Source organism: Cervus elaphus, chromosome X, assembly GCF_910594005.1.
Source record: "Cervus elaphus chromosome X, mCerEla1.1, whole genome shotgun sequence".
NCBI lineage: Eukaryota > Metazoa > Chordata > Mammalia > Artiodactyla > Cervidae > Cervus > Cervus elaphus.
The window spans coordinates 113,262,388-113,406,566 of NC_057848.1; the positions used below are offsets into that span (position 1 = coordinate 113,262,388).

General features: G+C 45.5%; 1 protein-coding gene across 5 annotated transcripts; it reads right to left on the minus strand.

The window, feature by feature from the left end:
• Positions 1-24,117: 24,117 nt before the first annotated feature.
• Positions 24,118-101,962, minus strand: STARD8 (StAR related lipid transfer domain containing 8). Of its 5 annotated transcripts, XM_043896286.1 has the most exons (15): positions 101,747-101,962; positions 86,849-86,882; positions 37,387-37,458; positions 35,220-35,301; positions 34,175-34,238; positions 31,389-32,794; positions 30,520-30,693; positions 29,408-29,567; positions 28,758-28,956; positions 28,147-28,357; positions 27,783-27,897; positions 27,277-27,501; positions 26,078-26,295; positions 25,801-25,977; positions 24,118-25,656 (listed from the first exon to the last, which is right to left on the minus strand). In XM_043896286.1, exons 1-15 carry the CDS (start codon positions 101,789-101,791, stop codon positions 25,539-25,541), a joined length of 3,300 nt encoding a protein of 1,099 aa, XP_043752221.1. In that variant the 5' UTR covers positions 101,792-101,962; the 3' UTR covers positions 24,118-25,538. The 5 variants fall into 5 exon arrangements, with proteins under 5 accessions (XP_043752221.1, XP_043752224.1, XP_043752222.1 ...); XM_043896289.1 differs by lacking the exons at positions 86,849-86,882; positions 101,747-101,962 and adding an exon at positions 64,250-64,327; XM_043896287.1 differs by lacking the exons at positions 86,849-86,882; positions 101,747-101,962 and adding an exon at positions 57,352-57,528.
• Between the last annotated feature and the right edge of the window lie 42,217 nt (positions 101,963-144,179).

Consider the following 144,179-nt stretch of genomic DNA (forward strand, 5'->3'; position numbering starts at 1 on the left):
TTTACCCACTCCATGGGCTTCCCAAGCAGCACTAGTGGTAAAGAAGCTGCCTGCCATTTCAGGAGAAGCAAGAGAAGTGCATTCAGTCCCTGGGTCAGGAAGATCCCTCGGAGGAGGTCATGACAACTCACTCCAGTATTCTTGCCTGGAGGATCCCATGGGCAGAGGAGCCTGGCAGGCCATATAGTCCATAGGGTCGGAAAGAGTCAGATCTGACTGAAGCAACTTAATACGCATACACGCAACCACTCCATACACTTTTTACTTCCCTTGGGCTGATTCTCTATTGACTCATCCCAGCCTCAGTAGAGGTGGCACCCCCATCAATCAATTTCCCTGTGGTTGCCTCCCCCAGCTCCTGCAGTACATGTTGAGCTGGATTGTGTCTATCAGGGCTGATGAGGAGGATTTTGGTGAATTCTTCCTGCCCATTCTACCACGTTTAGCCAACCCACCAACCCAGGAGCCCCTAGTGGCCCCATCATTTTATATATGTACACACACTCATAAAGGCCTGGTCTTCCATGGTCTCCCATTAACCTCCTGGCATCTGACCCATGCACTACTTCCTTATTCATTCCAAAAGGCCTGCTCCTTTGTTCTCTCCCTCTCCTCATCTTTTACCTCCCCAGAAACACACTTTACCAAATCCCATGCAATGAGTAACTTCCAACAGGAAGGGAGCCATAGGCTCAGCTTCATCCTCTCCCTGGAAGTAATAGTTTATCTTGTGTGTCAGCTTGACTGGGCCACAGGTTGCCCAGCTATGTGGTCAAACATTATTGTGGTGTGTCTGTGAGGGTGTGTTTGGATGAGATTAACATTTGAATCTGCAGACTGAGTAAAAAGCAGATTGCCTCCCGAATGTGGGTGGGCATTATCCAATCAGTTGAAGGCCTGAATAGACCAAAAAGGCTGCCATGCCCCCTCCCCTGTGCTATGAATAAGAGGGAACTCCTGCTCAAATGCTTGTCTGTTCTGGCCTTCAAACTTGAACTGTAACACTGGCTCTTCTTGAGTCTAAAGCCTGCCAGCTTCCAGAGTGGCATTTACATCATCAGTCATCCTGGTTCTCAGGCCTTTGGACTTAAACATTAGCTCTCTTGGGTCTCCACCTTGCTGATGGCAGGTCTTGGGACTTTTCAGCCTTCATAATTGTGTGACCTAATTCTTTATGATAAATCTATCTATCTATCTATCTATCTATCTATCTATCTATCTATGCTGTTGGTTCTGTTTCTCCAGAGACCCCTTACTAATAAACCAAGTCACCCATTTCCTCCTAGACATTGAGTTCCTTCTACCTTGGGCATCCTAGGATTTAGAATCAGGAGACCTGGGTTCAGATTCTGACTCTACCACTGTTCTGCTATGGTCACTTGGACATTTGTCCATTGATAGCCTCTGTACATTGGTCTGTAAAGATGGGAATAATAATATCTGCCCTGCCACCTTGGTGGGCTACTGATGCAGTCAGCCATAAGACAATGGTGGATCCATAATGATCGGTTCCATGGAGCAATCCAGATATATTCAAGTTGGGCCCAGATATATTCAAGTTCCAGCTACAAGGATATGATTCTGCACTGGGTTTGGTAAGCAGGCAGTTCTGACCCTGTTCTCCAAATCAATTCACCCCCACCCCCATCTCTCTCCCTCCATCTTTCCCTTCATCCCTCCCTCCTTCAACGTCTTCAGAGATTTGCTCAAGTCTGTCACTCAGAGTGGGCCAGGTTGTCCAGCCTCTTGACTCACAAACCTGTGAATGGAGAGCATTTCCAGGCAGCCTATTTGCATAAGCCTTTTTTGTAAGGTTGTTATTTGCTTCTGATTGCTAAGATTTCTTCCTGTTTCTTACTAAAGAGACATTATTTAACACTCAAAGGGATCTGGGTCCTAGGAGCCCTGAAAGTGTTTCTAAGACTTTGTTCCTCTCATCTTTCTATCTCTCTTCCCCTTTTCTCATTTTCCTGGGCCCTCTTTTCTGTTTCTTATAAAAACTACCCTTGGCATCTGTTAAAAAAGAATAAGAAAGCCCAGATGGCTCAGGGTTGGCAGAGGAGGGAGACTCACCTTGGGGACCTCTCATTAATTATTGCTATATCTAGTCTCCCTGGACTTCATACTCACACTGGCAGGACCCAGTTAATTTTTTGGCCTGTGAGGGGACCTAAAACATTTTCCTTCGTTCTCTATCCTCATTGTAGAAAGTACAGTTAAGGCTTTCCTACAGGTACATGAATAATAGGATAGAAATGACATAAAATTGCATTATCTGGCTTACAAAAGAAGCTATTCCTGAGGCCCATGCCAGTCCCATTCCAGCTCCTAGCCTGCCTGCCTTCACAATGCAGGCGCCACCCATGACGTCCATGGATCTGATAGGGCTACAGAGGTTATGTCTTACCAAAGGGCCGTCTCTAGCAGTTTGAGTTTCTGTATCTGGATCTGCCACTTCCCCAGATCAGTAACCCCAGACGTGTCTTCTTTCTAGGAGAGAACATACCCACAAATGGAATGTCTGCAACATAGTAACCCACCATTCATATATTTGGCACACATTTGGCAGACGGAGATGCTTTTCTTACATTTCTTTCCTTTTTCTTTCTTTCATCCCTTTCCTCACTGCCATCTTTCTCCTCAGTATTGACCTTGTTTCTTGCATCTCACCCAGAATAACAGAATCATTCCTGCTTCTGCCTTCTGATGGCCCAGTGCTGGGGTGACAAAGCCTTTCAAAATGTCTTCTCTTGCCTTCAGTGGGTGACTCAGTTCAGATGGTTGGCTTGCACCCCTTTCTCTAGAGTCACAGCTCTGCCCTGTTCAGCTGATATTACCAGTCATTTGCTCAAAAGCATGGCCTGAGCTCCCATCAGACCAGGCCCAGGCTAAGTGCTGGGGATTTGAGGAACTGAGTCTCTGCCTTTTAATAATCCGTAGTTGAGAAGACAGGCACACAAACAGGCCAGCGTCATGTGAAGGAAGCACGGGGAATGTACCCCAGAGTAGGGTTGGGAGGAAGACCAAAGAAGGCTTACAGGAGGAAATGAATTCTGACTTGAGATCTGAGTAAGGAATAAGAGTTAACCAGGGAAAAGGGAAGAGAAAGGGCTTTCCAGGCAGAAGGACCTGCATGATCAGAGCCTAGGAAATAAATGAAAGCATGACACATTCCAGGAACTGCAAGAGGTCAAGCATGGCCAAAGCAAAGAACATAAGGGAAAGTAGTGATGGAGGATGAGGCACACGTGCAGGGCCCAGTTGTGGGATAGTTGGTATGCCACGTCAGAAATCTGAGATTTTATTCTGAAGGCTTGAGGGAACCACAGAAGGGCTAACCTCATGAATCCTTGATTTTGATCCCAAGGCAGAGAAGGTGAGTGCCCCAGAGTTGCACACCTAGCTCACATGGCACAATAGCCTAGAGATGAAACACTAAGGCTCTGGAGCCAGACTGCCTGGATTGTAAACACTGTTCTGCCCCTTAATACATAAATGACTTTGGACAGGTTCTTAAATCTCTTAGGACCTCAATTTCTTCATCTTTAAAATGGGAATAATTATAGTACCAACCTCAGAGTTTAGTTGTGAGGATGAAATGAAATAATACATGTAAAGTGCCAAATGCCTATGAAGTACTTGATGCATAGTAGCTATGAGTTTTCATTAACACACATAAATATACTCTCACTATGTGCCAGGCACTGTTCTAATTATTTACTAAATATTCCCTCAGTTAACCCTCACAACAACTCTATGACTGTTGACTAAAAGGAGCTACAAAAGCCTCTGGGAAATAAGATAAAACTGATAAGGTCAGAAGTTGGCCTGAAATTGAACAAAGTTCCAATAAGGATGGAAAGTCCCCTCAGAACAGTTCCCTGCGACAGTCCCCTCAGAACAGAAGGTCCCCTCAGAACAGAAGGTTCTGGCTGGACTGGCATGATGCCTCTGTGTGTGTGTGTGTGTGTGTGTGTGTGTGTGTGTGTGTGTGTATGTGCGTGTGTCTGGGAATGGGGCTGTGGTGAGAGACAGTGCCATGAACCAGGCCAATCCCCTTCAGCTGTAGAGCCAGCTTGGCCTGTAAGTAACAGAACAGCTGTGAAGACTTTTAAGCTCTGGAAAGTAGAGGCCCCTTTCCTCTGTAATCTTGCTGGGTCTCACCCAAGTGAGAGATGAAAGCATATCACTAGCCCTGTCCCCTGTCAATGTGGTCTGTTTAGAAGGCCTGATCTGGGACCTGTCTGGACCAATACCTCATTCAGCCTGAAAAGTACTGCCCTCCTGTCTCCTTCCCCTACACAGTCCTCAGCTGGCCAGAGGCCCAGGCCCCCTCCCTTCCCTTTCTCAGATAGGCTGCCTCCTTCCCTGACAGGCAAGTAGTTGAAGACAAGGACATTCCATGGGCCCTGCAAGGGGCATGCAAAGCACCATCCAACATAAGCCTTGTCACCTCTGTTATCAGTACTGAACACGTATGTGATTTACTGCTGGGTGAGGGCTACAGGGTGGTCTGTGTCTGGGCCCAGGTCCAGGTCTCCAGCTCTCCTTCAGCCCCACCAGCTCCCAGACAAGCAGTTCATCCAGTATCCACATTCTGAAGGGGTATAAGAGCTGGCCTGCCTCTGCTATTGCCCTGTGACTGATGTGCCCACCACATAATCTAATGCCAGCAGAGGCACAACAGGATACACCACAACCCAGGGTTGTATAACCCAGTACATGAGAAAGGAAAGGATGCATGTCAGAGACTCATGTGCATTTGTGCAGGGGTATGTGTCTCTCTGTGTGTGCACCTGTGTATCTTTGTGTCTGGAGCTGTTTTTCTGTGCCACTGTGTGAATGCGTGCTTGTGTTGCCCTGCATCTCCATGCATGGCCATAATCAGCATATCTTTTCCTTTTTTTTCCTCTTAAGTATAGTTGATTCACAATGTTGTGCTAGTTTCAGCTGTACAGCAAAGTGACTCACATACACATAGACACATGCATATATATATGAATTATATATTCCTTTTCAGATTATTTTCCATTATAGGTTATTACAAGATATTGAGTATAGTTCCCTTTGCTATACCAAGTAGGGCCTTGTTTTTATCTATTTTAAATATAACAGTATGATCTCTAATCCCAAACTCCTAATTCATCCCGTCTCCCTTTCCCTGTTGGTAACCATAACATTATTTTCTGTGTGTGTGAGTCTGTTTCTGTTTTGTAAATAAGTCCATTTGTGTAATTTTTTTTAGATTCAACAAATAATGGATATATGATATTAATTTTTCTCTTTCTGACTTACTTCACTCTGCATGACAATGTCTAAGTCCATCCATGTTGCTGCAAATGGCATTATTTTGTTCTATTTACGGCTGTGTAGTATTCCATTCTGTATGTATACCTCATGTTTTACATCCATTCATCTGTCAATGGATACTTAGGTTGCTTCCATGTCTTGACTATCAAAAATGGTGATGCTATGAATATTGAGATGAATGTGTCTTTTTTCTTTCTTTGTTAAATTATGAAACTATGATAACACATTTACAGGAGACTGAAAAATATAGAACAAAGTTACATATAATTCCACTATATATTGTAACTATTTTTAAGTAGTTAAATTCATATTTTTAGTTGGAGTTTCAATATCAAATTCTCAAAAATTAATAAAATGAGTAGACAGAAAAGTAGAAGGATATAGTAGACCTGAAAAGCACTATGAACCAACTCAATGTAATTAAGATTTATACAAATTTCACATAGCAGTAGGATACAAATTCTATTCAAGTTCCCATAGACTATAAACCAGGAGACACTGAAACATATCCGGGGGCATAACACAAGGTGCAAAAATTTCATAATCTAAAGGTACTGAAATCCTAAGTTGGTTCTCTTATCACTGGGGAATTATGTTACAAATCAATAGCAAAAGATATTTGAAAATAACCCACATAATTTCAAGTGCAATGTGACATTTATCAAGAGAGATCTTTGACTTAGCTATTGAAAGCCTCAATAAAGTTAAAAGAATGAAAAAACACAGAGGGTGATTGCAGAGAACAAAGCATTTAAATCAGAAATCAATATCAAAATGAGAGATTAATATCAAAGATACTTTTAAAATCTAAATAAGGATGCAAGTATCTTTTTGAATTAAAGTTTTCATCTTTTCCAGCTTCATATGGCTAGAAAGGTATATGAGAGCAAGGAGTGGGCTTGCCAGTTCATATAGTAACTATTTTTAGTTTTAGTTTTTTTTTTTTTTTTTTTTAGCACATTTTAACACACATTTTGAGGAACATTCTGCTGGAGCCATTGAACACATTGTGCCCAGACAGCTGCTGGTTTACGACAAAAAAGCACTGTTTTTATCATCAGTAAATGGACTCTTCTGACATCCCTGATCCTCCCTTCACTCCTGAATTCCTTCATCAATCTCCATCACAGCTACGGTCACCAATAAAGTGAGGTGAAGTGGGTAAGTTCGGGAATTCCCTTTTCTATTTTTTCTAGTAAAGCATTAATGTGCATTTATTGCTATTTCTATAGTGCAGGGCCAAGACTTTTACTTGAAGCAAGACAGTTTCAGAAAAACATCTATTTCTGCTTTATTGACTATGCCAAAGCCTTTTACTGTGTGGATCACAATAAACTGTGGAAAATTCTGAAAGAGATGGGAATACCAGACCACCTGACTTGCCTCTTGAGAAACCTGTATGCAGCTCAGGAAGCAACAGTTAGAACTAGACATGGAACAACAGACTGGTTCCAAATAGGAAAAGGAGTACATCAAGGCTGTATATTGTTACCCTGCTTATTTAACTTATATGCAGAGTACATCATGAGAAACACTGGGCTGGAAGAATCACAAGCTAGAATCAAGATGGCAGGGAGAAATATCAATAACCTCAGATATGCAGATGACACCACCTTTATGGCAGAACGTGAAGCAGAATTAAAGAGTCTCTTGATGAAAGTGAAAGAGGAGAGTGAAAAAGTTGGCTTAAAGCTCAACATTCAGAAAACTAAGATCATGGCATCTGGTCCCATCACTTCATGGCAAATAGATGGGGAAACAGTGGAAACAATGGCTGACTTTATTTTTCTGGGCTCCAAAATCACTGCAGATGGTGATTGCCGCCATGAAATTAAAAGACGCTTACTCCTTGGAAGGAAAGTTATGACCAACCTAGACAGCATATTAAAAAGCAGAGACATTACTTTGCCAACAAAGGTCTGTCTAGTCAAAGCTATGGTTTTTCCAGTAGTCATGTATGGATGTGAGAGTTGGACTGTAAAGAAAGGTGAGTGCTGAAGAATTGATGCTTTTGAACTGTGGTGTTGGAGAAGACTTTTGAGAGTCCCTCAGACTGCAAGGAGATCCAACCAGTCTATCCTAAAGGAGATCAGTCCTGGGTATTCATTGGAAGGACTGATGTTGAAGCTGAAACTCCAATACTTCGGTAACCTGATGTGAAGAGCTGACTCATTTGAAAAGACCCTGATGCTGGGAAAGATTAAGGGCAGGAGGAGAAAGGATGACAGAGGATGAGATGTTTGGATGGCATCACCGACTCGATGGACATGGGTTTGGGTAGACTCTGGGAGTTGGTGATGGACAGGGAGGCCTGGCATGCTGCGGTTCATGGGGTTGCAAAGAATCATATACGACTGAGAGACTGAACTGAACTGAACTGATGCATCTTTTTTGGTGTGCATAAAATACATCCATAATGCATATTTTATGATTTCCAATTTTTTTCAGTTTTACTGAGAAATAATTGACATACATCACTTTATAAGTTTAAGGTATACAGCTTATGGTGTGATTTAATTATATTGTGAAATGTTTTCCACAATAGGTTCAGCTAGCATCCATTATCTCATGTTTTTGTTCAGTTGCACAGTTGTGTCCGACTTTTTGTGACCCCATGGACTGCAACACACCAGACTTCCCTGTCCTTCACCATCTCCTGGAGCTTGTTCAAACTCATGTCCATTGAGTTGATGATGCCATCAAACCATCTCATCCTCTGTCACCCCCTTCTCCTGCCTTCAGTTTTCCCCAACATCAGGGTCTTTTCCAGTGAGTCGGCTCTTCACATCAGGTGGCCAAAGTATTGGAGCTTCAGCTTCAGTATCAGTACTTCCAATGAATATTAAGGGTTGATTTCCTTTAGGATGGACTGGTTTGATCTCCTTGCAGTCCAAGGGACCCTCAAGAGTCTTCTCCAGCACCATAGTTCGAAAGCATCAATTTTTCAGTGCTCAGCCTTCTTTATGATCCAATTTTCACATCCATACATGACTACTGGAAACACCATAGCTTTGACTATATGGACCTTTGTCAGCAAAGTAATGTCTCTGCTTTTTAGTATGCTGTCTAGGTTTGTCATAGCTTTTCTTCCAAGGAGCAAGCATCTTAATTTCATGGCTACAGTCACTGTCTGCAGTGATTTTGAAGCCCAAGAAAATAAAATCTGTCACTGTTTCCACTTTTTCCTCATCTATTTGCCATAAAGTGAGGTCTTAGTTTTTCAAATGTTGAGTTTTAAACCAGCTTTTCACTCTCTTCTTTCACCTTCATCAAGTGGCTCTTTAGTTCCTCTTCACTATCTGCCACTAGGTTGGTGTCATCTGCATATCTGAAGTTATAGATATTTCTCCCGGCAATCTTGATTCCAGCTTGAACTTCATCCAGCCTGGCATCTTGCATGATGTACTCTGCATATAAGTTAAATAAGCAGAGTAACAATATACAGCTTTAACATATTCCTTTCCCAATTTTGAATCAGTTCGTTGTTCCATTTCCAGTTTTGACTGCTACTTTTGACCTGCATACAGGTTTCTTAGGAGGCAGGTAAGGTAGTCTGGTATTCCCATCTGTTTAAGAATTTTCCATAGTTTGTTGTGATCCACACAGTCAAAGGCTTTAGCACAGTCAATGAAGCACAAATAGACAAGATGGACAGGTCATGGTGGAGAGTTCTGATGAAACGTGTTCCACTGGAGGAGGGAATGGCAAATCACTTCAATATTCTTGCCTTAAGAACCCCATGAACAGTATGAAAAAGCAAAAAGATATGACACTGGAAGATGAACCCTCCAGGTCGGTACGTGCCCAATATGCTACTAGAGAAGAGCAGAGAAACAGCTCCAGAAAGAATGAAGAGACCAAGCCAAAGCAGAAACAATGCCCAGTTGTGGATGTGTCTGGTGGTGAACGTAAAGTCTGATGCTGTAAAGAACAATATTGCATAGGAAACTGGAATGTTAGGTCCACGAATCAAGGTAAATTAGAAGTGGTCAAACAGGAGATGGCAAGATTGAACCTTGACATTTTAGGAATCAATGAACAAAAATGGAAGGGAATGGGCGAATTTAATTCAAATGACCATTACATTTACTACTGTAGGCAAGGATCCCTTAGAAGAATTGGAGTATCCCTCAGAGTCAACAAAAGTTCCCAAAATGCACTACTTGGGTGCAATCTCAAAAACTACTGAATTATCTCAGTTCATTTCCAAGGCAAACCATTCAATATCACAGTAATCCAAGTCTATGCCCCAACCACTAATGCCGAAGAAGCTGAAATTTTATACCAGTGCTATAATATTTTGAGGATTATAGCTTTATAGCACAACCTGAAACCAGGAAATATGATGACTCTAACTGTGTTCTTTTTCAGGATTTCTTCAGCTGTTCAGGGTCTTTTGTGGTTCCATATAAATTTTAGGAGTGTTTTTTTTCTACTTCTATAAATAGTGTCATTGGAATCTTGATAAATAAGCTATGAATCTATAGGTTTTTTTTGGCAGTTAGGTAGTATCAACATTTGTTTTTTGGTAGTATTGACATTTTAACAACATTGGTTCTTCCAATCCATGAACCTGGGATACTCTCCCATTTATTTGTGTCTTCTTCAGTTTCTTTCATCAAATGTCTTACAGTTTTCAGAGTAGTGATCTTTCACTTTCCTGGTTAAATTTATTCCTAAGTATTTTATTGTTTTCAATGTTATTGCAAATGAAATCAACTTCTTTTTCAGAAAATGTGTTTTGTATAGAAATGCTACTGATGTTAATTTTTTATCCTGCAGGGTTATTGAATCCATTGATTCAATCTAATGGGTTTTTTTTTTTTTTTTTGGTGAGTCTTTAGGATTTTCTAAATATAAAATTATGTCATCTGCAAATAAACACAATTTTGCTTCTTCTTACACAATCCTAATAACTTTTATTTCTTTTTTGCCTAATTACTCTAGATAAGACTTCTTGCATTATGTTGAATATATGTTGAATTGAGTGGTGAGAGTGAACACACTTATCCTGTTCTTTTTTTTTTTTTTTCTTGTTCTTGATCCTAGAGGAAAAGCTGTCAACCTTTTACCATTTAGTAGAATGTTAGCTATGGGCTTTTCATATGTGCGTGCATGCTGAGTCACTTCAGTCGTATCCAATTCTTTGTGACCCTATGAACTGTAGCCCTCCAGGCTCTTCTGTCTATGGGATTCTCCAGGCAAGGGCACTAGAGTGGGCTTCCATGCCCTTCTTCAGGGGATCTTCCTGACCCAGGGATCAAACCTGTGTCTTTTACGTCTCTTGCATTAGCAGGTGGGATCTTTACCACTAGTGCTACCTGGGAAGCTCTGCAAGCTTTTCATGTACAGCCTTTATTATGTTGAGATACACTCCTTCTATGCTTAATTTGTTAAAGATTTTTATTATGAATACATGTTGGATTTTGTCAAATGCTTTTTCTGCATCTTGAGATGATCATATGATTATTTCATTCTATTAACATGATGTATCACATTTATTGATTTGTGTATGTTGAGCCATTCTTGCATCCCAAGGATAAATCCCACTTGATCATGGTGCATGATCCTTTGATGTGTTGCTGAATTTGGTTTGCTAGTATTTTATTGAGAAGTTTTGCATCTATATTCATCAGAGGTATTGGCCTATAGTTTTCTTTCCTAGTAGTATCCTTTTCTGGTTTTGGTATCAGGATAATGCTGGCCTTGTAAAAGGATTTTGGGAATATTTCTTCCTTTTTGTTTTTTTTGGGAAATTTTGAAAAGGGTTAGGGTTAGGGTTAAGGACTGACTGACTGAAAAGGGTTGGTATTAATTCTTCTTTAATTGTTTGGTAAAATTCACCAATGAAGCCATTTAATCCTGGGCTTTTTTTCTTCATTGGGAGATTTTTTATTACAGATTTAATCCCCTTACTAGTAATTAGTCTATTGAAATTTTCTAGTTCGTTCTTATTCAATCTTGGTAAGTTATATATTTTTAAAACTTTTTCCATTTCCTTTAGGTTGACTAGTTTATTGGCATATTGCTGTTCACAGCAGCCTCCTATGATCCTTTGTATTTCTGTAGTATTAGTTGTAATGTCTCCTTTTTATTTATAATTTTGTTGATTTGGGTCCTATCCCCTTTTTCCTTGATTAGTTTAGCTAATGGCTTGTCAACTTTTTCTTTTCAAAGAATCAACTCAGTTTGGTTGATCTTTTCTGTTCCCTCTTTTATTTATTTCTTCTCTCATATATATCAGTTCCTTTCTCCTGCTAACTTCTGGCTCAGTTTGCTTTTATTTTTCTAGTTCCTTAAGGTGTAGTGTTAGGTTGCTTATGGAATCCTTCTTGTTTCTTAATGTAGATGTTTAATGCTATGAACATCCCTTTCAGAATTGTTTTTACTGCATCCCATAAATTCAGGTCTGTTGTGTTGCAATTTCCATACATCTCAAGAGAGTCCTTCATATCTGCTTTAATTTCTTCTTTTTATCTCTTTGTTGTTCAGGAGGCTGTTGTTTAATTTCCATGTATTCATGAATTTTCCAGTTTTCCTCTTATTAGTTTCTAGTTTCATTCCATTGTGGTCAGAGAAGATAGTTGGTATGATTTCAATTTTCTTGAACTTGTTAAGAGTGGTTTTGTGGCCTAATATATGGCTTTTCCTTGAAAATTTTCTGTGAGCACTTGAGAAGAATGCATTCTGATGTGGCTGGATAGAATTTTCTATATATGTATGCTAGATAAATTTTGTCTATAGTGCTGCTCAAATCTGCTTTTTCCTTATTGATTGTCTATCTGGAAGATCTATCCATTGTTGAGAGCAGGGTATTAAAGTCCCCAATCATTGTTATATTGCTGTTTATTTCTCCTTTTAGCTCTGTTAGTTTTGTTTTATATATTTAGATGCTTTGATATGAGGCACATAAATATTTATAATTATTACATCTTCTTGATGAATTTGACCCCTTTATCATTTTGTCATGACTTTATTTGTCTCCTTTTACTATCTTTAGTTTAAAACCTATTTTGTCTGGTATAATTATAGATACCTTGATTTTTTTAAACTACCATTTATTTGAAGTGACTTTTTCCATCCATTCACTATGTCTATTTGCATCTTTAAGGCTAAAGCAAATTTCTTGTAGGCAGCATATCATTGGATCTTGTTTTTTTTTAATCTATTTAGCCATTCTATGTCCTTTGATTGGAGAATTTAATCCATTTATAAATAAAGTAATTATTGATAGGTAAGGACTTATCATTATAATTTTTTAAGAACTTACTGTTATTTTATTCATTGTTTTCTGGTTGTTTTGAAGATATGCTGTCCCTTATTTCTTGTTCTGCTATCTCTTTTTCATGTTTTGATGTATTTTGGTATCAGTATGCTTTGAATTCTTTATCATGTGCTTCTGTTAAGTGTCTTTTTTATGTAAAAATCTGTAGAGGTTTTCTTCTTACAGTTACCATGAGGCATACATAAACTATCTTAAAATTGTTACACTTTATTTTAAGCTAATAATAACTTATGGATAACAACTAGCTATGATTATACTTACTACATTCATTTTTTAACTTTTAAACTAGAGTTGTAAAAGAATTATTCACTACCATTACCAAATTACAGGATCTAACTTGGGATGTCCTATTCAAATAGAACTTGATAATAATCACCATTTTTAAGGTGAAAATTTAATGCTTTAATTTTAGGCCTTATAAAAACATCTGTGTCAAATCCATCCCATTAAAACAGTCAGAACAAAATATTCCTGGTGTCCAAATGAATTCATATAAGCAATTAGGTCAAGATGTTGTGTGTGTGTGTGTGTGTGTGTGTGTGTGTGTGTCTGAGTCTCTGAATGAGTATATGAGTGTCACTGGCTACATGTTCTTTTTGTGAACATTGGGCCAGTCCAGGCACCTGTAGGCTGGGGGCCTTGTTCAGTGTATGCAGTGTGTGTCCATGTGGAGAAAGGTGCCCATTGCTATTGCCTACAGCAATAGCCCATTAGAGTGTTTCCACACTTTACCAGGGTGTGGAACTGAGGTTAATCCATGGAAAGATGAGCTACTATTTGTACCTCCATCCTCACTGTTCAGCTAGCCTTCCCAAAATAATCCCTCTAGTGGGAGATCATAAAATGTTTCATAAAAGAGAAGGAAGCCTGGGGCCAGTTGTATTCATACTACAAATTCCATTAGGGAGAAATGGATTTGAGGACTGTGGGTGTTGTGGGAACCCAGTCTTTCAAGATTTTAAGATGGAGAGAAGCCAGAAACCCAACCTCCTCAACTGTCAGCACACTGGCATCCTAGGCAGTCTGGAGGAACTGAGGCTGGAAAGGTGGAGTAGGACTGGTCAGGGAGAGTACAGGCAGACTTGAAGTGGGCCTGGCTGACCATGAGGGCTCAGTCCTGGGCTGTGGGCAAGCTTCAGGGTGCATGGACTGGGCCCAATTCAAAGACGAGGCTGGCTCTGATGTCATGAACCATCCCTGCTGTACCTTTGCTATGAGTGGGACTCTTAATTCTCCTGCCTTCATGATTACAGCTATCTCCCCTGATCTCCCTGCAGCTCTTCTTGCCCTCTCATGTCCACAACCCACACAAGCATCCAGAGTGAGCCTTCCAAAAAACAGGCCCAATCTTGTCACTCGCAACCTAAAACCCTCTGCTTGTTCCCTTGAGTCTATGGCAGCAGTCCCCAAATTATGTGGCTTGGGATGATCATTGGGATCTGGAGACAAAAAGGGTTTCAAGGGCAAATATGTTAGGAAAATGCTTCATTCTTTATTATAGAGCAGATCAGCATCTGTACTATGCTAATATGTATGTCATCTATCCCATATTTCTCATAGGACATAGCACTCAGCAGAATCCAGTTTGAGAAACACTGGCTCTGAATGCCATTTACAATCTGGTGCTTGCTTACACCTCCAGTTCCCTTGTCTTTACTCATGCTGTCCCCTCAACTGGAATGCCTTCCTTGGCCTTCCCATTGTCACCTAACTCATACTCACCTTTGAAGACATTTAGACTGTGCCTCCTCTCTGAAACCTACTCTGGCTTTCCCCACCCACTCTTCATCCTTTACTCTCCAGGCTGTGCCTATGTCTGACTTGTGAGTTATTGCCATGTATTGAACAATTTCCATATTTGCCTCCTGCATGGGATTTTGAACTCCTTGTAGGCAGTCTGGGCTTTATTCAACTCTGGGCCCAGAGCCGTCTTGATGAATGCTAGATGGAGAGATGGGACAGAAAGAGCAATAGAGAAAGGAGAAAGAGAGCTTAAGAGGAGTAGAGAGAGGGAATGAGAGAGCAAAAGCAAGTATATGAAAGCTTTGGTCAGGAAGCCCTTGTAGTGCCCCAGTTTCTATGTGCCAAGCTAATGGATTTGAAATAGAAGAACAGAACATTATATAAGATGCTCTATGCAGCTTTTCTAGAAATGGTCGATGGCTCTTGGCTTATTGGCATCCAATAAGGCTGCAGCCCACACATGTTTCCACTCAAGCCAGCCCTCATGTGCCCTCCAGCACACCTGCTGCCCACGTAAGCCCTAAACCCAGCCCTGCTCTTGCCCGTGGTCTGCTCTGGCTTTTGGGCCCTCTTTGGCACCCCTTCCCTGGTTTTTTCAGGACTTTGCCCTAGTGGCTATGAGTAGGTTTCTGTCCTTCTGGGGATGGGAGCAAGATGGAGGGGAGATAAGAAAAGGCTCAGTGAATGTTGGGAAAGGCAGTCTCCTGCAGCTGTCCACCCCCTACCCGCACTGGGTCTTGTGCCTGGAATGCTGTTCTCAGCTTACAGCCTTGTGAGGGACTCTCTCTCCATTCCAGGCTTTATGTACTTTCCTTTGTTCTGCTTAATCCCTGACATCAGTGACCGTCAAGTATGCCCCCAACTTTCTGTATTTCAGCCCCTGGAGGCGGGGAGGGGAAGAATGGGGTTCTTCTGCTGCACCATGAAGTGTAGCACCTGTAGTCATGCTTCAAAACAGATCCTCCAGCCCTGGGGGACCCACACTCTGCAAGGGACTGAACCTTGAGAACTCTTTCTCCTCTCTCTCTTGCTATAAGTAAAACCTGGCGTGCCTGTCCCCTGTTGTCAGCAACCTGGAATCATGCACTGGTCTCTTACCCTGGTGGCACTTATTTGCTTTTTAACCTTGGCTGCACAGCCTGAGCATCCCATGAACAATGACACGGAGAGACATCTCCATACATTGGTTGCTGGTTTTCACCCCCTGTGTGTAGGCAAACCAGGATAGCACAAAGCTGAGGTCTTGGCAAGAACCCCACTCGGAAAGAGACATCATCTCAGATGTTTACAAACTTCTTGGCCATGTTGTCAGGGCAACTCTGTGACACTTTCCTGGAGGCTGTCTAGGAGGAGGGCTGCAGTCCAAGAAAGGCTGACTGGAGGCCATGCTTCTGACTATACCCCACCTGAGAGCTGGGCTTCCTGCCTCAGCAACAGCCACCTGCTGCACCCCCTTGCTGAGGTTCACTTCCTTGCAGAAGTCTGGATAGCAGTAAGCTCACCCAGCTGCTTCTGAAACCATCCTGGGGCTAAGATCCTTGCTTTCTGTAAGTACTTGATCCTATCCATTCTTCTCTTCACATTTGCTTGAGCCACGGAACAAAGGGTCTGGACTGTGTGCACACATGAGTATGTGTGTGCAACACACATGTCCATGGGCACATGTGTATATGCATAGGCCTACCCATACCCAGGAGAGGGCCAGGGGCTTCTTCTCAGGGAACAGGAGCCCAGAAGGCCCCACATCTACCCTCTGATGGAGAGTGTGGAGGGCATACCCTGGTTCAGCCTCCTAGATCCTGTGAGCTTAGAAAAAGAGCTGGTTGTGGAGGTCTTGCTCAGGGTCACATAGTTGAGAAGCAAAAGAGTTGAGTCGAGACCCCCCACAACTTCATGGCTCCTGACTCATGGAGTAGGGTTTTTTCTACTACCCCAGAGCAGACAGAAGCACCTTCATCCTGCCTATCGCTGAAGCACTGATGAGAACCACAGAAGCCAGTGGACAGAGCAATGCTGCTGCTGCTGCTAAGTCACTTCAGTCATGTCCGACTCTGTGCGACCCCACAGATGGCAGCCCACCAGGCTCCCCCGTCCCTGGGATTCTCCAGGCAAGAACACTGGAGGGGATTGCCATTTCCTTCTCCAATGCATGAAAGTGAAAAGTGAAAGTGAAGTCGCTCAGCTGTGTCCAACTCTTAGCGACCCCATGGACTACAGCCTACCAGGCTCCTCTGTCCATGGGATTTTCCAGGCAAGAGTACTGGAGTGGGGTGCCATTGCCTTCTCCAAGAGCAATGCGTAGTTGGATGTAAAGGATTGTGTGGCTGTGAGAGATGACTCTTAGGTACTGTCCCTCCCTGGGTGTCTGGTGGAGTGTTGAGCTCCTAGAGGGCACTCAATCTTGTCTATTTGCTTGCCACTGCCAAGGCACCAGCTTGACAATTCTCTCCTTACATCCTGCTACTTCTCTCTGCACCCAGCTGCCCAAGCTGCAGTGGCTGTGAGGGCTGCTCCTTCAGAGCTCCGAGAGCAGGGCTATGTGGTACTGTCAGTTCCCTGTAGCCCTTCTTTTCTTCCCCCTTTACCTTCTCATTCTTGATCTCCAGACTTTGGTCTTGGCCAGTTAACCCCAATCACAGCTGGAAGGCTTTGGGTTAGACCAGGGGTTCTTAGCCCTGGCACTATAGATGTTTGGGGGTGGGGAAATTCTTTGTTATGGAGCCTGTCCTGTGTTCTAAGCAGCAGCATCCCTGGCCTCTCTGCCATTCCGTGTGCCACTAGCACATGCCCCTCCCTCCCACCCCCTAGTTGTGACAATCAAAAGCATTTCCAGATATTGTCAAATGTCCCCTGGGAGGCAAGATTGCCTTCCATTGAGAAGAACTGGGTTAGACTGAAGGCAGCTACTGTGGTTCTGCTTCCCTTTCCTGGAAAGGCTGCCATGTGGTGGGCTAGTGCAGCTCCAAAGCTCTCTGATGGCTTTTCTCTACCACATTCCTTTCCTGTTTCCACTAAAACCCGTAACTCCAGGGCTAACACTTGTTGGCTAGGCCTGGACACTCCCATCCACACAAGACCTCAGGACTCAGGTGGCCTGGGGTGAGAGCTGGTGGGAGGGAAGGGGACAGAGGCTGGCAGAGGACACTGGGACTCACCAGTATATCGGTAGTAAAACTGTAGATTTTCAATGCCAAGTCCTAGACCAATGCATCACTTACATTTTGTAGCCCAGCTGCATCTTTTTAAGACTTTGCCTGTCTTGCTAGGTGTTCACACCATGGCTGAGCCCCAAGCTCCTGGCTTTCTCCTCTCGATATTCCTAAAGAATTAAATGAAAAATCTCCCTCTGGGCATGTAGGGGCAAGCCTCTGCTCCAGATCCATCCCTACATGCGTGCTATGTTGTTTCAGTCATGTCTGACTCTGTGCAACCCTATGGACTACAGTCTGCTAGGCCCCTGTGTCCATGGGATTATCCAGGCAAGAATAGTGGAGTGGGTTGCCGTGCCCTCCTCTGGGGGATTTTCCCAACCCAGGGATCAAACCCAGGTCTCCCTCATTGCAGGCAGATTCTCTACCATCTGAGCCACCAGAGGTTTTGTGAGCATCTAATGAGAAAATAGGCAAACTGTGTCAACTACACTGAAGACGGGCTGGGTTTCATTTCTGTGACTCCCCCTCCTTGCCCTGGGCAAGGCCCTGTCTCCCTTCTCAGCACCCTGCCCCTTCATCTCCCATCTTTGTCTCCCCTCAACTCTGCTTCCCCTCCTCACAAAGCTGTCACAGGCCAGGACATGGCCATTTCCTCTGACTACACAATCAGTGCTTGTTTATGCTGATGTTTTTCTGTGACCTGGACAACATGTCCCACTCCAGGGACAAGCTGGAGCCACTGGTTCAGCTGAACTCCACCCCCTGGGGGAGCTTGTTGGAAGGAGGCCAGTCTTAGGCCAGGCTCAGTTCTTCCCCGGCCCCTCAGAGGAGAAGCTGGGAGCTGGGGGCCCTGCCTTCCATTCAGGAGCTTGGGGCCATAAATCACTGTCATCTGACAGCAAGGAGTTTGTCTAAGGTCATAGAAACCAGTTAGAGGCTCTGACAGGAACTTGCTTGCCTCTCTGGACTAGGAAGTATAGCTGGGGCAGAGCTGGGAAATGATAAGGGGTGTCTACATTCTTGTTCAATGCGCCCAAAGGGAAATGTAGAAATGGACACCCAGCTGTGCAGGCCTCAGGACCTCTCTCCCCCTGAGCAGAGGTGTTTTTACTCATTTATAGCTTCTGTGTTACCCTCTGCCAGGTCCAGCTTGTTATTAGTTTTGTAGGCCTAGCATCTAGGGCCCACGAAAAAGATTTAACTTTATTTTATTATCAGAAGAGAAAAATGAATATAATGCCAATGAATATATTTATAATGATTAGTCCAGCCCAGACAATATTTATCTTTATATCAATGCAATTTTAAAATATTGCTTAGGAAGGAAGGGCCTATGAAGACAAAAGTAGGCAGGGCCTTGAAAGTTCATATGCTGCCCCAGTCTCTGCTCAATCCCAGGCCTTTTCCATTAGCTTGAGATAACATCCACCTGTCTAGAGGCTGCAGCAGCCCAAGGCCACCCTGTGGCCCTTCTCGGGCAGGGCAGGAATCCTAGGGGCAGGCAGACCAACCCCCAGCAGCCTGTGGAGGTGGCCTGGGGCAGAGGAAAGTAACTTCCAGGACTAGTGTGCAATCCCTGCAGCCCTACCCCTCTGCCCTCCATTCTGGTTTCAGCTTTCCTCAAATGCTTTTCCCCCCTTGTTCAATAGCTCTCATGCTTGTGACCACTCCCGGGTCCCTCTCCACCATTCTAGCAGACACACTGACACGACCAGCAAGAGGTGGGAGCATCCTCTCACTTCACTCTCAGGGGGTAGTGGGAAGAAGACAACCTTGGGAGTCTGGGCAGAAGTCCCAGCTGAGCCACTTGCTTGCTGTGCACTCCAGGGTAAGTCTCCTTGCCTCTCAGACTCTCAGATCTCCATCCAGGAAAATGGGACGATAACAATGCACAGGGGACTTTTGAAGTTAAAGGATATCCTGTGTGGGCCTGGTATAGAGTCAGCAATCAGTATCCATGTGCTTCCTCCTGGGTGGAGGAAGTTTGTTGCCATCCTTACTCAACCTTCCCCAGGTTCCTTCGAGCTCCAGGGCCCCTTCCCATTCCCACAACCCCAATTTCATGTTCTTTCATGTCTCCCTGCTCCTACACACAAACATTCAATTGCATTCAGCACACACTCGCTAAGCTCCCTGATGCTGGCTCTTCTAGACCAGACCCAGTGCTGGCCACTGGAACTACAGAGACACCTCTCACTTAGCCCCTGTCCTGGATGTCATAACCTAGACGAAGAGATGAGTTTGTACATTTGAGGTCAGTTTTATGTGATAAAACTTCACTCAAAAAATACTTCATGAGCTCAGAGGCAGGCTGGTTGGGGGAGGCTAGCTGAGCCTGGAAGGGTGTAAACAGAGAGGATAGAAGAGGGCAAACCAAGTTGCGGGGGATGGGACTTGGACAGCAAGGCCTTAGAGTAAAGGAGCCTACACAGTAAACACAGGGAAGTGGTCCCTTTCTGCCTAGGACTATACTGGGCACTGTACTGGATATGTGGGTTCCCTGCAACACCCTAGAGAGGTAGGCATTCTTGAACCCATTTTACAGATGAGGCTCAGAGAGTCAAGTTCACACTGCTAACAAGTGGCAGAACCAGGACTTGATCCCACTTCTGTGTCTCCAGATGCCTTCCCTGGACCTCCCAGCTTCCTCAAGCTGGGCACTATGAAGGACTCAGAGATGAATCTCACCAGGATCTGGATCCCAGGTGCTCCCAAACTAATGGGGATACTGGCAATGTGACTGATGCCCAAAGAATCCTAAGATGAGGCATCAGCAAGATGGAGGTCTTAGATGCAAAGGGCAATGACAACTCAGAGGAGGGACAGAATAAACCTTGCTGAAGTTCTGGGAATGACTTTATTGTAGAGACATATTGGGCCTGAGTGTTGCCAGACTGGTGAGGTTGGAGGGTGAGAATACCTTGCAATAATCAACCTACCTTGCTAAGTAATTCACACATCTTTCTGAACCTCATTTTAGTTATGTATAGGGAAACTAGAGCCCCGAAAGATTAAATAATTTGTCCACAGCCCCCAGCTAAGAACTGGCAGAGATGAGACTTGAACCTGGGTCTACTGAGTCCAAGATAGTCCTATGTAAAGGAACTAAAGGAGCATGCCCAGGACATGGCTGGAGAACAGAAGTGAAGGGGGAAGAAACTTGGTGGACAGATCAAGGCTGCATTGTGGGGTCCTGAATGCCATAGTTTAGTAGTCAACTGGAGGGGGAGGGAAAGTGGAAGCATTGACAGTTTTTGAGTCAGAAAGACACTCGACTTTAGAAAGATTAACCTGGTACTGGGTATAGGTAGAAAAGGGTGCAAGAGGAGAGACAGAGGTAAGGACCTCTGCTGAATATCCAGGTAGAAAGAAATGCACAGTGAACTGGGTTGTTGCAGACACTGGGGCAGGGGCTGGAAGGGGGAATGCCATGCAGCAAGACTCAACCAGATGTGGCTACTTCCTCATTAGGCCCACATGATCTGGCCCTACGTCTTTGATCCCACCTTCTCCCATTTTCCCCCACTCCCTGCACCCCTGCCACCCTGACCTGGAAATGTCAACTCTGTCTCCACCCTAAAGTCATGGTACTTGCTCAGTATTTCTTCTGCCCATAACTCTTTACCCTAAATCTTTGCATGGCCCATTCCTTCTCCTCAGGTCTTGGCTTCCATATCACCTGCTCAAAAAGGCCCTCTGTGACCACCCTATTGGAGTAAGTGCTCAGTCACTACTACCTCAGCAGGTTTTAATGCCTTCATCACCATTATCATAGCTGAAGTTATCTTGTCCACCTCCCTCCACCCATCCATCTACTACAATGTGCACTAAAGGCAAGTGAGAATCTTATCAGTCTTGCTAACTGATGTATTCTGTGTGCTTCAGCAGAGTCTGGCAAAAAACTGACATTCCACAACTACATGTCGAATAGCAGAATGGATGAGAATTTGAATGGATGGATGGATGCATTGGTTGAGAAAGAAGGAGGGATCATGGCTGATGTGGGGATCCGAGCTGGGCAGCCAGAAAGAGACAGCACCACAAGTTGAGACACAGCAGGAAGCAGGGAGCAGACTGTGTGTGGAAAGATGGTGAGTTTGGCTTGAGCCTGTTATGTTTCATGTGCAGGTGGGGCCTCCAGGTGGGAAGATCCATTTATACAGTGGGAAATACTGGCCAGAGCCAAAAGAAGTGATGGAGCTCTCAGTCATGATGGTAGGGGCATCTGTACAGAGGTGTAAACTGAAACAATGGATGTTAGCGAGGTCCCTAATGAACAAGGTGATACAGAGAGAACAGGGTAAGAAAGGAGGGCATGGAAGGATAAGCAAGAAGATCAGCCCATGGGGCCAAATTCTTCAGGAGGAAGGAGGGTGAAAACCAATCAGTGGTTAGGATACAAAGAGATCACCAGGATATTTAGAGCCTGGTGAAGAGATGGGTGTGCCCAGAATGGTGAAAGCCGAGGTTGTGGGGGTCTGAGAGTCAAAAGGGTAGGTGGGGTATTGGTGAAAGTCAGGAAATCATATGCATATGTAACCCACCCCCACCCAGCCACACACCCAGGCCCAAGCTCTCCACAGAGGCTGACTGGCAGGGAGGAGGCGGGGCAGGGGAGACTATGATTTATTTGTGTCTGCCATGTCCGAGGCACTGTGTAGCCATATTCACATTCATTGGTTTACTTAACTATGACAACAACCTTACAAGACACAAACAATCATTAGCCTTGTCTTCTGTGAGGAAAACAAAATCAGAAAGGTTTCATATGCCACTTAAAGTCACAGAACCTGGTGATGATAGATCTTGTCTGGGTTTGTCTACCATGTACCCTCAGCCACTCTGGCAACAGGGCACTGGAGACTATAGAAAATAACAAACTGATGCTCACAGATTGATTGTCCAGTTCCCATGTGGGATTCACCCACAGTCTGGTTTCATTGAAGTAGTGGGTCCAGGGAAGTATATGGGTTGGAAATTTGAAGATGAAAATTCTCTGGCACCAGGGAAAGGCTAACTCAAGGTGGATCAAGATACAAGACTGAGGGTTACAAATGGCCATGGGTGGTGCCTGCCATGTGTGGGAGCAGCCTCGGTGACCCTCATCACCATGACATCTACTCCCATGTCTATAAGCTATGACAGTCCATTCACAGACTGCATGGTGGGCCAGGCAGAGATGCAGGGATGGAGGAATGAAAGCCTCTGCTTTACACAGGGGAATAACACTAAGGCCCAGAGAAGCTCCCCTGCTTGGTACTACCTCTCTCAGAAAGACAAACATGGAGGAGCCACACCAGGCAACTGGTCCAGGGCCTCAGAATCCAGAGCTGAAAGACTAGGAGAATTCTCTGGTCCTTCTAAGAGCCTCCTTTGTAACTCTTTTCTGTCTCCTAGTGGCCATCACCTGGGAGGTCAATTTCATGCCACCCATGAACAGCATGCTCAACCTCATTCTCTGTTACCATCACCATGGCCTCCTTCCATGACCAAGTGGGGCAGCACTGTGCCAGAAGGTCCCCTAGCTAGGGGAAAAGTACAGGTCCAGGGGACCTGCCTGGAAAAGTACTGGCTTGGGCTTCATACCAGTGTTGCCTAACACCAGAGCTGCTTGAGTGATCTCCTATCCTACCATCATACATGGGTTGCCTTCATTGTTTTCCCAAAGTCAAGGGGCTAACAGGCCCTCTGCTCCACTCTCTTCCAGGTCTAGCCAAGACCCCCAGGCAGCAGCAGTGAGGAAAGGCCAATGAAATGTATGTATGGCTGAACCCAGAAGAGATTGGAAGAAGGTGACAGAGAAAGGAACTTGACAAGTACCCTGATCTGTTCAAGCTGGGTAAAGGTACAGACTGGGATGGGCCATGTTGAACATTTACCAAGTCAGACTTGTGACAAGGTGATCACTGGCCTGTTTGGCCCAAGAGGAAGCCAAGGTTCCGAGAGAGAGAGAGAGAGAGAGAGAGAGAGAGAGAGAGAGAGAAGGACTTGTTTTCTCCAGGCTGCTCAACAGTATTCAAAGGGTGCAAATAGACTGGTTGGAAAGCCTATACTCTCTCCAGCTGCCCCTCAGAGCTTGGGAATTTTATGGCTACAGCAATGTGACCAAAAAAGTGCTTCCTACAGGAAGTCAATATGAGGAGGGCTCTCTTTGCAGGTCACTGGAGCCAAATCAGGGGCTGCCCTGAGGCACTGAGACATGTCTTGCGGGTAGAACAGGGTCCCCAAGCTTCCTGAGACTGGGTCATAACTCTTTATCCATCAGCTTGAGCTGTGCGCAACAGAGGAAGAAAGGACAGCATAGCCAAAGGCATCCCTCCATAGGGCTATCATTAGCATGCATGAGGTCATGCTTGGGAGCTGCTCAGATAGGGGACCTGGTCAAGTCAGGGGATAGGGTTTGTGGCTTCTACTGAAGCCCTGGCTTCTTGGAATCCTACCTCCCCCCAGCCCAAATCAACTCCCAATGAGAAAGAATGAGGCCTTTCCCCATTTCTCCTGTGGCCTCCCCTGGTGTCCTCTGTTAATGTTCACAACATCTGAACCTGAGGTTGAACTGAACCTGCATCGTAACTTGTCCCTTGTCACTGGCCAATCATCTCTGCAAAGACAACCACACAGATAGAGTGCATCTCTAGGAATGCTTTATTGTTGCACTGGGGAGTATCACATGGACTGTGCTCTCCACCTCCCCTGTCTCATCTTAAGTGCCCTGCCCCCCAAGGCTTTCTAGACCTCTGCCCCCACCCACAAATTATGGTACACTCATGATAGAATATGTGTGTGCGTGTATATATATAGATAGATGTGTCTGTATAATATATATATATATTTAACTATATGTACATAAACACATTTTTAATATTGATAAAATACTGACTGTACAGTATTTATAGGTACAAATAAAATAGATAGGTTTAAACATTACAACTGGTTGGCTGGAACCCATCCCACTCCAGTTTATTCAGCCAAAAATAACAAAGCACCAGTTGGCGTTTGGCATTTGACTTTGCACGTGAACCAACACGACTGGTAGGTAGGATAGGTCAGGTTTGGATCAAGTCCCAGTGGACTGAGATGACACTAAGCCCTTCCATCTGACAGGCTGGCTGCTTGAACCAGGGGCCAGATCTCTGCTGCAGGAAGGGGCTGTCATATCAGCCTGCTACCACAGGCAAGAAGAGCAGGAAAAGTGATGCAAATGCAGAAAGTGTCTCCTCACCACCATCTGCTTTTATTCAGCCTGTGAGGTGTCTGTTTACTCGCTAGACATGGCATTGCATAGCCAATGGCTATATGGGACCCTAGGGAGTTGCAGATAAACTATGGGGCCCAAGTCAGGGGAGACTGGTTCATTGGTCTCTTCAGATCTGAGAAAGGAAGGTTCTCCCCACTCTCACATCCCAAGCTATCCCAAATCGTCATGTCACCTACTGGGACCCATTGTTGCCCCCTCCTTAAATCAGCCTCATAAAAATCAGCATCTTATTTATACAAATCAAACAGCTCATGGTGGGTGGGACTGCACTTTGCTCTGCCCCTGTGCCTGTCCACTCCAGTCCAATTTCTCTGCAAAAGCCAGTTTAGGATCAATGCTGGGCCCAAAGGCAAGACCAGAACCTCCTGTCCAACCTCAAAGGGACCCTAGCAGCAAACAGGATGACTTAACCTCTGGGAATAGCAGAGAGCTGGGAGCACACACTGCTCTCTGTCTCCTCAACCCACAGGCAAGAGAGCTGGGAAGACTTTAGACTGACTGGTCGCTCCATGGACCCAGAGGGCAGTAGCTGTCTTCCTGCTCTGAAAATGACTCCTTTCTCTCAGAAGAGAACACAGGTTCAGGGGCGGAGATGGAATGGAGACTGGACACTGAAATTCTCTTTTCCTCCCTTGTACATATGGAGGAACTTCAGGAAGTAAGGGGGACTGCATGGCCTTGCCTCTACCCTTAGGAGCAGCATCCATCTGGGGGTTCTCTGCTCTCATTCCCCCTCACTGCCTTTGTGCCAGGGGGCCTGGGCAGTGGCATTCTGGGATCAGGCTGAGGCTCACAACTTTGTCTCAGGGCCAGCTGTCTGCAGGGTTGGGAAGGAATCCCGGATCTTTGCCACCTCCATGGCGCACAGGTGTCCGAAGACTTTGTTGTACCAGTCAGGAGAACGGCCCCTGAGGAGGTAGAAGCAGGAAGGCATGAGTTGTGGGTTCTTCCCTTGAGCCCCTGCCAGGGACAAGGAAGATAGGACTTGCCTCCTAGGATCAGGAGCATGGGGCGGGGCGGTGGGGGGTACCAGGGCTGAGGGGGCTTTGTACCTGAGGTCAGCACGGCAGATGTGGGTGAGCCGGGAGCGGCCCAGGCCACAGGGTTCCATGAGGTACTGGGACGTGAGCATCAGAGCCCGCACCCCCGACTCCGGTACAGGTTGCTCAGGATCCAGGGACTGAGACACGAGGAGGCAACCCCCACGGGGCAGGTCAGAGCGCCACATCCTGTGGGGAAGGGATGCACACATTCAGCTTCCTGGCATCGGTTTCCTCCCAACCTCCCCGGTCCCCCAAGCACAGAAGGGTGACAGTTCAAGCCCCTCACCGGAGCACCACAAAGTCGCGGCAGGGATGAGGTGCCATGCTGTCAGTGACGTAGTGGTACAGCTCCACACCCGGCATCAGGGCTTCCAACACCTGGGCCCGCAGAAGATCCTCATCCCAGAGGGCCCTCTCCCGCAGGACACGGTGTAGCACCACAGCTGGAGGGGCCGCCACTTCTGTGGATGCCTTCCACACACGCAGCGGGTGCCCGTCTGGTGCCTGTGAGCCACAAGAGTGGGGACAGGGGCAGCTGTCAGGGCTGGAGAACTCCCACTCCACCCCTGGGCACCAGCCTGCCCTCACTCCAGCCCCCAACAAGGGAAGGCTGCAGGGCTACTCTGCTAACCCCAGCCAGATCCAGACAGACCGGCCCTGTGTTTCCTGTCCTCTTTCTCCTTTCCAGATTACTGCTCCTCTGCCTGCTCAAGAGCACAAAAAGATGACAGGACTCATATTCTCCAAGGCCTACTAGGCTCTACCAAGCAATTGGGCACAGTGCTTGGAATTTCTGAAACCGAAGATGGTGGTCATCCTCAATGAACTCCCCCACCTAGCGTGGAAAGTGGAGCACGTGCAAAGCAACAAAAGCTGCCACTCCTGGTGCCTTTTGCATGTACCAAGCCCTATACAAGCCTCTTACCCTGATCCTGTGAGGGGGTTTTTACTATGACCATGGCAAACCTTGGACTTGTGGCCTTACTTATAATCAGGATTGGAGAAAGAACATGGCTCATGTAAAGAAGGACAGAGAGAAGTCACCTCCAGCCTGGGGCATGACTGGAGCCTTTGAGTGGAGGAGGGGGCATATCAAATTGGGGCTGAAAAAGGCTGGGGAAATATAATGCTTGGGGCAGGTCCATCCTGGCAGAAGAACAGCAGCAGCAAGAAGCACAAAGGTGGAAATGTAAGGAGCTTGGCATGACTGTGGTGCAGGGAGGGATGGGAGTGAGGCTCTAAAAGTAGACCTGTCTGAAGCAGGCCTTCGGGAAGGTAATGCCAGCAGGTGCTCCCCAAGACAGAGCCCTGGTCTCGTTTGATTCTCACTTCCTTACGGTGCTTGCTCTGCTGCCTGCCATTCTCCATTCTCCATGCAGAAGCACAGTGAGAGGCAGGGCAGCCCCTTCCTTGGGGATCCTTGCACACAGCCTGTGCTCTGCCCCCTCCTGGTCCCATGGCCAGCCTGGGCAGCAAGGTCCTCACCTTCTTGCAAGCCAGCTCTGTGTGCTGGGGCCCCGGCATGCTCATCCAGCCCTTGAAGCGCTCAGCAGCATTGTGCAGCAGCTCCTGGATGCTCTCTTCCATATAGAGGCTCAGGCTTACACCAGCAGCCCGGGCCTGCCGCAGTTCAGCCAGGGCTGGGCCCGGAGGGCTGAGTTCAGCTGCACTGTAGGAGCCACACAGTTGCAGCACCATGTCTTGGGGCACCTGGGAGGGCATACACAGGCTGGGTTGGGGGCCATGGAGAGTGGCAGAGGGTCAGGGACTCTCAGTCCTAGAGCCTGTGGGGTCTGCCAGGTTCATTTTAAGGGAGCAGAGGTCTGGCTGCTGCAGGGTGGTAGATGAAAAACTACAGGGGAAGAGCTGGAAGTAGGACATCGAGGCGTAGGTGGTCAAGATTGTCCCTATCCCTGATTTAGGGTGCAAAGGTCAGGTATGTTGGTTCTACTGGGTCTGGGAAGTAGGCACCATGGCCTAGAGTGACTCACCTGGAAAAGTTTCTTGCAGTCACTGATCATGTGTGATAGGCCCTGGGTGGCAGCCATGTTCTCATTCAAGTCCCTAGGGCCTGGCCGGCCAACTAGGCTGCGTTTGCTCTTGATCCTGGAGGGAAGGGCCACGAAGAGAGGATGGCATAAGACAAGCTCCCCAGAAGCCTGCTTGCCAGTCCTGAACACAAAACAATCTGTTGCCCTTTTCAAGCCCCTGCTTCACAGCATCCAACCAGCCCCAGGCCCCTGAAGAGTCAGACTGACCCCTTGTGGTGGTGCCTGGGAACTGCAGTGCCAGCCAACCAGGGCCAAAAAGCCAATGAGCCCCAAACCCTCCCTGCCATGCCCTGCCCTGTTTCACCTGGGTGAGGGGTTATCCTTCTTGGAGACATTGAGATGAAAGATAGAAGGTGCCAGGCACACTGCCAAGTTACCGGCTGTCATCTGGTTCTCCTCAGCAGAGGCAATGTCACTTAGGAAATAGAGCAGGGTCTGTAGTACCTCTCGGTTCTCATCAGGGAGCAGCAAGGTGGCGGCTTGTGTGGCTGCCAACCATTGATCCTTGGGGAGGACTGTGAGGAAGGCATGACAGATGGAGTTCCTTACTCCCCAAGAGCGTCTGCACTCCAGGAATGTAGAAGGCACAGCAGTCCCAAAGTGAAATTGCTAAGGGGGAAAGTGGACTCTGGGGGGGGGGTGGGTCTCTGGGTGCTAGATCAAGCCCGGGTCTAATATGAACTGTACCCCTGTGGAAGTCCCTGCCTTTCTTCAGGGCCTCAGTCTATCCTTCCATATAATGGGTTTGGGGAATAGAATGTGGTCTTTAACAACCTTACAACTTGGCATAGAAAATCTTTCACTGAGCTCATGGGCATGGCTATACTTGCCTGCACAAGGTTTATCTTAGACAAACTCTAGGATTCAGGAAGGCTGAGAACCTGGCAAGTTACTGGGGATAGGTGGGTGACTCACGCTGGTAGATCTGCAGGAAAGTGGTAGTAAGCTTGCTGGTGAAGATGGGCTCGGGCAGGTCCCGGAAATACTGCTTCAGTAAGTCAGCCACATCATAGGCCGACTGGCCCTCATAGCAGACATTGTCAGGGGAGGTCTCATTCATTTGACGCAGGTTCTGGATCCTGGACTTCACCCCAGACTTGCGGAAGATGCCCACCTGGCCCATGCAGGGGAGGGAAGGAGACTGTGAGGCCAGCCATAGACTGGGTGTCAGGAGTGTAGGCCACCCCAGAGACCCCCAAGCCTGGCAAGCTTCCTGCTAGGCAGGGTAGGAGAGAAGTGGAAAAATCAGAGAGATGGGTTTTTATCGCTTTGGGTTCAAGGAGAGAGATGGCCTTAGGGGAGATGAGTAGGAAAACAAGGTCCTAGGCTAAGGCAGGCTCCTGGTAGATGGGGGCTACTGCACTCGGGTGAGAAAAAAAGCTGGCCCAGAGCCAGGTGAAAGGGAGCTTGAGTCCATCCTTCTTTGGCCTTCATGAGTATAGGAAAAGTCTCCGTTGGGCCAGCCTGACCCAGGGGAAAGGCCAGAGTGGCTCCCCTCCCCAATCCGTCAGCCTTGGACTTCTTTCCCATTTCCATCTCTTCTCATGATCCCTGGAAGGCCTCACCTGGTCCAGGCACTGGCTACGCAGGTAGCGCATGGCTTGCTGAATGCTCTGGGGCAGTGGCTGGCCTGTGCGCTGCACGTGAATGAGGGGCGGCACCCCAAATACCTGCTGGCCCCGGTAGTCTGGTGTCTTGTTCCTCTTCATGAACTTGGGGACTGACCTATTTAAGGGAGAGATAAAAGATCAGGAATGGGGACAGGGTAGGCCCAGACACAGCTTGGAGACTATCTCCAGTCTTGGGGACTCAGGTTGGGTAAGAAACATGCCATCTGCCCAGAGTCAACATTCATCGAGCACCCACCCTAGGCCCAGTCCTAGGGAGTCCCAGAGGAACACGGGGAGCTCTCAGTCTGGTCAAGGAGATGACTGCATTGACAGGCAGTGACAATATACATTACACATGGCCAGAAGTGAGCCAAGAACTTAAGGAAGACCCACAAGGGAGGGGAACTGTACCTAGCAGGTCAGGGAAGGCTTCATAGGGAAGGCAGAAATTCAGCCAGTTCTTGAGGTATAGGTAATCATTGTCCCAGAGGAGAAATGGGGAGAAGAAGACATTCCAGGCAGAGAGAAGAGCATGGCCAAAGGTAAAGAGGCAGGAACCAGATTCTACATTCAGAGAAGGGTGACTGGTCTGCTGGCCTGAATGGTGGTGTTGTTTGGGTGTGGTAGGGTAAAGACCCTGACAGATGAGGCAGGGTCGAAACGTGAAAGGATCATGATGGGAAAGAAACTGGACCTTATTCTTTGACAATAGAGAGCCACAGCAGGGTTTTGTCAGGAAAATGACCACCAAAGCTGCATTTCAGGACATTCTCCTTGGGGGCAGCATGGAAATTGGGATAGAAGAGGTAATCCCTTCACCCCCTCCTCATTCATGGCACACACTCATGTAAATCCCACATGCATCTCCCACAGACATACATAAGGCACCCAGAGTCATGCTGGCCTCTCCAGTTTCCCAGCACATCCCACCAGTCCACTGACATAGGGGCTCTGCCTGCCTGACCCACCATCTGAGGGTGACCCTCACAGGACCATGGAGTGGGGCAGGGAGGGATCTAAGACCTGGATAAGCAGCTCAGTGCCCACTCTGGCCCAGGAGGACTCACCAGACCCAGCCCTGTTTATGGGGGATGGTGTACTTCTCCATGAAAGTGGTGAGCCGCAGCAGTGAGCCCTTGTGCAGGAGATGTATCTGGCTGGCAAACTGCCGGTTGATCTCCAGTGACTCCGAGTTGAGGCTGGGCCGGTGAGAGTTCTGAAAGCTGTGCCAACGGAGCTTCCTAGTGAGGGGCGAGGGGGTAGAGAAGGCTGGAGGAGCAGGTTTCAGCAAACCTTAGGAAAAGTTGTGTTCTTCTGGTCCTTTTCCTTCCCCCGCCAAAGAAAAAATATACAAAGAGATGGGACCACTGTCAGCACTGCTGCAGGGCTCCAGGGTGGAGGAAGCTTAGTCTTGATTTCCAGGGCTGCCCAGAGGCCAAGATGTTGTCAGGGAGGGTGGTACAGAGATCAGGCCCATCTAGTGCCAGCAAGCAGTATGAGCCCCTCTTCCATTCAAGACTGCAGGGGAGGGGCTGCTCTGAGAAACCCAGAATAGTGAAGCTGGGGATCAGTGACCAACTCCTGCAATGCCCTTGATTTACACATGGGCTAACTAAAACCCAAAAGGAGCTATAGTTTGCACAGGCTATAGCAGAGGCAGGTCCTAAAGCTTACATTCTAGATTCCTGAGTCCCGTACTCTTTCTCTTTCTCTTCTGGGACTGGCTGCTGACAGGCAATCACTCAGCCCCTAAGAACTTTCCCCTGCTCCTTGTGACTAAAAAATTGGCAGCAGGAAGGGGGGATATGGAGGGGGGATAAGGAAGGGAGGGGAGCACAGGGGTAAGGGAAGAGATGAGAGGAGGGGGAGGGAAAGGGAGAAGGGAGAAAGAGAGAGACAACAGAAGCCCTGCCCCACCCTTACCCTGAACTCCCACCTGCAGGGTCTGGTAAGTGAGGCCCCGACACCTGAATCGCGTCGCTCACGGGGTACTGATGTCTGGAGTCCAGTCGGGGACCCTGTAGCCTCAGCCTCGTTCATGGAGTTCCCGCTACTATCCAGCTCACTGGAGGAGGCCACAGTGTCGGAAACGTGTCCTTCTTCCACTGACAGGCTGGAGGAAGAGGTTGGTTCCCCCCCTGAATGTGTTTCCTCCTCATGATCCTGGGCAAAGCCTGGGGTCCCAGCCTCTACCTGTGCCAGGAACTCAGCCTTGGCGGGGGTCTGAGGCTGAGCCAGGACTCCAAGTTGCACATCCATGTGGCCCAGGGCTAGGGACTCCCTGAGGGCTGGAGCCTCTCCCTGGGTCCGAGCCTCACTGGTCTGGCCTTCCACTCCATCGGTGGCTATTTCTACTGTTGAAGTGGCCTCCTCCTCTGCTTCCTCCTCCTCTTCTTCTTCCTTATCTCCAGGCTCCAGGTCTGGGCACATGGCCTGAGACCAGAGCTCTACCCGCTGCTGCAACCCCCACACATGCTGAAGGATGTCATCCAGGTGAGTGTAGCTGCCCCCACCTTCCTCCTCCTCCTCTTCAGCCTCAGCCCCAGCCAGTACAGGCTCAGCTGGATACAGCTCCGGCATGTTGTCATAGATGCTGGTGTGGCTGCCTGTGGAGCCACAGGAGCCCCGGCGCCCTTCATAGCCCCAGTGCCTACCTGGCTGCCAATCTGCCAGGCGGTGTCCATCCTCAGGGCACAGGCTCTCAATGGACAAGGAGCGAGGGAATGTGCCTGGTTTGTGGTCTCTGGGCACATGCACCAGGCAATCACCCCAGTGTGCCCGCTGAGGATGCTGGAACATGGCCACAGGCCAGGCCTTCTTCCAGGCCCTCTGAGTCTCAGCGTCACTGCCACTGGCTGAGGTGGCCGCCCGGTTCTTGGCCCGATAGAGGAAGCCATGGAGACTTCGGAAAGAGGAGGCTTTGGCAACCTTCTCTGAGGTGACTGAGCTGTGCTCCAGATCTGCTTGCCGGCCTCCACCCTTTTCTTTCCGTCTCAGAGACTCAAGGTGCTTGAGGAAGCGTTGGGAACGGTGCTTCTTGGTTTTGTCCTGGGGGCCCTCCTGGCCCCGAGTGGGGCTGAGGAAGGGCCAGTGACTTGGGCCGGAAGAACAGCCTAGCAAGGGCAGATCCGCTGGCTCAGGTGGTAGGCTCGCAGTGACGGCAGGCAGGGAGGTGGCACTAAGCTCAGTGAGGACGCCCTCACAGCCAGAGGTCACTGGCAGGCCAGGGCTTGGTGGGGCCGACAAGTCAGAGGAACCCACGCGAGACCACTGCTTACTTTCTCGCTCAAAGGTCCAGTGGTTGCTGATGGTACAGTGCTCTTCCTCCTCTGAGTCTTCATTCTGAGAAGGGCATCACAGGGTAGGGTCACAGGTGGCCAGTCCACAAGCCCTTTCTTGGGCTCCATTCTCTGCCTCCAAACTCTTTGGGGACTTGGGGGCAAAGGGCCCTGCTCTCTGACTGAGAACACATCCTCGGAGTGGGAGGCACTCCTCGGCAAGTGCCGGAAGAAGCCAGGAGTCGTGGAGAAAGCCTGGATGCAGGGCAGTGGTCATCTGATCAATCAAATCCCTACACATTTTACAGACAGGGAAACCCAAACAAATGAGAAGCTGCTTGCCCAAGGTCATACAATGTCACAGGAAGATCCTCTGGAGAAGGGCGTGGCAACCCACTCCAGTATTCTTGCCTGGAGAATCCCATGGACAGAGGAGCCTGGAGGGCTATAGTCCATGGGGTTGCGAAGAGTCAGACATAACTGAGGGACTAACAATTTCACTTTCAAGTGAGTGACACAGCAGGGCTGGAATCCAAGCATCCTGACATCCTGTCCTCAGCAGCCTCCCAGCGAGTCTTGAGGCTATAGTCTTATATAAGAATCCCAGAATGCCAGAGCTAAAAAGGCTATATTTTACATTTTCTAGTTTTCTACTTTGCAAAGTGGGGAAGCTGAAGACCAGAGAGGGGAGGAGGCTTGTCTAAAGTCACTGAAAAGTCAGTGCAGAGCTGGGGCTAGGAGCCCAGGGTCTCCCGTTTCCCTGGCGACTTGTTGACGGCAGGACTTTGGTGGAAAAAGCTCCAGAGAAAACCCATAAAGTCTCACCTCAGGGAAGGACAGATTCATTTCCCCACCTTCCAGGGCTACATGCAGACCCAGAGCCATCTTAGTTTCTGCAATCCCAGACTAGCAGAGTCAGAAAGGTTTTTGGAGGGTATTAATGCTGCCCTCAATTCATTGTAGAGCTGGAGAAAATGAGGCTTAGTGTGGTAAGACTTCAAGAAGTGAGATTGGACATCCTGACTTCTAAGATCTTCTAAGATCATATGGGCCATGATTTTCCATCACATTATTCTGTCTCTGCCCCCTAGTCAAGGAATTTTTGCCATCACAGAGAAGGCATGTAGGCAGATAGACTTCCCTGAGGGATGGCCATCACTAGGTCAAGTTATTAGAAAATCCATGAGGGAGTGGTGGGCTGATAAGGCTGAGTGATGCTATGGGTCAGGGTACTTTTTCTCATACCCCAACTTTGAAATCAGGCTAGCTGAAACCCAGCAGCCTCATAAAGCCCCCTACATTCTACTCCCAGGCTGGAGCAAGGCACCACACCAGACAGCCCAGACTCCTAGGACACTGGAACTAGTTTCAAAAGTGGTTTGTGTATGTTCTGGGTTCCCCATGGTGCCACAAGACCACAGACCCTATCCTTGCCCTAACTCACCTGCTTGCATTGAAAATGAACCTCCAGTTTCATCGAGGCACAACTGTTCAAGGTCATCAGCCTCCTGCAAGTAATACAAAGCAGGGTTCACCCGAGGGTCACAAGCCACTGAGCCTGCAGGGACTAGCCTAGACACTAGGAAGATGCCGTCTACTGCTTCACATATTCAAGACATCAAAACATCTCCCAAGTCCCTGTGTTCATGAAGGTTTCAGTGCTAGACATGATGCTGTAGAGATTATGGGCTCTTCTCTTCTAGGAACTTATAGATATGAGACAAAAAAAAAAAAAAAAAACAACCACTACAGAGATGGGACACATTCAAGAACAGAATAGACAGAAGGCATAGAGGGCACACAGAGGGTGGGATGAGCAACTTCCATGAAGCAGGGGGGTGCAGTCAGAGATAAGTCTTGCTGGAGAACAGAAATGGGATTTGGATCGAGAGAGAGACAGAGACTCCTATCCCAGTCATCAACCAAAGCCTGTGACAAGGTAGAGAGGGAAATGGTCAGTAAACAGACCAGTGCATGTGTGAGGGGAGGACTGAGGCTGATAAGGTTGGTCAGAACCATGTTGCAAAAGGCCTCAGGTGTCATGCTAAAAATCTTTAGACTTCTTTCTGCAGACAGTGACATATTTCAAGCAGAGGAGCACTCACTGGGAAGCTGACTCTGGTGGCTCTTGTGGGTTTGGATCAGAGCAAGGAGGGGAACGCAGAGATGGAAGACAGGAAGGCCAGTTAGAAGGATGGATCCAAGAAGTCGTGGTTTGGCCTCAAAAAGTAGAGGGGGACAAATTAGAAGAATGTTTGGAGGCTCTAACTGAAGGGAAAAAAGGCCAAAGACCTTGGCTTTCCAGTGCCTGGGGGTGGGCGGTGAGGATATCACAGGCACAGAGACAGAGTGAAGAGCATGAGAGCAGCAGATGAGCTTTGTTAATAGGCAGGTTACTTTGTCAGGGGGGACAAGGATGGCTTTTTTTCCCATGAGGAAGCCCCAAGCCAGGCCCATGACCTCCCAGGCCTAGCCCTTAGCACCCCTACCTGCACAGGGCCCCCAAAGAGTCCTCGTCCAGAAAACCGTGGTCCTTCTTCACAGAGCCAATATCCACGGGAAACAAACCTTCTGTATGGCAGAGAAAAGCAGAGATGAGTCGAGGGAAGCAGGTTAGAAACTCAGTGCCAGGGACCCTTCAGTGAGAAGAAGGGGGCCCAGGCAGCAGGGAGGCAGGCAGGCGAGAGCTGAGGAGGAAGAGAAAGGCTGCAGTGAAGGAGGGACCCAGGGAGCTCACGGTTGGCCACAGGGGGAAGATCAAGGAGAAGACAGAAAGGTCGAGCTGGACAAGAGGACCCATCAGTCAGTGAGGCAGGTCCATGCGGGAAGCTGCTCAAGACAGGGAACCTCCTCCCTGGCCCAAGGTGAACCAGGGGGACCAGAGAAAGAAGAAGGACACTGTGCAGTCAAACAATAGCTCCCTTTCCCTTCTGCTCAGAGCAAGAGCACCTGCTCCCTAGGGTTTGAGAAGGGAAAGGGAGAGAGGAAGGAGTGAAGGAAGAGGAGAGAATACCTGCAAAATCTCACAGTTCTCTGCCTACTAGTAAAACAAGCCCATGAACTCATTTACAAATGTTAATTGAGCACTAACTTTCTGCTAGGCACTGGACACAACAGCGAATGAGACAAAAATGATCCAAGCTTTCATGGAGTTTACGCTCTCACAGGGGCAACAGATGGTGAACAGTATGTGAGAGAAACAAACTATGCTGTTACAAATGCTAGCAAAGACATGAGCCAGGGTGACAGGGTAAAGAGAGGCCTTACTAAGGCAGTAACTTCTGAGCTGAGCCCTGAAGAGCAAGAAGGGGCCAACTGGGCAAAGAGTCTGGGAGAAAGTCTCCAGCAGGACCAAAACTAAGGCTCCAAGGAGGGCGAGAGTCTGGTGTGAGCAAGTGGTAGAAACAAGCCCAGAGAGTAGTGAGCAAAGTGGAGAGAAGCATGTGGAAACTGGGTGAAGCAGTTTTGTCGGCTGGAACAAAGCGCTGCCTCTCAGTTCATTTTGGGTATGCCATGAAGCCCACGGAGGAGTGAGTAACAGAGTGGAGTGGGGTATACTGTGGTCAGGCCTGCACTCCCTGGGTCACTCTAGCTGCTGAACATCAGAGTAGAGGACGGAGTGTAGAAAGGAGGCTGTAGCACTAGGCTGGGCGAGGTCACACTAATGTGATAGTTAAGGTGGTATGAAGTGGATTGATTCAAGATATAGTCTGGAGGGAGCAGGGTCCTGCTAACGGGTTAGATACAGGCACAAAGGAAAAGAGAACCAGAGGATGATGCTGGGATGTGGGGCTTAAGTGGTGGTGGCGCCATCAGGTGGTAACATCTGAGCTGTCAGACAGCTGAGTGAAGATACTGAATTGAGAGTTGAAGAGATAAATATGGAGTTTGGACCTAAGGTCTGGACAGAGAGACACTGGGGAGTCATCAGAATATACATGGTGCTCAGAAAAGGATCTCTTCATAGATAAATGTCCAGAGAGAAGAAGGGCTAGGACAGAGCCCTGGGACACTCTAACAATGAGGAGCAGTTAGAGGAAGCTGAGCCAGCAAAGGAGACTGAGACTGGCTGCCAGAAAGCTGGGAGAAGAGGGCAGTCCAGGAGCTGGAGTGGCCATCTGCACTGAACGCTATTGAGAGATTAAGTCAGGTTTGAGAAGTGACCACTGAATTTGACCACATGTAGGTCCCTGGTGAATGTGACAAGGACTGTTTTGTTAGCGAGGTGGGAATGAAGCCAAGGTACAGGTGGGGATGTGGGAAGAATGGAAACAGCAAGTATGAACAACTCTAGAGAAAAACAAAAACGAAGGAAAGCAGAGAAATAAGGCCATTGGGAGGGAAGGTGAAAGCAGGGTTGCTAGAGTGCACCCTCCATGTTACGTCTACATAAGTACCGTACTTGGGAACTGTGCAGTGCAGCGGCCCTGCTTGAGACAAGGCACTGTAACATATTGGAGACCCCAGAACTTGTGAGAGCTGATGAGCAGGCAGGAGAAAAGACAGGACAGAGGCTGTAACTATGGGAGCAGGCCAGGATAAACAGCTCCTTGTGTGGTGGGAGAAAAAAATTCTTATGGGCCCCATGTTCCAACTGAAAAATGAGGGATAAGGCAACTCTGGGGTGGGGCAGGGGGAACCACTGAGTGACCTTACCTTCAAAAAGCTGAGCATACTTAGGGAATCCTGTTGCTCGGAGCCACCTGCATGCTTTTTTGGCCTCAGCTTCTAAAACAGATGAGAGGAAGAGAGACAAGCAGAGGAAGAAGGTTAGCAGGTGCTGGCAGCAAGCCACCCTGGGTATGCACCCTTGAACCTCCAGCAGGGAGGCACCTATAGCTCTAGTGACCTGGAAATGACAACAGAAGCACGAAGGGGCTAGCACATTCACTCCATGTCACAGCTAGAATTTCCCCTCTGCTCCCCAAACCCTACACTCTGGATGTGATGGGACACCTCTCTCATACCGTATTCTCTGCCCAAGAAAAGGACCACCACCAGCAACAACTCCAAGGGACATCTGGGGTCAAGGAATACTGCCACGGGAAGAAAACACCATTGTGTCTTCATCCCCTCCTTCCCCCACCACCAGGGAGGCACCCCCTTCCACAGCCCAGGTCCAGCTAGGGATACAAAATGTTCAACAGCATTATTCTGTTTTCCATCATCATACCTAATATTCCCCAGCATTCTGATAACAAATCTCATTAAACACACACCATAAGCTGTGTTTTAATATGCTCATTGTACATATATCCAAACAAGTTCAGAAAGGAAGGGCTCATCTACAAGTCTCACACAATAAGGCAGTAGTGCAGAGGCCAGAGTCCAAGCTCAGTGTGACTCCTGCTCAAGGTTCCGACCCCTTCTAACAAGGCAGCTCTTCCTCTCCCATCACCAAGGTCCAGGTAGGGATGCCTCCATCCCCATGGGGCTTCCCTGGACTGCTCCAGCCCTCCCCCATGGCTTGGCCTCTTTGTGGCACAACACAATGCTGACTGTCCAGCTGACAGTGCTGGCTTATGGGAGTCTTGGAGGGCAATGGTTGGGTTAGCCTCCCAACTCTGCCCTGGGAGTGCCTGGCACAGGGTGGGGTACCCCTGCTAGCCTCAGTGGAGACTTGCAGGTGGACTAAAGCCACAGTGGAGGGCCTCCTGGCCATGGCAGGCTGAGTACCTGCAGCAGAACCCTGGGACTGCCCAGTTCCCCACCCATGGTACCAGGTTGGGACCATGGGAGCTGTCATTGATGTTGGGGCCACAGAGAGGCTGCTGCCTCTGCAGAGCTGTTTGGCCCATGGAGTCCTGCCCCCACATTTCTTCCACTTCCTTAGAAACTATAACCAGGAGCCTCCAAGGAGACTGGCGGGGATTTTCCAAGACAGGAAGAGCTCTCTCGCCAGTGCTCTCCCACAGGGAAATCCAAGATGAGATTCTGGCAGCCAGGAATCATAAGGTAAAGGACACAAACATATTTCAGAGATGCTAGGTGGGTAGACAAGGGAAGGAAGAATGTGGGAAGGTGGAAGTTGGTTGAAAAAAGATAGGTTCCCCAAGCGTCACTAATGAGGAGCTGTTGCAGAGAAGAAAAGGCTCTGTGGCTTCTGGAGCCCCTGAGGGCTTAATGGGCCAACAGGGAAGGGGTGGGGATGAACACTCTGCATTTCTGAAAGTGTGTGCATTGGCTGCTGCCATCCCAGTATCTGTCTCCGCAAGTAACCGTAGCCAAGGTTGCTCATGTCCGTGATCCACACAGATCAGTGTGGGACCATGCACCTGGATACACTCCCCCTCAGGCGCCTCAGTCTGTACCCATACCTGCGTCTGTGTGCACACGTGTTTTACATCACCATAACCTTCTAACCTACGACAGAGATCTAAGAATCACGAGGACCTCTGAGAGGTACTGGAAAGTGTTTGCTCCCACAGAGCCCAGCTAGCAGTACCTCAGCCCCTCTGGCAGGGGGCAATGCAAGACCAGAAAAGGATCTGGATGTCTAGGTCAGTGGTGATCTGGGGACACAGTGAGAACAGCCCTAAGGAACTTCACTCCAGTCCAGGCTGCATTTGACGGACACGGTTTTGCTGGTAGGACAGCTGAGTCAGTTGCCACAGCCACTTCCCTGTCTCTTGCTCCTACCAGCCCCTGGGGAAAAGGACACCCCAGGCAGGGGGACCACCCTTCAGGATCAGGTCTGCATGTTTGGAACACACACTCGAAGACCACTGTAGCCCCCTGGTCACTCATGGCTAGAGGCAGAACAAGGAGAAGGCGGCAGAGGAAGATGCATCAGGATGCCCTTCCTGAGCCTGGAGGAGGGGGAAGATGGCAGGAATGAAGTCCTGATCTTACACATCTGCACCTTTCACCTGAGTCACAAGGGCCCATGGGAGAGGGGAAGGCTGCCCACTCCCCTAATGCTTGGCAGTAGCCCTGGCCAGGGTTGGTGGGAAGGGAACCAGCTCACTCAGGTGGGTGCCAAGACTCCTCATTCATATGTAGAGCCCTCTGTGCTGTGCTGTGCTTAGTCGCTCAGTCTCATCCGACTCTTTGCGATCCCATGAACTATAGTCCGCCAGGCTCCTCTGTACATGGGTATTCTCCAGGCAAGAATACTGGAGTGGGTTGCCATCCTCCTGGGGATCTTCCCAACCCTGGGATTGAACCCAGGTCTCCCGCATTGGGAAGCCCAAGAATACTGGAGTGGGTAGCCTAGCCCTTCTCCAGAGGATCTTCCTGACTCAGGAATCAAACCAGAGTCTCCTGCATTGCAGGCAGATTCTTTACCAGCTGAGCTACCAGGGAAGCCCTTAGAACCCTCTAGCTTCCTGCTATTCAAAGTGTGATCATTGGACTAGCAGCATTGGCTTCACCTTGGAACTTGTTAGAAAGGCAGAATCCCAGACTTTCTGAAAAAGAATCTACATTTAAGTCTGTCCTTGGGTGATCTGCATGCACATTAGAGTTTGGGAAGCACTGGCACAAATCACCTAGCTCAGGGATTTTCACCCTTGGATGCACATTAGAATCAACTAGGAAGCTTTGTAAAAATACCAATCCCTGGGAGCCCCACCCCCAGAGGCCAATTTAATTGATCTGTGGTTCAGTTCAGTTCAGTCGCTCAGTCATGTCTGACTCTTTGTGACCCCATGAATTGCAGCACGCCAGGCCTCCCTGTCCATCACAAACTCCCAGAGTTTACTCAAACTCATGCCCATCAAGTCGGTGATGCCATCCAGCCATCTCATCCTCTGTAGTCCCCTTCTCCTCCTGCCCCCAATCCCTCCCAGCATCAGGGTCTTTTCCAATGAGTCAACTCTTTGCATGAGGTGGCCAAAGTATTGGAGTTTCAGCTTCAGCATCAGTCCTTCCAATGAACACCCAGGACTTATCTCCTTCAGGATGGACTGGTTGGATCTCCTTGCAGTCCAAGGGACTCTCAAGAGTCTTCTCCAACACCACAGTTTAAAAGCATCAATTTTTCGGTGCTCAGCTTTCTTCACAGTCCAACTCTCACATCCATACATAACCACTGGAAAAACCATAGCCTTGACCAGACAGACCTTTGTTGGCAAAGTAATGTCTCTGCTTTTTAATATGTTATCTAGGTTGGTCATCACTTTCCTTCCAAGGAGTAAGCATCTTTTAATTTCATGGCTGCAGTCACCATCTGCAGTGATTTTGGAGACCAGAAAAATAAAGTCTGACACTGTTTCCACTGTCTCCCCATCTATTTCCCATGAGGTGATGGGACCAGATGCCATGATCTTAGTTTTCTGAATGTTAAGCTTTAAGCCAACTTTTTCACTCTCCTCTTTCACTTTCATCAAGAGGCTTTTTAGTTCCTCTTCACTTTCTGCCATAAGGGTGGTGACATCTGCATATCTGAGGTTATTGATATTTCTCCCGGCAATATTGATTCCAGCTTGTGCTTCATCCAGCCCAGCGTTTCTCATGATGTACTCTGCATATAAGTTAAATAAGCAGGGTGACAATATACAGCCTTGATGTACTCCTTTTCCTATTTGGAACCAGTCTGTTTTTCCATGTTTGGTTCTAACTGTTGCTTCCTGACCTGCATACAGGTTTCTCAAGAGGCAGGTCAGGTGGTCTGGTATTCCCATCTCCTTCAGAATTTTCCACAGTTTATTGTGATCCACACAGTCAAAGGCTTTGGCGTAGTCAATAAAGCAGAAATAGATGTTTTTCTGGAACTCTCTTGCTTTTTTGATGATCCAGCGGATGTTGGCAATTTTATCTCTGGTTCCTCTGCCTTTTCTGAAACCAGCTTGAACATCTGGAAGTTCTCAGTTCATGTATTGCTGAAGCCTGGCTTGGAGAATTTTGAGCATTACTTTACTAGCGTGTGAGATGAGTGCAATTGTGCAGTAGTTTGAGCATTCTTTGGGATTGCCTTTCTTAGGGATTGGAATGAAAACTGACCTTGTCCAGTCCTGTGGCCACTGCTGAGTTTTCCAAATTTGCTGGCATATTGAGTGCAGCACTTTCATAGCATCATCTTAAGACTCTCCAAATCAGTACTTTTTAAAAGCTACAATTTGGACATACTGGCAATGGCCCAAGGGACTTTACCAAATCACACAGAATTAAGTGTCACAACTGAAATTACTACCATCTTTTAATTCCATGTCCTGTGCTCTTTCCATTGCATTATGGCACCTGCCTTCAGATGCCACATAAACAAAGGGCTTAGATTCAAAGGAACCAACTCCAGGTCCCCAAACTTTTTTCTGCCCTTCTGGTCTAGTGGAGTGACAAGTCTGAGTTCAAATCCTGGTCAGTCACTTGCTCTCTGACTAAGCAGTCTGACTAGCCAATTCTCTAACTTTGGCCAAGTTGTTTAACCTCTCTATGACTCAGTATTCTTTTCTGTAAAATGACAAAAATAGAATCCACCTCTAATAGCTACTGAGAACATTAAATAAAATACCAGGGATAAAAATCACTGGCACATTGTACCGAACATTCAGCAGAGAGTTCCTACCCAACACTGACAGAAGGGTCCCAAGGAAAAAGAGAAAATGGGAGAAAAAGACCCAACTAGTATTCTTTTCTGGGCCTGGATAGTGGCTGCATATATATCTGTCAGAATTGGAACTAGATGGTGCAAGGAAGTGAGATTAGGAGGAAGAATTATCAAAGAGGCCACAATAATTCCAAAAGACAAAGCGGCCAAGGAGTTAGAAGCAGGGTCTGAATGAATCCCCAGCAGCACCTCCTGGCAGGAATCTAGAGAATGTAATGGCTTATTACCTGGCAGGATGTCAGGGACATGGGCTCCTGACAATAGACCACCTCACAGAGGCTTGAGAGGCCCTGAGGCTCCCTCCCAAATGGAGTGGTCAGGGACTTTTGTCTTAGTGATTAAGGGCTGAGCCAAGGTGCTTTGCTTTGTTCTTCCCACCAATCCTAGTCTGTCCAGGCTGGGGCCAGGAGTGACCACCCATCCCCAGTAGTCAGTCTACCTGGGCTGGAGCCTAGGGAGCCCAGACCAAGGATTGCCTTATGTGCCTGGCAGGAAAAGTGACACTGGGCAGGCTGAGACGAGTAATGGAGGAATGTCTGTGGCCCCTGGTCCTGCCTGTGTCCAGATGTGCAAATTCCAACAGCTTTAACTACTACATTCTGCAGGCCATTTTGCTGGCCAAGACTGGGGTAATATGCCAGGACAGGTCAGGGACAGCATCCGGCTGGCACAAGCTGGATTCCACTAAGATTTAAGCCGAGATTCCCTGGGGAGGGGCCCAGCCGATCCCCTCAAGGGTTGGGGGAGAGGACATACTAGAATGCTCCAGAGTCAATCATCCCTCAGGGCCATGTTCACAGATCTCCCAGAGGGGAATGACAAAGAAGAAGTAGCCGAGCAGCAGTGTACTGTCTCGGGGTAAATGACAGTATCTACACCTACACTTCCACAGGCCACATCCAGGGATCCTCTTAGCACGGCACATTTTTCTATACAGAGAAGGATACAATGAAGAGAAAAGCAGGGCTTCTGTTTTAGAGAAACTCTACATGAACAAGGGAAGAGTTTATGTACTCAGGAAAAAGGCAGCACTATTTCCCACTGAGGAAATACAGTAACACCCAGAGATGATAACTGAGTTGGAGAAAAAGCTTTGTCCAATCAAGCTGACTCTCCCACTTGCTGCCTAAATCATCATATGCAACTTGCTTTACTCTCTAAGCTTTGGTTTCCAAATCTACAATTTGGGGACTAACAACTTTACTGCCTACCTCTGAGGTTACTGTGTGCATCTGACTGAGTTCTGTCTGATTTTGAAAGAGGCTGTATGAAAGTTATCATCAGAGAGGGCTGCTTTTATTAAGACAACTTGAACTTTGTATCCACAGTGTTTTTAAAGTTCAGTTCAGACTGTGTCCTAGGTATAAAGAAGTGAGAAAGTGAGCTAGGAGAAGAAAAGACAATCAGCAACTAAGCTGCCAGAGCTCAGGTCTCATCCAGCCACTCTCTTCACTCGCCAGTCGCCCCTCTTCACACCACTGTCGGGGAACTCAAGCCCTTTATGCCTTTGGTTACCTTGTGGGCTGTGAGATAGCTGCTGCCCAAGTCTTGGTTCAGCCTGCTCCCTCCCAACCCAAAATCCAGCTCAGGCCTTGGGACTGGGCAAGATCCAGGGCCTAGGACAAGAAAGGGGTAGATGTCACAGAGGCCCAGATCAAAGTGTTCTTGTTACTACCAGAGCAGTCCCCTCTCGATTTGGGCTACACATTATAATCTGGAGAACTTGAAAATGCCAGTGCCTGAGGCCCAATTAAATCATGACCAATTAAATCAGACTCTGTGGGGATAGAGTTAGTTTTGTTTTGTTTTGTTTTTGAGAGCTCTCCAGGTGATTTAAAAGCATATACAGGATCGAGAACCACTGCCCAAAACAGACATAACCTGGTAAAAAGCCACAGCATAGGTGTTCAGAAAGATTCTATCCAGAGGCTGCACTCAGGCCTGTTCTCATCACTGGCCCGTGCTCTCTTTGGGGCCAATGAACAGTGATGTGAATGCATGTGATAGACATCTGCGGGTGTCTGTGAAGGCAATTTATTCAGTTAGCTGACTTATTCCATGAGGCAGCTTTCAACAAACTTGGTTTCATTTCTCTTACTTAGCTGCCTATTTGGAAGGGCATCTCCCCCGTGGGCCTCAATGCAGGATGAGTGATAGTCAGTCACGTCCGACTCTTTGCGACCCCATAGACTGTAGCCCACCAGGCTCCTTTGTCCATGAAATTCTCCAGGCAAGAATACTGGAGTGGGTTGCCATTGCCTTCTCCAGGGTGAACGCAGGATGGGTATCTCCAAAACAAGGTTTGTTTCAGCATGGTGTCTCCCACCTCCAGTAAGCCTAGGGGAAAGAGCCACTGTTCAGAGGGGTGAAGAAAGCCCTGGGAGGCTGCTGTCTATGTAACAACCCAAGTTCCCAGGTATCTATGTGACAACTCAAGTTTCCAGGGTGGACTCTGTGAGGCCAAGCTGGTCGCCAAGGTAGGCAGAGGGGCCACCGACCACTCGTTTTGCTGTTGCACCTGGGAAACACCAAGTCCTGGCAAAGAGCTTCTCAGATCATTTCTCTTGGTTGATGCACCTCTCAGTTCTTCTGCCTACCTCTACTCCTAGAGAGGGACCTCACTTGAGGAGGAGGTGTTGGCCTTCCAGCAGAGGGCTCAGATCTCAGCTGACCCCAAGTGCTTGAGACCTGCTCCTTCCACTCTCCTATAAGATTACACTAAGGGGCCTTGACCACGAGAAGTGTGTACACTCAGCCCCAAGGCAGTACTTCATTTGAATTTGCACAAAGGGGTCTGTGGGATTTGCACTGACCCTGGTAAAGGTGCTGCAACAGGTGACCACCCAGATATGCACCTCTCTCTCTGGGAGACTGATGGAGAAGGGCCTTCACAAGGGCCAAGACCAAGAGTTGTCATGGATGCCGTGACTGTCAAGATTTCCCCTCCTGACCTTGCAGCAGACATGCCGGGGTCTACCATGCTCTGTCCACTGGGAGGTCAGGTGTACTGGTTGTCTCTCCTGCTCTTAGCTGGAATCACAACTCTAACTAGATTCTTCCAGGGGAGGGGGAAAGAGAGACTGAGACCAAAATAGCTCTTATCCCACATTCCAACCGTTGCAGGAGGGGTGCCACAGCAAGGACTGCTGATGTCAAGCGGCTGAGCTTGATAGTGCTAGACACTGACTGGCCTCTGGTGGCAGGGCAGAACTTGGGGCCTCTGCTGCACCTGTTCGGATGTGAGCCCTGGTCTCAGCTAGAGCTACTGTGGGACTGGGTGGCAACAAAATGAAGCCATGAAATCTACTTGATGGCCAGTGGCAAGTTCACAGGTGCGGCCATCCTTCTCTAACACTCCATGTCCATGCCATGGCCACGGGGCCACAAGAATTCTCAACCAGAGACAATTCAACCCCCCACCCATTACCACCACAGGAGACCTTGGGCAATATTGGGAGACATTTTTGGTCATCACAAGCGGGGAAGGATGCTGCTAATATCTACTGACTAGAGGCCAGGGATGCTACTAAACATCCTACAATGCACAGGACACTTCCCATAATAAAAGAAAGCTTGACTCCAGACCTGAAGTGTAACAGACCAGGAACAACAACTTCCTTCCACCTTACCTGGGGGCCTCAAGCACCTCCAGGCAGCCCCAACCCACCTTGGGGATGTCCTGAGAAGTGAGGTGAAGAATGAATGCAACATTCACTGTAGGTCCCTTATCTCTGGACACTGTGGACCCCTTTCAGGGTCAGCCAGGGGAGGTGACAGTTCTTATTTTTGGAGTTTTTATAAATATGGAAGTGATACAAGGAATTTCCAACTGTGCTCTGTCTCCACACACATACACAAAGCTGTACCCCAAGCTGCAGTATGCAGCCGTTAAGTGGAGGAAGGCCATGAGGACCCTGTGGATAACCCAGATTTCTGGCCTGCTGGGGCTGCTTGAGAATTCGGGTTCAGAGTCAGCCTAGTCTGTGGTCTCCTAGGCAAGCACTTGATGCAGCAGAGCCAAAGCAGACAGCTGACATTTTGCCTGGCACAGGGCTTCCTTGTGAAAGTGAAGGTCAAAGCTGTCACCTGCTCTGCCACAGTGGCTCCATTAGCTTTCTTGCCCTCAGGGGATCCTGTCCCCTACCCCATCCCAGGTGCTCTGACAAGGTCACGGGAGACAAGGAAAGACAGGTGTTTTAATAATCCACGTGCTACTCTATCACTTCCAGTTCCCAGCCTGGAGGCAAGAGATGCCAGCCTAACTGGTATGGGGCAGATGGAACTGCCCTCCACTGTGGTATGGGTGGAAAGAGTACTGGATCCAAAGTCAGGAGAACTACATTCTGATCTTAGCTCCACTAGGAACCTGTTGGATGACCTTGGGCAAGCCAGTACCTCCGTCTAAGTGGCAGTTTCCCTATCTTTCAATGGCCACTCACCAAAATCTAGACCCAGAACAGAAGTCTGTGTGATCAGTAGAGAGGAGAGCCTCCTCTTGCACGTTCTCTTCTGGGAGACTCAAGAGAGAACCCTCAATGGGGACCAAGAACAAACCCATCTTTCCCTTCCAATTCAGCTGTCCTGATTTCCAGCCTCCAAAGGCACCAAACATTAAGGCTTAAACCTCCAGTCAGGCTGGTCTGTCCTCTTTCTGCTCATGTATTTAGCCACCAACTTCTATCCATTTTTCCATCCAACAGTCACGATTTCCCATACCCAATCATGCTCCAGGTTCTCATGCCTGGATTATTTCAGCCCTGCAAGTTCCCAGCCTCCAGGCTCTCCTTTCAACTGGTCATCCTGCCAGCTTCTTCTCCCAAGAGCCCAGCTCTGACCTGGCCACTCTCCTAGTCTGCAACCTAATGGGCTCCCCACTGCCCACAGCTGGGGCAGACATCAGACTGATTACCACCTCCACACTCAAGACCCAGCCAGACTTGAAGCTGCAAATTCCTATTATTTATCACGATGGAGGTCAGACACCCTATCCCATGAAGACTTCGTTCCCTGATCTCTCACCAACCCCCTACCACCCAGTTAAATTAAGTGCCCCCCCAGAATATTTCCATTACCTTCTCGACAGCACATAACTGTGTCCCCCATTCCACTGGAGCTCCAGCAACTGGGTGCTTTGTATCTCAGTCTCCCTAGTGCTATGTGGTGTGGGCTACTGCATGTTCTGGCAACACCTAGATAGGAAGTCCTGTTTCCCAACTAAACATTGTGCAGACCTTCGACTTCACCCCCTCCTCTGGCATCTCCACAGTGAGGACACAGAACTGAGCACGCATCTGCAACTCAGCAGACTGGCTGACTGGCAGCCCACTTTGCCCCAGGGCAGAAACCATACATTCAAGAACCAAGGCCCAAAGGTGTGAGAATACAAGATAAACTCTGCATGAGGGTGGAGACATTCTGCCTCATGGAGCACTTAGCTCTCCCATCCCAAGCTCCTGTGAGCACACAAACTTACTTAAGAGAAGGGATATCCGCCATCTCCTGCTTCCCTCTCCTGTTCTGCAAAATGTTGGTGCTCACCTGTTTTGACCCTGTACCACCACTTCTACATCCCAACCCCCTTTCCTAAACCCAACTTCCCTTTCCTCTTGCTGAGGCCAAATATAAACTTCTGGGCAGGAAATGCCTTGAAGGAGCTTGGCCCCACCCTGAGATCCAGAGAAAATTGTCTCTGACAGAAAGGAAATGGGCCTGAGAGGAGTAGCCTCCTCAGGCCAGGTCTGCTCTCCCCTGGAAGCCAACAGACACAAGCCTGCCTTGGAGCCCAGCAGCGGCCAAAGGGAGGGCCGGGACAAGGAGCACAAAGGAGAAGGTAGGGATGGGGGTAATGATGGGTATGCTCAGGCCATGGTGAGGTGAAGGGAAGGAAAACCCCAAAGAGTGGCCTGATGGCCATGTTAGGACTCCAGAGCATACAGGTTCTGCAGTATGGTGAGTGGGAAGAGTAACAAGCTAGCGATCTGAAGACCTGACTTTTAGTCCTAGTTCTGCTATTTCTCAGCTCTGGCTGTGATCATTATTGATAATAATTTTTATGATACTGAATGTAATTATGTTGTGTATTAAGAATAATTCATGATAGACACTAATATTTACTTACTATGTGCCAGATCCTGAGCTAAGGACTTTATATAGATCATACTGGATAAGACTTTATTCCTCTATGCCACAGTGTCCTAATCTGTCAAATAGCATTACAATCATAGTACTGACAACATGAGGTATTTGCAAATATAAAATGAGATAATAATCATAGCAGCCAAAGGGCAACAAGTCATCATTATTGTCCCAGGCATTAGATTAGGTACTTTTTATATGATTTATGTTATTGAGCCTTCATAACAACCCTGTGAGGTTGGTGCTCTGATAATATCTCTATTTGATTAATGAGAAAACTGAGGCCCACAGCTACAGAGTAATTTCCCAAGGTCATCAGTGAAGAAGTGGTGGTCCAAGATCCACATTGAGGCAGTCTGGCTCCAGAGTCAGAGCCACTACATTAGAATCCTCATTAAACAGGAGAAATCATCTTGGCCATAGACATAAAAAACATATACAAGTTTTTCTGCAGTATGAACCATTAACCTGAAGTAAGTTATCAGTAGTGGAGAAGCACCTCATCATCCTGTATCTCTTTGGTCTCCACAACAGCCCTGTCCAAGGCAGGCCTGCTGCACAAAAGGGGAACCTAAGGCTATGAAACGTCAGTTCAGTTCAGTTGCTCAGTCGTGTCCAACTCTTTGTGACCCCATGGACTACAGCATGCCAGGCTCCCTTGAAAGGTCAAATAGCTTCTATTGGACTACAGATGAAACCAGGAAACTGAGTAAATGCCCACAGATCTCCTGTTGATCTGTTCTCACATCAGCATCCCCGGGCTCTCCCCTCCAAATTCACTCCCCCTTGGTTGTGTATTTATTCAACCAATATTACCCGAGCACCTACTCTGCACTGGGCCCTATGGTAGGCACCAAGGTCTGAAAACTGAACAAACATTGAACTCTCCTAGAGAACTTGGCCAGAGCTGGTAGTAAGCCCTTCCTTCTCAGGGAGGCAGAGGCTAAGATTGATGGTCCTTGAAGCACCCCCTGGAGCTCATTTGGAGGCAAGTAACAGAATGAGCTTGAAAGTAATGGAGCTGGCAGCTGGTACAACCTGAGGGAAGGAAGCTTGCAGCACCCGAGAGCCCTGAGGTGGGAACACTGGAGGGAGGACTAGAGCATCTAGACAAAAGCCCCTCACATATATACCCAATTTTAGCATGTGCCAGGCCAGCTAGAGGGCTCACAAAAGTGAATCCAGCCAGCCATCTACCTGCCCCTAATCACCCACACCTTCTAAATAATACAACCTGGTTGTGAAGATAGCTCACTAAAATGTCTCTTCTCCTGATGCCACCTAGCAGCCTGCTCTCCACCCTGAGAGCTAGAAAGTGCTAATCAGGCAGGCCTGCCACCATCAGAACAATCCCCACTCCCTCCTGCACACCCTCCCCCACCTCAGTGCAGCTCTGCTTTAGAGCATGGATACCCAGCCCTCAGTGTTTGCTCTCCTCTCCATCTGTCAACCCTGGGGGGTCTGGAACATGCAAGGACCTGGGGACTGTATGTACAGGAGTCAGTGATTGCTGGTGGGTGTGAGGAGCAGTCAGGCAGGGGTGGGAGACTCAAGATTTAGCTCTTGCCTCCCAGGCAGGCATCTGGGAAAGGGAAGGGGAAAGCATGACACAGTCGCTAAGGATGTGGGTGGTGGACTCAGACTGCCTGTGTCCTGATCCAGCTCCATCACCCCCGAGCTGCGTGACCTTGGGGAAGTTCTTCTTTTAACCTCTGCCTGACTCAGTTTCTTCCTACTTAATATGGGGATGATTATAGCAGTATCCACCTTACTGAATTGTCATGGGAGCCAAGTAAATTCAAATGTGTCAAGAATTGAGAATTCACTATTGTTCTTGGTGTTATCATTGTTACTATGTCTCTTACAGAGTCATAAATGTCACTAAAGGAGCCTGGAGGAAGGGAGCCCTGGAGGCAGGCACAGTCAGGAAGAGCTTTCCAGGAGAAGGCAGAACCTAAAATGACAGAAAAGTCCAGACTTATGCCCGAGAGGTGGCAGGTTTGAGCACAGCATGTCTCCAAGTCAGTGAGAAACAGCAGTGACAAGGTAGAAGAAAGTACTACTAAACAATAACAGTGGGAGTGCTATTTATACTATTGGATTTAATATTCAGCAACCCCTGAGGTAAGTACATACCTCCATCTCACAGCTGACAAAATGGAAGCTCACAGAGGTTACAGAATTTGCCTTAAGTCACCCAGTGCTGCATTATACCAGAGTCCCCACTCCTCACAGTGACACTCTCCTGCCCCAGGCATCATGTGTAGACTTCAGGGGGTGTTTTGCTCCAACTCCACTCTGGCCCCTTTCCCACATGACCCTCTCTGTTTGTCCCATTTAGAAGACACTACTCAGGTGGGGGCAGCTCAGACCAGATGTTTGGGGCAAGGTGCTTCCCAAGCTTGCTGCCCCTGCCCGCCTGACTTGACTTCAGCCTGGAGCAGAAAAGTTGGCTGCAAGTGCCTCTCTCGCACCTCAGACAGGCCTGCCTTTGGCCAGCCCAGATAAAGGACAGGAAATCCTCAGGCACCTCCCCTAGAGGTTCCTCCCTCTACCATGGGAACAGAACTACAGCCTGGGCAGAGGTTCCTCTGCAGTGGGGAAGCTGCCAAGTCAGCCCCAGCTGCCTTGGCTGCCGGGTGTGGTTTGGGGGAGACAGGGAAGGCTGAGGGTCAGAAGACATGGGTTCCAAATCCTCCCTCCCTGGAGACTGAGCGCTTCCTCTCTCTGGGCCTCAGGTGGGGATCAGCCAGGATCCTGCTGCAGGGATCACATGGTCTATCTGACTGGATTGCTCTGAGAACAGAATGGGATCATGGAACTGAAAGTCCCTTGGAAACTTTAAAGAAATGGTAGGACTCGTCACTGTCATCATCATCAACTGCTAGAGGCGTGGCTGAGCTGGCGTTTCTCCCCATCTGATTCACACTTCTAGGCCCCACTGTGGGCATGGCTCAGACTCATTTCCAGCTTTGATGCTCCTTAAAATATCCCTTTCCCACACCCCCCACCAGCTCAAGAGACAAAAGTAAGTGGCAGAAAAGCAGGCTATATGGTCAGCCCCCACACAGTACAATGCAATCAGCCCATCCCAGTGAGCACCTCCTCTCCTCAGGCTTGCCCTCAGCTGTGAGGACACCGAGAAGAAGGCCCTACCCTCCCAGGGCACCACAGTCATGGGAGCTGGCTGGACCAGAATGACCAACAAATCAGAGAGAATTGTATGAGGTGTTTGGACCCAGGACTCCTGAGGTTCAGAATTGACCTGCTGGAGTCACCATGAAAAAGTAATGGAGAAGTCTGGAAAAGTTGAGGGTACAAATAAATGGAAGTGAGTGAGGGGCTCCCCAGAGCCACAAATGGTAGAATGTGCAAAGACCAGTAATGAGGCTGGAAAGTAGACTGGTCCCAGGTCCCCTGAGGAACATTTGGAGGATCTGAGACTGTTTGGCCTGGGGAAAACACAGAAGGACTCAGGTACTGTCCTCAGACATCCACAGATCAGAGAGAACAGATACAGCCTAGGTGGTCCCAGGGCGCAGAGCTGGGACCCAGGGATAAAAGCCATAGGGAGACAGAGATCAGCTCAACATCAGAAAAAGAAAAAAAAAAACTTTGGAGATTCCATGGATGTAAGCAACTGCCTTGAAACACTGTGCTCCTGCTTATTGAAAATGGGTGACAGGAACTGCTCGAATACTTGGAGGGGAAAACCCGAGCTACTGAAGGAGAGTTAGACTCAGTGCCCTCTAAAGGCCTTTCTTTCCTGAGCTCTGTCTGCTTCCTACCTCTAGTGTATGGCGGGAGAAGCATAAAGGTGACCAGAGCTGGTTAGGCCCTTGGCCGGTTCCCAAGAGACTTGGGATCTCAGGAGCACTGTGGGCTGGTACTACACAGCAGGGAGCAGGTCACTCATTAACTTGTGGCTGAATGGGTCGAGGGCGGCCACCTGGGGCAGATGCAAACATCAGGAGGGGCAAGAGAGCAAACTGCACAAAAGCCCATGCTCGAGGAAAACCCAAGCTGTGGTAGTTGAAGGCCCTGCCAACCCTAACTGACCAGCCAGCTGAGAGTATTTAGTGACTAGGCATAGCACAATTTGAAACCAGTTCACCTTTGCTTTGTGGATAAGAAAATGTTCTTGACTGGGAACGCATAGTTTCATGCCTAGAAGGAAGCCTGGGAGACCACCAAGTCTATGCCATGGACCCGAGCTAGGCCCAGAGAAAGCAAATTGTCTTTTCTGAAGTCACTCATGGAAAGGTAGCTAGAGAGAGGCACAACCAGAAGCCAGGTTTCCTGACCCTATCGCAGGCCCATGGAGTTTGCTAAATGTTGGTTCCTTCTTGTCTCACTGAAACTGCAGAAAACTTGTGGTCTAGAGCAGTGGTCCCCAACCTTTTTGGCACCAGGGACCAACTTTGTGGAAGACAATTTTTCCACAGCTGGGTGGGGGGTTGGGGTTGGTTTCAGGATGATTCAAGTTCATTACATTTATTGTGTACCTTATTGCCATTATTATTACACTGTGATATATAATGAAATAATTATATGACCCACAATAACACAGAATCAGTGAGAGCCCTGAGATTGTTTTCCTGCAACTAGACAGGCCCATCTGGGGGTGATGGGAGAGTGATGGGGAGCAGCTGTAAAGACAGATGAAGCTTTGCTCGCTCACCCAGCACTCACCTCCTGCTGTGTGGCCCGGTTACTAATAGGCCACAGAATGCTCCCGATCTGTGGCCTAAAGGTTGGGAACCCCTGGTCTAGAGCTATCTATATTGGACATGGGTCCTAGCTTGATCCTTCCCAATTCCCACTGCTTGTCAAGATACAGGCTCTCTGAGGAATGCCTCCTCCTCCACTATGGAGGCCTCAGGTCTTATGTTTCAGTCTGGTGTGAAGGGACCCACTACTGGACTGAAAACAGACACACACAGCCCCACCCCACCCCCAGTAATGGCAAACCCTTTGAGTGGGCATTTCTTGCTCTTTTAGACTTTCAAATTGAGATCAGGGATTCAACTGCTCCTGGAAACACCCCTACTCCCTCTGACTCTGATGCCTAAAAACAAACAAACAAACAAACAAAAACCAAAAAAACCCTTACCCCACTGTCCATCTGAATTCCTATTACTTCAACTCCCTGCCTGTCTCTATAATACCATCCAAGATGCGTATGTATCCTTCAAGCAATGTGAATGACTATTTCTGTTTCCCCGAGTGAAAACACAGGGGCAGAAGCTTAATTGGCCCCAGAAGTTCTCATGCCTGAATGTTCATTAATGTCCCCTTGGGGGAAGTTAAGGGCTCAAAATGGGGTCCCTTTAAGGCCTGGGGCAGACAAAGAGTTAGTTAATGGCCATCCCTAGAGGTGACTTTCCAAGGTGGTTATTACGTGGCTCAATCATTAACCACGCAGTGGCAGGACCCTGGGTTTGTTGGAAAGGAGCCACTCCTTTCCCAAGGACAGCCCAAGAGCAGGAGGCTCTGGGGTAGCAAGGCGTGGATGAGGGAAACTCTCCCTCAGTTACACAAGGGGGTGGAGGAGGGCTGGCCCGGATATGGAGGAAGTCAGCACACCCTTACTGGGGTGGGAGGGAAAAGCGAGACAGTGAGGGTTTTTATCATGAATGAGAGAGGAAGCTCCAAGCTGGGTCATGGTGATTAGATGACAAGCTGGGAAAGACGCTCATCCTGAATGCATCCTGTTTTGCTCTGAACTGGAACTGGCCTTGGGGGCCAGCGGCAGGGGAAGGCCAGAAGGAGAGAAGCCTCCCAAGAATTCTCCCAGGCCTGCCGACCTCAAGCTCCTGGGTGGCCCTGGAACTGGGGAGGCCAGCAAGAAAGTCAGAACTCTCATTTACCCCTACAGAACTAAGGCACGCACATACTTTCCACAAGAAGCATCCACAAGTCAACCTTGGGAGCCCGAGCCCCAGAGCTGAAGCCTCAGACACAGCGGCAGGCACTTTAAAACAAGGGGTCTAGGGCGCCATAATCCCTCCAACTCAGACCATTCCTAGGCCTCTCTTTCAAGGTTCAGCTCAAATGTCATTGCCTCTGTCAGTCACCTTCCCATCGGTCAAAACTCACTGTTCCCCAGGTCAGTCTTCCCAGGGCAAAACATCCTCAACAACAGGAAATATGAACTGCTAGAATATTTGATGATATTAAGGAACTGTTTTCAGGTGAGACAGTGGTGCAGTATCTATCATTTGAATCTCTATCATTCATACATATATATGTAATATGACTATTTATAGATAAACTGATAAGGTGTCTGGGATTCATGCCAAAATAACAAGAGAGTGAAGTATAAATAGGGAAGGATTGGCCATGTGTGGCTAATGGGACTTTACTCCATCAATCATCTCTACTTTTATGTATGTTCGAAATTCTTCATGATAATTTTTAAAAGCCCTCACCAAGGTAAAAACTTGGTGTGTCATGTATCATCCATGCCACTAACTTCCATCTACTAGATGGCAGATTTCCAGAAGGTGGGGGTTACACTTTGTGTCCTTCACAAGAACTAGTACCAAGAACTTAATGACTAATAATTTATACAGCACTTGGTAGTTTACCAAGCACTTAGCCATGGATCTTCTCAGTTAATCTACTGAAGTGGAAAAAGCAGGGAGAAACCATGAATCTAAGAGATCGAATGGAACAGCAGAGACTGAATTAGAACCTCCATGTGTCCTGCTCCCAGTCCCCTGTTCTTCGCCCGACACCACGCTAGAGTCCTGAGGAACTTTACCTCCAGTTCTGCAGTTCCAGCAAGGTCGGGGTAAACAGGGACAGCAACAGTGGGGCATGCAAGTTCCAAAGTGGAAGGCTGAGCAGGAGGAGGCTCAACACACACAGCACTTCAGATTGGTGACAAGGGCCCAGACTGAGGCCTCCTGTCCAATGACTCAAATTTACTAGGACCTGTTCCCCCTTCATACACACACATAAACCAAGGCCCCAAGTCATAGATGAACAAAGCTGCAGTAAACACTTGACACCAACAACTATGTGCCGAGCCCTGTGCTCAACTCCTCTGTTAACAGTTGCAGGGTGGAGGAGTTCACACATCCCATCCTAAAGCCCTTGCATCTTTCACATCCCCTCTTTACTTTATCTGATAACAGCCTCCCAAAGGCCATGGCACTGGATCCTACCCAAACTGGGAGCCCAAGAAAAAAGTTATCTTTAATCTATTCAAGCCAGAGGCAACTCCTTCTAGTGAGAGACCCCATGGCTCACCTTCCCCAAGAAGGTAGAGGCACACCCTGCCTTTGTTAAACCTGTCACCTGCTGAACCTTGACATCTGCCACATCATCCCCATTATAGACTCCATCCTCTCCTCCTTTCGGGACTTTCTGGCTTTTAAGGAACAGAAATTCCAAATCTCAAATCCAGAACATAGTTGGACAAAGGTCAAATCCTGAAAATGAGGACCAGCCCAGAATGTCTAGCAATATGGTAGCTATAGCCTTCGGGTGAGAGTCCCCCACTCCCCAAAATCATCATTCCCATCACACTCTTCTGGGTTACTCTATCAACCACTCAGAAAGCATCTGCAGATGCCACCTCCTCTACTTCTCTACACTCTTGTGCTGCCTCCTCTCATCCCCAGACAAGAATTGTCTTTTATTCCAGGAGGATGAAAGTGAAGGGAAAATTCAGAGAGCAGTAAAACAGACGATGGGTGGGGACATCAACCCCTAGAGTGAGGGCAGGAACAGATCCACAGTAGGAGTCAGGGTTTGAAAATAGCCCTTGGTATGATTCATCACTGTCTCCTCCAGCGCCCCCCGACATGGGTGCTCTGAGTGAGATGGCGACAAGCCAGGGCCCTCCAGCCCAATCTCTGGGGCCCAGGGCTCAGGGTTGACCCCACTACTCTCCACCTTCAGTCTGGCTGCTGTCTTGGTTGCCTTTTCCAGCACCAATAGTTTTCCAGCTGGCTTAGCTGCATAATCACGACAAGGTTCTCCATCTGCATAGCTCCTGTCACCCCAAGCATCTCAGAAACAGCACTTTACCAGCCAGCTTAAGAGCCTGGGCCCACGCAGCAAGTCACCAGATGTCAGGGTGGAAGAGACTGGCCCCTTATATACTGAAATCCAGCCCACTAACCAAGATGCAGTTGAAAACACTGGCCCACAGAAGTAGCATGACTCGCCTAAGGTCACATGAATTAGTGGCTGAACTTTGGTTTTCTGAGTTGTAACTCAGTACTTTAAAAAGTCTTGGGAGAACAGAAATGGAGGAGAGAACCTCATACTATCTAAATGGGGAAATCCCCAAAACTTCCACTAAAAGGCTCACAGGCTCTCTAATCCAAAACCATCTTGGACTTCATGGGGTAACGAAGCCCTGAAAGACGCGACTTATCCAAAAGATTTCGCTTGATCCCCACCGCTGTCTTAATATCAGGAAAGTCCGGGCGTTTCTCAGAAGGGAAGGCAGTGGCCTGAGGGGAAAGCCCAGGCCTCCCAACCAGGGGCTTCCTGGAAATGCGCTCAACAGAAGAGGAAGGAGAACAGGAGAGGAAAAGCGGCATGACTCGACCACAGAGCCCAAGCCCCGCCACCCCGCTCAGTTTCAGCCCGCCTCCGAAGCCCCAGAGCCGCGGCTCTGGGCTCCAACCAGGCCCGGGGGTAATGCGCGGACAGCTGCCTTCCACCACCCGACTCACGGGGCTTTCTCGGGAGAATCGCGGCCGGCGGGCTCCGGGAGTCCCCCAATTTCGGCGACTCGGGCCTCAAATCCCGGGGACGCAAGTGGCTCGGTTCGTTCCTCTTGCGCCTCCTGTGGACGCTGCGCAGCTGAACCGCTAAGAGCGGGGCCGGAGCGCGCTGGAGAGGCGAGGCGAGGGAGCCCTGGCGCTCCTGGCGCCTCGCCGGCCCCGACCTCCTCCAGCCGTCGCCCTAACTCCCACCTGAAGGTCGCGTCCGTCGCTTTGGGTTCGAGACTCGACGCAGCTGCCAGCGGGCGGGAGGCACGCGCGGAGCCTGGGGTCGGGCGCGTGTAACGGTGCCAACCAGAGGAGCAGCTGCTGCGGCCGCTTAGCTGTTGTCAACCCGGAGCCACTCTCGGCGCAGGTGGGGACGGAGCAGCGGCGAGTCCGGCGGCGGGGACGCCCCGCCCACCTACGGGACCTTCAACCAATGAGGGCGCAGTCCGGCCCACCGAGCTCCCCAGAAAGCGGCCCAAATTGTGGTGGGTGGGGCTCTGCCATCAAGTTGTTCCAATCCCCGGGCAGCTGCCTCCACCTCCGGTCACACCGCTGAGGGGGAGCGGAGGTGGGGGGGCATTGAGGGCAGGTACAAACCCTGGGCCAGCAACTAAGGGTGAAGAAGTGGGGTGACTGGCGTGCAGACTAATATCTATTGAGCTCTGTGTCTGGCACTCGTGTGGGGGATTTAAATACTTAGACCATGTGCTCGGGAAGGTTCAGTTGTTTGCTGGGGATAACTTACAGGGAGTTCGGAACACACAACTTTGGTGAGATCCCTGATTAGCTGGGGCAACCAAAAAGAACATTAGGTATTTGGGAAGGAAGTTGCCAGTCCCACCTTGTTCAGGCCTCAGCATTCTGCAGCTCCCCCACGATTCCCAGCTCTCTGCCCCGTGTCCAAACTCTGTTTGTGCAGAGAAATGTAGGGAAAACTTGGGGTATCTGCATTAATCATGTTAAAAATCCCTCATAGCTCAGTTGGTGAAGAATCTGCCTGCAATGCAGGAGACCCCTGTTCGATTCCTGGGTCGGGAAGATCTGCTGGAGAAGGGATAGGCTACCCACTCCAGTATTCTTGGGCTTCCCTTGTGGCTCAGCCGGTAAAGAATCCTCCCACAATGCAGGAGACCTGGGTTTGATCCCTGGGTTGGGAAGATGCATTAATCATGAAATGAGAAGGCTCCCAAGAGTTGTGACAAGTACCACCAGAAAGCCTGTTTAAATTCAGTAAGAAACAGAGTGTAAAGTTTTGATTTCTCTCTTGCCTTTCCTCACAAGGGTCCAATACAATTTCACACTTTGATTTCATGGTTGAATCAGGGACTCCTATTAGCCAGGGATGGGAGTACCCAAGACCCCATGCCATCCAATCACTATCCTCCACATTTACAAAATAGAAACTAAGAAGAAATGACTCACTCAGGTTTTCCCAACAAATCCATGGCAGGAATAATACCTGCACACTAGTTATTTTCTCCTGATAGATGGGAGATTTCATACCTAACAAATGGGAGAAATGAAGCTGAAGTTTTTAGAAAGCGAGGACTGCATCCAACTTGTTGCCCAGAGTACACAACACAGAGGAGAGCAAAATTTAATGTTTTTTAGCACTGCAACTTTCTTAAAGTCGTCTGAGGCAATGGCAGAGCTAGACCTAGCCCCAGGTGCCCCCTGCTTTTGCCTGGCCTTCAGTACGCTAGGCCAAATTGGGATTCTTCCACCTTCCTTCCCTGCCAGCCCTGATGAGAATGAGGGGAGAAATGGTGAAGCAAGGTGTGTACATCTCTGTTCCTCTCAATGGCAAGACTGCACACAGCTGGCACTTTGTTCAAGACAAGCCATGTCCTCTTGGGTCTTGGGTGTGGATGAAGCCTGAATGCCACAACTTTGGTGAGATCCCTGATTAGTTGGGGCAACCAAAAAGAACATTAACTGAATCAGATATGGTGGGTTCTGAGACACCCAATTCTTTAAAAAGAAAAAGAAAGAAAAGGTTATCAAACCAGAAAACTACAAAAGGGAAAACTACAGGAAGTGAAAAACCACAAAAAGTAGAAAAACTACAAAAGGAGCAATTACTATAAATAATTAGAACAAGAGCTTCACAATGCCTATCATAGACTAGGTAATCAATAAAAACCTCTGGTCATAAGTGAACACAATAGTCAACAAAAGCTACAATCCTAATATTTGCGATGCACATTGTGACATTCTGAAATGGCCCAAGCAGATGTCTAGGCTATTTCTGTGGGTCTTTTTTTTTTTTTTTAATCTCTTTCCCATGAGCTTCAGAAAAGCAAGGAAAGCTCGGTTTCTTCAGAAAAACAAAGATAACTCATCTCCTTCAATCACCAGCATCCCTTGCTTCCCAAGATCCCCAACCTAAGCCAGAGTCTTGCATGAACAGATATTCAGCAACGGTTCCTGGAAGATGAGAACATGGTATCTTTTCACAGGTCCCTTTCTGGGCAGCATCTTGAATGACTCTGGAGATAATGGGAACCTCCAGATTCTTGCCATCCCTTTTCCTATAACCCCTGCCCCCATTTCCTGTGTGTCCTATAGTGCTGCTGCTGCCCTAGATGCCAGCTGAACCATCAGGCAGAGAAGTGTGGTCTTCGTGAGGGTAGACTGAGGGCAGGTGACTAAGTCTCAGGGTGCATGCATGTGTTTCTATGCCTGAGGCATGGGGCTGCCCTCATTCTATCACTACCATAGTCCACTGTGTTGTACAAAAGGCAGGACAGTGGATTCTGGAGTCAGACAGCCTGGGTACAGAAATGCAACTCTCCTACTTACTAGCTGTGTACCTTGGGCAAATTTACTTTCCAGCTTTCTGTGCCTCAGTCTCCTTATCTGTAAAGTGTGGACGATAATCACAATCCTGACCTTATATTGTTGCTAAGCAGATCCACTAGACTAAATTACCTAGAACAGTGACTGGCACCTAGAATGTGATTCTAAGTCAGATATGATGATAGAGGCACTGAGCAATGGTGGAGTGAGTCCTGGATCAGGAAATAGGAGAGTTGGGTGCTAATATCTATGGCTTTCTGTCTGTGTCACCCAGGAAAAGTCATTGTGCCACTCCAACTGTCAGTTTCCTCATCTGTAAAATGAGTGGCGAGCACAATCTCTAGTGGGCAAAGTTGAGACAATGGATGTGAGTACTGTAAAGGGTGACAGGATGGCACTGAAGGTGTTGCAGAGCCAAGCTTTTGCCAGAGCCAATCAACCCTTTCCTTCTAGGCAGTGGTAGAGAGAAACTCCATACGCTGTTACCCTGAGTCTTACTTTGAGACACTTGTGTCTCAATAAGTGCCTATCTGAGAAATTAACAACAGTCCCTACACCCCTCCCTGTCCAGATGGGAATTCTTTGGGCTATTGCCGTCAGACCCATAGTCCCACTCCAGAATGGTCCAGGGTAACATCAGGAAAGAACCCAAAAAGCTCTTCCACTACTCTTTCCCATGCAGCTAAAGGAGCAGCAGCAAATAATTCCAGCGAACTCAGTAGGGAAGAAAATAAGGGGAGGAGGAGCTGTGAGGGAAAAATAAATTAGACCAGCCGCACCCAGCACATGACCATGGGTGCCTTGACACATGCACTCACACTTACACACACATTCAAACAGGCCTCATGGAAAGCCCACCAGTCAGGCCTGGGAGGGTAAAGGCCTGCTCCCTGGAGGTTTAGGGCCCCCCAGCTTCATGAAAGGGGGCTTTTGATCAGGTTGCCACAATGTGGGATTGTTACAGCTTGTTAAAAAAAATTCCTGAGGAGCCATGGCCACATCAGGGGGATTTGCGCTCAGAGGGGCAGCTGGAGTAAGGCCAGATGTAGAGAGGTGGGAATGTAGTAGGGGGAGTGGCTTCCAAAGGTGAGGGGCACACAGGCACCTCACTGAGCACTGCCAAGTAGAGGTGGGGGACAGAGAGCTATGTCCTTGGAAGAGCACAAAGACCCCCCTGTCAGCCCACAACCCAGGGGACCACCATGGCTATGCTCACCCTGCATGCCAGAGCACCCTGCAAGGGGGAGCTCTGTGCTGGGCTTGGGCCCCTTGGCTGGCTGCAAGGGGAGCTTGAGCACTGGCTGAGCCAAGCACAGGCTAGGGGAGTTTCAAGGGTCACTTGCCTTCTCTGAACTAGGATACAGAGGCGGAGAATGTTGGGGCAGCTCATGACTGCCTCCGGACATGTGAACTAGGGAACTGGAGGCAGAAAATTCAGGCCCACTTAGTCTCTGTCCTCAGCTCTTCCCCAGACATCCAAGGGCCTGCCCCATCCCAACCCTCAACACCTCCAAACACTAGATAAAAGTGTCAGCTTGAAGGCCTGCAGCATGCACACAACAGACCTAGCAATGAACCCATTTCACATCCAGGCTGGGACTCTGGCCTGGCTTTACAGGGCTGTCTCAAAGGAGCTAGAGGTTTTCTGCTGCAAGCCCCCCATCCCTGGCCCACAATACCCCCCCACACTCAGTTCCCTTGGGGAGGTCTGCCTGCCTTGGGTCAAAAAAAATAGGTGGGTTCACACTGGGCACACACTCCCAGAGCAGGATGTCCATCCCCAGCCCCCACGGCCCATGCCATTCCTGTCCTTCAGAGGAAGGTCACAGTGTGCTGAAGGGAAATAAGCAAAAGAAAGCTCACTTCCAGCTAGAGACTGTCACCTTGCCCTGCACCTTCCCCATGCACACAAGCAGTTGAGGTCAGAGGAACCTCCCTCTACCTTCCCCAACAGCCACCTCTGTCCAATCTAGCTTCAGTCCTCAAACTTGCTCCTTCCTGTCTAGGCTCAGTTTCCTCATCTGAAAAAACAGGATTGGGTCCTGGTTTCTATGGTCCCTTCTTTCCAGATTATTCTCTACTCCTGTGAGTCTCTCTGTGTGTTCCTGTGGGAGTAGGACTCCCAGAAAATTACATGCATGGAGCTTCTGTAAAGGAAGGGATGGTGGAGTGTGAGGGTCCTGAGGGCAGGGATTAGCAGGGGCCCAGGCAAGAAAGAGCAGATGAAAGTGTGAAAAAAGAATGGGGGGCTGAGATGAAATTCAGAGCAAGGGAGGGGCTGAGGCCAAGCTGGCCCAGAGGACTGGAGACTCGGCCTCTGCCTCCAGTGCTGTCCACAGCTCATCCTGCGGCAGTGGACACCCAGAGCCTCTGAACTAAGCTCAAGATCCTGCCCCCTTGCCAGGGCCCTTCCACATGTCCCTCCCGGGAGGTAGCTCCCAAGACAAACTCTGGGAGTGTGAGGAGGAGATGAAGGAGGAGGGGTTCTTCTTTTCCACCCACAGTCTCCATCATCAGCCCACCACAGCCTGACCTCATGATGCAGCCCACAAAGTTGGAGAGCTGCTGGGGCGAGGGGGTGAAAGGGGACAGAGAGTAGCTTTTACAGTTCCTGCCCACAGCCTGGCCCAGACCAACCCCGTGATTATGGGTCTCTAGGGTTTGGTAATCTCAACTCAGGCAGACAGTGCCAGACGTGTGGCCACCTATCCACCCTGTCTCCTTTCCTTGAAGGATATCCCTCAGAGGTCCCAGGATGGCATCAGAGAGGGCATGGGATGTGTGATGTGGCTCCAAGGTCACTCAGCAATGGCTTGGATTTTTGGCTTTGGACTCCTGTTTTCATCTCAGTGTGCCCTTCAGCAAGCACAGCTCTCCCCCTTCCCCAGTATCCCTACACACACACACACACACACACACACACACGTTCTGATTCGACCCTAAGCCAGGGCCAGAGCTCCCCTACACATACACAACAACCTGTCAGTCAACATGGTGGGCATCCAGGCACCCTTAGGGGCTTGGGTAGGGAACAGGGTAGATAGGCCCAACAAGGGTCCCTGTATTCCTGGAACTACCACGCCAGTGCAGAAGGCAACAGCACCCCTAAATGGAGAATGCTCAACCCAGGCAGGCAGGCAGCCAGGTGAGGTCTTGAAGGACAGGGAGAGGAGAAAAGACAGCAAGGTTGGACACCTGATGTGTCTGAATCAAGCAGCCCCCCCCAAGAAACACCAGGAAAGCTGCTCCTGGGTTCCAATGCCACCAAGACTCCTGGATCAGGGGCCAGGACACTGCAACTCTGGCTTCTACCCTGCTTCTACCACAAGGATACTGTGTGACTAGGCTGAGAATCTTGCCCTCTCTGGTCTTCAGTGCCCGCATAATAAGATGGTCTGATCTGAGGATCTCCACAGCCCCCATCCTTCAGTGCATTCACACATTCCATGACAAATCTAAACCTGGTTTGCTATTCCTTATGTGGCATTTGAGTGGGAGCAAGGGGAGAAATTACCAGGGGAAAAGAACGGGCAGAACCTGAAAGGTTTTTTTCAGTGCTCAAAGAAATATATATATTTTTTCCGTTTTAAAAAAGACAAAGTGCCAGGCACTCTTGGAGACTTTCCGGAGTGGAAAGAGACCATGGGGATGGAGTTTTTAGGCTTTTCTAGCTGACTAAAAAGGTGCTGCCAGGGTGGCTGGGCTGTGTCACACAACTATGGGACAGAGTGGGGAAGGAAAGTGCCCTTGGAGTGATAGAGTGTGTAGGGAGCTACGGGTTCGGTAGTAAGACATGGAGACAAAACATGGGATAGGATGGACAGACATTCGAATGAAGAGGTAAAAATACATATATTGGAACAGGAAGACATACAGGAGGGTGCAAATGCCATGCCAGAGGCAGCGACAAAGTGCTAGAGAAATAGGGAGCCGGGAACATACTGTTTATTAAAACTGCCTACTATGTGTTAATAACCATAGTAGGCAGTTTTTGCTCTTTCTGAGAGTAGGATGCCCGCCCAAGGAGAGGTGGGGAGGGAGGAAGCCAGACGGACTATAGAGATCAAAGTATGGTGTACCCAGGGACAGAGCGAGAGATGGCTAGGAATTATAAGCAAGAGGACTGCAGGGGTGAAAGGTCTGAAACGGGGGTGGCGGGGGGAGGGGGCTGCCAGTCAGGCGCGGGGTTGAGATAGGACAGACGAGATGGGAGGCGGCGAGGAGACCGGGAGTGCGGAGCCGGCGGCGGGCGGCAGTGCAGCCGAGCCCTGACTTTCCGCAGGGTCCGCTCGGCTCTGATCACCTGGTTTCCAGCTCTGCGGTCTCAGCGGGTGCCCTTCATATCCCGCGGCGTCCAACTCCGGAGCTTCAGGATCCGCAAGTCCCGCCCCCAGCCCAGAGCTTAGGCCGTGAGTTCGCGGTGGTGCTTGCGCCTCTGGTGGCGGCCGGGGACTCAGCGCTCGGTTGGCGCCACCGAGGGTGGGAGGAGCCAAACGAGCTCCGCCCCTCCAGGGGCGACTAAAAAGTTCCACGTCTCCACCTTGAGCAGAAACTCCCACTTCGCCGTCTCACACCGACTTCAAGTCATTTGGCTCCACTACGCTGCCTCGCCAACCGGCCATGTTGTAGTCCCCCTCTGGCCTTCTCCACCGGACCCCCTATTTGAGAAGTGTCTCACTACCACCACTTCTTCCACTCCAGTTCGAGATAGTGAAAGTCTTCTTGGTCAGCATGTCAGCCCCTCCACCTCCTGTGTACCCCAGATCTCACATGTGGCATGTGGTATGACAGAAGACCTTGTGCAACAGCCAGATGGTCAGGGAAACAATGGCTGCCGCCTTCTTGGCTGACTGACTGACTCACTCCTCGGCCTACTCCACTCCCACACTTCTCACCACCCCTGTTTTCTGTCTGACAAGAGCAGCTGGACCCTGGGTTCCAAAAGGTACCCCCTTGAAACTCTCCTAGTGCCAAGAACACCTTGGACCTTATGAGCAGGAGCATTCCTTAAAGACTGTTTTGTGTTACAGTCTCAAAACTGAGATCCAAGAATACAAATGACTCGGCCATCACCTAAGAAAGGAATGATAATCTCTATGTTGCAGGACAGTTATGAGAATCTAAAGGGCTGATCATTGTACCTGGCGCAGAGTACAGTCTCCATAAAAAAAATTTGCTTTTATTCTCAAAGATATCAGCACTGGGCATCTAACTACCAAAAAACGCCTGGACCCAGGACCCTAAGTTACATAACCCATTCCCTTACCTTTAACTTCTACCTACACAAGCAAACTTACATTACCTGATTGGGAATTGTGGGCAGTCCTACCAGCCTTTGTTTACAATGGAGGAAAGGCAGTAAGATGCCAACTCACAGACCTGGCCGTTTCTATTCCACTCTGGTGGTATCTAGTAAAGGGGTAGAGATTTTACCCTAACTGTGGCATCACCTGGGCCATTTTTCCTCTCTGAGCTTCAGTTTCCTCATCTGTAACATGAGGATAATAGTTCCAACATGAAGATAATAATTCCAACATGAGGACAGGTGATAATAAGGATAAGATACAGACATGAAGTTCACAGCCCCTCCCTCCCCTCTCCTGTCTCTCCTTTGTGCCACAAGATGAGAGCTTAGCAAACCCATTTGTGAGGGACAGGCTGGGAAAAGGAAGAGGTTTGTGAATTGATTTGTGCTTATTTGTCTGAAATTTGCACCCATTTTTCGCAGCATCAGTGGCAGAGTTGGAAGGATTGAAAGATTAACATGTTGATGATCATCATGTCATTTGCCCTTTGCCAGGACAGAGCTGGCACAACAGTAGGTGTTAACAAATATTTATTGAATGAATATATTCTTCACATGGGGAAGAGAACTTGCCCAAGGTCACACAGTGAATTCATTTCAGAATTGAAACATCTCCTGTCTACTTTCACTAGGCCATTCTGCCTTGTGGAGTTCTTGTTTATCCCTTGTATGATCACAAATCAGTAAGGAACCCACTTTTCTCTCCCAGCACCCACTGGCCTATTAGGAGTCCCCGTTCTCGAAAAACAGCCATCAGGAGGGCCCTGTCTGTGGCTAGCTTGGTGCTGCCAAGCCTTTGACTTTTGAGTTTCTGCAGCCCGTACACAGAGCCTGCCACAAGGGCAAGTTCTCTTCTGAGGAAAAGGAGGCCTTGGTCAGCTTCATCCAAGGACAGGAGTTTCCCTTTTGCTCTCTGGTGGGGTTGGCGTGCAGGCAATAGTCCCTTGCAGCAGCAGCCTAGAAGGAAGGATGGCAGCAGTCATTTGCTACCCTGCTAAGGCATCTCTCTCCCTGGCCAGTCCTTGCCCTATTTCCTGAGTTCCATTGCTTGGGCTCTGGCCAGAACAGTAATATGAAAGGGCTTCAAAGTTTAACATGAATCACAGGACCTAGGAACTGGAAAGGAGCCCCAGAGATCATTTATTCCCATCTACATCCCATTGCGGGAATGCCCTCTGTTAATAAATAGGAGGGGGCATCTGACTTAACCTCTTACAGCTTCAACTTCCTGTCTCGACAAATGGACAGGATGACCCTATTGACAGTGTTGTTGTGGGAGGAAATGTGAGAATGGATTTAATAAAAGCTAATGTGGGGCATCCCTGGGTTGCTCAGTGGTGAAGAGTCCACCTACCAATGCAGGAGGCATGGCTTCGATCCCTGGTCCAGGAGGATCCCACATGCAGGGGGGCAACGAAGCCCATGTGCCACAACTATTGAACCTGTGCTCTAGAGCCTGGACGACTAGAGAAAAGCCTGCACAACAGTGAAGACCCATCACAACCAAAAATAAATAAATAAATAAAATTTAAAAAAGAGAAATAGAAGCTAATATGTATTAAGCACTAACTATAGGATTGGTCAAAAAGTTCTTTCAGTTTTTCTGTAACGTCTTATGAAGAGACCTGAGTGAACTTTTTGGCCAGCTCGATATATGCCTGGCATTGTTCTAAGTACTTTTTGTGTATGAATCTATTTTCTTACCATAACCAATAAAGCATTTAATTATCATCACCATCCCATTTTATAGATGAGGAAAGTGAGGGCCAACAAAGATAATGTAACTTGCTATGTTCACACAACTAAAAAGTGATGATGGCAGAATTTGAACCCTGAATCTCAGTTTTCACCCATGTGGTGTGGAGATCACCCTTACCCCAGAGAATGATCCACTGTAAAAGTCCCATGAACTCACTTTTGTTTGGCTGGAACTTTTGTACCCAAGGACCTGTAAGGCTGAGAGGGAAGAATGTGTAGAACTCCCAGGGGCTGAAGCTGTAACCTGAAGCTTTGTATCCAAGCAGGGAATGTCTATAAAATCCCTGCTCTTAAACATCTTGAATTTTCCAGTTAATTCCGATGTACATTCATATTGTTTTCATATAAAAATGGTGCTTTAATCCTTTAAGCCTTTCAGGAAAGTTGATACTCCAGGAAGATGAGCCACATTGGTCCTATGCATCCATATGCCTCTAAGCCCCTGCCTTAGACCCCAGGGATACCAAACGCCTGGCACATGGAAGGCTTTCAGTCACTGAGAATAGACAATATCATTTATGAAGCACTTGTTATATGAGTCAAAGTTATAAACACTTTCCATGTATGATCACACTTTAGGCATTGCAATAGCTCGGTGAGGAGGTCAAATTATTATCATTGCCCTCATTTTTGGTGGGAAAATTGCAGCACAGAGAGATTAAGTAATTTGCCCAAGGCTGCACAGTTGGGAAGTGACCACTGGGCTTTAAACCCAGACAAATCTTTCAGCTTTGGTTAGTAATCACTATACACACTGCCTCTCCAGCCACGACAGAATCTTTCACCCATGCATTGCCACAACTTCAAACCAGGAAAATTGAGTTGGCAGAAGCAGACCTTATTCCAATGAGATGAGAATCTCCTTGAGGGCAGAGATGTAGCATCTTCTCCCCACAACCCAGCCAGGAGCTGGTTCTCCATTCATGTGTGGCAACTGACAGTTTCCTGGCTCCAGCAATCTCTTGGACCCAGCACCTGTTGGGCTGGTGAAAGAGCACTAGCATTTCACACAGGAGTCCTCTGCCAACCTCCATAGCAAAGATCCAGATTCATAAAGGGCTATCCATCACCTACAGGGACAAGTCCACACATCTAAGTTTGACATTTATAGTTCCACACAAGCTCACTCAGCCAAAGCAGCTGGCATTCCCAGAACACACTAAACTTCATTAACTATCCTAATGTGTTACATGTGTTCTTCTCTCAACACACACACACACACACACACACACACACACACACACTCACAATGCTTATCCTTATTTCCTTCACTAATTTCACATTTACATAGTGCTTTCAATGTACCTACTGTACATTTCAATGGCACTACTGTAAGCTTTTTGTATATTTTAACTCATACAGTCATCACACTAACCCTGTAGGTATTATTATCCCATTTTACAGTTGAGGAAACTGAGGCATAAAGAGGTTAAGGTATTTGCCCTATCTCCTTCACTGGGCAAAGTCCCACAGACCCTGTAGCCCCTCTTATGAATAGAATAAGCCATTCCCTTTCCAGTCACTCCTTCAGGTCAGTTTCATCAGCAATAATTCTATATTGAATTATCTGTATGTCTTCCTTGTCCAATAAGAGTTTGAATCCTCTGAGGCCTGGGACTGTGTTTTTATTATTTATGGCATATACATTGATCAGGAAGGAGCTTGGCACAGAGTTGGTATTTAGGGAATATTTGTTCAAGGGCTGAATGAATGACTCAGAAGCAGCCTTGCCCAAACTCACTGGTGGCAGAAAGATTTGGGGTCTTCTCTCCCCAACATCACTAGGGTAGAGGAACATCAAGATGGCTTGGTGACCAAACATGAAATGCAGCCACCTTTGGTGAGAGGAGAAGACAGAGAAGGCCTCTGCCTCCCTTCCTGCCCTTTGTGTGGTTAACTCAAACCTGGCACCCTGACCACAGAGCCATTTGAGCTGATGGGGCATCTACATTTAGCAAGTCTTGAAAGCTGACAGCTCTGGGTTCTGCTCCAAAGAACTGACCTCACTGGTTTCTGTGTTTCCCTCCCAAGGGCCCCACAACGGTCTGCAATTCAGAGGTTCATATGGAAAAGAGCTTAAATGTCATTCCCCCAGGGAGTTGGGGTTTGCTGCTTTAAGGCTCAAATGTTATGCTTCAGTCAACTTGCTCTATCCTTCCCACACTGGCCAAATGCACTCTGTGGACAAGTAGAGGGCAGTTTGGGCACAACTCTGGCCTCAAGTCCTGGTTCCACCATTCAGTAGCTGTGTAACCTTTGGCTAGTTACTGAACCCGTTTCTTCATCTAGAAAATGGAAATAATATTTCCCTGCCCCACAGACCTTTAGATAATGGATCTGAGAGCACTTTTAAATGGAAATGACCAGACATAGAGTTGTGGTGGAGTACTTCTTGGATCAGTGTTCTGCCTCCAACTGAAGGCAGAAAGGTGAAAGATGGAAACTGCCTTTCCTGTCTCCTCTTAGCTGTGTCTGACTATGGCCCAATCATTAGCCTTTTCTGGGCCTTAGTAAAATAGAAAGGAGCATTCCTAGGTCCTGGAAGCCTAGTTTTATAAGAGTTACTGGATGGGCAGCAACAGTGTATAAGTTGCACAGATTTATCAGCTCCAGAGAAGAGGTCCCTAAGAACTGCAACTCTCAAAGCAGCCTGGACTTTGAACATCAGCATCAATACTACTTACTAGATGACATGTCATATCACTTTTCTGGGCTTCGGTTTCATCACTATTAAAGGGAGATGGTAACACCTACTTGGACTGCAAGGAGATCAAGCCAGTCAATCCTAAAGGAAATCAGTCCTGAATATTCACTGGAAGGACTGATGCTGAAACTGAAGCTCCAATACTTTGGCCACCTGATGTGACTCATTGGTAAAGACCCTGATGATGGGAAAGATTGAAGGCAGGAGGAGAAGGAGACAACAGAGGATGAGATGGTTGGATGGCATCACCAACTCGATGGACACGAGTTTGAGCTAGCTCTGGGAGTTGGTGATGGACAGGAGGCCTGGCATGCTGCAGTCCATGGGGTCACAAAGAGTCGGACACAACTGAGCTACTGAACTGAACTCAACTCAACTCAACTCCTACTTTCCCAAACTGTCATGTGACCCAAATGAGATATCATCAATAAGATAAGCTTGTCAGTGGCAAATCCACCCCTTAGCCCTTCACCTGCCTCCTTGCTTCCTTCCTGTACTTCCTTCCTTGTCAGCCTGTGTCATGCAGGCTGATCAGTTTAGTGTCCACTAATTCTTTCCGCTTTATGTGGGAAGTAGCCATAGCACCTACCCACAGTTGCACCCACTCCCACTCCCCAACTTTATCACACACAATTTCACCCCGATGGAACTTGCAGACGCCCCTCCTCGTCTCCCCATTACCTGGCAAGATTCAGTACCACCAAACAGGAACAGGGACCCTGCAGTCTGGCTCAGGAGTCCAGGACTCAGTCCATTTAAGCAGCTGGCCTTGCCATGAACGGCTTTTGTGTCAGGGAAAGAGTTTGCAGGGATGGGGGAGTCAGTCATCTACACCCTCACCTTTATGTGACTAGCCAGGAGGACTGGCAAGTCATGGCAGTAAACAGACTCTGTTTGCATCCGTCACTAGGTGTGTTCTTTTGGGATTCCAGGCCAGTACGTGAGAGAGCACCCAATGGGCCAGGGCCTTCACTGAAGCCCAGCATGGATTTGGTGTGCCCTCAGAAAGCATCTGCTCCACCCCCTCATTATACAGATGGAGATCCTAGGCCCATCCAGGGAGGGGCAAGCAACTCAGGGCCCTGTACCCAGGCTTTGTCCTTCAGTATTTGCCCTTGTCTTGCCCTGCCCTGCAGATTCTGTCATCCTCCTGAGGTCTTATGGGTCTGAGTGGTTCAAATGATCAGGTCAGAAGGGATCCAGAGAAGTCCCACATTTCTCTGAGGGGTTGTTGAGTCACTAAACCATATCTGACTCTTTGTGACCACATGGACTGCAGCATGCCAGGCTTCCCTGTCCTTCTATATCTCCCAGAGTTTGCTCAAACTCGTGTCCATTGTGTCAACGAGGCCATCCAACCATCTCATCCTCTGTCTCCCCTACTCCTCCTGCTCTCAATCTTTCCCAGAATCAGAGTCTTTTCCAGTGAGTCAGCTGTTCACATCAGGTGGCCAAAGTATTGGAGCTTCAGCATCAAGCCTTCCAGTGATTATTCAGGACTGATTTTCTTTAGGATTGACTGGTTTGATCTCCTTGAAGTCTAAGGGACTCTCAAGAGTCTTCTCCAGCACCACAATTTGAAATCAATTTTTCAGTGCTTAACCTTCTTTATGGTCCAACTCTCACATCCATACATGACTGCTGGAAAAACCGTAGCTTTGACTGTATGGACTTTTGTCAGCAAAGTGATGTCTCCACTTTTTAATACTTTGTCTAGGTTTGTCAGAGCTTTCCTTCCAAGGAGCAAGCATCTTTTAATTTCATCGCTGCAGTCACTGTCTGCAATGGTTTTGAAACCCCCCAAAATAAAATTTGTCACTGTTTCCACTTTTTCCCCATCTATTTGCCATGAAGTGATGGGACTGGATGCCACTATCTTAGTTTTTGAATGTTGAGTTTTAATTCAGCTTTTTCACTCTCCTCTTTCACCCTCATCAAGAGGCTCTTCAGTTCCTCTTTGCTTTCTGCCATTAGAGTGGTATCATCTGCATATCTGAGGATGTTCATATTTCTCCCAGCAATCTTTATTTCAGCTTGTGAGTTATCCAGCCCGGCATTTTGCATGATGTATTCTGCATATAAATTAAATAAGCAGGATGACAATATACAGCCTTGACATACTCCTTTCCCAATTTTGAACCAGTCCATTTTTCCATGTCTGGTTCTAACTGTTGCTTCTTGGCCTGCATACGGGTTTCTCAGGAGGCAGGTAAGGTGGTCTGGTATTCCCATCTCTTTAAGAATTTCCCACAGTTTGTCATGATCCACACAGTCAAAGGCTTTAGTGTTGTCAGTGATGCAGAAGTATATGTTTTTTTCTGGAATTCTCTTGCTTTTTCTATGATCCAATGGATGTTGGCAATTTGATCTCTGGATCCTCTGCCTTTTCTAAATCTAGCTTGTCTATCTGGAAGTCCTCGGTTCACGTACTGCCAAAGCTTAGTTTGAAGGATTTTGAGCATTATCTTCCTAGCATGTGAAAGTGAAAGTTGCTCAGTCGTGTCTAACTCTTTGTGACCTCATAGAATTCTCCATGGAATTCTCTAGGCCAGAATACTAGAGTGGGTAACCTTTCCCTTCTCAGGGGATCTTCCCAACCCAGGGATCAAATCCAGGTCTCCTGCATTGCAGACAAATTCTTTACCAACTGAGCTATCAGGGAAGCCCCTCCTAGCATGTGAAATGAGCACAATTGCATGATAGTTTGAAAATTCTTTGGCACGGCCCTTCTTTGAGATTGGAATGAAAACTGACATTTTCCAGTCCTGTGGCCACTGCTGAGTTTTCCTTATTTGCTGACATATTGAGTGCAGCACTTTAACAGCATCATCTTTTAGGATTTTAAATAGCTGAGCTGGAATTCTATCACTAGGCGGGAACATCTCTAAGGGGAACATCTGTAATTTCTCCTCTGTGTGATATCCTCAGTTAACCCACGCCAAAGTCTGCAAACAAAAGCTGACAAGGTGCAGGTTGTCAGACAAACAGTGGTGAGCCTTGAACACCACTTGCAACACAAGTGTAGCAGTGAAAGGAGTGGGGAGCCAGGCTGTCCCTTTGTACTTCCCCAACAACAGTGAGTTGGAAACCAGGCTGCTGTCCCAGAACCCTGAAGGAGGAGTCTCATGAAAATGTTCTCTCATGCCAAGAGTTCAGTCAGAAGGGCTAAATGGCAGGATTTAGCTCCCATGTCCGCTACATCTCCCCAGACTGGAGAGCTCAGGGACAGGGACCACGTCCCTTGTCAGAACAAAACCCCAAACCCTGTGTAGTTAGAGGCTCTGTGAGGACAGGGCCTTGTCGTCTTGTCTTAAAGTCTGGGGTGGGCCCAGCCAGATATGAGGGTCCAGAGGGGCTGTTCATACTCAGGGCCCAGAGACAGGGTCTCTGGGTCAGCCTCCCCTCCCCTCCTACTCACTCCTCCTTTCCTGGCTCTTCTCCATCCAAGCCTGGATGGTCTATGTTCTGGTTTAACCAAGGAGGTTGTTCTCTTTGGCCAAGTTATTATCCTTCAAGCCCGGTGTTGCCATCTGGGTTCCTTTCAGCCTTTGACCTGCTATATAACCTTTGGGCAGGTTACTTGCCCTTTCAGGTCTAATGATACCGTCATCTGATCATAAAAAGGTTAGATGGACTAGATCAGCAGGCTTGCAAACTGTGCCTCACAGTGGCTAGGAAGGAGCCTTAAGGCCTATCGTGGGGATGTTGGGGGAAGGGAAAACAAAGGAAGGTTGAGCCTATCCCACCTTGCTTCAATCAGAGTCATGCTGCTTTTTGTTTTATACTTTGAGCTTCCACGTAAGATTTAGTTTACACCTAAGAAAAAGCAAATGGACTAGACATGTCCTCACACTTGGGCCTCAGTGCCTTTCTGAGTGATCATTACAGGCCATAACACAAGTCAAACGTTTAGAGCAGTGCCCAGCATGTAACAATGGTGACAATGATAGCTGTTATTTATTAAGCACTGAGTGCCAAGCATTGTTTAAAGGTTGTACCGGAGTCAACTCATTTGCTCCTTCCAAATCTTCTCAAGAGGGCGCAATTGTTATCTTCATTTTACACATAGGACACTGAGGCACTGAGAAGTTAAGCAACTTATCCAAGATTGCACAGCTAATGGATAGTGCAACTGGGATTTGAATATAGGCATTTTGACTCTAGGGCCCTCCTTGATCAGTCCTACTATTGGTTCTCAATACATATTTAGTTATTTTTGCTGTTCTTGTGGTTGTTTCCATTGTCATGTTCTCTTATCCTTCATCTGCAAAATGGGCTGAGTTCCACCTCTCAGTGTGACTGTGTGCCTGAAACCAGACCATGGCTGTAGAGCAGAACATTTCTGCTCTGGCAGCCAGGCCAGGCTTCAGTATGCCCTCAAGCTAAATCTGCAGAGGTAAAGCCTACGGTTTGAGGCCACTTCCCCAAAAAGTGCACAAAGGGAAAAGGGTGAGTTTGCTAAGAAAATAAATACTGGCTCACATGCTCAGAGCCTAGAGGAAACCAGAGAGCAGACCAGCGGAAACTTGTAAGGTGGCTGGATGTTCCACAGGCGACGAGGCTCTGCTGACATGCTCAGTTCAGCCCTTACTGACTCAGCAGTCTAATTGCCCTCCATTTGCCCAGGTCAGCCTTCCTTCTTCCATTTCATCTCCTTTTCTGGCTCCCTCTGTTTTTCTCTTCCTCTCTCCACCTTCTCCTTGCTCAGCAAGGCTCATAATAACTTGCCAAACCAGAACTCTCATATTTCTTATATTGCTGCTTGCCAGGGGAATTTCACAGCTGATCCTAACTTCTTCTCCTAAATGATCCCATTCTGGCCATATTCATCTCTTCTCGGGGCTCACTAACCTTCCCCAGCTGGTTCCCTCAACTAGAACTCAAAGCCCAAAGCTTTGTCCCTCTGCCTACCTTTGCTTGACTGTCAGAGCCACTAACTCCCTGGGTGCATCCCTTCTCTTTTCTGGGTCTCAGTTTCTCCATCTGACAAAGGTTGAAGGGGAGGTGGTGATTTGACTAAATGATATCTGAGGAGTTTTCTAGCTCTAATTTACAACCATTTTATATCTGATCCATTTAGAAAATTGAATTTTCTTGACCACTTCTCTCTCTCTCTCTCATTTGTATCTATGTATATGTCTATACACACACACACACACACACACACACACACACACACTGTGTGTGTGTGTGTGCTGAGAACCCTGAAAACAGGACTTTGAGCCAGTATCTGAGGAACTGAGAGCTTTACAAAGTGAATCAGCCTGTTAAAAGCCAAGTGACTTTAGAAAAATGGTTTCCTTGTTTGAAGTTGAGTTTGATTCCAGAGGAAGCTCAGGGAAGTATGTGTCAGAACCCGGGCAGGAGCAAAGCACCAACTCTTCTAGTTGTAGCACAGCCCCTGGGCTTGAGCTCCATGCCTGACCCCCGTCCCCTCCAAGAGTGACCCCCTGCTTGTTCCAGACAAGTCATCAGAACTAGGGGCAATGGGGACCCAACCCTGGATGGGCCAAGATTTCTGATCTCAATGTGCTGACAGAGACAAACACGGAGATAAATAGAGCATCCTTTATAGTTGTCCAAACACTTTTATTTCTTTTGTCTCATTTGGTCCTTACAACAATGCTTTGAGATAGCAGGAGAGAAACTGCTATCCCATTTTACAGAGCAAAGGACTGAGAGTCAAAGATAGGAGAGAATTCACCCTAGCTGAGTGGAGAGCTGAGAGACAAACCCAGGTGTTTAATCTTCAGAGCCAGTGCTCCCTCCAAAGCCTCATGCTCTCTCACATTTTCAATAACCTTGATAATAGAACCTTTCTGGGAAGCTACTAGAACAACTTCTTAATGGTGGTTAACTTGGAAAATGGGAGTGAAGATTAATGGGACTTTGGCTCTCTATTTCATATCCAGATATTCATTAAGGTTTTTCCTTTGAGAATGATTCCTGATCAGTATGTGAAGGAAATGGGCTTCCCTGATAGCTCAGCTGATAAAGACTCTGCCTGCAATGCAGGAGACCCCAGTTCTATTCCTGGGTTGGGAAGATCCCCTGGAGAAGGGGTAGGCTTCCCATTCCAGTATTCTTGGGCTTCCCTGGTGGCTCAGAAGGTAAAGAATCCACCTGCAATGCTGAAGGAGGGCATGGCAACCCACTCCAGTGTTCTTCCCTAAAGAATCCCCATGGACAGAGGAGCCTGGTGGGCTATAGTCCATGGGGTCGCAAAGAGTTGGATGTGACTGAGTGACTAAGCACAGCACAGCATGTGAAAGAAATACTCCAGTACAAGGCAGAACATGATCCATTCTCTAAGACAGATATACACAGTATGCAAGAGACTTAAAGGTTGGAGGACATACTATTTGAATTGAGTTTCAAAGAATGGCAAAGATCTGAACAGACTGAGATGGAAGTCTCTGAATCCCAGGGACCCCAGCAGCACTCCAGCTCAGCAGCTGTCAGTAACTTCTGAGACAACCATGCTGACTAGAAGGAATTCTTCCTGAACAATTAGGTACATAAAATGGGCAGGATTTCCTGTTTTCTTTCCTTTCTTCATTTTCTATTGTGAGGTACCTAGTCCTGAGTCCCAGCCTTGGGAAACACCTGCTTCACCCACTTGCCCCTCACCTGGAACATGATCACGAATGGCTCTGGGGGTGGGCCAGTCCAGCCAGACCTGAGCAGAAGGAGCCATGGGTACCAGGAGGCTTTACATATAGAAGGGGGCCCAGCCAGGCCTCCCACACTGCTTTTCCCTAAGGTCCAGGATCAGTGTCAAACCTTCAGATGATCAGATTGCTCACATTTTTGGAAAAACAAGGTCAAACACCTATTCAATTAAGTGTCAAACTATAGTGTGTAGGAGATGGAAAGGCCTTAGTGGCCACTCTATCCAATTCCTTTATTTTAATGATTGGGAAGTCAGGGCCGAGAAGAAGATAGTTGCCCAAGGTCACAGAGCTGTTAGCCACCAAGCCATCATGCCTGACTGCAACTTTCACCCTACTGACAAATGACCCTTGTGAGCCAGGCCTCCAAGGGGCTCATTGGCCGGTATGAGAAAGCGAGCACATCTGGTCTTTGAAGACTGGGAGGTGAATAGAAGCACATCTGATACTTCCATCACTTCGCCCAAAGTTGCCCTTTGGCCTCTACACACTGGCTTCCTGGAGTGGGGGTGGGGCTCCACAGCAAAGAGTTAACCTGGGCCTTCCCAATCCCAGAGGCCCAGGGGCTCATTCCTGAGGTCTCAGCTCCTGCCTTCTTAATCTCAAATCAGACTTCTGGACTGGAGAAAACATCTCTCCCTTCCCCTACTCTCTTTCTTGGATTGGTCATGGTGGTAATTTTCATAATCATTTAATAACTATTATTTGTGTATTGCCTGAGAGCGATTCCTGGGTCCAGAAGATCCCCTGGAAAAGGGAATGGCTACTCACTCCAGTATTCTTTCCTGGAGAATCCCATAGACAGAGGAGCCTGGCAGGCTATACAGTTTATGGGGTCACAAAGGATCAGACACGACTGAGCGACTAACACTTTCACTTTGGGAGCTTATTGGGCTGTCTCACTCCCACTATCACACTTAGTTTCCACAACAAACCAAGAATTGGGTATTTGGATCTTTACTTTCAAATGGAGAAAACTGAGGCTCAGAGATGTGATCACATAGCTGATAAGTGACAGTCAGACATCAGACCCAGAGATGTCCAGATTCTTCAGAAACCAAGCCCTTTTCATCAACCTTAAACTACTTTCTTCACTGGCATCTTAGAAAGGATGCATAAGTGGATGGGTGGATGGAAGGATGAAGCAAGTAGCTCTTGAACACTGTCTCTGTGGCTGGCTATGTATTCAGTTCAGTTCAGTTCAGTCGCTCAATCATGTCCGACTCTTTGCGACCCCACGGACTCCAGCACGCCAGGCCTCCCTGTCCATCACCAACTCCCGGAGCCTACTCAAACTCACATCCATTGAGTCAGTGATGCCATCCAACCATCTCATCCTCTCTTGTCCCCTTCTCCTCCCACCTTCAACCTTTCCCAGCATCAGGGTCTTTGCAAATGAATCAGTTCTTCGCATCAGGTGGCCAAAGTGTTGGAGCTTCGGCTTCAGCATCAGTCCTCCCAATGAATATTCAGGACTGATTTCCTTTAGGATGGGCTGGTTGGATCTCCTTGCTGACCAAGGGACTCTCAAGAGTCTTCTCCAACACCACAGTTCAAAAGCATCTGTTCTTTGGTGCTCAGCTTTCTTTATAGTCCAATTCTCACATCCATACATGACTACTGGAAAAAACCATAGCTTTGACTAGATGGAACTTTGTTGTCAAAGTAATGTCTCTGCTTTTCAGTAAGGTGTCTAGGTTGGTCATAACTTTTCTTCCAAGGAGCAAGCGTCTTTTAATTTCATGGCTGCAGTCAACATTTGCAGTGATTTTGGAGCCCCCCCCCCAAAATAAAGTCTGTCACTGTTTCCACTGTTTCCCCATCTATTTGCCATGAAGTGATGGGACCAGATGCCATGATCTTAGTTTTCTGAATGTTGAGTTTTAAGCCAACTTTTTCACTCTCCTCTTTCACTTTCATCAAGAGGCTCTTTAGTTCTTCTTTACTTTCTGCTATAAGGGTGGTGTCGTCTGCACATCTGAGGTTATTTATATTTGATAAGATATGATATTAATATGATATCTGATATGATATCAGATATGATATACATATCTGAGGCTATGTATTAGGCATGAGGATACAGAGGGGAATGAGACAAAGTTTCTACCCTCAGGAAACCTACCTGCTTAGTGAGTGCTTCTCAGACTTTTGCACCATAGTACCTCCAAACAACTGAACAGGATGAACTCATTCCCTGCACAGCCCTGAGGAGCCAGGGAAACCCATGTAGCCAGTCACAAGTGAGAAATTTCCTGGACGTCTCTATATTTATCTTAAAAATTCATGTGAATTTTGCATGCTATTCCATTACCTACATTTACACTTGTTTTAATTTAAAAATGATGTTTCCCTCCCCTCAGATCTTTTAGGAATGAGCTATTCCAAGCAGATGCTCTTGGAAACATCTTCTGGGAAAAGCTTCTGCTTACCTCTAGCCCAGGGGGACAGAGACACCATTGAAAAGCAACAGTCAGTAGTAGGCTTTTATGTGGTGAGGGTCAAGATTTTGGTAAAGAGGTCATGTGTGTGCCTGCATTCACACACATGACACATACAGAAGCTCTGTAGCCAGAACTGTTTGCTTTGCAGGACCATGTTTCTTTGGCACCGAGGTGATCCACACTTCAACCCTCCCCAACTAGCTGTGAACTAGGCATGTTCCTCAGCCCGGAAACCAGAACTGGAAAGGACACCAGGGATTCTCAAAGGTTTTTTACTTCCTAAAACACCTTTTGGTGACTGTGATTGGGAAACAAGATGGCATCCACATCCCAGGAACAGAGAGCTGAAAGGGGAGAAAATCAGGCAAGCTTACAGCTGCTTATGTAGGTTGATGAAGTAGTTATCCTGTGAGAGATATTTAGGGACTGGCAAAGTGCTTCCCTGTTTTTGATGGCTTTCTCAAGACAAGAAGCATGTATTTCATAAAGTTTGAATGTTATTCTGCAATTTGCATGTTCTGTTAATGGATTAATGAACTCATATTCATTCTGCTTTTTTTCCTTTGTTTTAGAGAAAGGTTCTGAGTGCCAGCCTACTTTGATAATCCTCCGGGAAACAAGAAAAGGTGCTTTGACTTTCTCTGGGGCCATAGGTTAAAGGGAGCAGGGCATCTCTGGGGCCCAGATGTGCTGATAACAGCAGTGAGGTCAAAGTATAACAGCACCAAGTGGCAGATGGGGTTGGGGGGAGTGTTGGATATTCTGAAACGATTTCTCCTCTATTCCTTAAGAGTCTCCTTTGGCCTTTTTCTTTTTCCAAACCTTGAAGGGCTTTGTGTTTTGTTTTCAGTAAGGAGGCTATTCCCTTTGCTGGTGGAATGTATTCCCTGAAATATCCTGCTCCAGGGATACATGGACACAGAGTTGGAAGCCTCTGTTCTCAGGAACCCTACTTCCTATGTTTTCATTTTTCCTCTTGAAACATAAACCAAACCAACTCTTCCTGTTTCTGGTTTGGGGATGTGGAGAGTCACACAGCAGGGACCCTCTAGCAAACAGGTCAGAAGGGGCCTCTGAAACCTGCCCCTTGGCTGCCCTGCCATGGGAGGAGGGCTGTTGGGATGGAATTTTAGTCCCATGGAAAGAGGAGAACAGCATCCAGGCTGTGATGAGGAAGCAGCCAACTCTGGTTCTGATGCCTGTTTGTTCTTCTTTGCCTTTGCCCTTACCCCAGGTTCCCATGGAGGTTTAATCAGCTGAGCTACTGATCTTCAGCCCTTGGGTACTGTCAATCTGGAGCAAGTTTAGGGGAGAATCATCAGGACTGTGAGAAAGTGGGAGCTGGCGCTGTTCACTCTCTGGAAAGACGGATTCTAGTAGGACATTATACAAGAGTGGGGACTTGGGTTCTAGTCTCGATTTTACTACTAAGTACTGTCTTCTGTTTTGCAGATGACCTACCTACTCTGAGCTTCAGTTTCACCAATTGCAGTGGGAGCATTGGACTGTATGAGCTACAAGGTTCCTTCCATCTCAGACTTTGGGAAATTCTAAGTGCCAGCAGATTGGTCATAGAGAGGAGGAATATAACAAATTCCATGAGACTGCAGGGGGTGAAAGCAAGACCACTGGGTGGAAGTTGTGAGGAAGATTCTTGTTTCACATAAAGAAGGACTTTCAACTGAGTACAGAATGTAAAGGAATGCTTGACCATACCTGGAGTTTGGACTGAGCCTGAGTGGATACATAGCAGGAATGGTAAAAAGAGAGCCTGTTAGCAATTGACCACTGGACTAGAGCAGTGGTCACCAATATTTACTTTTATGTGACCAACTTCAGTCTCCAAATGAAACCTTTATGGAACCTCCAAGAGGTGAAGTAGATTTGGTTGAGTGAAGCAACCCTGCAGCTCTGTCCTCCCCTCATATCTCCCAGTGAATCTCTGGGAACTCTAGAGTTCCTCAGAACTTGGTTTGTAAGCCACCAATTAATATAAATATGGTCTTTAAGTGCCCTTCTTGCCTTGAGATATAGGCAACCTCCAAGTTTCAAGGGTTTGGTGGAAATGTGTTTTACATGGATCTATACTATTTACTGCAACTCTTAACCCCTCAAAACCCTGTCTCAAGACAGTTTGTCATCTGGAGCCAGTGGGGGCTCTGTGTTAATCTGTAATAGCTAGTTCAGAGCTGAAAAGATAGGGAAGCATGTCTGCTGAGAAAGAAGTCACTAGTCTAATTACCAGCAGTTTCTTTCACTATGCCATAAAAAATAAATGGCAGTCCTTGCAGATTCATTGTTTATGTGAGGCCCTGTGCTTACTTAGTTCTGGGAATATAGAGGTCAGTCAGATGTAGCTCTTATACACCAACAACTCATGATCCATGGGAGATACAGAAAAGAAAAGAAGCAAATGCAGAACAGCATGTTGTGTTATAATAGAGAGATGGTCAAGATGGGCTTGTCCAGAGAACCAGAAGATGGCTTGACAAGCCATGTAGGGGGCTGGCAAAGATACATGCAGTGGAGAGTCCAACATGAGAGTTCATTGTATGCATGGGAAATACTGTCCCATGGGGCTCAGAAATGTGGGGCTATGGAGGGAGATAAAGAAAGAAAGATAGGTTATTAAGTTGTGAAGAACCTTAGTTGCCAATGCAAAAAATCTGGATTTTTGACCAAAGGTAGGGAACAATAAAAGGTTTTTGAGCATGACCAAATTTTTCTTTTAAAGAAAGAACTCTGACAGCAGTGTGGGAGGTGGACTGGAAGGGAAAGCAAGCTGTCAGGGAAACCAGTTAGGAACCATAGAAACCATCCATGACAGAGCTCCTAAGGGCCAAAATGGAGGACTATGGCAGTGTGGGTGCAAAAGAAGGGACAGATTTGAGAAACATCACAGAGAAGTTTCGTGGGCATGGTTTGGTGACTGGATGGTAGCCAGTAAGTGAGGGAGGAACCCAGGCGATTTCCATGATTCTTGCTTGAGTTACAGGGTGGATGATAGTACATTAACCAAGAAAAAAAATCCTAGAGAAGGAGAAGGTTTCCAGGAGAATGATGAAGAACTATGACTTTTAGTGTTGAGTTTGAAGGATTCATGTGACTTCCTGGTGGAAGTTTCCAATAACACTTCTCAGGTCCTTTCCAGATCTGTCATTCCATTTGCAATTCCCATTCCTCCACCCAGCCTGTGGGTAGCTGTCCTATGCCACACAGCCCTTTTTCTGATCTTCCTGATTGGCCCAGGCTGCAAAAATGGTCAACTAAGCTGTGCCTCAGGACATTTGCCTGGCCCATCTGTAAGCCTGGCTTTCTATTTTGCATTCCTGAAAGCAAGCACTGGGGACCTGGAATTCTCATCCCCTTTTGACCCCAAAAGAAGCTATTAGATTCTCCTCTATGGGTCTGGAAATCCTTTCCTTATCCCAAAGAACATCTTGAAATTGCCCTTTCCTCTGACCCTGTCCTCGCCTCTCCCTCCTTTCAGTCTGACTCTGGCAGGGACAAGGGGTGGAGGATGACACAGAGTAGAGTACAGACGATCTTGAGACCTTCTAGTTCAACTTTCTTATTTTTCATACATGGAAATTGTGGCTCAGGAAGGGGAGACAACTAACTCAGGGTCACAGAAGGAGCTAATGTCAGATTTGGGATTAGATCTTGGAATTTTCAACCCACAGTCCAGTGTTTTTCACCTTGGCTGAATTCACTGTAGACTACAGATGAAAGATTTCCTGTCTCAAATGATAATCAGTTCCAGGAACCCGCTCAGTCAATTTTTATACTACTCCAAGTTGCTGGGTAAAATATCTGTCAATTGCTAGATAAGCTATGGCCTGCGAATGTTCTTTATCAAAAGGCAAAGGTTAAATGGCCAGATCTGTCAAGAATTAGTTACAATAGTGATTTGGTCATTTTCAAAAGAGAGGAAGCTAATTATTATTATGATAATTTTCATAGGCTCAATGTTTCGGTATACTCTCCTCTTGAGCCTTAGAAGTGATGTTTAATAGCAACTTAAATAAATGCCTTTGTTTCTATTTTCTCCCTTTTAAACTAGTCTCTCTGCTTTCCCAGAGCTGGAGGGAAGGATCTGGGGCAGCTGATGGATGAAGTCTGGTGTGGCCAAACCTGCAGGACAAACCTGTAGCCAGGCTGAAACCAGGTGGGTTGGGGAGCCAGGACTCTTGTTACAGGCCAACTATTACCCCCACCCCCTCACCAGGTCACCTTAGCCACTTCAACAGGAGCTTGGAGAGAAGTCCTGAATGGCTACAGGCAACAAAAGAAGTCTTGTGCACTGGGAAAAAGGGGCCTCAGGGAGGATTTGGTGTAGGGCAGTGGGAGGGAAGGTCAGCAGGCTTCTCACCTCTGTGGGCTGCTGGGAAGGGGAGCTAATGGGTTAAACAGAAGTATAGGCTCTGTAAGTCAAGAAGTCATTGAATTTCATTCAGAGCAGCAAGATACCTTAGAGGTCATTTGGACCAAGCACTTCACTTTATAATTGGAAACACTAGGGCCAAGAGAGGGGAAGGGACAGACCCATGGTCACACAACAGGTCAAAGACAGAGACAAAATGGGAACCTAGAACTTCTGGTATTCTGGTCAAGTGTTCTCACTTCAGTACTTTTGAGGCAGTTCAGAATGGTTCAGGTCAGAATTTGTTTGGAGGAAAGGGGCTCCTTTTAGGCTCCAGAACTTATTTCCATCTCAGGAGCAATTCATTCTTAAGTAACAGGAATAAGGAGTATGGAGTGCCATAGGGAGCCCGGGAGCATTCAGCAAGTCTTGGAGTGAGCCACAGAGGCCTAAAGGCCCGTTTGACCTGCCAGTTTGTGTAACCACTACCTGTGGTTTCCAATGCTTGGTATATATGCATGGGGTGATTTGGAGTGATACATCAATGTTTTGAATTATGATAGATATATGTGAATTCATTATGTATTAGGAAAGCTGTAACCAGTACCTCAATTCCTCATTTCATAGGTATTTACAGCTTGGTGGTGGTTTAGTCACTAAGTCATGTCCAACTTTTTGTGACCTTGTAGACTGTAGCCCACCAGGTTCCTCTGTCCATAGGATTTTCCAGACAAGAATACCGGACTGGGTTGCTGTTTCCTTTTCCAGGGGATCTTCCTGACCCAGGGATCCAGGGTCTCCTACACTGAAGTGAGGTTATAGTTTAAAATCAGGCTGAAGTAAAGAAACATTGTAAATACATACTGCACAGGATGAAATGATGGCAAAAACTGTGAAGCTGGTTCACCAATAAGTGAAATTTGGGGAACATTATGTTAGTGGATGCTTGGACCATGATAGCAAGATCATCAAAGGTCATTCAAGCCATCCTCCTGGTTCTGGGCAGCATTATATATGTTGAAGCCAGTTAGATGTTCCTAATGTTCTCCTGTGCAGATGGTGCCAAAGATTTGCTCTGTCCATGAAACCACCAGGAGAGAAGCAGTAGCATGACAGAGAAACCTTTGATTGACTAATCTTAATAGGAAGAAGATTACATATGCAAAGCATACTCAGTCATCAGCTTTGAGTCAATGTCTTGGCTTTTTCTTCTCTAAAAGGTCCCTGGTCAGTCCTCCCCTTCACCATTTCCATTCTACTCTGGTGGAAACTTGCAAGAATGGCATATGAGAACACAACAGGCTCAGTGTACAGATAGAACATTGAGAGTCAGAGAGGGGAAGGTTCTTAAGATCCCTCAACCATGAGTTGTGCAGTCAAGACTAGATCCCAGGCTTCTTGATTCCCAAATGCTTATTCCACATTTCCTGCCCTGAAATTCCTTCTTCATCGCCCTCTCTGCACATTCCCTTCAATCTAACCCCAAAGCAGGCTTCTATAGCCTCCACTGAAGTCCTGGCTAGTACAGATCACTTTCTTTTAGACCTTCTAAATTCATTAAGGGCCCAAGAAGCTGGTAACATTGGTCATATCAGAGAGGATTGCTGAGTGGTGAAGAGACAGGGGTGGGGAGATTTTGTATTTTCATATCTCTCGAATTTTAAAACAGGTGAAAGCATAACCTCATCCCCCAAAATCAATAATAAATCGAGTTCTCTCCCTCCCTGAGCTATATCTCAAAAATAATCATATTTGCTCAGCACTTTGATGTTTTCAACGCACCATTTCTTACAATCCATGCAAGAACCCCATGAAATAAGCTCCATTTTATAGATGTGAACACTGGTCCAGAGAGAGGAAGTTCCATGCCTGGGCCCACACAGTGAATTGGTTATGAAATTTGGACTACAGTCCAGGTCCTTTGATTTTTGGTGTCTTGCTGCTTCCACTGCCATATCCACACAAACTCTTAATTTGTTCCAGATTGTCTTTCAATCAGCCTAAGGCAATGTGTTCACATTTGTCCTTAAATAGACATTTTCAAACTTTAACCTAGAGAAGCAGCACAAAAGTCAGTTCTAGCTCAGTTCTGTAGGTGGCAACCTCTTCTGCCTGGCCCTACCCTCTAAAAGACACTCCTCTTTCCTCTAGAAACCACAGACCACTCATGCCACCTGGTGCCCACCCTCCCAGGATGCAGCCCTGGCATCTCAGCCTGGCACAATCTAATGAGGCAACCTGGCAACTTCTGCCAGTGCTTTTTTCTGGGAGGGGTCATTATTTCAGGACCTGAGGGTTTCTTTTTAGCCTTTGCAGCTGGTGTCTCTGAAATAAAGAAGTTTATCCTTTCCCCATTATGGGCAGCTCACATATATTGTGCCCCTAGAAATCTCTGTTACAAAGTAGGAACTGTGTTCGGCAAGCAGCCCTGGAAAGAGATGGGGGAGGTTGGGGAGAGGAGGGCAGTGGAGAGAAACAGATGTATGCTATATGCTGATCAAAGCAGTGTTCCTGCTCCAAAATGGGTCCTCTCTCATCTGCTGTCAGGGCAATGCAAATAAACATCTCTCCCTGCTGACTTTTCCTTTTGAGCAGCCACCACCAAAGAACTCAGGGTCCTAAGGTGGAAAAGCCCTTAGGAGGTCACCAGATCCCTTTTCTGCCTCCTTGTAAGACCAGTGGCCTGGGGAGGTCCTCAGGAGCAAGAGCTCCAGTTGGCTATTCCAACATCTTACCAAGGTGCTCTGCACAGGCTCTTAGCATCCCAGTTCTTAATTGGTGCCTTTCTGTTTCCCTGAGCCCCAACCCTGCCATCTAGCAGCCATGCTCATTCAAGTCCTGAGCTCATCCTGATGAAAAACTGTGGCCAGTGGAAATGGCCGAGGTCAGGTTGGAGCCAAGAGGGTGACCTAGATGACCTCAGAGAAGCCCAGTTGATGCCAGGAGTCCAGGCTCTGGCAGCACATTCATTCCTGGCCAATATCTTTCTTCCTCTTTCTCCCCAAAGCAGTCATCTCTAAACAACTGTGTCCTATTCAATGGAAGGTAGGTGCTCCAGAATGCCACCTACTTGTTCACATCTAAGTGGGACACCAGAGGCAGAAGACAGTTAAGCAATTTACAGGAGAGGAAAGAGAGGGCTTTTTCTCCCTCAAAGCTATATATATCCCTTCAGTCTTAACTAACTCTCTTGGTAGATTTCCAAATAAAGTAAGCATTGGAAATATCACAGATACTGAACTCAAATGCCAAGTCTCTTTCCTTCACCTCTTCTTACCTGTTCCCTTTCCCAACATATCTCCCATGCCTGATATACTTTCTAGTGAAAAGAAAGCATCTGAGAAAAAGGGAAGCATATGGGTGGCTGCCACTTGCTGATAGCTCTATGGGGAGACCTTCCCCTGGTTCCCTGACTGGAGAAAACCGTCCATCTGAGAAACACGGAAGTTCTGCATGCTCATTCACCTCAAAAGACCTCAGAAGTGGACCTCGAGAAAGGAGCTTGGGAAATGCCCACTGGAGGGAGACAAAGGACATCTCCAGCTTTGGCACTAGGACATCAGCTCCACAGCCCAGACATCTGATCAGCTAATCTGTGAGGATCTCTGAGAAGCTCAGTGCTATTGCATGCTACGTGTGAACCCCACCTTACACACTTACCAGCATTCTTCCTCCCCTGCAGCAATGGGAAGCACTGTAAAAGAAAGAGAGAAGAAATTAAGGCACTGCAGAGCCCCACAAAATATTAGAATCAGAAGGAATCCTTGAAGTCAGCAAGTTCAACCTATCCATTTTACAGAAAAGCACATGGAGGCCCACAGAAAAGGAAAATGAGGTACATGTCAAGAGCAAAGTGGAGCTTAGAAGCTCAGACTCCTGACTGTCCACTCCACAGTACTTTCTCCCACTCCATGACTGACTCCTCTGGTTCATGTCATTCTCATAGAATAAGAGTACCTCCAAGTCAGGAGATTGGAGGCAGTCTGTGCAGGTCACAGTACTGTTCTAAAGCCTGACAATAAGAATTATCATAGAATCAGTCAGTATTTGCTTGGAACATACCATCCTTGGCATAGCATCAGCCAGGTTAGAAGTAAGGTATGTTGGCGGAAAAAGCACTATTTGGAATTGGAAAGCTCAAGTTCCAATAGAGCTCCCTTCCCCTATTTATTGATTATGTAACATTGGACATTACCCATAACTTTTCAAAACTCACTTTCTGTATCCATAAGCCTAGGATAGTAATGATCCCAAGTTCACATATTTTGTAAGAAATTGCAATACACAAAAATATTTTAAATGATAAAGAATATTATAAATTAATTCATTCAAAATATTTATAGAGCACCCTCTCCTCCGTAGATCACAGCCTTGTCATGGTGAAGGGGCTTGTGTAACTCAATGAAGCTGTGAGCCATGCTATGCAGGGCCACCCAAGATGGATGGGTCATAGTGAAAAGTTCTGACAAAATGTGGTCTACTGGAGGAGGAAATGGTCACCCACTGCAATATTCCTGCCACAAGAACCCCATGAATAGTATGAAAAGGCAAAAAGACATGATACTGGAGGATGAGTCTCCCAGGTCAGAAGTCATCCAATACACTACTGGGGAAGAGCGAACAGTAATTATTAATAGCTCCAGAAAGAATGAAGCAGCTGGGCCAAAGCAGAAATGACACACAGTTGTGGATATGTCTGGTGGTAAAAGTAAAGCCCGATGTTGTAAAGAACATTATTGCATAGCAACCTGGAATGTTAAGTCCATGAATCAAGGTAAATTGAACATGGTCAAGCAGGAGATGACAAGAGTGAACATCAACAGTGTAGGAATCAGTGAACTAAAATTGATGGGAATGGATGGCTTTAATTCAGATGATCATTGTATTTACTACTGAGGGCAAGATTCTCTTAGAAGAAATGGAGTAACTCTTATAGCCAACAAAAGAGTCCAAAATGCAGTACTTGGGTGCAATCTCAAAAAGGACAGAATGATCTCAGTTCATTTCCAAGGCAAACCATTCAACATCACAGTAATCCAAGTCTATGCCCCAACCACTGATGGTGAAGAAGCTGAAGTTGACTGATTCTATGAAGACCTACCACACCTTCTAGAACTAACACACACAAAAAGATGTCCTTTGCATCATTGGGGATTGGGATGCCAAAGTAGGAAGTCAAGAGATACTCAGGATAAAAGGCAAGTTTGGCCTTGGAGTACAAAATGAAGCAGGGCAAAGATTAACAGAGCTTTGTTAAGAGAACACGCTAGTCATAGCAAACAACCTTTTCCAACAACTCAAGATACGACTCTATATATGGACATCACCACGTGGTCAATACAGAAATCAGATTGATTATGTTATTTGCAGCTGAAGATAGAGAAGCTCTATACAGTCAGTGAAAACAAGACCAGGAGCTGACTGTGGCTCAGATCATGAGCTACTTATTGAAAAATTCAGACTTAAATTGAAGAAAGTAGGGAAAACCACTAGACAATTCAGGTATGACCTAAATCAAATCCTTTAAGATTATACAGTGGAAGTGATAAATAGATTCAAGGGATTAGATCTGATAGAGTGTCTGAATAACTATGGACTGAGTTTCATAACATCGTATAGGAGGCAGTGACCAAAACCATCCCAAAGAATAAAAAATGTAAGAAGGAAAAATGATTGTCTGAAGAGTGCTTGCAAATAGCTGAGGAAAGAACAGAAGCAAAAAGCAAAAGAGAAAGGGAAAGATATAGCCAACTGAATGCAGAGTCCCAGAGAATAGCAAGGAGAGATAAGAAGGCCTTCTTAAATGAACAGTGCAAAGAAATAGGGGAAAACAATAGGATGCATAAGATGTGAGATCTCGTAGAGAAAACTGGAGATAGCAAAGGAACATTTCATGCAAGGATGGGCACAATAAAGGACAGAAATGGTAGGGACCTAACAGAGGCAGAAGAGATTAAGAAGAGATGGCAGGAATACACAGAAGTATACAAGAAAGGTCTTAATGACCCAGAAAACCATGATGGTGTGGTCACTCACCTAGAACCAGACATCCTGGAGTGTGAAGTCAAGTGGGCCTTAGGAAGCATTACTATGAACAAAGCTAGTGGAGATGATGGAATTCCAGCTGAGCTATTTCAAATCCTAAAAGATGATGCAATTTAAGTGCTACACTCAATGTGTCAGTAAATTTGGAAAACTCAGCAGTGGCCACAAGACTGGAAAAGGTCAGTTTCCATTCCAATTCCAAAGAAGGGCAATGCCAAAGAATGTTCAAACTACCATATAATTGTGCTCATTTTACATGCTAGCAAGGTTATGCTCAAAATTCTTCAACCAAGGCTTCAGCAGTACGTGAACCAAAAACTTTCAAATGTACAAGCTCCATTTAGAAAAAGTAGAAGAACGAGAGATCAAATTGCCAACATTCATTGGATCACAGAGAATGCAAGGGAATTCCAGGAAAACATCTGCTTCATTGCCCACACTAAAGCCTTTGACTGTATAGATCCCAACAAACTGCGGAAAATTCTTAAAAGAGATGGGAGTACTAGACCACCTTACCTGTCTCCTAGGAAACCTGTATGCATGTCAAGAAGCAACAGTTAGAGCTGGACATGGAATAATGGACTGATTCAAAATTGGGAAAGTAGTATGACAAGGCTGAATATTGTCACTTTGCTTATTTAACTTATATGCAGAGTACATCATGAGAAATGCTGGGCTGAATGAATCATAAGCTAGAATCAAGATTACCAGAAGAAATATCAATAACCTCAGATATGTAGATGATACCACTCTAATGGCAGAAAGTGAAGAGGAACTAAGGAGCCTCTTGATGATGGTAAAATGGGAGGATGAAAATACTGGTTTGAAACTCAACATCAAAAAACTAAGATCATGGCATCCGGTCCCATCATTTCATGGCAAATAGAAGGGTAAAAAGTGGAAGCAGTGACAGATTTTATTTTCTTGGGCTGCAAAATCACTGCAGAAATTCACTGCAGCCTTGGAAGGAAAGCTATGATAAACCTAGATAGCATATTAAAAAGCAGAGACATCAATTTGCTGACAGAAGTTGGTATGGTTCAAGTTAAGGTTTTTCCAGTAGTCATACAGATGTGAGAGTTGGACCATAAATAAGGCTGAGTGCCAAAAAATTGATGATTTCAAATTGTGGTGCTGGAGAAGACTCTTGAGAGTCCCTTAGACTGCAAGGAGATCAAACCAGTCAGTCCTAAAGGAAATCAGTCCTGAATATTCACTGGAAGGACTGATGATGAAGCTGAAGTTCTAATACTTTGGCCATCTGATGTGAAGAACTGACTCATTGGAAAAGACCCTGATGCTGGGAAAGATTGAGGGCAGGAAGAGAAGGGGGTGACAGAGGATGATATGGTTGGATGGCCTCATTGACTCAATGGACATGAGTTTGATCTCTGGGAGATAGAGAAGGACAGGGAAGCCTGGCATGCTGCAGTCCATGGGGTTGCAAAGAGTCAGCTACAACTTAGCAACTGAACAATAACAACAACATCAATGCCCTACTACACTATAATAGATGCTAAGGATATAGCATAGATTTAGATAGATAAGGTCCCTGTCCTCATGGAGCAGGGACAAATCATAAATAGGCAAATAAGTCAATAAGTAAATTATAGCTATCAGTAAGATCCAAGAAGGAGAAACCTTAAAACCAGGATGAGGTAGAGAGTGACAGAATAGATGGAATAGGCAGGGATTGCTTTAGAAAAGGTGACCAGAGAGTGTCTCTCAGGGGTGCTGAACTTTGAGCAGAGGCTTGAATGACAAGAAGGAGCCAACAATGTGACAATCTGTGTACAGAACATTCCAAACAGAGGTTGAAAGAGTCAAGTGCCAAATTATGCAGGGTTTTTAAGGCCAGGGTGAGGATTTTGGCTTTGATTCAAATGATGTTAGGTAGCTATTGGAGGGCATAGAACAAGAGACTGGCAATATCTGACTTACATCATAGAGAGATCACTCTGGCTGCTGTGTGCAGAATGGATTGTGGAGATAAAGAGGAAGCAGGGAGTCTCTCTTAGAAGGCCTTTGCAGTAGTGCAGGTAAGCAATGTTGGTGGCTTAGGTTAAAATGATAGTGGTAAAGATGTGAATACAATAGTTAAGGAAATAAAGAAGGGTTCCTCTTAGAGGTAGGAGAGATTTCTTGCCTATTCTCCTGCCTTCAAGTAGCTAGTCTCTAAGCCAACCAAAATCTTGTAAGGAAATGAGTTGCCATAGTACTTTTCACCTCTCTTATCCCTGCACAGATTGCTATACCAGGTGCAGACACTTGACCACAATGATTTCTAGTCCCAGGAGATTAATATCAGCCCTAGAGACCCTGAAATGAAAACAGTTAAATCTACCTTTGTAGACTGAAAGGCAAAATCTGGTGAATCTCCAACCCACAATTGGCCACAAAAGAGAGTAGGGGTAAGAGGTGTTCCCCTTGAGTGTTCACTGGCAAAATCCTCAAGAGACATTAGTCTCAGGGAGATGGAAAGTTCTAGAATGAGATAGGTATAAAGAGAGGGAAAAGCCCAATTGAGAGAGACTAATGAAATTCTCCTACAAAGCTCTAAAGTGGACCCATGATTAAGCAAGACAATATAATTTTCAGTGGTGGAATAAAGGGGAGTAAAAAAGAAGGTTGAAGGTGTGGGAGGGAAAGTGGAAGCAGGGCCCTGTGAGATCCTAAATGTGACAGTTCTGGAAAATTAGGAGATGAACTGGGGGGTAGGACACACTGTTACTCTGAAATCGTATTCTATTCATATTAAATTCCCTCCTCTCCTACCCTAACCCACTAAAGGTGTAAGAGAATTAAGGATCATTCAGGAGCTAATTAGGTTTTAAATTTACACAGGTATTTGCAGGTTATAAATAAGTAAGCTATCACAAAGTAGACTGTCATAAACAAGGTAGATTTTCTTATGCTTATGTAACATATGAGGAAAATGAGGGCCAGAGAAGAGAAAATACTTATCCAAGGCCACACAGCAGTAAATGGCAGAACCAAGTTTACAGTTTAGGCTGATGGGACTCCCAGTTTTATTTATCCTATTCTTTTCTCTCTGGGGTCCAGGGTAACCTGACCATGAAACCCACTCTGCTTTGGACCCTGATCCTGGCACTATTTTGGTAGCTGAGAGGCTTACAAGGGAAAATGGGGCATGAAATTTTACATTACAGAGTTTGCTACAGGATGAAAATCTTTTTGTTTCTTGGTTGTAAAACATATTCTTTTACGTGGAGATTCTGGACAGAGGAGCCAGGAGCCCAGCAGTTGTAGAGATAGGCACTCTGGAAGAAGACTCAGGATTGTTGGTAACAATTGGTTCCCATCCAGTTGGTTACCATCCAATGACTCATTCAGATATTCATCCATTCATTTACTCACTATGAGCCTCTAAGGGCCAGGCCCTTTGATAGGTACCCAGGGCTTCAGATAAATTAGATATATTCCTTCCCCTTGAGGAATTCATGGTCAAGTGGGGGCAAGAGGTAGGCCACAAGTACAAATCATCACAATTCCATGTAAATACTGGAAAAAAAATCATGACGGGAGGAACAGAAATAAAGTCAAGAAGGTATGGAAGCATGAGATTTGAGGAACAGTGTATATCTGGCTTGAGAGCAGAGTGCCAGACAGAGAGTAAGAACTGGGAACAGTGTGGAGCAGTGGTCAGGGCCAAATCATGAAGAAACTTGTAGGTCAGTGTGATATAACTTGAACTTTATCCAGAGCCCAGTGGGGAACTCTAGAAGGTGCCTAATCAGGGTTTATGTTTCAGAATGCTACTCTGTCTGTTGAGTGAGGAATTGGGAATCTGAGTGGGAGAGGTTAGGTACAACTTGAGACAGGGAGGCTGGAGAAGATTGGGTCAGTGGCCTTTGGGATCAGAAAAGAAGGGACTAATATATGAACTGTCTACATAGTGGGACCACAGTAAGTGACAGGATGTGGGAGGTAAAGAGAAGTTGAGGATGAGTCCAAAGTTTCTGGCCTGGGCAACCAGTTAATAGAACCAGGTGGAGGTGCTATTAACTGGGGTCAGGAACAGAGGGAAAGGCCTGATTGGGGTAAGTGGGAGGGTAATTTTCCTTTGTAATGAATCTCATTCTGAACCTCTCAGATTTGAAGCCTATGTGGAATATCTGCTCAGAACTGTACAGTAGCCCCAGCAGTGGACCTGCAGATACAAATTTACACAGAAGCAGACATGGTTCTTGTGTTTGAGGTGCTTGCCATATAGTGGGAAACAGAGTAGCTAGACAGAAAGAGACAGATACAGAGTTTTTGAGAGAAAAAGAGAATTTTGTTGAAAGAGTATAAAAAGAGAGAGCCAGAGCCCAAAACGGGATGGATACAGGAAGCTGGTTGTTGAGTGAGAAGTCAAGGGGTCTGAGAGAAGTAGTTTGGAGGCCATCCACAAAGGCTACTGACAGGCTTTGTCCAGACCTGAAGAATTCTCAGCATCATTGGTGGATTCAGAGCTCACCATTCCAGCATCCTCTCTGCTGGGCCTGCAGGCTCTATGCCCAGTCCTTGCCCTCCTATCTGAAGGCGAGTCAGTGGGGACTTTTCGTCTTTTCCTTGCCTGGCTTCCCTGCTCCGCCTCAACCCCTGGCCAGCCCTCTGCCACAGGGCCCAGCCTAGGGCTGGTCATGAGAGCACGTTCTTGACATTCCAGCCTCCCCCAGCCTTCTCAGCTGGACCACACAGAGCCCTATTCACAGTCTGAGCCCCCCTCCTTAGTGGGCTATTACCACCCTCAGGCCCAGACTGTGTGTTGCCAAGAAAGACTGTGGCCACTGTGGGAAGCAGACTCCCTGATCCCTCCATAGTTGATTCCTCTGTCTCTTGGGGTCTCTCTGTCAGTAGAGGGTTCAGTGGCTTTGGTTACTTGTATGTGCATGAGAGTACATGTGTGTTCTATGCACTCAGCCAACTTCCTTTAGGCTGGGCCTAAAATAGAGGCTGTGTTGGGCTGGACACAGGGGTGGATAAGACACAGGTTGGATCCTTAAAGGAGTTCACAGTCCAGCATGGAGGTAGCTGGGTACATGGAGGGTGGTGTGTACATGAGGGCTGGATTGAACCTGCCACCAGGTCTTCAGTTGGAGCACTGGTGTCATGGTGTCACTTTTAAACCCCATCCCAGTGGCCTGGGAACATGTGTTCATAGGTAGGGTGTGAAATCTGCTGGGTGTGAGGTGGTGTGGTCCTTAGGGATGCCAATTTCTTCTCTGGAGAGAACAGAAGAGACATTTAAAGTGGGAGAGAGATTTAAAGTGGGACTGAGTGATAGCAGGCATTCTGGTCATGTGCCTTTGACCAGTTTTTTGCTAGACCTCAGGCTAGTTGCCTATAATGATAGGTGGGCCCCTGATCATTCTAATCCTTTCATCACAAGGAAGAGGGTGAAGGACAATTCCAGCTGGGAAAAGACACTGTAAGAAAGGATTTCAAGAAGGCCTTTGTAGAACTCAATCTGGGACAGCATTTTGAGGAATCCCAGAGTGTTCTTTTTTCCTTTCTCAGAGGGTGCAAGCTATCCCAGACTAGCTTGAAATGTGTGAGCCTCTCAGAAGTTCTGACTCTCCTTTCCTACCCACCAGAACTACCATGGTCTAATAACCCACCCACCCCTAAAAAGGGGTCCAACCTGTAGCCTCAGGGATGCTGATCTGTATATCACTTTCTAACTCACCCACTGACAGATATCCTGTTGCCTTGGGCTCTTTTTGCTTTAATTCCTTCCTGCCAGTCCTGGTGGAGTGTCTTTTGCCCGTTCCCCATTCTCCACTCCTCACTTGGCCTGCAAGGCCACTCCAGGTCTGGTTCCTTGCCTTTGGGCCCGTATCCCCCCAGCCTTCTCCAGCCTCATGCCTTACTGCCCTCCCCACCTCCACAAGAGGCAGAGAGCCGGGCTGGAGAGGAGAGACAGCGAGAGGAAAGAGAGAGAGCACAAACAGCTGCAACTCCCAGGGGTTCTCTGGACAATCTCAGGAATGTCACATCCCAGAGATTTGATTTTCCCACCAGCCAACAGGGACCCTCTTTCCTGCCCAGAGCTTGGGAGTCCCTCTGGGAGAGGGGCCTTAGACAGGGTGAGTGCAATAAGGGACTGGAGAGGGGAGATGCAATGGTACCACAGCAGAATGGGGTCTCTTTTCCAGATTCTGAACTAGTTTGACCCAGGGTGGGAGTAAGGGTAGAGATAGGAAGAGCGAGTGGAATGGCCTAAACAACTCACTTCCTGAGCCTGAGGGTAGTAATATCAGTGTCTCCTTCTGTCTTTTTATCTCCACAGTATGTCACCAATTCTAGGCTCTCTTTGGGCAGGTAGAATTTCACCCCATTCTATGGATAAGGAAACTGAGGGCCCAAGTCATGGGCCCAGGATCACAAGAGCAACCCATGAACTATCTTCAAATTTAAGTCAAATTTTCTAAGTACCTACTGTGCAGCAAGCCCTTTCACGTGTCACCCTTGCAATCAATTTTGAAGTGGGGACTATTATCCCCATATTGTAGATGAGGAAACTGAGGCTCTGAAAGGGGAAGAAAAGGCAGAATCTGGGCTCACAGTTCCATTTCCAGCAGCTACTACATTGTATCATTATACTGCATTCTTCTCTGAACCTCCCAGGGGGACCCAGGCCAGATTAGCTTAAAAGGCCAGAGAATTTTAACTCACACCCATTTCCAGGGCCTCAAACCCCACTTCCCAAATGCAGAACTTCCTTTCCTCTGCCCCTTGGCAGTTGCAGCCTTGGAGCTGCTGGTCTAACTGGACTCCAAGGTCCCTAGTGGCAGTGGCTGCTCAGGGGTGGGCCAAAGGGATGGGATCAAGGAGTTCTACTCCCTAACTCCACTGTGAAACCTCTGACCCCACATCCCAGCACAGGCTGCCTGAGCTGTTGCTCCCTGTTATTGTTACTAGTGACTTGGAAATGCAGGCCAGGCCCTGGCTCCCAGAGCTTCTCAGGCTATTCTCCAGCCCTAGGGGCTGCTGGGAGGACTGGCCTCCAGGGCAGGCTCATTTGTCTGAGCCTGGGCTCAGCTCCACTCCCCGGGGAACTTGAGTGGAAATCACTGACATTTGGGGAGCAGATTTTTTTTCACTTAGCTTAAAAGTTCAGAGAAGTATATATTGTCAACTTGAAAAAAAAATGCACAACCTAAAACTTTAGAATTACTTGATAAATTCTCAAGAAAAACTTGAGAATTTTATTTGACAGCCTTTCTGAGGGCTTCAAGCCCAGAAGACAGCCTCTCAGATAGCTCTGAAGGACTGTCCCAAACATGTAAAGGAAGAGCCAGTATATATGGGGCTTTCAAAGACCAGATAGTTGGAACATCAAAAGATCACTGTTAATTAAACAAAACCAGATATCTCAAGTTAATAAATGTAGCACTTTTCTATGTATGGGAAGATGCAAGAGTCTTGCTTTTTTTTTTCAGTCAATGATAGTAAGCATAATGAGAGTATTGAAGCTGGAAGGACTTTCAGAGATAAACCAATCTAACTCCCTCATTTTATAGGTGGAAAAAAACTGAGGCAGAGATTACATAAACATAGTGGAAAGAACATGGATTTTGGACCTTGATTACCTGGATTTCAAATCCCAAGTTTATCACTTAATAGCTGTGTGACCTTGGATAAATTTCCTAACTGTTCTGTATTTCAGTCAAATGAGAATGATGAGTATAATAGCACCCACCTTGTAGAGTTGATTGTGATAGTGAAATGAGTTAATATTTGTGAAGGACTTGGTACAGTGTCTACCATATACCATGAGCTCTATAAATATAGCTAATCACTTCTTTCTGCAGTGCTTTGGGCTGGGGCGGGGGCGGAGGCACAGTGTAGGGAACTGGAATTGCCAATCTGCAGGTTTTCCCACTTTTTTCTTCCTCCACCAGCCATATCATCAGGCATGTTCTCCACTCCCAGTAACTCCCACTCATACTCTTTTTGGTACCAAAGAAGCTGAAGGCAAAGTAAGATGTGTCCAAAACATGAATCAGAGTCAAAGCTTTGATTCCTATTCCTCATCTTACCTCCTTAGTGCCCATGGGCACTTCTCCCACTCCCCAGAACAAATACTGTCCAATCTCAGATGGTTCTTGAGCAAACTTCACCAACTGTGTTGAGATGAGGCAACTGGAGGAGAAGGGGCAAATTCTGGAGGTCCTCACCCCATCCCTCGATTTTTCCAGCTGTGCTGTTCCAGAAAGTACCCTGGTCTCCAGTTAAGCTTTTCCTTTGCCTTGAGAACTAGGCGGATTTGCACACACAGGAGGGGGTGCTTCAGATTGTGTTCTTGTGTGAACTCAGGAGAGCCCTCGTGCACATCTGCACTCATAGGCCTGGCTGTGTAAGTGTACAGTGACTGGGGAAACGCATGGCATTGTTTGTTGGACCAAAACTGGATGGCCAACCTTGACAAGCTTCCCAGTTTACAAGGGATTTTTCAGTCTGATTTGCTTTGCCTCCCATAGAAGCAGGTAGGTGAGATAAGGATATTACCACATGCGTTTATGTGCATGTGTGTGGCAGTCCTGCCAGAACTGCTGTTATATTCTACCAGAGACAAGCTGTGTTTGGATTTTGCCACAGAGCAAGTAGGAAGACTACAGACTATGTGTGGATCTGGCTCTGTCCTTACCCCATGTGTGACCTTGGGCACATCCCTTCCCCTCTTTGAGCCTCAGTTTCTTCATTCGTAGTTTGAAGAGAGGAAAAGGCGGGGAGGAACAGATGACCTCATTAAACCTTGTAATCCTTGATATTGTGTGATAGCTATGACCGTTCTAAGGGGAAAGAATTGAGGGCCAGCAGGGAGTACTGATCCTCTCAAAGTCACCTAGAGGTCATGGCTGATATGGAACTCCAGCTGTATTCTCCACCTCCCAGGTCAGTGCCATCCAGGACCTAATAAGCTCACCTGATACAAAGAGAGTAACATAAGAGAGGATCCATGTTCTGGGCACTCATTATGTGCATCACACCATGCTTGGTGCTGGAATGGGGCAAAAGGACACATCAGAGAAATGGTCCTGTGTGTATGCGTGTGAGTATGAGGCTGAGGGGACTCTCATGTATACGGTGCTGTGTTGAGAGGTCATGGATACCTTCTCAACCTTCACTGGCCTCCAGGGAAGATGCATCAGACATGTATGGAACCATTTACACTGAGTTCATCTCACATCCAAATACCTTACCCCTTGGCTACTCCTAACTCCAGCTCGAGGCAGTCCTGGACCCTGGCCTGACCTCTTCCTACCTTCCCAGTAACACTAACTTCTGAAGTATCACCCTTCAGTTCCCAAACAGGTTGTTTCTGGTCCTAGAGTCAGACAGGGCCAGAGGAGAGGGCTGAAGAGGAGTTGTGGCAAAGGAGCCGGTGAGACTTGAGTCCTCAACCCTGGAGTTGCCAAACATGGAATAACCTTTGTTCTTTGCTCTGATGCTTCCAGAGAATAGTTTGGAAATCTACTGCCAATGGGTCATGTGTGTTGACCACTTATTCCATACCAGGCACTTTAAAGACACAACCTTCCCAAATCCTCATAGCATCTCTGTGAGGCAGGCCCTGATTAGTGTTATTTTGCAGACAAGGAAACAGGCTCACAGAGGACTTGCTTAAAAGCACACAGCTCATGTGTGTGTGTGTGTGTGTGTGTGTGTGATGGGGTGGGGTCTGGGATACTGAGTTTCTTTGCTTCCTCCTTCTTCAACCATCCTCAGCTGATGGAGACCTCCATGTGGTGCTGGATGCTAGGAACTCAGTTTCCCCATCAGGACCACAAGAAGGTCGAATGAGACATCTGAGATGGCCCTTTCAGCTACAGCAGGTTCAGGCATGGCCATGCCCCTCCCTGTAGACAGCTTCTGCATCTGCCACAGCTCCCTCCCACACAGCTAAGCAATTGCTCACAAGGGGCCCAGCTCAGAGAGGCAAGGTGGCTCAGGGTGTCCCATACCCCTGACTGGGTTTACAAGCCCAGAAGTCCTGCCTATTTGACTGGATTTGCAAAGCAGTAGTGCTGGAAAAGGAGACACAAAACTCAAGGTGTACATAGGTCTGGCAGGCCGCCTCTTATTCTGAGATCTGTGTGTTGATTCATGTCTGCCACAACCCTGTGTGCACACATGTGTCTTTACACAGTATGCATGCTTCTGTATGTCTCCATAATTATGAGTGTGCTTGCAAGCTCATGCATGGGAGAGTATCTGTTTGTGTGCATGCATGCCTACCTCTGTATGTGCATGTGTGTGTGTGTGTGTGAGTCTACATGCTTGTGGATATGTACTATCTGTGTGTGCATGTGTGACTGTGCATGTATTTGCCTCTATGTGTGTATGTGTATGTGCACACACTTGAATGGTGTGTCTATGCATATGTATGTGTAGCTGAGAGTATGCAGAAACACATGTATAGGCTCCATCTTTGTGGACATGCACATGAGTCAGTGTGTGCATGTGTGCTAGTGTCTGAGACCAGGGAGAGAGGTCCCTGACCCCAGCAGTCTCTAAGAGACTGGCATGGGTTGAGAGCATTTGCCTGGAGTCTGACAGATTAGGGTAATGAGTGCAAAGGGATTTAAATCCATGCCAAACACCCAGAATGGTTCTCCAGGGAGTGGACAGTCACACCAGTCTGGTGTCCAATGTCATAGGTACTTTCACTTCCCCCTTGCCCTGTTCTTCTCATTGGATCCATCTCTCATCATCTCCTCCCCACTCCTTACTGCCATCGCACCCACCTTCCTGGCTTTCACAATGCTACTTGGGCCCCTCCACACCATTTCTGCCCAAGGCCATTGGAGTGATTTTCCTAAAACTGTCCACTTAACTATATCCATACTTTATGGATATGAACTCCTCCATCCCCTAAAACAACAGTCCCCAGATTTTGGAATTTCATGGATGAGGAAGGCAGTATTTAAATAAATGAGGAAGGGAACAGTCAGAGGATTGGAAACTTTATTTTCCTGAGGACAGATATTTTAAAAATCTCACACTTCTATTTCATAAAAAGAAATCATTTGAACCCCACCCCCATAAGAAGTAATAGTAATCTCTAAATAAAGAATAGTCCTTTGACTTGAATTAATTTAGCTTTCTGAAAACTGCAATGTATTAGCCCTACCCTTCTCATGTTTTACTGTAGATGAGTGAAAAGCTCATTTGAGAACCTCACTAGGTAAGGGCCAGGAACCCACGGATCAATTCCAAATTCTATGGGAGGTAGACTCTGGTCCTCCATCTCCAGCTCCTCTCTCCTCAAACCCTGTAATAAGGCGCATGATGAAACCAGCCCTTCCTCCAACCCATCACTGCCTCCAGACTCTTGCTGATGAAGTTCCTTCTGCCAGGCATGCCTGGAATGCCCTTCCCCCATTTGGACTGGCAAACTTCTCTTCCTTCAAACTTCAAGCTCGGCCCAAATGTGATCTCCTATGAATCCATTCCAAGCTCCTCCAAGGATGCCAGCTTGACTTTCATCCTGTCTTCTATGTAGTCAGGCTAGTTGTTGAAAGTTCTCCCTACTGGGTGCAACTATGGGAAGCCATATAGTGTCAACAAGACTATGGACTTAGGAGTTCAGATCCCAACTCTGCCAATCATATCTGAATGATCTTGTAAATATTTCTTGATCATTCATAGTGTCCATTCCCCATCTATAAAAGCAGGAAAACAATGGTTTGCTTATGGTGAAAATCACCATCACAGTTGACAAACAGAAAGTGCCTATGTCTGACACATACCAGATATGAAATAAATATCAGTTCCCTGATTCTTTAAAGCAGAAATCATATCCTCTACATCCTCATGGGTCCTGCTGTGCTTGTGCATCCCACATGTCCAAGATATTGCAAGCACTGAACAACTATTTATTGGCCAACTAACTATCTAGCATATCGTCTGGCATATGTCTTAATAAAGATTTAACACTTTTCTTACCTCTTCTTTGAGGACAAAAGCTATTTGGTTTTTTGTGTAATTCCTATGGTGCCTAGCACAGAGTAGGTATTTAATTTATGTTGAAGGAAATTAGTAGCAATAATCATAATAATAGTTACCATTACTTGTATGGTATGGATGCTACATGCCAGGCATCATGCTAGGAACTTTACATACATTGTTTCTTATATTTCCATACATTTAATATGTAAACAATAACACTGATCTCACCACCCTATAAAGTTGGTGTCACTATTGTCTTTATTTTAAAGCTGAGGAAATGGAGGCTCAGAGAGGTTAAGAATCTTGTCTTCGTGGCAAGGCCAGGGAAGCAACAGAGGCAAGTTTTAGAAGAAGAGCCAGCCAGCTGTCTTATTTCTGTGGGAAAGCAGTAGACGATCACAGCTGTTGTCAAAGCTAAGACTTGAACCCAAGCCTTTCTAGCTCCAAGGTAGTCTCAGAAGCCTATTTGCCTTCCAGCCAGCACTCAGTAGTCCCCAGCTGCCTCCTTCAAACCAGAGCAGTGGAGTGGGCTGCGTCTGGGAAACCTCTTACCTTCACTTTCCTGAAGCAAGCCCAAAACACGTCCAACAGAGGCATGGTGGGGTGATAGGAACTGGCAGGGCCCAGCAGAACTCTGCTGGGCACAGGTCTCTCCCTCTCTGGGGACCAGGCTACCCAGGACCAGGGGCTCAGCCTGAGCTAGCTCTGATCCCGCGCTCCATCAGCGGCTCATCTCAGGAAGAGGCGGAGAGCAGTGGCCTGAGCTCAGCTCGCCTGCACTTTTCTCAGAGGGCCCGAGGGAGGGAAGGAGGGAGGGAGGGAGGAAGAGAGCCTAGCTGAGGAGGAGGGGCCAGGAGGCGGGTCACTGATTCAAACTCGGCACCGTTAACCAGTTGGCTGGTACTGGACAGCAATGCCAATTGAAATTCCTCGAATTTCAGCTCCCAAGCTTGGAGCATCCAGCCTGCTGCAGCTTACCCGCCAGTTCTGCCACCTGCACGCTGGCCTGCTTGGCTCTTGCCACCTGCAAATGACACACCAGCCCTTCCTGGGGGCCTCTGGGTAAAACTGAGACCACACAGGGACACTGGAAAGAGTGCCAAGGGAAAGCACCCAGGGAAGAGAGCCCTTGACCTGAGCAGGACTCAGGTTTGTGTGGAGACACAGAACAGGAAAGGCCTTAGAAACCTTTTCTGACAGGAGGCTCTGGGCCCTGGGTCACAGGGCCATCTGTCTCACCCTGCTTTAACGTCAGGAATCATGACTCACTCTGGCATTTTGGGGGAAGCCCCCTCCTTTCTGGGCCTCAGTTTCCTGACTGTACAATGAAAGGCAGTCTCACAGGTCACTAAGTCTCAAGTCTGTTGTATGGCTCCTGTTTGGAGTTAGGCACAGGGCCAGTCTGTGAGAAAATCCTTTCTGGTAATTACTACCCCTCTCAGAACCTCTGTGCTGCCCCTTGGCATCCATAGGAAGTCAGGGACTGCCCCAAAGAGAATCCCAGCTCTCAAAGATCATTTCCTCCATTCTCCTGCCTCAGGGCATCACAGCTTTCTCCCAACTCAGATATCCTGGCTATGTATCCTTTTCTGAACATCAAAGCAGATGACAATTTCCCTTCTTTATCCATTCCCATGCTCAGAACACTCCAGTTCCAGTTTAGCCTTGACTCTAGTCTTGAACGCTCTGGATGCACTGAAGTCAGCTCTTTCCATGGAACCAGAGTTAGCACTAGCCACTTCTAGAGGCTTTTTGGGCAGGAAGCCATTAAGAAATAGTGATTCCCCTCCCCTACTCCAAAGTTTCAGCAGGCAGGGTGCCATGGCTGATGGCCAGAGGGTCTCAGGGATCGACCCCAGGCTTGGGTCTCTGGGGGATATGTCATCACAAGTCCTAGAATAACTTACTCCCTCTGGCCTCACTTCCCTTTCTAAGATTCATGCTGGTCAGGCAAAGGGCCAAATCCTGGGGCCCAAGAAGATCTTAAGCCTACTTTGAGCAAGCCTCTGCCTATCTTTGAGGACTTTCCTCATCTATGGTTTGGTCCAGAGGTTTGTCTTGAGGGTCTCTAAGGATCCCTCCATCCCTGCTTACAACTTACTCTGTGGCCCTCAGTTTCTTTATTTGTACTCTGGGGAGGTTGTGATAACAGATCTCTCACCTTCTCTGTAGCCTCTGGGCCATCTTAGATGTTTGTTCTGCTGGGCTCTATCAGAAGGATATTCAGACAGGAGGCAAATGGTTCCTTCCCACCCACCTCCAATTGTATACATGCTCACAAAGGGAAGCCCCTTGCCTGGGGCAGGCAAGTAACAGAAGAACCAAGAGTGGAGCAGTGTTTCCTCCTTTGAGTGTGTCTCCTCTTCCCCCTCAGCCAGATGTTTGAGGATGGAGAGCCACGGAGGCTGTGCAGCAGGAATGCAGGCCTCCCAGAATGACCCCCTTCATTAGATTCAGGCCGCTGGGTGGAGGTGCATCAGCTGTGCCTTTGGACATCCATTCAGGAGGCAATAGTGCACAGCATACTGACTTGAGAGACCAGGAGATTTCAGTTCTGGGCCTCTCACATTAGTTTAGCTTTGAGCTTGAGGATAGTAGCGTTCAACCGCTAAGCCTATGAACTGTGACGCTAAACTGTCTGAATTCAAATCCAAGTTCTGTTACTCTCTAACTAGGTGACCTTGGGCTGCCTTAATTTCCTCATCTGTTAAATGGGGGATAATAATAATATCTACCTGGTTGGGAGGTTTAAATTAAATGAGTTAGAGCATTTAGTACAAAGCCTGGCATACAGAAAGTTCTCAAGAAATCTTATTTGGTATTACTGAAAAAGTGAAGGCTTTGGAACTCGACAGACTTAGATTTGAATACTGGTCTGCTGCCTTTTAGCAGTGTGCCCTCAGGAAAGTCACCTCATTTCTGTTTTCTCATCTGTAAACTGAGGATCCTCTGTTTACATGAGAGAACTACTGTTAGGAGTTGATGGAAGAGAACACACATTTACACTCACCATGCTGGGCACATAGTAAGCATTCAATAGATGTGAGTTTCTTTGCTCCCTCTTCTTTTCCTGGGTGCTCCTGACTCTCCCTGCTCTTGGTAAAGCAGAAAGAACGTTAATTTGGCTTTCTTTAGACCCAAATTCAAATCCAGGCCCAGCTACTTTGGGGCTATATAACTACCTTAGGCAAGTCACTTTCTCTCTGGGACCTCAGTTTCCCTGGCTGTAACATGGGGATGCTGAAGCTGAAGCTCCAATACTTTGGCCACCTGATGTGGAGAGCCAATTCATTGGAAAAGACCTTGGCTGTGAAAGATTGAAGGCAAAAGGAGAAGGGGGTGCAGAGGATGAGATGGTTAGATAGTATCACCAGCTTAATGTACATGGATTTGAGCAAACTCTGGCAGATAGTGCAGGACAGAGGAGCCTGGCATGCTACAGTCCATGGGGTCGCAAACAGTTGGACACAACTTAGTGACTGAACAACAACAACAACAAACATGAAGATGAGGATAAAGATCACTACTTACCTTCCAGACTTGTCATAAGAATCAACATGAAGAACCTGATGTACAGGTTTCTCTCAGTCAACACAGATTCTCCCTCCTTTCTTTCCTACTTCTGTCCTCCTTCCCCACCTCATGGGGGCTCTGAATCTGGGAGGGCCTCCCTTGCCTCATACCCAAGACCTCCCATAATGGGCATAACAGGCTGCTTTTGTTTGGTGGCCAGGGTCCAGAGGGGCCAGTTATTGAGGGGGTGAAGAATAGGGTGTGGAGAGTATAGCAATTAGGACAGGTGGACCCAGAGGGGCTGGGAACTTGTAGACAGATAAGCAGGGAGGCTATCACATTAACCCTCATGAGACTAGCTGCTTTCTTCCTCCACTCAGGAACTGGCACTGCCTGCCATAGGGTGTCTTGTCTAAGGCCCAAGTCACCAGTCTGTGCCAAGGAACCCAGGTTAGGGAGATAGTATATTATCTGGTATAGCTTAGATCTGTGAATTTGGAAGAATGGCCTACCTCCCGAGGTCATTGTGTTCTTCCCTCTGTCAGATATTGAGCAGATCATATTTGGAACCACTAAAGTGAAAAGGCTTTATAGAATGAGACAGGAAGTCAGAGACCTTACTAGAACCTTCTTAAACTTTTTGCTCTCAAGATCTCTTTATACTATTAAAGATCTAGGCATTCTTATTTATGTGGGTTGTATCTATGGATATTTATGGTATTAGAAATTAAGACTGAGATGTTTAAAGAGGATTGATGGATTCATTCATTTTAAAAACATGCTTCAAAATTATACATGTTCACATAACATATTTTATAACATATTTTTAATATATGTTGTGAAGAATAACAACATTTCCTAAAATAAATTTACTGAGAAGAGTGGCATGGTGTTACAGTTTCTTGTTGCTCTCTTTAATATCTGGCTTAACAGAAGATAGCTGAACTCTCATGGTTGCTTCTACGTTCAGTCTCTTGTGAAAGGTTGTTTTGACTGAAGTATGTGAAGAAAATCCTGCCTCTCAAAGATGCATAATTTGAAAAGGGAGACCTCATTGATCATTGGAAAGGGTCTCAGGGACCTTTAGGGATTCTTGGGTCACACTTTGAGAACCACTGTATTACAAGACCCTCATTAGACCTTATTAAAGAATTCTGACCGGGAAGGCAATGGCACTCCACTCCAGTACTCTTGCCTGGAAAATCCCATGGACGGAAGAGCCTGGTGGGCTGCAGTCCATGGGGTCGCTAAGAGTCGGACGACTGAGTTACTTCACTTTCACTTTTCACTTTAATGCATTGGAGAAGAAAACGGCAACCCACTCCAATGTTCTTGCCTGGAGAATCCCGGGGACGGGGGAGCCTGGTGGGCTGCCATCTATGGGGTCTCACAGGGTCGGACACGACTGAAGCGACTTAGCAGCAGCAGCAGCAGAGAATTCTGAAACATGTGTGCTGGAAGAGTCTTACAGAGCATTCAGTTTGAAATGTTTCATCGAGCAAAGAGGGAAAGTGAGGCCCACATAAGGAAAGGAACTACCCAACTTCACACAGCAAGCCAATGCTGGAGCTCATACTTGGACCCAGATCTCCTGCTTCCTAGGACAGTTCTTTTCCTACCAACTTTGTTAAATACAGGTTAGTCAGTAAAGAATCTGCCTGCAATGCAGGAGACCCGGGTTTAATTCCTGTGTTGGGAAGATCCCTTGCAGAAGGGAATGGCTACCCACTCCGGTATTCCTGCCTGGAGAATCCCATGGACAGAGAGCCTGGTGAACAACAGTCCATGGGGTCACAAAGAGTTGGACATGACTGAGCAGCTAACACTTGCTAAATGCAGCTTTATAGTTCCAAGTGTACTATGGTGGAGAGTCTGGGTTATAGGGAGGTTTGGGTTCTTTTTCTTTTTTTAATTTTTTAAAATTTATTTATTTGTAATTGAAGGATAATTGCTTTACAATATTGTGTTGGTTTCTTTTCTTTTTTTTTAATTTTTTTTATTTTTATTAGTTGGAGGCTAATTACTTCACAATATTGAAGTGGGTTTTGTCATACATTGACATGAATCAGCCATGGAGTTACATGTATTCCCCATCCCCATCCCCCGTCCCACCTCCCTCTCCACCCGATTCCTCTGGGTCTTCCCAGTGCACCAGGCCCGAGCACTTCTCTCATGCATCCCACCTGGGCTGGTGATCTGTTTCCCTATAGATAATATACATGTTTCGATGCTGTTCTCTCGAAACATCCCACCCTCGCCTTCTCCCACAGAGTCCAAAAGTCTGTTCTGTACATCTGTGTCTCTTTTTCTGTTTTGCATAGAGGGTTATCATTACCATCTTTCTAAATTCCATATATATGTGTTAGTATGCTGTAATGTTCTTTATCTTTCTGGCTTACTTCACTCTGTATAATGGGCTCCAGTTTCGTCCATCTCATTAGAACTGATTCAAATGAATTCTTTTTAATGGCTGAGTAATATTCCATGGTGTATATGTACCACAGCTTCCTTATCCATTCGTCTGCTGATGGGCATCTAGGTTGCTTCCATGTCCTGGCTATTATAAACAGTGCTGCGATGAACATTGGGGTGCATGCGTCTCTTTCAGATCTGGTTTCCTCAGTGTGTATGCCCAGAAGTAGGATTGCTGGGTCATATGGCAGTTCTATTTCCAGTTTTTTAAGGAATCTCCACACTGTTTTCCATAGCGGCTGTACTAGTTTGCATTCCCACCAACAGTGTAGGAGGGTTCCCTTTTCTCCACACCCTCTCCAGCATTTATTGCTTGTAGACTTTTGGATAGCAGCCATCCTGACTGGCGTGTAATGGTACCTCATTGTGGTTTTGATTTGCATTTCTCTGATAATGAGGGATGTTGAGCATCTTTTCATGTGTTTGTTAGCCATCTGTATGTCTTCTTTGGAGAAATCTGTTTAGTTCTTTGGCCCATTTTTTGATTGGGTCATTTATTTTTCTGGAATTGAGCTGCAGGAGTTGCTTGTATATTTAAACAAATGGGACCTAATGAAACTTAAAAGCTTTTGCACAACAAAGGAAACTATAAGCAAGGTGAAAAGACAGCCCTCAGATTGGGAGAAAATAATAGCAAATGAAGCAACAGACAAAGGATTAATCTAAAAAATATGCGAGGTTTGGGTTCTAATACTAGGTCTACATCATTGATGCAGCAGTCAAAGCTTTTCTAAGCATTCAAAGATTGTAGCATAGATCAAGGATGTAGTAAAGATTATGAAGTAGTGAGCTCCCCATCATTAGATGTATACAAGGGAAAGTTGACCCAACTAACTTCTCATGTTCCTAACATGAGAGCCTAACAAAGGTGACTATAAATGGTACCTTGCACCAAAGTTCAGGCAGGATTCCTGTGATAGGGCATAATCAGTCCTTTTTCCAGGTTGAAACAGGAACATGGTAACCCGAAATAAATGTTTGAATAGTTATCCCACACTTATTTTATTTAAAAAACTGTTTATGTGTTTATTTGCTTATATTCTACCTTTCATTCACCAATGTCCAGTCATTCATTCAACAAATATTTACTTGACACCTACTACACAGATATCGGCATTTGCATTTCATCTTTTTCCCCCTTGGTCTCTAAATATTTTCCAATGTTTCAATCAGTGAAGTCTACTATAACAGAGGGAGAAAGCAAAGCCCAATGGAAATCAAGTTTCCTAGCAGTCAATAGGCAGACAGGAATGGACTGAAAGGCACAAGTCTAGATTTACATTTCTAATAGTCACAGTAGAGAATGGAAGCATAGAAGTGTTCCTATGAGACAAATAGTTGCATTACAATCTCCAGACAACTGTTTACTCCCCTAGAGAGGAAGATGCTATTATATAAGCTCCTGGAGGACAGAAATTTTCTCCCAAGGGAATAAGGTTTTCCAATGCTCGTGTATTTTTCAGTACAAAGCCACTCCCTTTGGCATCTAGCACTTTCCATCGGTGGGGCTCAGAATCTTATATCCATGCCTTTTGTGCATGTATTCATTCAGTAGATTTTACTGATCACCACACTGTGCTTGGCCCCAAAGATATAAAGATGATGATGTATAACAATAGCTGCCATTTATTGAGCACTTTATGTATACTCACTCTGTTCTAAGCACTCTCAAAGCTTTATCACATTTAGTTTTCACAGCAACTCTCTGTAAAAATTACTCTTGTAATTCTCATTTTACAGATAAGAAAATGGAGTCTTAAAGAGATGGAAAATCTTGCCCAAGTTCACACAATTGGTAATTGGCAGTGCTAAAATTCAAGCAAAACCCATTTGACCCCAGGGCCCATGGACCTCAGGGCCCATGCCCATACACATTACTCTCTACTCAGATATGGTCCCTGTTCTGGTGGAGGGCTGGTTCATGCTCCATGGAAGAGTTAAGCCAATAGATAAAAGAACTCTGATCCAAGATAGAGCAGGGGAGGTGGAAATAGAGAGACAAGGAAAGTACTATCAAAGGATAGATCAAGGTCAGCTCAAAGGATAAGAACGTTTGAAAGAAGAGATGTATTCAGCTTGAAGAATGCACAGGATTTGGGGAAATAATGGATTGAGTATTCCAGACAGAGGGGCTAGCATAAGCAGAGGCCTAGCAGTAGGAATTCAGAAATTACCTATTAATTACATGTGACAAAGTTCATTCAGGTGGTCTGCTGTGTAGGTTGCATCAAGTTGCCACACTGAGCAAAATATAAATACAAGATACTCTTAAATTTGGATTTCAAATCAACAATGAATAATTCCTTAGTACAAATATGTCTGAAATTCAAATTTAACTGGTATCCTGAATGTTAGATATTTTCCATTTTATGCAGTCCTAAGGGGGTATAAATGAGATGCTAGAATAAGAAAAAGTAGATTAGAACCAGATCACAGACAGCCTTCAATGTCAGGTTAGGTAGTTGCCATATGACCTTCAAAAACACCTTACTGAGCTTCAGTTTCCCCATTTGCAATGTGAGGGCACTGAACTAGACCAGTAACTCCTAAACCTGGCTACACATCTGATTTTAAAAAGAGATTGCCAAGCTATTTTCCAGATATCCTGAATCAGAACCGGTTCTCTGGTGATTCTGATGAATAGCTGGCTTTGGAAACCAATGGGCCAAATGGCTCTAGGGGTCCTCTAGCTCCCATGTTTATTATGACCAATCCAATAGTTGATTATAATGGAGAAGCAGAATACATCTTTATACCTTTAAATCTCTGAGCTCCTTCGGTCTCCTGATTTTCCTCACCAGGGAGGCCCGACACCAAAGACTTTAAGAATTCCCTATCCATTCCTCTCTCAGAGACAGAAGACTACCATTTTAAATGAGGAGTTCCAGCAGATGAAAAGCAGATAATCATTTCTACAAAATGCCCCTTGCCTTGGCAGGAATTTCCTCATGCCCAAGGGAGGGGCCCAGGTATGGTTGAAAAATGGGATGGAGACTACGGTTCTGTGTGTTACAGGACCATTAAGGCAAGAAGCCAGAGACTGAGGCAGGCCTGAATGTGATCTCCAGAAAAGACATGAGATGTCCCTTGGAGAAGTGAAATTCCTGCTTTCAGAAAGTCTGGTCTCAACACTGAAATACAAAGGATCATAAGAGACTAATACCAGCAGCTCTATGCCAATAAAATGGACAACTTGGATGAAATGGACAAATTCTTAGAAAAGTATAACTTTCCAAAACTGAACCAGGAAGAAATAGAAGATCTTAACAGACCCATCACAAGCAAGGAAATCGAAACTGTAATCAAAAATCTTCCAGCAAACAAAAGCCCAGGACCAGATGGCTTCACAGCTGAATTCTACCAAAAATTTAGAGAAGAGCTAACACCTCTCTTACTCAAACTCTTCCAGAAAATTGCAGATGAAGGTAAACTTCCAAACTCATTCTATGAGGCCACCATCACCCTAATTCCAAAACCAGACAAAGATGCCACAAAAAAAGAAAACTACAGGCCAATATCACTGATGAATATAGATGCAAAAATCCTTAACAAAATTCTAGTAAACAGTATCCAACAACATATTAAAAAAAATCATACACCATGACCAAGTGGGCTTTATCCCAGGAATGCAGGGATTCTTTAATATCTGCAAATCAATCAATGTAATACACCACATTAACAAATTGAAAGATAAAAACCATATGATTATCTCAATAGAGGCAGAGAAAGCCTTTGACAAAATTCAACACTCATTTATGATTAAAACTCTCCAGAAAGCAGGAATAGAAGGAACATACCTCAACATAATAAAAGCTATATATGACAAACCCACAGCAAGCATCACCCTCAATGGTGAAAAATTGAAAGCATTTCCCCCGAAATCAGGAAGAAGACAAGGATGCCCACTCTCACCACTACTATTCAACATAGTGTTGGAAGTTCTGGCCACAGCAATCAGAGCAGAAAAAGAAGTAAAAGGAATCCAGATAGGAAAAGAAGAAGTAAAACTCTCGCTGTTTGCAGATGACATGATCCTCTACATAGAAAACCCTAAAGACTCTACCAGAAAATTACTAGAGCTAATCAATGAATATTGTAAAGTTGCAGGATATAAATTAACACACAGAAATCTCTTGCATTCCTATATACTAACAATGAAAAAACAGAAAGCGAAATTAAGGGAACAATACCATTCACCATTGCAACAAAAAGAATAAAATACTTAGGAGTATATCTACCTAAAGAAACAAAAGACCTATACATAGAAAACTATAAAACACTGATGAAAGAAATCAAAGAGGACACAAACAGATGGAGAAACATACCGTGTTCATGGATTGGAAGAATCAATATTGTCAAAATGGCCATTCTACCCAAAGCAATCTGTAGATTCAATGCAATCCCTATCAAGCTACCAATGGTATTTTTTCACAGAACTAGAACAAATAATTTCACAATTTGTATGGAAATACAAAAACCCTCGAATAGCCAAAGTAATCTTGACAAAGAAGAATGGTACTGGAGGAATCAACCTGCCTGACTTCAGACTCTACTACAAAGCCACGGTCATCAAGACAGTATGGTACTGGCACAAAGACAGAAATATAGACCAATGGAACAGAATAGAAAGCCCAGAGATAAATCCACGAACCTATGGACACCTCATCTTCGACAAAGGAGGCAAGGATATACAATGGAAAAAAGACAACCTCTTTAACAAGTGGTGCTGGGAAAACTGTCAACCACTTGTAAAAGAATGAAACTAGAACACTTTCTAACACCATACACAAAAATAAACTCAAAATGGATTAAAGATCTAAATGTCAGACCAGAAACTATAAAACTCCTAGAGGAGAACATAGGCAAAACACTCTCCGACATAAATCACAGCAAGATCCTCTATGACCCACCTCCCAGAATATTGGAAATAAAAGCAAAACTAAACAAATGGGACCTAATGAAACTTAAAAGCTTTTGCACTACAAAGGAAACTATAAGTAAGGTGAAAAGACAGCCCTCAGATTGGGAGAAAATAATAGCAAATGAAGAAACAGACAAAGGATTAATCTCAAAAATATACAAGCAACACCTGAAGCTCAATTCCAGAAAAATAAATGACCCAATCAAAAAACGGGCCAAAGAACTAAACAGACATTTCTCCAAGGAAGACATACAGATGGCTAACAAACACATGAAAAGATGCTCAACATCCCTCATTATCAGAGAAATGCAAATCAAAACCACAATGAGGTACCATTACATGCCAGTCAGGATGGCTGCTATCCAAAAGTCTACAAGCAATAAATGCTGGAGAGGGTGTGGAGAAAAGGGAACCCTCCTACACTGTTGGTGGGAATGCAAACTAGTACAGCCGCTATGGAAAACAGTGTGGAGATTTCTTAAAAAACTGGAAATAGAACTGCCATATGACCCAGCAATCCTACTTCTGGGCATACACACTGAGGAAACCAGATCTGAAAGAGACGCATGCACCCCAATGTTCATCGCAGCACTGTTTATAATAGCCAGGACATGGAAGCAACCTAGATGCCCATCAGCAGACGAATGGATAAGGAAGCTGTGGTACATATACACCATGGAATATTACTCAGCCATTAAAAAGAATTCATTTGAATCAGTTCTAATGAGATGGACGAAACTGGAGCCCATTATACAGAGTGAAGTAAGCCAGAAAGATAAAGAACATTACAGCATACTAACATATATATATGGAATTTAGAAAGATGGTAATGATAACCCTCTATGCAAAACAGAAAAAGAGACACAGAAGTACAGAACAGACTTTTGAACTCTGTGGGAGAAGGTGAGGGTGGGATGTTTCAAAAGAACAGCATGTATATTATCTATAGGGAAACAGACCACCAGCCCAGGTGGGATGCATGAGAGAAGTGCTCGGGCCTGGTGCACTGGGAAGACCCAGAGGAATCGGGTGGAGAGGGAGGTGGGACGGGGGATGGGGATGGGGAATACATGTAACTCCATGGCTGATTCATGTCAATGTATGACAAAACCCACTGAAATGTTGTGAAGTAATTAGCCTCCAACTAATAAAGAAAAAAAGAAGAAAAAAAAAAAAGAAAGTCTGGTCTCCCAGTCCCCAGGGCCTCAGGTGGGAAATGCAGACTTTTCAGTCAGGAATGCAGAGTCCCTGCCCACTGCCACAGTGGTTCTGCCCATAAGTAGGTCAGCTCAGCACCTCCTAGCTCCTGTGGCCCTTGGTCCAGCCAACTTGGTAGGCTGAGAATCAGAGGCAGGGCAGGGGACATGAGATTCCTCAAGGATCAAGCTCTGCTACATTTCTTAGACAGGCCCAGCACCCCTCACCTTGGGCCAACCCACTCCACCTCTCTGGGGAGGCCTTGGGCTTCATTTCTAAGTGTGACAGCCCTGAGGGGCCACCATTGGCTTGGCCTCACAGGAGATGGTGGTAACCGAGGCTGAATCCCTTGAGCATCTGATTGTCAGCAGGATTGTTGGTCATTATCATCCCAGCACATGAGCAATTTCCTGCATGAAGCAGTGGCTCCAAATGCTCTGACAAAGGAGCTGCTGTTTCGGCCCTCACAGGCTAGAGACAACCTGGCAGGGCTAAGTGCAGGGTGAGAAAGCTAGCCAGCAAAGGGGAAGGAAATGGAGACTGCGTCACAGCTGTGAGTAAGAGAACTGAGAAACAGGGCAGGAGAAAGAAGTGAACTAGCTTGGAACATGTTTTGGGCCAATGACACAGCAGGGACTTCCTCCTCGGACTCCAGAATGGCCTATGGGCATGACTCAGGGAGATTTTGGGTTAGGGTAGCAAATACTTGGGAACTTCTTTGCCAGGCTTGGTGGCTAGAATGAAATTCTCTGTCATAGGATAATGGCTTCAGGAAACCTGGATGCCCTGATAGATGGGAAGATCTAGGCAGGCACTACAGTGTAAGCCTTGCTACATTTGCAGGAAGGCAGGCAGAATAGGCTCTCTGGAGAGCCGAGGTGACAACCAGGAGTGGGGATGCTCAGGGGAGTATGCATGCTAAGATGCTTCAGTCATGTCCGACTTTCTGCAACACTATGGCTGCTCGCCAGGCTCCTCTGTCCATGGGATTCTCCAGGCAAGAATACTGGAGTGGGGTGTCATTTCCTTTTCCAGGGGATCTTCCTGACTCAGAGGTGAAACCAAGGTCTCCTGCATTGCAGGCAGATTCTTTACCACTAGCGCCACCTGGGAAGCCCCATGGGGCAGTGCAGGTCTTCAGTCTCATACAATGTCTTGGGGGAGAGTGTGGTAATTGACGAGTCCATGGACAGATAATGCCAAGTACTCTGGGGGGGGGGGTGGGGATGTGGCACCTGGAGGGTCTCTGTCTGTGGGTGGAAGGATTCCAGCAGGGGGAAAAGGGCCAGATTCTAGTCTACGAGGGGATCAGTAAGGGCAAAGCAGGACACTCAGGTCACCAAGGATGGAACTAGGAATCAAAGTGGGGACTTGGTCACCACTACTTGGTCACTGTTACCAGTCAGAGCCCTATGAACCAGGTTGCAGGGCCAGGGCCACACCACAACAAGGTTCGGATGTTGAATACAGCAGATGGGCCTGGGCTGCCCAGTGTCAGGATGGATGCCAGAAATGGGGCTGGGCCAGTAGGTAGGATCAAAAGGTCTCAGCTATGTAGGAAAGAGATCAGCAGTGGCTGGGTCCTGGGCAATATTGGATAATAGACTCCACAGCACCAAGTTCAGTGCAGAAGTGTCTGTCTCCTTGAGCTTGACACGACTCAGCTTAAACAACTTGACTCAGAGTCTGCCACAGTGGCCAAAAGCCTCCCAAAAGGCCCAGACTCAGGAAAAACAAGCCTTGAACTAAGAAGATGTGACCTTCTTGGTAATTTGGTGAACTCTGAGACAAGCCATTCCTGGGCTTCTGGGTCTTCATTTTTCTATCTACCATTCATCCTTAGGACTGGAGGAAGGAAAATACATACATGGAAGGAGAAGAAACCAAAAGAAGAGTAGTAATAACAGTGATGACAATGATGAAATAAAATATAGAACATTAAGAGGAAAGTATAATGATGAGTTCTAATAAAATAACCACAATCATAGCTAACATGCATTAAGCACTTACTTCATGCCAGATGCCTCTCTAAATACTTTTCATGGATAGATTCATTAACCCTCACAGAATTCCTGAGTGGTAGTTAGAAATGAGGAAATCAGTTGCTTTTGCCTGAGGTCTTAACAGTTGTCAAGTGATAGAGCCAGCTTTCTAATCCTGGCAGGCTGGTTCCTGAGTCTGCATAAGTAACTCTCATACTCAATAGTCTCCAACAAGGAGGCTCATGGGGATAATAATAAAAACATCAACCCCAGCTCCTCCCTGTAGCCCATTTAGTAGGAGTGTCTCCACCAGTGGGCATGGATGGCTTGGTTGTCCTCTATATCTATTTATCAACAATAAACAAATAAATAAATGTGCAATAAAATAAAGTAAAATGCCAGATATTGACCAGAGCTATACAACAGGAGAAGAAGATGAAAAATGAGGCCCAAAGGGCAAAAAGTGTTGCCTGGCTGGAACTGGAGCCTTGATCTCTCTATGCCAGGCTTCCTTGCATTGTCCTACTCTGTCTCCTCACCCTCCATCCCACATTTCATCAACCATCTGCCTCATCAAAGCCTTAGACTTTGGCACATCCTACCAAGGCCAGGGCTCAATGCATGTGGCGGGCTGGTTCTTCCCATGGGCAATGGGGCTCCCCTCTCTAGTTATTAGGAAAAGTGAAAGTGAAAGTGTTAGCTGCTCAGTCGTGCCTGGCTCTTTGTGACTCCATGGACTGCAGCCCACCAGGCTCCTCTGTCCATGAGATTTTCCAGGCATGGATACGGGAGTGGTTTGCCATTTCCTTCTCGAGGGGATATTCCTGACCCAGGGGTCGAACCCTGGTCTCCTGCACTGCAGGCAGATTCTTTCCTGAACAGAAACTCCAATTTGCCTTTGTCTTTCATAGCCTGCAATGCAGGAGACTTGGGTTCGATCCCTGGGTTGGGAAGATCCCCTGGAGAAGGGAACGGTTACCCATTCCAGTATTCCGGCCTGGAGAATTCCATGGACAAAGAAGCCTGGCAGGCTACAGTCCATGGAGTTGCAAAGAGTCCAACATGACTGGCAACTTTCACTCTCACTTTTCACCTTTTCATCACCCTGGACTCTGGGCCCTGGACTCTGGGCTCATGAACATGGACTCAGGGGTAGTGCTGATCTCTGGTAGCAAGGCCGGGCAATGGGTAGAGAGGCTAGTGTTCTAAATTCCTGGAATTCACTAGCAGTGAGCGCCTCAGCTTACAGATAGTGGTGAATCTGTACACTATTCAGAAAGTCAGGCAGTCAGCTCTTCTCTTAGCATCAGACACCACGTGTTTACCCAAGATGAGAAAGACACAATCCTGCCCTCAAAGAGCTTGTAATCTAGTTTCGGGAACAAAACAGACATTTCTATTAGAAAGGAAGGAGCCCTAGACTGAGAGGAAGTAGACATACCTTATAGTCCCAAGAAGCTGAGTAATCTTGGGTAAACCTCTGCATCACTCCATGCCTTGGTTTCCCCTTCTGAAAATCTGGATGACAATCTATCTTGCTTGGATTATTTTTAAGATTAAATGATAGGAGGGATGTGAAAGTATTGGGGATCTGTAAATTGAAGGGGGTATTTATCCTGGTCTGAACAGCTAAGCTAGATGTGGCCAAAGTTAACTTAGACAAGGAGAGTGTTGTGCTCTTCAATTCATTTACACTTTCTTTTTTTTATTTTTTCATTTATTTTTATTATTTGGAAGTTAATTACTTTACAATATTGTAGTGGTTTTTGTCATACATTGACATGAATCAGCCATGGATTTACATGTGGTCCCCATCCTGAACCCCCTTCCCACCTCCCTCCCCATCCCATGCCTCTGGGTCATCCCAGTGCACCAGCCCCGAGCACTAATCTCATGCATCGAACCTGGACTGGCAATCTGTTTCACACTTGATAGTATACATGTTTCGATGCTGTTCTCTCAGATTCCACCCTTGCCTTCTCCCATAGAGTCCAAAAGTCTGTTCTATACATCTGTGTCTCTTTTTGTGTCTTGCATATAGGGTTATCGTTACCATCTTTCTAAATTCCATATATATGCATTAGTATACTGTATTGGTGTTTATCTTTCTGGCTTACTTCTCTCTGTATAATGGGCTCCAGTTTCATCCATCTCATTAGAACTGATTCAAATGTATTCTTTTTACTGGCTGAATAATATTCCATTGTGTATATGTACCACAGCTTCCTTACCCATTCGTCTGCTGATGGGCATCTAGGTTGCTTCCATGTACTGGCTATTATAAACAGTGCTGCAATGAGCATTGGGGTACATGTGTCTTTTTCCATTCTGGTTTCCTCGGTGTGTATGCCCAGGAGTGGGATTGCTGGGTCATATGGCAGTTCTATTTCCAGTTTTTTAAGGAATCTCCACACTGTTCATAGTGGCTGTACTAGATTGCATTCCCACTAACAGTGTAAGAGGGTTCCCTTTTCTCCACACCCTCTCCAGCATTTATTGCTTGTAGACTTTTAGATAGCAGTCATTCTGACTGGCATGTAATGGTACCTCATTGTGGTTTTGATTTGCATTTCTCTGATAATGAGGGATGTTGAGCATCTTTTCATGTGTTTGTTAGCCATCTGTATGTCTTCCTTGGAGAAATGTCTGTTTAGATCTTTGGCCCATTTTTTGATTGGGTCATTTATTTTTCTGGAATTGAGCTGCAGGAGTTGCTTGTATATTTTTGAGATTAATCCTTTGTCTGTTGCTTCGTTTGCTATTATTTTCTCCCAATCTGAGGGCTGTCTTTCACCTTGTTTATAGTTTCCTTTGTTCTGCAAAAGCTTTTAAGTTTCATTAGGTCCCATTTGTTTAGTTTTGCTTTTATTTCCAATATTCTGGGAGGTGGGTCATAGAGGATCTTGCTGTGATTTATGTCAGAGAGTGTTTTGCCTATGTTCTCCTCTAGGAGTTTTATAGTTTCTGGTCTGACATTTAGATCTTTAATCCATTTTGAGTTTATTTTTGTGTATGGTGTTAGAAAGTGTTCTAGTTTCATTCTTTTACAAGTGGTTGACAGTTTTCCCAGCACCACTTGTTAAAGAGGTTGTCTTTTTTCCATTGTATATCCTTGCCTCCTTTGTCGAAGATGAGGTGTCCATAGGTTCGTGGATTTATCTCTGGGCTTTCTATTCTGTTCCATTGGTCTATATTTCTGTCTTTGTGCCAGTACCATACTGTCTTGATGACCGTGGCTTTGTAGTAGAGTCTGAAGTCAGGCAGGTTGATTCCTCCAGTACCATTCTTCTTTGTCAAGATTACTTTGGCTATTCGAGGTTTTTTGTATTTCCATACAAATTGTGAAATTATTTGTTCTAGTTCTGTGAAAAAATACCATTGGTAGCTTGATAGGGATTGCATTGAATCTATAGATTGCTTTGGGTAGTATAGTCATTTTGACAATATTGATTCTTCCAATCCATGTACATCATATATTTCTCCATCTGTTTGTGTCCTCTTGATTTCTTTCATCAGTGTTTTATAGTTTTCTATGTATAGGTCTTTAGTTTCTTTAGGTAGATTTACTCCTAAGTATTTTATTCTTTTTGTTGCAAAGGTGAATGCTATTGTTTCCTTAATTTCTCTTTCTGTTTTCTCATTGTTAGTGTATAGGAATGCAAGGGATTTCTGTGTGTTAATTTTATATCCTGCAACTTTACAATATTCATTGATTAGCTCTAGTAATTTTCTGGAAGTCTTTAGGGTTTTCTATGTAGAGGATCATGTCATCTGCAAACAGCGAGAGTTTTACTTCTTCTTTTCCTATCTGGATTCCTTTTATTTCTTTTTCTGCTCTGATTGCTGTGGCCAAAACTTCCAAAACTATGTTGAATAGCAGTGGTGAGAGCGGGCACCCTTGTCTTCTTCCTGATTTCGGGGGAAATGCTTTCAATTTTTCACCATTGAGGGTGATGCTTGCTGTGGGTTTGTCATATATAGCTTTTATTATGTTGAGGTATGTTCCTTCTATTCCTGCTTTCTGGAGAGTTTTAATCATAAATGAGTGTTGAATTTTGTCAAAGGCTTTCTCTGCCTCTATTGAAATAATCATATGGTTTTTATCTTTCAATTTGTTAATGTGGTGTATTACATTGATTGATTTGCAGATGTTAAGGAATCCCTGCATTCCTGGGATAAAGCCCACTTGGTAATGATGTATGATCTTTTTAATATGTTGTTGGATTCTGTTTGCTAGAATTTTATTAAGGATTTTTGTGCATCTATGTTCATCAGTGATATTGACCTGTAGTTTTCTTTTTTTTTTGTGGCATCTTTGTCTGGTTTTGTAATTAGGGCAAACTCTTCCAGAAAATTACAGAAGTAGGTAAACTTCCAAACTCATTCTATGAGGCCACCATTTACACTTTCTTAAGAAAATAAAAATGGAACTCTTTATGAATGTAGATTGACTTTCACAGCAACCTCTACTAAGCTAAATACTTACATCAAATGCACAACTTACACATGATTTTTAAATACACAAACAGATACAATTCCATACTTTTCTCACTGGTTTTCAACTGTTCTTAATCATTAAGATTAAATAAGTAATGCATATGAAATATTCTTTGTAAATTGGAAAATGCAATGGAAATGTATTACTACTACCAAATGTAGGCTCTGTTACATTTCCTTCTAGAATCCTCGAATTTTAAATATGGCATTCCAGTAGGGCCTAATTTATCTGGCTGCTGCTGCTAAGTCGCTTCAGTCGTGTCCGACTCTGTGCGACCCCATAGATGACAGCCCACCAGGCTCCCCCTACCCTGGGATTCTCCAGGCAAGAACACTGGAGTGGGTTGCCATTTCCTTCTCCAATGCGTGAAAGTGAAAAGTGAAAGTGAAGTCGCTCAGTTGTGTCCGACTCTTAGTGACCCCATGGACTGCAGCCCACCAGGCCCCTCTGTCCATGGGATTTTCCAGGCAAGAGTACTGGAGTGGGTTGCCATTGCCTTCTCTGATTTATTTGGCAGCTCAGGTCATTTTAGCATCAAAGGTGAGCACATCTCATAATGTTGGGATGGGATGGGTTCCTTGGACCCAGATGAGGTCCACAGAGCTGACCAAGCTGCAGTAGATTTGGCCATTGTGGGGAAAGGGACTGACTCCTTTCCCACAGACAGAAGCCCTCAGGAGGAGACCGATTTTGATCTGGTGGAATAAAGAATGTTAAGACCTTGGCATTTGGAGTATAAAGACCAAAGGCTATAGGGGTAAAGACAGAACCAGCAGGCTTTAGAGACACAACACACCCTCCTGTGCACATATTTCTCTCTGGGGAAAGAGATGGGGCAGAAGTAGAAAGAGATAGGTGAAATCTCAGGAGCTCCAAGCCTTCAGGAACTCCTCATTTCCTGCTCTGTTCTCTCTGTTTGGAATTTCCTCACTTCTGAGAAATTCTCCACTCTCCATTTTTAAAAAATGAAATCTGCCTAATTAAAAATTAGATGATTTTAGAAGGAAATGTAAGGGAGTCTACATTTGATAGCAATAACACATTTCTGTAGTATTTTCCAATTTACAAAGAATATTTCACATGTATTAACTTGCTTAATCTTCACAATTAAGAATATCTGAAGGCAGTTCTATTTTCAGTTTTGTAAGGAATCTCCACACTGTTCTCCATAGTGGCTGTACTAATTTGCATTCCCACCAACAGTGTAAGAGGGTTCCCTTTTCTCCACACCCTCTCCAGCATTTATTGTTTATAGAATTTTTGATAGCAGCCATTCTGACCAGCATGAGATGGTACCTCATTGTGGTTTTGATTTGCATTTCTCTGATAATGAGTGATGTTGAGCATCTTTTCATGTGTTTGTTAGCCATCTGTGTGTCATCTTTGCAGAAATGTCTGTTTTGTTCTTTGGCCCATTTTTTGATTGGGTCACTTATTTTTCTGGAACTAAGCTGCAGAAGTTGCTTGTATATTTTTGAGATTAATTCTTTGTCAGTTGCTTCATTTGTATTATTTTCTCCCATTCTGAAGGCTGTCTTTTCACCTTGCTGAGTTTCCTTCATTGTGCAAAAGTTTTTAAGTTTAATTAGGTCCCATTTGTTTATTTTTGCTTTTATTTCCATTACTCTGGGAGGTGGGTCATAGAAGATCCTGCTATGATTTACGTCAGAGTGTTTTGCCTATATTTTCCTCTAAGAGTTTTATAGCTTCTGGTCTGACATTTAGAACTTAATCCATTTTGAGTTTATTTTTGTGTATGGTGTTAGAAAGTGTTCTAGTTTCATTCTTTTACAAGTGGTTGACCAGTTTTCCCAGCACCACTTCTTAAAGAGATTGTCTTTTCTCCATTGTATATTCTTGCCTCCTTTGTCAAAGATAAGGTGTCCATAGGTGTGTGGATTTATCTCTGGGGTTTCTGTTTTGTTCCCTGGATCTATATTTCTGTCTTTGTGCCAGTACCACACTGTCTTGATGACTGTGGCTTTGTAGTAGAGCCTGAAGTCAGGCAGGTTGGTTCCTCCAGTTCCATTCTTCTTTCTCAGGATTGCTTTGGCTATTCGAGGTATTTTGTATTTCCATACAAATTGTGCAATTATTTGTTCTAGTTTTGTGAAAAATGCTGTTGGTAGGGATTGCATTGAATCTATAGATTGCTTTGGGTAGAATAGCCATTTTGACAATATTGATTCTTCCGATCCATGAACATGGTGTATTTTTCCATCTGTTTGTGTCCTCCTTGATTTCTGTCATCAGTGTTTTATAGTTTTCTATATATAGGTCTTTTGTGTCTTTACATAGATTTGTTCCTAAATATTTTCTTCTTTTCGTTGCAATGGTGAATGGAATTCTTTCCTTAATTTCTCTTTCTGTTTTCTCATTGTTAGTGTATAGGAATGCAAGGGATTTCTGTGTGTTTAATTCTATATCCTGCAACTTTACGATATTCATTGATTAGCTCTAGTAATTTTCTGTTGGAGTCTTTAGGGTTTTCTATGTAGGGGATCATGTCATCTGCAAACAGCGAGAGTTTTACTCCTTTTCCAATCGGAATTCCTTTCATTTCTTTTTCTGCTCAGATTGCTGTGGCCAAAACTTCCAAAACTATGTTGAATAGTAGTGGTGAGAGTGCACACCCTTGTCTTGTTCCTGACTTTAGGGGAAATGCTTTCAATTTTTCACCATTGAGGATAATGTTTGCTGTGGGTTTGTCATATATGGCTTTTATTATGTTGAGGTATGTTCCTTCTATGCCTGCTTTCTGGAGGATTTTTATCATAAATGGATGCTGAATTTTGTCAAAGGCTTTCTCTGCATCTATTGGGATAATCATATGGTTTTTAATCTTTCAATTTGTTAATGTGGTGTATCACACTGATTTGCAGATATTGAAGAATCCTTGCATCCCTGGGATAAAGCCCACTTGGTCATGATGTATGATCTTTTTAATATGTTGTTGGATTCTGTTTGCTATAATTTTGTTAAGGATTTTTGCATCTATGTCCCACTGCTGGGCATATACACCAAGGAAACCAGAATTGAAACAGACACGTGTACCCCTTTGCAGCACTGTTTATAATAGTCAGCACATGGAAGCAACCTAGATGTCCATTGGCAGATAAATGGATGAGAAAGCTGTGGTACATATACACAATGGAATATTATTAAGCCATTAAAAAGAATGCACTTGAATCAGCTCTAATGAGGTAGATGAAACTGGAGCCTCTTATACAAAGTGAAGTAAGTCGGAAAAAAAGACACCAATACAGTATATTAATGCATATATATGGAATTTAGAAAGATGGTAATGATGACCTTATATGTGAGACAGCAAAAGAGACACAGATGTAAAGAACAGAGTTTTGGACTCTGTGGGAGAAGGCGAGGGTGGGATGATTTGAGAGAATAGCATTTAAAATGTATATTATCATATGTGAAATAGATCACCAGTCCAGGTTCGATGCATGAGACAGGGTGCTCAGGGCTGGTGCATTGGGATGACCCTGAGGGATGGGATGGGGAGGGAGGTGGCAGGGGGTTTCAGGATGGGGAACACATGTACACCCATGGCTGATTCATGTGAATGTATAGCAAAAACCACCACAATATTGTAAAATAATTAGTCTCAAATTAAAATATTAAAAAAAAAAAGAATATCTGAATGCCAGTGAGAAAATACAGGGGCTTCTCAAGTGGCCTTAGTGGCAAACAACCTGCCTGCCAATTTAGGAGATATAAAAGATGTGGGCTCAATCCCTGGGTTGGGAAGATCCCCTGGAGAAGGAAATGGCAACCCACTCCAGTATTCTTGCCTGGAGAATCTCAAGGACAGAGGAGCTTGGCAGGCTTCAATCCATGGGGTCGCAAAGAGTTGGACATTACTGAAATGACTGAGCACCAGTGAGAAAATAGAATTGTATCTATTTGCACATTTAAAAATTGTGTGTGTTTTGCATTCTTAGACACCCAATACTACCGCTGCCTCCCAAAACACACTTTCTGGCCATAGTTTATCTATCCAGAGATGCACCTAGGGATGGTTAGCTGACTTAGGCCTGGACCATCTAATTCTCTTCATGTCAAATAGATGGGGAAACAATGGAAACAGTGACAGACTTTATTTTCTTGGGCTCCAAAATTACTGCAGATGGTGACTGCAGCCATGAAATTAAAAGATGCTTGCTCCTTGGAAGGAAAGTTATGACCAACCTAGACAGCTTATTAAAAGCAAAGACATTACTTTGCCAACAAAGGTCCATATAGTCAAAGCTATGGTTTTTCCAATAGTCATGTATGGATGTGAGAGTTGGACAATAAAGAGGCTGAGTGCTGAAGAATTGATGTTTTTGAACTGTGGTGTTGGAGAAGACTCCTGAGAGACCCTTCAACTGCAAGGAGATCAAACCATTCAATTCTAAAGGAAATCAGTCCTGAATATTCATTGGAAGGACTGATGTTGAAGCTGAAGCTCCAATACTTTGGCCACCTGATGCAAAGAGCCAACTCATTAGAAAAGACCCTGATGCTGGGAAAGACTGAAGGCAGGAGGAGAAGGGGAAGACAGAGGACAAGCTGGTTGAATGGCATCACCAACTGAATGCACATGAGTTTGAACAAGCTCTGGGAGATGGTGAAGGACTGGGAAACCTGTCGTGCAAAGAGTCGGACATGACTGAGGGACTGAACAACAACAACAAATCTAATTCTACCCTTTAACTTTACTATCCAGAGGGATTCACTCACTCTTAGGTTATGTGAGGCACAGAGGCCATGTTATCATGTGAAGAGGGCCAGTCTTCTGCAGGAGAGACTGAAGATGGCTTGCAGAGAGAAACTGATAGTGAGATACATCTAGATTCAGGTCCTGGAAGTGTTCAAGGGCTCAGATCCAATGGTTCCTGAGGTCCTACTATATTTCTGTCTCTTGAGTTTGGTTGGTCAACCATACATTACACTAGTTTTGCCTAAGCTACTTTGAACTGAATTGGTCAATTTCTAACAAAATTCTCTATCCTTGGTTTTTCATCCTCAAATCTTTTATAAGCAGTACTGTCAAAGAGAGAAACTAAGGCAACTCATTTTTTGGTCATTTTCTTATTTGACATATTCACTACATTTGACTATTGATTACTTCCTCTCTCTTAAAATACTTCTCCTATGTTGAAGAATCTTCATTCTCCTTAATCTCCTCTTCTGATTCTGATTCTGCCCTTCCCCATCTCCCTCAGGGAGACATATTTCTCTGCCTATTCCACAACCACTGCTTTTCTCTAAAGTTATATCCTAGGCACACTCTACTCTCCCTAAATGACCTCACCCATTTTCAAGATTTCAACCACATTTTATGTGCTGATGACTCCCAACTTTTGTTTTCAGGCCAGATCTCTCCTCAGCTTCAGACCAGTTGTCTATTCAACACCTTTTGCTGAATGTGTCACAAGCACCTCAAATGCAACACATCCAACATTGAACTCCTCATTTTGTACTTTCGTTTATATTTCACCTTAATGAACAGCACTCACACACATTCAGTAACCAAAATTAAAAACCTGGGAATCCTCCAGGCTTCCTCTAATTTTCATTCACCATGTTCTGCTGTTCCATCAGTCCCACTTGCTCTCTCAGTTTGTCAGTTGTTTTCCTTTACTTAGTGTTACTGGTAAGGGAGTTATTTGTAGCAAACTAGAATTAAAAATGGCTTCCCAAATGCCCTTTTCGTTGACAAAATTGTAACACTTTGTAATTATCTATCTGAGTTTTTATAATGACTAGTCAGTCTAGCAAACATACCACACACACCTAATTCTAGAATCTTCTCATCCTCTCAATCCCTACCATCCCTGGGCTGGATCAGGCCTCAGTTTCTGCCTAGGGTAGGTGTAAGGGTTCAAAATGCTCTGTGGAAGCATATCAGGCCACCATGAGAGGAGAGGGAAAGTGTCAGAAGCTAGGGCTCTAGACCCTACTCCTTCCTCAACAGTGCTTGTAGATGTGTTGATTCCTTGATTTATATACTGGAATACAGGATAATTTCATTGGAATAGACACTGTCTAACACCTTTCGCATATCTACTGTCACTTGATGTTTACAACATCCCACAAGGCAGAAAATATTCATGTTTTGACAAGTAAATTAAGGCTCAGGAAGGTTATGTGACTTGCTTAAAATCACAACAGCTGAAAAGTAGTGGAGTCCAAATTTGAACCCATCTGTCTGCCTCTCAATTCTGCCTTTCCCCTACCATGCTATAATTCTTCCTCCCTTCTTTGCCTGGACATGCACATACCTCATTCTTCTAAGGTACTAGTTCAGTTTCAAGGACAGGGCATCCACATAATGCCTAGTCGGGGAGCTGGAGAAGGGAACAGGTAGGGCAGAAATGTCTCCTTATATCACATACCAAATGGAAGAACTGGAAGAGACCCATTTTGTAAGAAAGAGACATACTTCTGAGAGGAAAATGCATGGGCCATAGACCCAGAAAGGACTCAAACTCTTTTAATGAGTTTCACCAGTGGTTTTACATCTACAAAGCATTTAAGACTGGACTGATTTTGAGAGAACTGAAATTGCTTCATTCTGTGATCCTAAATTTTATGCATGCTAAGTCACTCAGTCGTGTCCGACTCTGTGACCCTATGGACCTTAGCTCACCAGGCTCCTCTGTCCATAAGATTTTCTAGGCAAGAATACTGGAGTGGGTTGCCATTTCTTATTGCAGGGGATCTTCCTGAAACTGCATCTCTTGTGTCTCCTGCATTGGCAGGATTCTTTACCACTAGCACCACTGCACTGGCATGGGTTCCTTACTACTAGTGTCACTGGGAAGAGGCTCTAAATTTTATATTCATTATCATTCCTTAAAGTATACCCACATAAATATTTTATGACCAGAAAAAATTTTTTTTAAAGATTTAGTTTAACACCTTTTCCTGTCACTCCCATTTTATAAACAAGAAAATAGTGGCCCAGAGAGAACTGACTGGGCTGACAAAGTGAGTTAATGACAGAGATAGGGCTTAAATCTGGGTCACCTTATGGATTCAAGACATGGCTCACTCTATAATTCCATTCTGATATCCTAGACATTCATTTTACATAACAAAAGAGGAGACCCCATCTATACCATAAGAAACAACTTTAAAAGTAGTCTTGTTCATTGCTCAGCATTAATTGGAAGAGAACATTGCTGAAAAGTTCTTGGCAGGAGGAGAGAAACAAAGAGAAACACTTCACAGAGCCTTTCACTTTCCAACCCTTTGGAATTTTAAATCCATTTGAGCATGCTTCATTTTTATCATCATCTGATATTTTCCAAAAGGGCATTTCACATTGCAGTCAATTATATCACATTTAATGCCACTTTGTATTAAACAATCAGACCATTCCATTTTGCCTACCTGTGGAGAAATGCTGACTCTTGGAGAGCTTGTAGCCTTCTTCCTTGATTTGTTTTTCATTCCTCCTTTTCTATCCTGCTTTCCTTCCCAGTGTGTAAGAGGCAGACCCAGAGTTGATCAAGGGAAAAGAGAAGGAAGGAGGAGGTATACAGATCCACAGACTCAACCTGGAACCTTCTTACAGACCCAAGCCCCCTAATCTACATCATAGGGTAAGAATTTTCAGATGGAGGAAGCAGCAGGGGCTCACAGGCAGCCGCACAGTATCAATCTCCCTCTAGTTCTGGAATCAAGTTCATATGGCCTTGGAAGTAATATCAGAGCTCTGCCATTCACATTCACCTCTCTGAGCTTCCATTTCATCATATATAAAATACGAGTAAAAATGTGCATGGGGTTGCCATGTTGAGAAATGGTAATAGCATATGTGAAAAACTATGTAGTGAACAGTATAAAGGAGTCACACTTCTGTAAGATGTGCCACATCTCTTGGTGTATATGTGTGTCTGCTCGCACGGAAGTGGGATGGAACTGGGACAAGATTCAGTGAATCTCTTAGCCCTGTTCCAGGCTGACACAGATACGGAGCAGTACCCTGAAGCCTTACCTTACTGGGTTCGCTGCTGCCCCTAGGGGATCACTCCTAGTCCTCTGAACCAGCACATCAGGGGTTTACATTTATATTTGGAGGGATGAAGGAAGGAAGGAGAGTCTAGTTAGGAATCCCAGAACCCATTCTGAAACAAACACATACTGGAAAAATGGAGAGGGACATTCATTTGGCTAGGTTGAGGGCAAATGTGTGAGTTCTTTTATATCTCTCTGCAGGCTTCTTGTTTCAGGAATTCCTTACCACCCTTCTCCAATCCCCTAGTTAGGCAGGAAGGAAATAGCACAGGAGATAAGTATATAGAACAAAGTAGATATGATATAAATATTATCAACATGTCAACGTAAAAGTTAAAGTACAGAGGGCAAAGTTTGGAAGGAAATCTGAAGTCATCCATCCATCTCTATAAGAAAATTGATTTTCAGTAACAAATATGATAATAATGGCCAGAAAGGAGACATAGAGTGAAACTTTTGCTTAACTTTTATTAATAATCACAATGATATCACTGTTCATTTCAAATACACAGTATGAATTGAGGAATAAACCGTAGGAGTTGGAAACACAAACTTCACCTGAAGTGAGCTCAAGCAGCCCTGAATAGTTCTGAACCATTACAAACTTAACTTTTGAAGAAATGCATGTGGCTGAACCTGCACGTTGTTGGGGGCTGTCTATGTAAATGGGAACTCCCAAAATTAACTTCCATGTACAACAAAATGTTTATTAAAGGTTAGGTAACAAAATCATGCTAATATGAAAAGTTGTAAAGCAATAAATTTCTTACATCATTGTTTCTTTGTAAATTTTGTTCACTGAAGTCAAGTAGTGTACTATAACACATTTTTTTCTTTATATAACTTTTTGTGTTGTCCTGATGCTTGCAATTGACTTTATCTTTCCCTCACTTTTAAAAAACTTATTTTCATAATATTCTCAATAATTTTCTTCAAACTCTCTACCATATTAGGTATTCTAGCCAGTTCCTTTTTGTTCAGAGGTCTCCCCAGCAGAGGTTGTCCTCCTGTTTCTATCTGGGTTGTTTTGTCAGGATAAATGCACATTTATTATCTTCTTGGAACTTCAAGGTTTTCCTGGGGTATGATTTGATGTTTATACTTTCTTGATATATTCCCACATTTGGTGGAACACATCCTCAAGGGATTTTCCAATAAAAAGGTGGGTGAAAGTTCAATTTTATGAGTTCTTATGAGTATGAATTTCAATTCCTGGGTCAGGAAGATCCACTGGAGAAGGGATAGGCTACCCACTCTAGTATTCTTGGGCTTCCCTTGTGGTTTAGCTGGTAAAGAATCTGCTTGCAATGCAGGAGACCTGGGTTCAGCCCCTGGGTTGGGAAGATCCCCTGAAGAAGGGAAAGGCTACCCACTCTGGTATTCTAGCCTAGAGAATTCCATGGATTCTATAGTCCATGGGATTGCAAAGAGTCAGACACGACTGAGTGACTTTCACTTTATGGGTTTGAAGATCTTTTAAAAATTCTATTATAATACTTAATTTGCAGTTCTGTTAGGTGTATAATTATTGGTTTAAAACATTGTGCCATAATTATTTCATGATATTGCTTAATTATCTTCTAAAATGCAAAGCTTTTTGATAAGAAGCTCAAGGTTAGTCTGATTCTTATTTCTCTGTATGTGACCTGATTTTAACTGTCTGAAAGCTTTTAGGATCTCCTTTTTCTCCTTAATATTCTGAAATGTTATCATACTGTGATTAGTCATCACAGTATGATATTAGGCTCCTTTTCATTCCTTGGGATAATATTCATTATGCCCTTTCAATTTAGACATTCATGTTTCTTGTTCCTGGGAAAATCTTTTGGATTATTTCTCTGATGATTTTCTGCCTCTATACTTTCTTTTTTCTTTCTTTATGCTATCCCTAGTACTGGGACAATGAATCTCCTGGATTGATTCTCTTATATCTCTTATCATTTTTCTCCTATATTTTTTTACCTTTGTCTTTTTGTTTTCTTTTCTGGAAGATTTTCTTGATTTATCCACCAATTCATCCATTGATTTAAAAGAATTTAAGGATAGATATATTTTTAAATTCCAGTTCTCTTTTGTTCTCTGATTTTTTCCCTTATCAATCTGCTTTTGTTTTCTAAATCCAGTCTTCTTGAGACAAATTAGACTTAATGCACTTCTATCCCCTGAATTTTTACTCTTTCTTCCAAATTAATCTCTTCTTTTATTTATCTGTTCTCTATATTTAGCATTGGAAACAATCACATATCTGGAGATCCTTGACTTTCAATTCATATTTTATTATGAGGCATTAAAATCTTGTTAGGAACAAATAAAATCAACAAGGAAGAAGGGAAGCAAAAAATGAAATACAAACAGAAACAAATAAGCCTAACCATATTTCAAATGAATAGCATAACCTCACTGAAAAGGAAAATAAAGTACCTTTTAAACACAGCATTTGACCATATAGCTTCAAGCTAAAGATAAAAACGTATATATAAGCAAACATCAAACTCTAGTTAGTTGGGTTTTTTAAAAATTGAGGTATGATTTATCATTTCCAAAACTAGTTTAATGTGTGTTCTAGGATTGAGCAAGAAGTAAATATTTTGTAGAAATGGGAACCATGACTTTCAGTTTTAAAAAAGGGAGCTGTAAAGTGAAAGTCTTTCAGTCGTGTCCGACTCTTTGCGAGCCCATAGACTGTATAGTCCATGAAATTCTCCAGGCCAGGATACAGGAGTGGGTAGCCTTTCCCTTCTCCAGGGGATCTTCCCAACCCAGGGATTGAACCCAGGTCTCCCACCCTGCAGGCGGACTCTTTACCAGCTGAGCCACAAGGGAAGCCCAAGAATATTGGTGTGGGTAGCATATCCCTTTTCCAGGGGATCTTCCTGACCCAGGAATCAAACCGGGGTCTCCTGCATTGTAGGTGGATCCTTTACCAACTGAGTTATCAGGGAAGTTACTAATAGGGAAAATGGTTAGAATGAACCATGTGGTGTTGGGTTGGAATTGGAAGTATCAGCATGGCTTTTAATATATGTTTATATCTGCATTTATTCTAGCTCATCCTCTGAGAGCTCCATCTGTATTGTTTTCTTGCCATTGCCCATTACAAATGAAGAAAGAGCTAGTTTCAGACTAAAGCTAAGAAAATACAAGAGAGCCTGGAAAATCTTGGTTTTCCAAAAAAACATGCTCAAAGAATGTTGGGGACATGTCAAAAGGACACAGGAGCCAGTTTGAAGGGACTGAACCAGTCAAATCTGGTACAATATGAGTATCAAAACAAAGAAAGTAAGAGACTATAACTCACAGAATAAATAAGAATTCCTGAGTCCATGCAGGTACACATATATGAATAAATGCACAATGGAGACAGAAAACACCTTATAGTCGAATGCCAACTAATAAATGTAGATCAAATGCTGGAATTAGGAAATTACCATTTCTCAACCAATATAGTAATGATTGTTTCAGACAAGAATCATGCATGGATGCTGAAACTAGTGAGTAAAAGTTTGATGAGAACTAGAATAGTTACAAAGTCTCAAAGTATCTCCCTACAAGCCAGGTATTAATTACAAAGAAAATGTAGTAATGTTGTAGTAGATAGACTTGGCAAACAGGTGATTAAATCAGATGGTTAAAGTGAACTTAATCAGGTGATTAAAGTGAATATTACCGGTAATGGGACAAATGGACATCACATATCTGATGATATGATGCACTAAGAAAGATAAAACATCACCTTCGTGAAGTGAAGTGAAGTCACTCAGTTGTGTCTGACTCTTTGCGGCCCCATGGACTGTAGCCCACCAGGCTCCTCCATCCATGGAATTTTCTAGGCAAGAGTACTGGAGTGGGTTGCCGTTTCCTTCTTCAGGGGATCTTCCCAACCCAGGGATAGAACCCGGATCTCCCACACTGCGGGCAGACACTTTACCGTCTGAGCCACCAACCTTCGTAGTATGCTTAATAAAAATGCATAACCTAAATCTAATCCTGAGAAGACATTAGATAAACTCAAAGTGAGGAATATTGGTTCTATAAAATAAATGGCCTATACTCTCCTAAAATGCCAAGATCATGTCAAGAAAGAGAAAGACAGGAAGCATCTAGGTTAAAAGAAACAATTTATTTTGATTTTTTAATAAATATACTAGTGAGTCGATTGGTGAAATCTGAATAACGTTGATATTAGGTAACAGTTAAGTGTTAGTTGCTCAGTCATGTCCGACTCTTTGTGACACCATGGACTGTAGCCCACCAGTCTCCTCTGTCCATGGAATAAAAAGAAGCCTGCCTGTCAATAAGCCCTCGCCAGCTCCCAACTAGATTCCTCTGCCCATGGAATTCTCCAGCAAGAATATAGGAGTGGGTTGCCATTCCCTTCTCCAGGGGATCTTCATGACCCAGGGATTAAACCCTCATCTCCTGCATTGCAGGCAGATTCTTTACCATCTGAATATTAATTTTGTGATTTTGATATTTATATCATGGCTATGTAAGAGAATGTCTTTATTATTAGGAAATTGATAGTGATATATTTAAGAGTAAAGGGGCGTCATGCCTGCAACTTCCTCTCAAATGATTTTAAAATAATGTATATATATATAATGATATAGATAGATATAGATAAGTAAATTGAATGAGACAAGCAAATATGGTGAAATGTTAATACTTTTGGGTATGTAGGTGAAGGGTATACAGGAGTTCTTTTAATATTTTTGCAACTTTTCTGTCTTTATGAAGTAATTTAAAAACAAGCATTTAAAAAATCTGGTTGGGAACCGGTGAGGGCTTATTGACTGGCAGACTTCTTTTTAGGATGACTGGGTGGTAAGCTGGATGATATACTAGGACACTCCAAAACATCAGAAAACGTGGGTATTTTCTCCAGAGTTGTCATTTTTGTTAGAGAAAAATCCTTCAATTTTTTGGTCAAAGGATAGACAACTGACTGCTGAGAATGAGAGTGAAGAAGTTGTTAGAGGGTTGATAGGGTGGTTGGGTTCAAACACTAGGCCCTGTCTTCCCTGCCTAAGTTCTGAACAAACTGAGAAATGAGAAAAAGAAGAAAGTCCTATGGATAACAAAATGCAGTCATTGTATCCATAAAGAATAAGAATACAGCGTATATCAAGACCAAATGGATTTCTTAATACTAAAGCCCAGAACTAGAATAGTTTATCCACTTGTCTGCAGTGCTAGAACATTCCAGGACTCTCCATAAGGCAGGGTGGGGTGTGTTCTGCTAAGGTGGTTGCATCCACTGAGAGTACACACTCTCTATGGGAAGACCACCCCCCTCCCCATTCAAGGAGTAGAGAGGAAGGAGCTAGAATTACATACTGGTTTCTCTTTCTAAACTCACCAATTAGAGTTATGAGAAGAGGACAGTGTTTAGGAAATTCTTTCTCCCAGAAATCAGGAATGGAGAATTACTCTCTATAGAGAAGAGTCAGCACTTCTCTGCACAGTCTTTCAACAACCCTGTCTTCAGCCTCACTTTCTACATCTGCCCAGCATCAAAACAGGCATTTCTAAACAACTACACTGAGGGACAGCAAGAGAAGATCCTAATGAGTACAGAGAATGCATATGCAGAGACGTGGGAGGAAAGCTCATTAACATGAAGCTGTGCATGTGGCTCACAGAGGAATCAAGTGCCAAGAAAGAAGGAGTTGTCAACAATGTCATGTCAGTGAGAGGCTGTAGGAAGATGAATATTGGAGAAAAGCCCTTGGATTATAAATCTAAACTAGGGTGCCAATGACATGTGGAGAGAGGTGAAGGCACAAGTCCCATTGCAAGGGGTCAAAAGGGATTAAACATTTCTCTCCTTGTGCTACAAAAACATCCTAAAAATGACCTGCCTTCTCCCACCAAAGGTACAGACTTTTCTATCCTGGCCAGCACACAGTGTTTAGCTTTCCTCTCATTTCTGGCTCTGACTGTGTCCCAGTGTGATGATACAGAGGAAGAATGTGGTAAGAGGCTGGCTCTCACTTCAGTGCTAGTCACATGCCAGCTTTTCCCAGGCAGGATTATTCCCATCCTAAGTGCTGAAGAAACCTGAAAACTGCTTTACCCAAGCCAGGATACCATCCCCTCTTCCAGAGTCAGGTTTAAGTTCATAAGGATGTGCAGTCCACCAATCCAATAGAGGCCACATAGAAGGAAACAGACCACATAGAAGTACAGGGCTTTCCAGGTGGCATTAGCGATAAAGAACCCACTTGCCGATGCAGGAGACCTAAGAGACACAGGTTCAATCCCTGGGTCAGGAAGATCCCCTGAAGGAGGGCATGGCAACCCACTCCAGTATTCTTGCCTGGAGAATCCCATGGACAGAGGGGCCTGGAGGGCTACAGTCCATAGGGTCTCAAAGAGTCAGCCACAACTGAAGCGACTTAGCACAAGCACGCACAGAAGCAGTATGGCAGAAAGGAAAGAGCATGGACTCTGAAATCATAACTTTGCTATTACCACATGAATGACATTGGGAAAGTTACTTAACTTCTCTGAGATTTAGTTTCCTCAACTATATGGGAAAGTAATGTCCATTCACTAACAAATATTTACTAAAGATCTACTAAATGACTAGTACTATGAACAACATAGGTATGTCATCCCAGATTTTATGTTCTAATAAGAAAGCAGACATTGCCAACATAATCACAACAAATGTTTAATTGCTAAGGGAACAAATAGAGGGAGGACTTAAACTTGTATAGGGAGAAGTTACTTATTAAACTTATTAAAGGGACTTTAATTAAAGGGACTTATTTAAACATCTAGAATTAACCAGATAAAATGTGGCTAAAGGGAGATAATCCCAATTGGTGGTGGTGGGGAGGATGGGATTCAGTATGCAAAGACACAAAAACAAAGGTGAAATAATTTCAGTGTTGTTTGAGGAGAGAGTGCCAAGAGAAAAGAGATGAATTTAGAAAGATAAGAAGAGGCTAAATACTAGCAGGTCTTAAGGCAAAGCTAAAGATTTGGGGCTTTTCCCCCCTAGTACTATGGAGAGAGCAAGGTAAAAGTTTTGTTTTGTTTTTAGCAGTGCTGGTAAGAATAATGTCATCAAAAAAGGTAGAGTAAGGAACATCCAAAATTTTTCCCTCCATAAAATCAAGAATGCTGACAGAAATGATCAAAATTAGCTTTTTTCAGAACTTTGGAAATTAACTAAAAGTTTTGAACAATTAGAGGAGTGTTTATTCAATAAAAGGGCTGAATCTCAGTAACAGTATATTCTGTGGCATTTTAACTTGCCCTACAGCTATACCCACTTCCCGGTTCCACAGTAGACTTGAAAACCTACAACTCACAATCACAGTGAAACCAGAAGTCTGGAAGCTAATGGAAAGTGCAGAATAGAGTTGGAGCTCTAGTCTCTACAGGAGTAATATTTTTGTATACGATTAAATTAAGTAGGGGTTTCCCAGGTGTCTCAGTGGTAAAGAATGATACAAAAGATGCAGGTTGAATCCTTGGGTCTCATGGAGGTGGAAATGGCAACCCACTCCAGTATTCTTGTCCGGAGAATCCCATGGACAGAGGAGCCTGGTGGGCTACAGTCCATAGGGTAACAGAGAGTTGGACACAACTGAAGGCAGCTTAGCATGGCAAGGCAAAGTTAAGTTAAACTAATCTGAAGTAGATTGTTTTAAATTGAGATGTGAATTATAATCCCCATGGGGAAAAAGTAAGAAAACAACCAAAAACTACTAAAGATTACAAAAACTAAAAAAGATTACAAAGAAATTAAAATAGTACACTGAAAATATATATTTAACATAAAAGAAGCCTAGAGAACTATTAATGGAGGATAGCAGTTCATGGGGTCGCAGAGTCGGACACGACTGAGCAACTGAACTAAACTGAATGGAGGATAAGTGAAAGTCGCTCAGTCATGTCTAACTCTTTGCAGTCCCATGGACTGTAGCCCACCAGACTCCTCTGTATGTGGGGATTCTCCAGGAAAGAATACCGGACTAGGTTGCCATGCCCTCCTCCAAGGGATCTTCCCAACCCAGGGATCGAACCCAGGTCTCCTGCATTGCAGGCATATTCTTTACTGTCTGAGCCACCTGGTATCAGTACTCACATTGAATGCAAATGATTAAAGCACTACAATCAAAGGCAGAGATTTGAAGAATGGATATAATGTAAGTATGTGCTATTAATAAGAGATATTCTTTTTCTCAAAAACACAAATAAATTGAAAGCAAAATGATGGGAAAAGGGGACTTCCCTGGTGGTCCAGTGGCTAAGACTTCCTGCTTCCAATGCCGGAGGCCTGGGTTTGATCTCTTGTCAGGGAGCTAGATCCCACATGTTGCAACTAAGAGTTCACATGCCACAGCAAAGATGAAAGAGCCCTTGTGCCACAATTAAGACCCAGCACAACCAAATAAATTATTTTTTTTTTTATTTTGGAGAGTGATAAATTTTTTTTTCAATTTTTATTTATTTATTTTTTCAGTGGGTTTTGTCATACATTGACATGAATCAGCAATAGATTTACTTCAGTTAGATTTTTCAACTCTGTCACTTCACTGAAAGCATTGTTTTAATACTAATAAATATAATAAAATACTGGGAAAAGATATACCATACAAACAGTAATCAAAAGAGAGCTGGAGTGGCTATATTAATATCAAACAAAATAGATACGATAAAATTTGTTCAGTTCCGTTCAGTCGTTCATTCGTGTCTGACTTTTTGCCACCCCATGGACTAGAGCATGCCAGGCCTCCCTGTCCATCACCTACTCCCAGAGTTTACTCAAACTCATATCCATTGAGTTGGTGATGCCATCCAACCATCTCATCCTGTCATCCCCTTCTCCTCCTGCCTTCAATCTTTCCCCTCATCAGGGTCTTTGCAAATGAGTCTGCTCTTCGCATCAGGTGGCTAAAGTATTGGAGTTTCAGCTTCCACATCAGTCCTTCCAATGAATATTCAGGACAGATTTCCTTTAGGATGGACTGGTTGGATCTCCTTGCAGTCCAAGGGACTCTCAAGAGTCTTCTCCAACATCACAGTTCAAAAGCATCAATTCTTCGGTGCTCAGCTTTCTTTATAGTCCAACTCTCACATCCATACATGACTCCTGGAAAAACCATAGCTTTGACTAGAATTTGTTACTAAAGGCAAATATATTGTAATGATAGAAGAGTTAATCTATCAAGAAGATATAATTATAAATGTATTGAACCAAAAAATGAAGCCCACAAAACACATGAAGTAAAAACAGAAACAAAGAAATAGACAATTCAACAATACTTGATGGAGACTTCAATGATTCCACTTTCAATTACACATAGAACAGCTAGATAGAAGATCAACAAGGCCTTAGAAGACTTGAACAATATTATATACCAACTATACAGCTCATAGAACACTCCATACAACAACAGCAGAATACAGGTTTACCTCAACTGCACATGGAACATTCACCAGGATAAATCATAACGTTATGATATAGGAAGTCTCAACCAATTTGAAAGCATAGAAATTATACATAGTATGTTCTACAACTACAATAGAATAAAATTAGTAATTGATAACAGAAAGGACTTTTGGAAATTCATAAATATGTGCAAATTAAGTAACATGATTGCAAATAACCAATGGACCAAAGAATAAATCATAAGAGAAATGAAAAAAAAAAAAAACTTCGAGATGCATGAAAAAATACTAAACACAAAACTTATGAGATATCCTCTCTAGGGTTTCTTTTACAAGAACACTAATCTCATTCAGGAAGGCTTCACCCTCATGACTTAATTACCTCCCAAAGGACCCACATCTGAATACCATCACATTGGCGGGGGGTTAAGATTTCAACATATTCGTTTTGAGGGGACACAAATACTCAGTCTGTAGCATGAAATGAAGCTAAAGTAGTGCTTAGAAGGAAATCTATAGCTTCACAAGTCTATATCTAAAAAATAACACAAATCAGTAATCTAAATTTCTACTTTAGGAAACTAGAAAAAGAATAGCAAACTAAGATCTGGCCAGCAGAAGAAGAAAATAAATATTTGATAGAAACTAAATGTTATAAAGAATAGAAAAACAATAGAAAAAAAATCAGTAAACCCTGTAGTTGATCCTTTGCAAATGCCAAAAATATTTACAGACCTTTTACTAGACAGATGAGAGAGAGAAATTAAAATCATTAAAATCAGAAATGAGTCTTGCATGTTATTTTTCACTTTTTCCTTGCTGCAAATGGAACCTAACTAAACTTAAACACTTTTGCACAGCCAGAGAAACCATAAATAAGACAAAAAGACAATCCTCAGCATGGGAGAATATATTTGCAAATGGAGCAGTGGACAAAGGATTAATCTCCCAAATATATAAACAGCTCATGCAGCTCAAAAAAAAAAAAAAAAATGGGTGGAGGACTTAAACAGACATCTCTCCAAGGAGGATATACAGAGGGCCAACAAACACAGGAAAAGATGCTCAACATCACTAATTATTACAGAAATTTAAACCAAAGCTACAGTGAGGTAGCACCTCACGCTGGTCAGGATGAACCATGCATGCGTGCTCAATTGTGTCTGGCTGTTCGTGACCCTATGGACTGTAGCCCACCAGGCTCCTGTGTCCATGGGATTTTCCCTGCAAGAATACTGGAGTGGGTTGCCATTTCCTCCTCCTGGGGGTCTTCCCGACCTAGGGATTGGTCAGAATGGCCATCATCAAAAAGTCTACAAACAATAAATTCTGGAGAGGGTATGGAGAAAAGGGAACCCTCATGCACTGTTGGTGGGAATGTAAACCCTACAGCCACTGTGGAGAACAGTATGAGGTTCCTTAGAAAACTAAAATTAGAGTTACTATATGACCTCCAAATCCTACTACTGGATATATACCCTGAGAAAATCATAATTCAAAAGGACACTTGTACCCCAATGTTCATTGAGGCACTATAATAGCCAGAACATGGAAACAACCTAAATGTCCATCAACAGATGAATGGATAAACAAGATGTGGTACATATATACAATGAATATTACTCAGCCATAACAAGAAACACAATTGTGTCATTCTCAGAGACATGGATGGACCTAGAGACTGTCATGCAGAGTGAAGTAAGCCAGAAAGAGAAAAACAAATATTGTATATTAGTGCATACATGTGGAATCTAGAAAAATGGTATAGGTGATCTTATTTGCAAAGCAGAAATAGAGACACAGACACAGAAAACAAACTTGTGGATACTACAGAGGAAGGAGGAGTGGGATGAATTAGGAGATAGGGATTGACATATATATACTACTATGTATAAAATAGATAATTAATGAGAATATAAAAAAAATTATGCTTCTCCAACAAGAAATTAGAAGAGCAAAGTAATTCCAAAACAGGGCAAAGTAAGGAACTAATAAAGAGTATAAATCAATGAAAATGAAAACAGAAAATCAATAGAGAAAATCAATGAAACTGTGCATGAATGCTCAGTTGTGTCCAACTCTTTGAGTCCCTATGGACTGTAGCCCCCCAGACTCCTGTGTCCATGGGGTTTTCCTGGCAAGAATACTGGAGTGAGTTGCCATTTCCACCTCCAGGGGATCTTCCTGACCCAGGGGTTGAACCGAGGTCTCCTGCATTAGCAGGAGGATTCTTTTACCGCTGAGCGATGGAGAAAGCCCAACAATGAAACCAAGAGCCGCTATATTTTAAGTCCAATACAATTATGAATACTTTGCTGAGACTGACAAAGGAAAAAAAAACACACACAAATTACCAATATCAGGAATTGAACAGAGGGTATTAATACAAACCCTGGGACACCAAAAGGATAATAAAAGAACACTACAAGCAACTCTACACACATCAATTTGATAACTTAAGTGAAATTGACCAATCACTTGGAAAAGAAATTACTCCAACTCATCTAATATGAAATAGATAATTGGTTTTTCCAGTGGTCATGTATGGATGTGAGAGTTGGACTGTGAAGAAAGCTGAGCACCGAAAAATTGATGCTTTTGAACTGTGGTGTTACAGAAGACTCTTGAGAGTCCCTTGGACTGCAAAGAGATCCAACCAGTCCATCCTAAAGGAGATAAGTCCTGGGTGTTCATTGGAGGGACTGATGCTGAAGCTGAAACTCCAATACTTTGGCCACCTGATGTGAAGGGTTGACTCATTGGAAAAGACCCTGATGCTGGGAGGGATTGGGGGCAGGAGGAGAAGGGGACAACAGAGGATGAGATGGCTGGATGGCATCACCGACTTGATGGACATGAGTGTGAGTAAACTCCGGGAGTTGGTGATGGACAGGAAGGCCTGGCTGCGATTCATGGGGTCGCAAAGAGTCAGACACGACTGAGAGACTGAACTGAACTGAACTGATAACTATTAAAGTAACTGAAATCATAATTTTAAAACTCAAGCTCAGATTGTTTAAATTGAGAATTCTACCAAATACTTAAAGAATTAACAAGTCTACACGACATCTTCCAATAAATAGAAAACAATTTCCAAGTCATTTACGAGGGCAGCATTACCCTGAATACAAAACCAGACAAAGTACAAAAAGGAAAACTATAGACTGGTATTCCTCATAAACATATACACAAAAATTCTTAATAACATATTTGCAAATAGAATTCAGTGGTATATAATAGAAATTATGCACCTTGAAAATATGAGGTTTAATTAAGGACCACAGGGATACAAGATTGGTTCAGTACTTGAAAATAAAATAATTTAATTCACCTCTTTAACAGGCTAAAGAAGAAAAATCACAGAATCTGAACAGTTGATGCATAAAAATCATTTGACAAAATTCAGCGTGCATTCTTGATTTAAAAAAAAACTCTCAGAAAAATAAGAATAAAGGGCAACTTCATCAATTTGATACACATTTTCTGTAAAAAACCTAAAGCTAACATTATACTTAATGATGAGATCTTAAATGTTATCCCTCTAAGATCAGGAAAATTCTTACCACTTATTCAACATAGTTCTAGAAGTCCTACCAATAGGCAAGAAAGAAATAAAAGATGTACTGATTACAAAGGAGAAATTAAACTGTCCCTATTTTCAGGTGGCATGATTGTCTACACAGAAAATCTCAAAGGATCTACAAAAAAATTCCTAGAACTAATGAGTTCAACATGGTCATAAGACACAAGATAAACATAAAAATCAGTTATGCATCTGTATACTTGCAATGAACACATGGAAACCAAAACTGAAAAATACAATACCATCTACAATTATTCAAAATATGAAATAAATAATCCAACAATGCATGCCTTTTGTGTAAGTTTTTCCCCTATTCATCACATTATATAGATTTATCCATGTTGTTACATATATACTTTCATTCCGTTTTGTTGTTGAGTAGTGTATTATTGTATATCACTGCCTGTTAATCATTTCTCATGTTACAGACATATGGATTGTTTCCAGATTGGAGCTACTATGAATAAGGCTACTGTGAGCATTCATGTTCATGTCTTTGTGTGAATATGTTTCAATTCTTCTTGAATACATACTTAGGTGTGGAATTGTTGTGTCATAGGGAATGCATATGTTTAAAAGAACTGCCTGTGTGTGCTAAGTCGCTTCAGCTGATTTCAACTCTTTGCAACCCTAGGGATGGTAGCCCTCCAGCTCCTATGTCCATGGGATACTCCACACAAGATTACTGCAGTGGGTTGCCATGCCCTCCTCCAAAGGAAAGAATTGCCTAACCGTTTTTAAGGTGGTTATAACATTTTCACTACCCATTTATAAGATTTATGGTTGTTTTACATCCTTCAGAAGATTTGGTATTGCAGTGTTTTTAATAATAAATATTCTGGAGGGTATGTAAAGCTGTCTCGTTGTTGTTGTTGTTGTTCTCTGAGACATAATTGACTTATCTGGGGCCACTGGAGAAGGGAATGGCAAACCACTTCAGCATTCTTGCCTTGACAACGCCATGAACAGTATGAAAAGGCAAAAAGTTAGGACACTGAAAGATGAACCCCCCACCCCAGGTTGTTAGGGGTCAAATATGCTACTGGAGAAAAACAGAGAAATAGCTCCAGAAAGAATGAAGAGGATGAGCCAAAGCAGAAATGACACACAGTTGTGGGTGTGTCTGGTGGTGAATGTAAAGTCCGATGCTGCAAAGAACAATATTGCACAGGACTCTAGAATGTTAGGTCCATGAATCAAGGTAAATTGGGAGTGGTCAAACAGTAGATGGCAAGAGTGAACATTGACATTTTAAGAATCAGTGAACTAAAATGGACCTGAATGGGCAAATTTAATTCAGATGACCATTATATCTACTACTGTGGGCAAGAATCCCTAAGAAGAAATGGAGTAGCCCTCACAGTCAACAAAAGAGTCCAAAATGCAGTACTTGGATGCAATCGCAAAACTGACAGAATGATCTGTTTGTTTCCAAGGCAAAAAATTCAACATCACAGTAATCCAAGTCTATGCCCCAATCACTAATGCAGGAGAAGAAGTTGAATGGTTCTATGAAGACCTACAATACCTTCTAGAACTAACACCAAAAAAATGTCCTTCTCATCATAGGGGACTGGAATACATAAGTAGGAAGTCAAGAGATACCTGAAGTAACAGGCAAATTTGTCCTTGGAGTATAAAATGAAGCAGGGCAAAGGCTAACAGAGTTTTGCCAAGAAAATGCACTGGTTATAGAAAACGCCCTCTTCCAACAACACAAGAGACAACTCTACACATGGACGTCACCAGATGGTCAATATCAAAATCAGAATGATTATATTCTTTCTCACTGAAGATGGAGAAGCTCTATACAGTCAGTAAGAACAAGACCTGGAGCTGACTGTGACTCAGATCATGAGCTCCTTATTGCAAAATTCAGATTTAAATTGAAGAAGTAGGGAAAACCACTAGGCCATTCAGATATGACCTAAATCAAATCCCTTATGATTATACGGTGGAAATGACAAATAGATTCAAAGGATTAGATCTGATAGACAGAGTGCCTGAAGAACAGAGGTTTATAACACTGTAGAGGAGGCAGTGATCAAAATCATCCCCAAGAAAAAGAAATGCAAAAGGGCAAAATGGTTGTCTGAGGAGGCCTTACAAACAGCTGAGAATGAAAAAAGCTGGCTTAAAACTCAACATTCAAAAAACTAAGCGGGGGGGGGGGGGGGGGGGGGGAGGAGCCAAGATGGCGGAGGAGTAGGACGGGGAGACCACTTTCTCTCCTACAAATTCATCAAAAGAATAACTGAACACAGAGCAAACTTCGCGAAACAACTTCTGATCGCTAGCTGAGGTCATCAGGCACCCAGAAAAGCAGCCCATTGTCTTCGAAAGGAGGTAGGACAAAATATAAAAGATAAAAAGTGAGACAAAAGAGCTAAGGACGGAGATCCGTCCCGGGAACTCTTAGGCGGCATTGCTTGGGGTAGGGTCCGGGCCTGAGTGCCCTGAGGACAATCGGAGGGAGCTTCTGTGAGTTGCCAACTTGAACTGTGGGAGACCAAAAGAGAGAGAGTAAACTAACCGGCCCGAACACACTGCCGGCCGCTCGCAGAACAAAGAGACCGAGAGGGTCCAGAGAGGAGCTCGCAGGCTGCGGACCGGCCCAGCCCCGCCGGAGGCAGGAGGCAGGGGGGGAGGGGAAGGTCGCGGCGAGACACAGGGCGCAGGCACCCGACCGGCGCGGGCGGGGACTGGGGCTGGGGACGCGGAGGGCAGAAGGCGCAGGCACCCGACTGGCGCCAGCGGAAACTGAGACTGGGTCCGCGGAAGGTAGTGGGAGCGCCACACCTGGGGAGAGTGCGCCCACCAAGCCCCTCGCTGCCTGGACCGCTCTGACGGGGAGGGCACGGACAGCAGGTGCAGCTTTTCCTTCCGCGCTTTTGTGGAACACCCGAGGGCTGGAACCTCGCGCAGCGCGGGGCGCGCTCCATATAGAGCAGCCGGCAGCCTGAGCAGCGCAGACGGAGAAAGCAGCGTCAGCCCCTCCCGGCAGCGCCAGTCTGACCCCGCGGCGCAAGCCCATCCCCATAGCGCCAGCCACTCCCGCCAGCGTCAGCCCCTCCCGGCAGCGCGACGGAACTAGCTACCTGAGTAAGAGTCCACCTCCGCCCGCCTGTGTCAGGGCGGAAATGAGGCTCTGAAGAGACCGGCAAACAGAAGCCAAATAAACAAAGGGAACCGCCTCAGAAGGGACTGGTGCAACAGATTAAAATCCCTCTAGAAAACACCGACTATACCGGAAGGGGCCTGTAGATATCGAGAAGCATAAGCTGGAACGAGGAGCTATCTGAAACTGAGCCGAACCCACACTGACCGCAACAGCTCCAGAGAAACTCCTAGATATAATTTTACTTTTTTCTCTTTTTTTTCTTTTT

Bases quoted from the DNA above. Each gene is read 5' to 3' on its own strand.
- STARD8 (XM_043896286.1), bottom strand. From the start codon at position 101,791: ATGCCTCTGTTGGACGTGTTTTGGGCTTGCTTCAGGAAAGTGAAG. The intron at 37,459-86,848 runs GTAAGTGTGTAA...CATCTGTTTTAG, and splicing joins GCAGGGGAGGAAGAATGCTG to AAGCTGAGGCCAAAAAAGCA. The intron at 27,502-27,782 runs GTGAGTCACTCT...ATGCCCTCCCAG, and splicing joins ACTGCAAGAAACTTTTCCAG to GTGCCCCAAGACATGGTGCT.